The 114,701-nt window shown below is 31.6% G+C and overlaps 2 protein-coding genes across 4 annotated transcripts; one reads left to right on the forward strand and one right to left on the reverse strand.

The window, feature by feature from the left end:
- Nucleotides 1-39,420: 39,420 nt before the first annotated feature.
- On the reverse strand, nucleotides 39,421-41,862 carry snai2 (snail family zinc finger 2). The gene is made up of 3 exons (XM_051098739.1): nucleotides 41,646-41,862; nucleotides 40,569-41,081; nucleotides 39,421-40,466 (listed from the first exon to the last, which is right to left on the reverse strand). Exons 1-3 carry the CDS (start codon nucleotides 41,722-41,724, stop codon nucleotides 40,285-40,287), a joined length of 774 nt encoding a protein of 257 aa, XP_050954696.1. The 5' UTR covers nucleotides 41,725-41,862; the 3' UTR covers nucleotides 39,421-40,284.
- Nucleotides 41,863-47,080: 5,218 nt separating this feature from the next.
- sntg1 (syntrophin, gamma 1) lies at nucleotides 47,081-110,485 on the forward strand. 3 transcript variants are annotated; one of them, XM_051098736.1, is made up of 19 exons: nucleotides 47,081-47,404; nucleotides 64,579-64,742; nucleotides 74,634-74,683; nucleotides 82,518-82,652; nucleotides 84,843-84,899; nucleotides 84,987-85,044; nucleotides 85,133-85,176; nucleotides 88,264-88,305; nucleotides 88,521-88,656; nucleotides 88,747-88,829; nucleotides 89,766-89,896; nucleotides 90,331-90,460; nucleotides 96,118-96,156; nucleotides 96,616-96,732; nucleotides 101,591-101,662; nucleotides 103,454-103,606; nucleotides 106,527-106,619; nucleotides 108,433-108,543; nucleotides 109,725-110,485. In XM_051098736.1, the coding sequence occupies exons 3-19, from the start codon at nucleotides 74,657-74,659 to the stop codon at nucleotides 109,905-109,907; spliced, it is 1,611 nt and encodes a 536-aa protein (XP_050954693.1). In that variant the 5' UTR covers nucleotides 47,081-47,404; nucleotides 64,579-64,742; nucleotides 74,634-74,656; the 3' UTR covers nucleotides 109,908-110,485. The 3 variants fall into 3 exon arrangements, with proteins under 3 accessions (XP_050954693.1, XP_050954695.1, XP_050954694.1); XM_051098738.1 differs by having other exon boundaries at nucleotides 88,521-88,623; XM_051098737.1 differs by having other exon boundaries at nucleotides 64,582-64,742.
- Nucleotides 110,486-114,701: the final 4,216 nt, after the last annotated feature.

Raw genomic sequence — 114,701 nt, forward strand, 5'->3', positions numbered from 1 at the left:
ACTATTTTCTTGTAATTTCAGTTTTATTCTCTAAATACTTTGACTTCATTCTTGTAATTTTGATTTTATTCTCGAAATATTTCGACTTTATTCTTGTCATTTTGACTTTATTCTCAAAATATTTTGACTTTATTCTTGAAATATTTCGACTTTTTTTTTAAAACATTTAAATTTTATACTAGTAATTTTGACTTTACTCTTGTAATTTCGATTTTATTCTCAAAATATTTTGAATTTATTTTCGAAATATTTTGACTATATTCTTGCCATTTTAATTTAATTCTTGAAATATTTTAACTTTATTCTTGTAATTTTAACTTTATTCACAAAATGTTTTATTTTTTAAATATTTCAACTTCATTTTCAAAACATTTCGACTTTATTCTCGCAATTTTGATTTTATTCTTGAAATATTTGACTTTATTCTCAGAATTTTGACTTTATTCTCGAAATATTTCAAATTTGTTTCTGCAATTTAAATTTCATTCTCAAAATATTTCGTATTGAAATATTTCGACTTTAATCTCACAATTTTAGATTTTTTTTTGAACGTGGCACTAAAACGCCATCATAATATTTAATACAATACTAATACTAAAAATAAAAACATTCCTTGTATAATAAAAATATCAATATTTAGTAAATTTATTATAGTTAAAAAATTGATTCCACATAGAAATGTTCATGTATTTTAGTGTCTATATATAAAATACCTCAAAATATAACTGTATTTAGAGTAATAAATACCCTTGTAATTTATTTTTTACAAATTTAGAATTTTATTTATAAACTATATAAATTATAAGTTTAGGTTTTTTTTAATTTAATGAGATTGTTGCAGGCCTTTTGCATTCAAGATTTAGATTCTGATTTATTTGATCTGTTTTTCTGTTTAATTTTCCAAAAAAACATTTGCTAGAAACAATAATACGGTCAGGAAAAAGTCACACACTAAATCTTCGCCCATTGTCTCAATACATGTGATTCAGGCCCCGATATCACTGCGATTTGATTCGGAGACTGACTGCAGGACAAATAGGTAATAGGAAACACTCTGTCTGTTGTTCAGACAGGACAGTTACTCTAAAGGTCACTGCGATCGTCATCAAACCCCAGCAAAAACCAAAACACATCTACAGTCCTGATGATGTTGTTTCATCATCTTTGTCACGTGAAATGGCGAGGTGCGTTTTAACGGAAGCGTCGGTCTGGCGTGTTTGTGTGTGTGTTTCAGTGGTGACAGGCCGAGTCCGGCCCCGTCTGTCCAGGGCGCCGCAGGTTAACGTGTGTGTGAAATGCCAGAGGAAGTGTGACGGCCGTGTCCGTTCCTGCTTCCTCCCAGCAGCCCTGATGGAATGTCATTTGGAGCCTTCCACTAAAACTCAAACGCTGTCAGGTCGTACTATTGTCTGGACAGCTATTGATCGTAGATTTCTCTTCCGTTCGTCTTTATGAGACACTGTGTCCTCTCTGAGTGGCTCCATTTGTCAGTCCTGTCCCACTGTGCCCTGGATAATGTGGCCTGTACTTGTGTTTTTTTTTTGCCAAGGGATCATCACTGTTATTATTACTTATGTTTAATGTTAGTGACACAAACAAACCTTAAAGGGATAGTTCACTCAAAAATGAAAATTCTGTCATTAATTATTCACCCTCATGTCGTTCCAAACCCGTAAGACCTTCATTTATCTTTGGAACACAAATTAAGATATTTTTGATAAAATCCGAGAGCTTTCTGACCCTGCATAGACAGCAATGCAACTGACACGTTCAAGGCCTTGAAAGGCAGTAAGGACATCATTAAAATAGTCCATGTGACATCAGTGGTTCAACTGTAATGTTATGATACCACGAGAATACTTTTTGTACGCAAAGAAAACAAAAATGACTTTATTCAACAATTTATTCAACAAAAAGTATTCTCATAGGACTACTGAACGTGTCATGCAGCGTCAGAAAGCTCTTGGATTTCATCAAAAATGTCTTAATTTGTGATCTGAAGATGAATGAAGGTGAGTAATTAAGAACTGACAGAATTGTAATTTTTGGGTGAACTATCCCTTTAAGTATTAAACCCTGAGACAGTCATGAATGATTTCTTAAATTATGTGTCTTCTTGTTATTGCATTTCTGACTTAGACTTACTATTTTTGCCTAGCAGACAAAAAATAAATAAATAAAAATGAAAAAAAAAAAAAAAAAAAGGTTTTACTTTTCTGACTTTGACTTACTATTGTAGTCTCACAGAAAAAAAAAAAAAAAAAAAAACAATTGAAAATATTTGGAGTTTTTTTTTTTTTTGGGAAAAAATTTCATAGGCTTATAGTGGTTTGGTTGATCGCTTTTTCTGTTTAGTTTTCCAAAAAAATATTTGTTAGAAACAATAAAAGAGTCAGAGAAAGGTTGCACACAAAATCTTCGTCCATTGTCTAAATACATGTGATTCAGGCACCAATAGTCTTGCAGACAAAATAAAATGAAATAAAATGAAATAAAATGCAACAAAATAAAATTTACAAATAAAGTCGGGGTGGGGGGGGGGGGATAAAAAAAAATCATAGGCTTAAAATGAAAAAAAAATTGAAAAAATAAATTGAAAAAAAAAAAGAAAAATTGTTTTTTTTTTTTTACAATTTCATAGGCTTACAATAAAAGAGGAACCCAAGCCATGTCTACAGACCATTTTGATTGCATTAATTTATATATTATATATAATTATATTAATATATGAAATAATACATATCTAATGATATGATAATAAATATAGCTCGCTCGTCTCTATATATATGGGTGAATATGAATCAAATATTTTTTTAAATGTATAAATTTCAAATGTATAAATAAGACACAAATGCTGTTTCCCCTGATATGTGTAAACACATTATTCAATATTATAATGAATTTTATACATTTTTGCATTATACATAAAATGTATTTTTATATATTTCAATTTAATTTTAATTAATTTATTATATTTTAGATTAACATTATTAAATTATTTAATAATTTTGTAATTAAATTTCTATATATATATATAATTATAGTTATAATTATATAATTAATTAATAATTATGAACAATATGTATAGAATTAGGATTTAATATTTACATAATTGATTTTTGTTACATATGAGACCTGGACCACAAAACCAGTCCATTGATAGATAGATAAATAAATAAATAAATAAGGTTTCCATTGATGTGTGTTTTGTTAGGATAGGACAATATTTGGCTGAGATACTATACTGCAATCTGAGGGTGCAAAAAATCTAAATATTGAGAAAATCGCCTTTAAAGTTGTCCAAATGAAGTTCTTAGCAATGCATATTACTAATCAAAAATTATTTTTTTATATATTTACGGTAGGAAATTTACAAAATATTTTCTTGGAACATGTTAATTTTGACAGGAAATGAATTGAGTATATAAAACTGCATATCTGTCTACCTACTAACTATTATTATTCTTTTTTGGTCATGTACAGTTGTTACATTGACCAGGTTTATTATATCACAGGTGCACCACATCACTACACCAGGTGGTGGCAACAAGACACAGTGTCTCACACACCTGTGCACATTTCACACACACACAATCACACAATTTAACTCATGCATTCTCTAGTTCACAGCCAGAAACACACACATTATTATATTAAGTGTTTGACATTGTATGCATAACATTATAATAATGAAATTCAGCTGGTTATGAAATATAAGCATTATATTCTTGTTTTATAACTAGAGATCTGTTTATGCACCAGTTTGCATTTTAAACTCAAACTTTCATGCATTCATGTAAAGTCTTATATTTGGCTACAATATGGCAAATCTTGCAACTAAAGCAATTAGTAGCTGAATTAACCTCTTTGGTAGTATATAAACAAAATGTGCAGCTGCCAAACTCTATCAAGATTGTCAGTTTCAGATGTCGCTTAGATATTAGGGGCAGGAATGTTTTTTGTAAAGATAAGCAAACCACAATGATTTCACTGGGCTGGAATTGGCTCAGTCATTTCTCAGTAGATCCTCACAGATAGAATCTCGGCCCGAGGCTATAAGGAACATCTCTAGGAGCTGAGGAATGCACACAGCTCCTTACATTCAAGTGTAAGGTGACTGGCTAGGGTGTGTTCCCGCTCTCCAGCGCTCTGTCTCTGTCTCTGCTGTCTTTTTCATCTTTTCACGTCATGCGCTGTGTGAGGGAGTGTTTCTGGAGAGCTTGAAAGAGCAGGTGGTTTGGATTGTCTGGACAGGTGTTATCTCCTGTCTGTAATGCCGTGAGCCGGGCCGACTGAGTTATCTGAGGCGTTTGGACCACAGCTGGTCAGCAGTCGACATGTAGTTGCGGGATAGAGAGCACAGACACATTTAATGTGAAAGACATGAGACATGCAATTTCAGAAATAAATCAATAATCCTATTTTTAACATAAACTTAATGTAGTGACAACTATCATGCAGACATTTCTATGCTGATTCCCCCAGAATATGTATTAATATTATTAATTCAATATTATGATTTTATAGATTTTTTAAAAATATGCATAAAATTGCATTTCATAATATTTATATATTTTATTTTATTTTTAGATTTTTACATGCATTAATACATTTTTAAAATACACTTTAAAATACATTTGTGTATTTTAGATTTTTATAGAAAATAATCTATTAATATTTAATAATTATTATTATTATCATTAAATGACATTACAAATACATATAATTAAGTTTATTAATATTAATTTTTTATTGTTATTTATATTTCCATTTTCGGTAATTTTTTATATTAAATAGAAATATTAGAATTTTTAAATATCTCTATTTAAATAGAAAGATACAGTTTTCTATTTAACTTTCTATTTAGAAAATACAAATACTTTCTATTTCTATTTATTTATTTTAGTTTTAGTAATTGTAATACTTCCAGTTACTTTGTTTCAGTTATTTCAACTCAACTTATTTAGGTTTATTCAGTCTTCAGTTTTATTTATTTATAGTTTACCATTTTTATTTTTAAGTTTTTGAAGGTTTTCCATCTAATATTATATTATATTATATTATATTATATTAAACTTTATTACTGTATATTAAGCTATAAAATGTACATATATATATATATATATATATATATATATATATAAATATATGTATATTTTTTAATTTATTATATTTATATAACAATATTAATATTACATTATATATATATATAAAATATATATAAACACACACATTTGACATTTAATTCGCTATATATATAAAAATAGAATTTAATATTTATATAATTTTTTTGTTATATTGTACATATATGCATATATTTCCTATTCAGTTTTATTTATAGTTTACAGTTTTTTAAAATATATTTTTTAAGGTTTAAGTTTTTCATTTAGTATTATATTTTATTATATTATATTATTAAGCTTTATTCATGTATACTAAGCTATAAAATGTATATTTATATTTTTATAATTTTTATATTATATTTTTTATTTAACAATATTATTATTAAATTCTGTTTCTTAATTTTTATTTTTTCAGTAAATCTTTATATTTTAATTTAATATATATTAAATTAAAATGAATATCATTAATAATACTAATATTAATATTAATTTAAGTGTGTGTGTAGTACATATATATATATATATATTCACATTTAATTGCTATATTTATATAATAAATAATAATAATAATAATATTGTTATATTGTACATAGTTTTATTTATAGTTTACAGTTACATTTTTTTTTAAGTTTTTCATCTAATATTTATATTATATTATATTAATTTTACAATGATTTTAGTTTGTTTTATTTTAGTTAACAATAACCAATGAGGATTGTATATAAGTTCTTTAATGTCTTCTTATAGCCAAGAAATAATCAAAACAGTAAGTTTTTGGCCACACGTACTATAATCATTTTCTACTATGTAAATAAGTGGCTTTTATCAGTGTTAGACGACAGCCTTGACATGCATGCGCACAGCGTTTGACATTCTCCTTCCTATCACCCTCTCATTCATTCACACACTCACACACACACACACACACACACACACACACTCTCTCTCTCTCAGCTATCTAACAGGTGCATGTCTTCATGTGTCGTGAATCCCTGCCTGGAACAGAGAAGTGTTTTGTAGCCTGCAGGCCCGAACAGCCCATTCGCTGTGTCCCGGCCTTGGTGCAATGGCACTGCCCCAGTGGCTTGTGGGAGTGTTTTTTGGCCAGGAGAGACAGATATGACTCTGATGAGCGTGTTTTAACTTGCGGTGGGTATGGTGCTCTGCACTGAGGAATGCAGGGGCTTGTGTGTGTGTGTGTGTGTGTGTGTCCTCACTCTTATCCTGGCCTCGCCTTGCTCTGTCATTAGAGAAGAGCTCTAACGCTGAGGTGCGAGAGAAACACATGGCAGATAGTTTGAAGAGACACTTGAGCTGCAGCCAATCGCCTTTCAACACCCCAGATTTGCTGCGAGGGTGTGGCTTTAATATGTAGCTGTAGCATTTCTAACTGTTTCTAATTATTACTCCTTTGTATTTATTATGTTCCATCTGTGTTCCATTCAGTGCTCACAAAAAGTGTTTAGTCATTTAAAACACACTGGAAAAAGTATGAATGTCATCGCATCAGAAAACAAAACAGTAAACCAAGTGGCATTAATTTGACAATAGCATACTTTTCAAGCAAAGCATTTCACAATGCGTTTTAAATTATGAAGCAATAGATGTAGCATTCAAAAAAAATTGTTTCTGAAACATTAAATGTTCATAATTAATCTGATGAACTACATGCATATATGTTGTACTATTCATATTTTGACTTTTTAATGAAGCTTTTGGGTTTTTTTTGGATGATTTTTTAAATAAATATAAAAAACATAATTTTAAATAAAATATACATTTATTTTAGTTTAGAAACTACAACTAAACAAACTAAAGATAAAAAATAAAACATAGAAAAAATTATGTAGACATATATAGTAAAAAAAAATCTACTAAAATGTCCAAAAAATCCAGTTCTATATAGCAATATATTTACGATAAATTTAATATTAAATAAACGTGAACTAAACCAAAATAAAACATAAAAATTAGCTACTTAGCTAAACTAAACTTTAGTTTAAGTTAAAGAACTAAAATAACTAAAACTAAACAAACTAAAGATAAAACTGAATATAAACTTTGTAGACATAAATAGTACAAAAAAAAAAAAAAAAAAAAAAAAAACTAAAAGGAAAAATAAAAATAAATAAATAAATAAATAAAATAAAAAAAACATATTGTTTTGACTGCTTTTTAAAATATATTTTTTAACTTTAATTTTTTCTTTTATTTAAAAATCATTAAGAAAACATTATTTTAAATAAAATAAACATGAACTAAACCAAAATAAAACATAAAAATTAGCTAAAAAAATCTAATTCCATAAAGCAATATATTTATGATTAATTCAATATTACAAGACCCAGCAAAAATAAATAAATAAAAATAATAATAATGAACTCTATATATATATATATAATATTCTGTTTATTCATATTTTGAATAGGTTATAACCTATGTTTTCATTTGTAATGAAGTTATAGTAATTTACTGATTTTGATATTTTTTTAATTATGTTAAAAATATTTTTGTTTAACTTAAATATTTTCTACTGAAGAACTACTAAAATGGGCCAAAAATCTCATTCTGTATAGCGATATATTTACGATAAATGTAATATTACAAGACCACAAAAAACGAATCAAAAGCAAAATAAATAAATAAAATTATATATATATATATATATGATATTTTGGTAGTATTTAAAATGAAAGAAAGAAGTATTTTAGTTTCACATGAACTATGATGAACTACTTCATACATACATAAAAAAATATGGGAGAAATGGTTCTGAAGTGTCATTTTATTAATTTTATTTGCATAATAGTGTAAATTTGATCTCATAATGGCACTACTTTATCCTACAATAAGGTTCATTAGTTAACTACATTATGAACTAAGAATGAAAAATGAACAATGAACCACTATTTTTATTAAAACTCTCATCAACAAAGATGAATAAATACTGAAATAAATGTACTGTTCATTGTTCATTCATGTTAGTTAATACATTAACTAATGTTAACAAATGACACCTTATTGTAAAGTGATACCTCATTTTATTATTTGATGTTCAATTATGACTATTCTTAACAAAAACTATTTTTTTAAAACCAAGGTTTACTACGTCCTCTCAAACAGGGGCTTTTGATTGATTTGAGGAGCAGGGGGTCTTAGAAAGTGATGATTATCTCAGTTTAAATGGGCGGCTTGAATGTTACAACATCCCCTACAGGTAAAACAATTGCTACACCCTTGCTTTCACAATCTCAAATCATACATGATTAGTTCACTGAGTCTAGTCCTGGTCACCACAGCAGGCGATGATGGCTTGTTCTCACAGACTGATGTTGATATGTCTTAGTCAGCAGCGTTTCACACCCAGGGATCTGTAGCAGTTTGTATAGCTTAAAGGTAAAGGTTCCTAAAGTTAATTGCTACTGACAAGGACAGTCCCTCAAGGTAAAATGCCTCATTCGTGGGAACAATGGCCAGGAAAAGCCTTCAGTGTGTTTAGTTTGACCTATTGACAAAAATGTCTAGCTCAGGGAAAACACAATAGATAAAATGTCATGTTTTCTTCCACTTTTGCTTGAAGAATGCCATATATTTTATTTATTTGATTGCGTCCTTGTGCTTATCCTGATCTTAAAGTCAGGTGTTAGCAGGAGAATTAATGCCCTTTAAACTCATAAAGGTCTAAATTGACTTACAAATTTGTGTTAGACACGTCCACAGTCAGCAATGTGTTTGTTTGTCATCTGTATGATGCTATGGATGCAGAAAAATACATGCATCTGAATTTTATTTGTCATTTTCTCTAAAACAGATACTTTAATTACTCCAGTATTCTTTATTTGCAGCTTCAAAAAAGTTTTTACATTGCAGCCTAATGTAAAAGTCTATTTAAACTATTAAAAAAACAAAATAGGGTTATAGGTTATCAAAACTAAAAACTAAAAGCATAAACAAATCTACTTTAAATAAAATAAATATTAACTAAATTTATATTATAAATTTAGTTAATATTTAGTAACTATATTACTATTAAAAATAAAATATGAAAGAAATTAATAAAAGAAGATAAAAATATAACAAAATAAATAAAATTAAAAAATTAAACAAATGTATTTTTATATAATTCTTTAATTTTTTACATTTATCATTTATGATTAGATTAAGTACTAAAATAATTACGTAAATCAAGTAAAGCTAAAAAGAAAAATTAAAAAAAGAAAAAGCCAGATGTTTATTAACATTAACTATTTAAAAAAAAACAAAAAAACAATTAGTGCTATTATCTTTAACCAAAACTAAAACTAAAAGCATAAAAAAATCATTACTTTAAATAAAATAAACATGAACTAAAATGAAAAATAATAAAATAAATAAAATTGTAAAATAAAATAAACAAATGTATTTCTAATTTATTTTACAACATTTCTAATTTATGTTTAATTTACGTATTAAAATAACTAAAAGTAAATTAAGTAAAGCTAAAAAGTAAAACGTAATAAAAACTATATAGACATTAATAGTAAAAAATAAAAAAGCCAAATATCTATTAACATTAACTATTTAAAAAAATAGGGTTATCATCTTTAACCAAAATTAAAACTAAAAACATTTAAAAAAAACATTTCTTTAAATAAAACAAACATTAAGTAGAATAAAATAATAAAATAAAATAATTTATTTCTCATTTTTACAGCATTTCTCATGTTCTCAAGTACTAAAATAACTAAAAGTAAATAGTAACATAAATAAATAGCAAGAAAACATAAATAGTAAGAAAAAAGCCAAATGTCTATTAGCATAAACTATTTAAAAAAGGGGGTTATTATAATTTTCCAATATTAAAAATAAAAGCAAAAAAAAAAAAAAAAAAAAAAACATTACTTAAAATAAAATAATCATTAATAAAATTCAATACAATAACAAAATACAATAACATAGTAAAAAGACATAAATAGTAAAAAAACAAAAAAAACAAAAAAAACAAACAAACTAATATCTATTAACATTAACTTTTTAAATATATAGGGTTATTATCTTTAATCAAAACTAAAACTAAAAGCATGAAAAAAATCATTACTTTAAAAAACATAAGCATTACCTAAAATAAAAAAATAATAAAATACTTATTTATGTTTAGTTTAAGTACTAAAATAACTATAAATAAATACAATAAAAGTAAGCTAAAAAGTAAGTAAACTAAAATGACCAAAAAAACCCCATCCAATTCAAAATATTAACAAAAACTATAATAGGATGATACTAAAATAACATTGATATCTCTGTGAAAAAATTAATCATAGATATCTTAAGTAAATATATTTATAAAAATCAACCGTAAAACTTAATAAAAACTATATAGACATAAATAGTTTTTAAAAAATGCAAAAAAAAAAAAAAATACTAAAATGACTACAAAATCCCATTCAAAATATTAACGAAAACTATAATATGATGACACTAAAGTAACATTGAAATCTTGATGAAAAAATTAATCAAAGATGGCCTAAGTACATATATTTACTGCAACATATTGATAAAAATACCTAAATCTATTTTTAAATAGACTTGGATTTTACCCAATGCTTGTGTTTGCTATGTATTTTTCTGCATGTTATAACTACTGTATTCAGTTGTGAGAAAACGTAATGCAAAAGTTCAGTCGATGTGGCCTGAGGTAGGCATCAAGGCAGCTGCCTTGGTTTTAGTATGTCAGCATATATTTAGCAGATTTGAAATGTTAGAAAACAGTAAACAAACATTTCCTGCCACCGCAGGTTAAACTTTAAGCCATAATTCCTGTGTGTCCTATATGGAGGATGAATCGGATAAACAAAGCTTTTGTGGTTTCAGTTTTGGCCATACATGTTATGACTCCCGTTAAATAGCGCTTGATACACACCCTGTGCTCAGATCCCTCAGAAGAGACGCTGGAGCATTACTCTATAGCGGTGATTCATTGCACGCTTGTGGCATCATGCTCTCTTACAATGGGAAATTCCGCTGGCACAAGTTATTCACGCGCTTACTCAACAATTCACCTGATCTTATTATTACTGCGTAGGAGAGGGACTTAAGACAGGTTTTAGGGGGATATAAGATGCCTCTTTTCCCATATAGCACTTGGGGTTTAGGTTTACATTAAAGGAACAGTTCATCCTCTACATTTCAAACCTTCATGCTGTTATTTTTAGTGCAACACAAAATGTTTTAAATGCTCACCAAGGCTGCATTTATTGGATTAAAAATACAGTAAAAACTGTAATATTATGAAATATTATTATAATTTCAAATAACTGTTTTCTATGTGAGTATATTTTAAAATGTAATTTATTTCGGTGATGCAAAGCTGAATTTTTAGCATCATTACTACAGTGTCACGTGATCCCTCAGGAATCATTCTAATATGTTGATTTGCTGCTCAAGTAGCAATAATTATTTTATAATTAGACATTTTACATACTATTTTAGTTTAAACATTAAATTTACATTAAACACATTAGCAATTTTTAAGTAAAAATGGTTTTGAAGTAAACCCTATACACCATTTTTTCCCGTCTAGTTTGCTAAAAATTTTTTTTGGTGGAGCCTGACAGATGTGGTCACCATGAACTGTCATCATATGGAAAAGAGCCGGATCACTGCTCTACAGGAACACTGTGAGGCTTAGACAAGTTATGAATACTTCAGGAAAACTTTCTTTGGCTGTCTTTTGGCCAGAGTAAATCAGCAGTGGGAAGTGCACAGTCATGTCATCATGCATTAGACTCATATTAAGTGTGTGTGTGTGTGTGTGTGTGTGTGTGTGCACGCGTGGATGTGAGGTCACAGCCTCAGGGACTGGAGGTGCTGGGGTCAGAGCACAGGAAGTGTTTTCTGCTGCCGTCACTACAGTGTGGAGAGAGACAGCCAGAGATGTGGAAAATACTCTTATCTTTACATCGACTTTATTTGAGTGCAAATGTGGAATGTTGCAGCTAAAAATTCCAGAGAACACAATTCCAAAATAATATATATCTATTTCTGTCTAGAGAGGGAGAAAGAGGTCATACTTTAATTTTCTATATGTTTATAGTTAATTGATTTATTTATGTATTTACTTAAATATTTATTATTTATTGATGGGGTGATATTTTATTTTTAAGAGAGTCACTTTGGCCAGTCTGATGATAATAATTTATTTTTTGTAATTTTGGGGGAGGGTTTTTTTTTTTTTTTAAACAGTCAACTAAGTGCACTTAGTCTAATATATAGAGAGAAAGAGAGAGCAACTTATTTATTCAATTTTTAGTTATGTTTTTTTATTAATTAATTTATCTGTTTATTTATTGGAGGGGTGATCTTTTTTTATTTTAAGTTTTTATAGTTTTTTTTTTTTTTTACAGTAAGCAGACAAAGAGCAACTTTTTATATATTTTTATATTAATTTTTATTATAATTATTATTTATAGTTAACTTAGTACACTGAGGTCAGTCTAAAATATCTATGTGCATAAATTATTTTTTTATTCTATTTTTATTTTTTATAATGTTTTTGTGGGGGGTGATGTATGATATTCTACACATCTTTTTTTACACAATCAACTAAGTGCACTTAGATTGTTTTGTTACAGTATTTATTAATTCATTTATTTATTTATTGGTGGGGTGATCTTTTGTTTTTATTTTATGGTGTTTTTAATTTTTAACTTTTTATTGTCATTTTTTATTATTATTTTTTTTTTAAAGTTAACTTAGCAAACAAAGATAGAGCAACTTTTTATATATTATTATTATTATTATTATTATTATTTATAGTTAACAGTACACTCAGGTCAGTCTAATGTATGTATGTGTATATATTATTATTATGTTATTCTATTTTTATTTTATTTGTATTTTTTATATTTTTGTAGGGGGGTGATGTATAATATTCTACATTTTTTTACACAGTCAACTTAGTGCACTTAGATCAGTCTAGTATATATAGAGAAAGAGAGAGCAACTTTTTTAAATTCTATTTTTTGTTATGTTTTTATTGTTTTTTATTTTATTTTATGGTGTTTTTAATTGTTAATGTTTTATTGTCATTTTTTATTTTTATTTTTTTTTACAGTTAACTTAGCAAACAAAAATAGAGCAACTTTTTTATATATTATTAGTACTAGTAGTAGTAGTTATGTTTTATTATTAATAGTTATGTTTTTTATTGTTTTGTATTTTTTTATAGTGCTTTTAATTTTTAACCTTTTATTTATTTTTACAGTTAACTTAGCAGACAAAGATAGAGTAACTTTTTAATACATTTATATTATAATTTACTTTTATATTATTATTATTATTATTTTTATTATTAACTTTGTACACTTAGGTCAGTCTAATGTATGCATGTGTAATTATTATTATTTAATTCCACTTTCATTTTATTTTTTATAATTTTTGTGTGTGGGTGTGATGTATGATATTCTACACATCTTTTTTACACACTCAACTTAGATTAGTCTAATATATATATATATATTATGTATGATATTCTACACATAATTTTTCTATTTCTTTTTTCTTTCTTTCTTCTTTTTTTATAATTAACTTAGTTGCACTTAGCTCAGTTCATTATATCCTGTCAAATTACAAGAATGCGAACGTGCATAGTTGAAATATTCGTGCAACATTTCCATTACCTGCATATACGTAAATCCATGCTAAGTCTGTTTATTTTAGCGTTATGCATTGCACTCATAAAGGTATTTTAATGATGCATGTTGTACAGTAAAAGCAGCTGGAATTTTGTTGGAGGCCCGTGTCTGCTGTTCGTATCTCAGTGTGCTGTGGAGTTGGATTATCCCCATGATCCCTTGTTTTCAGGTTGAGGGACTTAAGTGATTCTGGACAAAACAAGCCACCTCTTTCACTCCCAGCGAGTGACATTTTCTCTGATAGCTCCAGGTGATCTGCTGATGCTGGAGAGATAAGTACGGTTCTTAAACCTGTCTCCTCTAGTATCACTCACACTGCACTGACCAAACCAGAACCTGTCAGTTAAGACTATGACTAGTGTCACTTGCAGAATTTCAGATTGAGTGACTAAAAATCAGCTTTATTTCAAAATATTCTTTTGATTTTTGGTGCTGTTCTTGATTGCTTACTTCTTTTGGCATTTACAATCATGCATTACTGTAGTGCATTATAGCACCATAGACATTGTAGGATGTTTCAGTATGGGTGTTTCAATAACCAATCCTCAAAATTTTACCTTTGGTTCCTCTTAATATCCAATATTTAGTTTCATCCTTGCTCTAATATGAGGAGTTACCTTATTTTTACAGGTGATTAAACATTAATGAATGACTGTCATTCAGCTCATGCATTTAAAGAAAGAGAAAAACAGGTGGTCAGCATATTTACCTAAGCTTCCTTTAAAAGAAACTGTTTACTTGGGGTTTGTTTAATTACACATATTCACTAATTGCTCTTTACAAAAGGTGTCGTGAATAAATATTGCTGCAGAACGTATATAAATTCTTCAGTGTCACATAATCATTCAGAAATCATGCTAATATGCTGATTTAGTGCTCAATGTTTGATGAAAAATATTATTTGAAATATAAATAATTTGTAACATTATTCTGTACATGCATCTACTGTCACTTTTAATTAAAAGTATTAATTTCTTACTACAAAAATATTAACCAGCACAGTTTTCAACACTGTAATAATCAGAAATGTTTCTTGAGTAGCAAATCAGCATATTAGAATGATTTCTGAAGGATCATGTGACACTGAAGACTGGAGTAATGATGCTGAAAATGCAGCTTTGCATTACAGAAATAAATTACATTTTAATATACATTCAAATAGAAAAGAGTTATTTTGAATTGCAATAATATTTCACAATATAACTGTTTTTACTGTACTTTTAATCAAATAAATGCAGCCTTAATAAGCATAAAAGACATTAAAAAATTAATTATTCCAAACTTTTCGCCAGTAGTGCATTTATGTGTGTGTTTATTTATTTATTTGATAGATAGATGCTCAAATAGATAGATGATAGATATTAAGTTTTAAGTCTCAAGTCTATATAAGGCCCTTCCTCTTTCACTTTTCACAAGTTTTGTTTTCTTTAAGTTCTACCTACGTTTGTTTGCACAAGTTGTTTCCAGCTGTCAGCTCTCCCGTGCAGGTACATGTCCTCAGGATTCACTGACGTCCATTTCTTTCAGCGTGTCTCTTGTTTTTAAAAGACCGGGCGATAGACCGTGTCTCATTTTTCCTGACACCAAGAGGATTGCTGGGAAATCTGAAATTGACTGCCAAAAATCAACAGATTAGCAACTTCAAATAGCCCAGCTGATATTTAATGCTTTGAATGAACCTTCCACATATAGTCTGTGCATTTGTGTCGTCTATCTCAGCTGTAGCTAGAGTATATATAGTTGTGCTCTGGGTGTCTGTGTAAATTGGCAACTGGTCAGGCTCAGCATCTTTTTCACACTTTGTTTTTCTTTTGAATGCAGCCCTCTTGTGATGAAGGCACTGATAAACCTTCACACAGGTGATTCTGATGAAGGTGTAATTACAGGGGTCTGTCTGGACACGACAAGACTTGCTTATTTACATAGCTGTGAGGTTTAGGGATTTGTGTCAGTGCTCACACACAGCCTTCATTCCATTAAACATAGTTTGTCATAAAACTTAGCTTTGATGGGATTTTTTAAAAAACCCAGCGTTAAAAAAGTATGCATTCATAACCTATGAGCGTTCAAATAAAACATCTTAAAAGGACCATTCATTGTTTATCAAACTATAAATGAACCTTTCTATATTTATGTATGGTTACATTTCATTATGTACTGAAATACTAGTACACATAATTCATAATTTTGAAAGTAATAATTATAATAACCGTCATTACTGTCAAATAGTCACTGTTTTATTATTGTATAGCAACATGACAAATTTTATGTTGGCTTGAGGTTTTCAGTAGAACAATAAAAAAGATTTTTAGCTGAAACCGTGGTCCTTGGCGACTCATAAAATGCAAGTCAACGGCGGCCCGTTTTTAAGAATTAAAAAAGCATATCAAAGAAACATAAAATGAATACCCATGGCTCCTGATGATATATTGAGGTCTTATAAAGCAAAACGATCGGTCTGTGTACGAAACTGAACGTTATTTACAACATTATTACCTGTAAGCAGGCAAACGACTCGGGTGATGTCCGGCTCACGAATGAATCTTTTGAATCGGTTCTTTTTGGTGAATTACTGTAGCTGAAGCAGATTCGAAATGAGACAAAAATAACGGCGTATATGATCTTTTGATGCTGTTTTTTGCCAACTCATCCAGTGCTCCAACGGTCAGTGAACTGAGGAAACAGATCGACTCGGATTTGAATGAACTTGAATGAAGGGAAGAAATTATTATTATTATTATTTTACAGTTTCTCGTTATTTATGTAAAAAGGTGAGCTGATAAAGACTATTTTATTCACTTTATATGTTTTAGACATGTAAAACATCAGCATTTGGTCATTTCATAATTTGCACCGATTTTGATTACCCGGATGCACGGCTATTGCGGCGATACTCATATGTAAAAGAGTAGCATGGATTGTAAGGTTAATGTACTACTTAAGACGTTGTTCTAGTAATTTATGATGTCTAAATCACGGAAAAAAATGTGTGGAAGCTGCTAAATCATATAGAGAAGGACAAGCAGGAAAGTGTGTTATATTTAAGCAGCAAAACTGTTTCCTTGGTTGCTGCTGTACACAAAGCTGTGCTATGCTTATTAACGCTGCTTTGTAATGTATTATACAAATGCTAGAAAATGTAAACTTATCCGAGAACAGACAGTTCCCCTCAGAGATACGTTCATGTCTACTCCTACCCCAATTCATTATTTAGAAGTTTCTTCCAATATTTTGTGCATCGTGAATAGAGTGCTCTGCCTGTATTCGTCTTCAACATCTCTAGCCTCTGTTAACAGCCTTTTACAGATTAAATATAATAATAATGTAATATTTTCACACAAATTACATTCTGCAAGATGAATGCAGTGTATGGAATGGCAACAATGGCCGACTTCCGGATTGATGACGTAATGTGAAAACACTCTGTGGTGTGATTAGTAAACTGAACCGGTTTGTTAAAATAAACTGTCTGAAAATAATCTTATTTCTGTTTGCCTGAGGCTCTGGATTACAGGTAATAATTTTGTAAATAATGTTTAGTTTCTTGTACAAATCGGTTGTTTCGCTTCACATAATATATTGTCAAAATTTATTGCTCATGGGTATTAATTTTGTGCTCCTTGATGTTTTTTTAATTCTCAAAAGGCAGCTGCTGACATGCATTTTATGAGTCACCAAGAACCACGGTTTCACCTAAAATCTTCTTCACTGTTCTGCTGCTTTTAGATGATGATTTAGAGTAAATTAATAGCAAATTTTCTTTTTTGGGTGAGCTGTCCCTTTTACTGTACATTATCCCACACATTCAGCTATGTAGGAAACATAAACAATCAGTTATACAGCACTTCTGTTTGTAATCTGAAATATATGGTTGAATGCGGCGGCTGACCAATCAGAATCAAGTATTCCAGACAGGTGTGAAATAATAACACTCTATTCATGAGTGTCCTAATGACTTTTTCCTATTTAACTTGAGATAAAGCATTGGCTGAGGTATTTGTGTATATCTAAGAGGGTGCGCATGTGTGTGTGTGTGGAGAGCACAGCTCTGACTTGCCCTCACAGATTTCAGCAGGTTTGAAATCCCTTTATCTGCCTCCTCTGTGCACCTGCCACAGGCCGCACACACACACACACACTCACACAGGCCTCAGCATGTCAGCAATCTCTTCTCGTCAAAACCAGATTGCTTCAACCTACATGTTAACTTTATGACAATTGATTTTGTGATGTAAAATCCTCTTTGTGCTCTCAAAAATGTTTTACAGACAGGAAAAGAAGACATCTGTGTCGCCCCCGTGGAACTGTGGGTACATTTTGGATGTAAATGTGAGGTGTATGGCTCATAAGAAGAGGCAGCCTACAGGTACAGGAAACAAGCGGAGGTGGAGCTCAGAAGAATTCCATCTGAAAGTGTCTCGAAGTCCACATGTGCAAACAAGAAGCTCTGGACAACACTGCCGTATGACTGGTGTCATAGAGGTGATGCTCACGAACCTGTTAGGAACATGTTCAGGTCACATAACCACAAAATCAGAAGGAAAGAAATAAAGAAAACAGTTTTTTGTCATGACATTTTGACATTACTGATATAATGCTACAAAAAATAAAAAAATAAAATAATATAAATAATAATAGTAATATTTCAATATATATATATATATATATATATACAGAGAGAGAGAGAGATTTAATTTCAATAAAGATAAATAAATAATAATAGTAATATTTCAAAATATATATATATATATATATATATGAATGTAAATATATACATTTATTTTTATATTGATACAAATAATTTAAATGTAAAATTAATTATTTAATTATGTATTATATCAGTGTAATTTTAGTGTTGTTTATATACTATAACTATTTATCAATATTTTGAATTAGCTTTTTAAATATTAACTATTATTTTTTAATGCATGATGACATTTTTGTCATGACATTTTGACATTGTTATTAATATAATGCAGCAAAAAGAAATAAATAAATGCAAATAAAGATAAATAAATAATAATAGTAACAATTAACAATATAAATGTTAATGTATAGATTTCCATTTTTATATTAATATAAATAAATAATTTTAATGTAAATTTAAAATATGTATTTATATAAGTGTTATTTATATGCTATAATTGTATTTATTTATATTTTAAATTTGCTTTTTTAAATATTATCTACTTGTTTTTAATGCATGATGACATTATTGTTATTGTATTTTGACATTATTAATATAATGCAACAAAAACTAAATACAAATAAAAATAAATAGGTAATAATAGTAATATTTATCTATATAAATGTAAATATATATTTATTTTTTGTATAAATATAAATAAGTAATTTAAATATGTATTTATATCAGTGTTATTTTAGTGTTATTTATTGTATTTAATAATATTTAGAATTAGCTTTTTGAAATATTATCTATTTATTATTTTAATGCATGATGACATTATTGTCATGATGTTTTAACATTGTTATTAATATAATGCAAAAAATGATTAATAATAGTAATATTTAAAAAATATATATATAAATGAAAATATATAGATACATTTTTATGTTTATGTAAAGTTATTTAAATGTAAATTTAAATATGTATTATTATATTACTATATACTTATTCACATTTTGAATTTGTTTTTTTCAATACTATACTATACTCAATAATACATTTCAATTTCAGTTTTAGTTTTATTTAACAATTTCTAAAATGCCAAAAATTCGAGAATAATGAGAGTTACACAAAAGTTAAAGTTTTTATTTGTGATCTGTATAATTTCATATTTTTATCTTTTGATTTTGAGCTAAAAATACTTGTTCTTGACAGATTTATCAAAATCTTTTTAACTGTACATTTGAAATACAAGCTACTTGCTCACTTTTTTAGAGTTTAGAGACCAATTATCACTACTAACTATGACATTTTCCTCAATAAACTCCTAATTTTCTGCATGTTAATAGTTAAAAAGACGGTTGTTAAGTTTAGGTATTGAGTAGGATGAAGGAATCTGAAATATGGTCATAATATACTAGTAATATGCATGCTCATAAGCAACTAGTTAATAGTGAGAATTGGTCCCTAACGCTAAAGTGTTACCAGCTAGCCCTGCACTACATCCTTCACGTGGTAACTCCCCATTAATAACCTTCGTTTAATTTGATACTGAGTCTGGAAACTGGCTAACATGCTGTTTGGCAGTTAGAGCTAGTAATCACAGTCAATCACAGACCACTTTCACATAATCTTTCCATTGAGTAAAACACTGCACTATTATCCGGCATCCCCACACGGCCCTCGTCTTTGAACGTGACGGTTACCGCGAGGCCTTCGTCTTAAATATGCAACAGACAGAGAAGTACTTCACATTGTATATTTTCATTTTTGGAGCGACTGGAAGTCGGTGTGCCGTTACATATGCGACGGACTTCAATGCGTTCACGTGCCCTGAACCGTGCTTGAGGGAAAATCCACAAAGCGATCGACTTCACACAGAGCGAAAAGCTTAATTCTTTCAAATAAACAGTCGTTTGGATTCCTCATCCCACTTTTTGTGGCTCCAAACATCAAATTACCCTCACCTCCTCCTTAAAAGCCAGGCGCATAGTTTATGCGGCTCACCTACAAGCCTGGAGCTGCAGTATTACATGCGATTTGAGCTACACCTGCAGCCACCGAACAAGTGTACGAGTGTCTGGGCGCTCGTGTTCGAACCTGCCCCGTTCTTTCTGTCTCTCAGGTGAGGAATGCTGCGTTAAGACTATCAGGTGCAGCAGGGCGCGTGGCAGCACGCTACGAACAGATAACCTGCTCCACCGCGGCCGTACGTGACCGATTGCCAAACTTCCTCTAGTTTAATCGGAAACAAACACTGACGAATGGATTGTCATGAACCGGAGAGGATGTTGCTTCATGATGGAGTCAAACGAACAGATTTTCAGAAGAAAAGACAAAGCATTTTAGCGCGAGCGCAGCGCTTGAGTCAGAGTCGAACTGGGTGGAGGTTGATAACTGTAGCCTGGGGTGATGAAAATCTGGCCCTCTCTCTCTTTCTTACCTCCTTCACTCCACCCTTTTCTGGTAAAAGGGTGTATGAGGTCAAGTGAAGGCGCAGTTTTTGACTTTTCTGAACGTTATGCTCCTTTTCTTATTTTAATTGGTTGATTATTGTGAGTTTTGTCTCTTTAGTTGACACAGTATGGTACGTTTTCTAAAGTAAAGTAACTGCTACACCTCTTGTTGACCTCTTTTTGATTAGGGTTGCTAAGAAACCACGCAAACACCCTAGCAACTCCATATCAACAGACCTCTATAGAACACCTTAAGCAACTGCATAGCAACAACCTGGAAACAATGCACAACAATGTAGTATCACAATGGCAAGCGTTGTCTTTTGAAAATGTAAAAACATGTAAACAATGTATAATTTGTAAATAAATACAGTATATTTGTTATGAATATATTTGTAATTGTACATAATTACAAAATGTGTGTGTATATATACAAGTAATCGTGTTTTACAAGTACACGATTACAAGTAATCGTGTTTTTAATGGCATACAAAATAAAAGTTTGGGTTTGCCTAATATATATGTGTGTACTGTGTCTACTCATGTATATTTAAATACAAACACCTTCATGTATATATTTAAGAAATATTTATATGTATTTACTATAATTTTTATATAATGTATATTGTATATAAATACAAATATTTTGTACATAAATAACATTTCTCTTAAATATATACATTACTTTGTGTGTATTTATATATACATAATAATTACACAGTACACACACACACACACACACACATATATATATATATATAATTTTTGTAATCATACATATTAATTAATTTAATTAATATTTTATTTGTATAATTTATAAATGAATACAGTATATTCGTTGTGAATATATTCATAATCATATATCATTTTATAAAAAATAATTGATTTATAAAATCAATATACAATGAAAATTTTATGTAAATGTACTGTATATGCATGAATATATAAATCTGTAAAAATAAAATATACATAATGAAATTATAAATAAAATATTAAATGTAAAAATATTTTAACCTTAATAAATCATATATATAATTAATATAATTTTTTATATATATATATATATATATATATATTAAATACTATTAAAAATAATGATTTAAGATGATAATAATGATGATAAATAATTATTTATTAAATTTAAACAATAATTAAGTTATTCATATTTAATAATTAATTTAATTAATGTTGTATTTTAATTCTAAAAGTTTATTGCATATATATGTATATATAAATATATACATTATATATATATATATATATATATATAAATATATACATATATATATATATATATATATTTTTTTTTTTTTGCATGGAATTTATATTTATTTATTATTTATTTATATATAAAATAATTTTCTGTATTGATTTTTTTTTTTAAAATATATATTTTACCTGTGTTTTGAAAGTTCAGAAATGAACCGTAAAATGTATTAATTACCAGTACTTTTTTTTTAAACTGGTATGTGTATGTATATACAACGGTTCTTTCTGGTCCTCAAATCTGATTGGCTAATAAGAATGTGATATTAGAGTCTAACAGAACTGCAGTTTGTTAATAAAGATAACGTTGCATCAACGTTTTTGGAGATGTGAGCTCCAGGACGTCACCAGCCATTCAGCACTCATAAACCTGCCAAGTGTATATCTGTATACAGATTAGAAGTTGTGTATTTGTACATAAATTAAAAAATTGCTGTATTGATTTTTTACAGATATTTTACCTGTATGTTGAATTTTGCTTGTTTGCATGTTTTATAGTTCACAGAAATGTTCGTAAAATTAATTAGCAGTACATTTTTTACAGTGTATATAAACATGTATGAATATAACATTTCATAATTGAAACGTTATTGCTAGAAATTTCTAGAGAGAGAGGAGTTGTGAAATTGGAACTTGCTCGTTGTGTTGCTCACAGATGCTGTAACCCCTGCACCATGACACTTTCTCATGCTTTAATACCTACCTAGCATCTGTGACTGTTATAATTATAGTTGTACATTCAGTCATCACTCCATATGCCTCTGCTATAATGTAACCAAAGCAGTCAAACTCCAAATAAACTATAATCAAATGCATGATGGTGTATTGCAAAACAGACGTTTTATTCCGTTCACCCCCTCCTGTCAACAGGACATGTAGCGCTTATGAGTTACTGTGACAAGCCATAAAAAGTCTTCTAGTGTTTTGTTTTCCCTAACCAAGGCCTTCTGTTCTTAACACAATAAATCAAACCCAATTGGATATCATTCATCGTTGAGTTACGAGTCATTATGTTCCACTCAGATTCATTCATTAGCCGCAGTTTTCACTTTTGGACACTTTCCCCCCGGTTCTGTTATTGTTGCCCCTTTGGAGGCGAGGGAGATAGTATTTATCATTGAACGCCAAGTGAACGATTTCGAAAAAAGAGGAGGAGGAAAAGAAAAGGTTGAGGGGGCCCTTCTCAAGTTTTCATTTTTCCAGAATGTGTGTGTTTTTGTTGTCTTAAGTTTTCCTTGGTGGCGGTGAACAAAGTGTTCCTCTGTGGAGCGGGCGCTGGGGCTCGCAGACACTCTGTCTGTACTGGGAGTTCCTGTTCCCAAGTCCAAAACCCACAGACCCACAGCAAAGAGGACAAGGTCAGCTTTTGCTCTCCAACATAAGAGGCGCATTACTGCAGACGAGTTGCAGCCCTTGGCAGGCGCAGATAAGTGCGTGTGTGTGTTTTGATGGTGGATGGTTAAATGGTGCTTTTAACTATCCAAATACTCACGTTGCACTTGTAAGTGCCTGCAATGGACAGTTTCAATCAACCCGTTTGCACATGTGAATGTAATTTCCACCTGTCTTCTGTGTTTGCACCAGGTTTTACAAAGAAGTGCTAGGCTATTATTTTTGGACATAACCATATCATGTTATTCTTTGAAGTATCTCATAGTGCTATTTGAATACCATGGTATCAGGGCGCCATTCAGAATTTGTCTTCCTGAATTTAAAATTAGCTAATTAATAATAATTAATTCAGAATTAGAATAGCAAAGTTTATCAAGAGAAACCTTGAATGCTGCCTTTTTTAGGTCCATGGACATGTATATAGATAGATAGAATTAAAGATTTACCCTACAGTATAAATTCTTGGTATCTCTTGTTCCTTAAAACCACAATAATGGGGAAGACTGCTGACTTGGCTATGGTCCAGAAGACAATCATTGACACCCTCCACGGAGAGGGTAAGTCACAGAAGGCCATTACTGAATGGGGTGGCTGTTTACAGAGTGCTGTATCAAAGCATATTAAATGCAAATTTAACTGGAAGGAAGAAATTGGGCAGGAAAAGGTGCACAAGCAACAGGGATGACCGCAAGCTTGAGAATACTGTCAAGCAAAGCCGCTTCAGACACTTGGGAGAACTTCACAAGAAGTGGACTGAAGCCAGAGTTAGCGCATCAAGACACCACGACCAGACGTCTTCAGAAAAAGAGCTACCAAGCCACTTCTGAAACAAAAACAACATCAGAAGCATCTTACCTGGGCTAAGGAGAAAATGAACTGGACAGTTGCTCAGTGGTCCAAAGTCCTCTTTTCAGATAAAAGTAAATTTTGCATTTCATGTTGAAATCATGGTCCCAGAGTCTGGGGGAAGACTGGAGAGGCACAGAATCTGAGCTGCTTGAAGTCCAGTGTGAAGTTTCTGAAGTCAGTGATGATTTGGGGTGTCGTGACATCTGCTGGTGTTGGTCCATTGTGTTTTATCAAGTCCAAAATCAATGCAGCCATCTACCAGGAGATTTTAGAGCACTTTATGCTTCCATCTGCTGACAGGCTTTATGGAGATGCTGATTTCCCTTTCCAGCAGGACTTTAACACCTGCCCACAGTGCCAAAACCACTTCCAAGTGGTTTGCTGACCATGATATTACTGTGCTTGATTGGCCAGCCAACATTCCTGACCTGAACCCCATAGAGAATCTATGGGATATTTTCAAGAGAAAGATGAGAAACAGTCGATCCAACAATATACAGACGATCTGAAGGTTCAATAGTGCCTCAGCAGTGCCACAGGCTGATCGCTTCCATCCTACATCTCACTGATGCTGTAATTTGTGGCAGGAGCAAGTAATTTGCTGTAATTTGTGCTGCCGACCAAGTATTGAGTGCGTAAATGAACATACTTTAAAGAACTTGAACTTTTCTTTTTGCAAATCTTTTTTTTTTTATTGATCTTAGGAAATATTCTAATATTCTGAGATACTGGATTTTTGACTTTCATGAGCTGTAAGCTCTAATCATCAAAATTAAAACAAAAAACTTTAGAAATGTTTTACTTTACATAAAATGAATCTAGAATATATGAAAGTTTCAGTTTTTGAAATAATTTGCAAACAAAAAATTAACTTTTTCACAATATTCAAATTTTTTTAGATGCACCTGTATAAAAGTAGATAAAATGACAAAACAAAAGTTATAATGATAGAGATAATAATAGAACGAAAGTTAGAACGAAATAAAGTGATAGAATGAAAGATATAATGATAGAACAAAAGATATAGCAACAAATATAGTGATAGAACAAAATATATAACGATAAACACAACTTATTACAAAATATATAATAAAGATATAACTATAGAATGATAAAATTAAAGATACGACAATAGATATAACAATAGGTAGAAAGATATAACAATACATGTAATGATAGAACGAAAGTTATAACGAAAGATGAAGTGTTAGAATAAAAAATATACAGATAAATAAAACAATATAATGAAAGATATAACGATTTAATATTAATGATAGAACAAAAGGTATAATAATAGATATAAATATAACAATAGAATGATAAAACTAAAGATATGCTAATAGCTATAACAATATAACGAAAGATATAACGATAGATAAAATTACAGAACAAAACATCTATATCCTAAAAGATATAGATAGATAGATAGATAGATAGATGGATAGAAGGATAGAAGATGGATTGATAGATAGAAAAGGGTGGAAGAACACTTAATTTCCCAGTACTATGGTATTCACATGTTTAAATATAGCTAAAATGTTACATTTTCTGAAGAAAAGAGGTTTAATATTTAAGGTAAGTGTTTGTTCAAATTTAAACTCAATATGAATAGCGATTATCGCCTTAGGGCCACTAAGCACTTGCTAAGCTCATCTTCTGTCTATCCATGCCTGCTTTCTTTTTTCTCCACACACATTCCTAGGGTTCGGTCAGGATTATCAGGTCTGGATTCCAGCCGTGGTCAGACATCATAAAAGAGGTTGAAGAGCATCAGTGTAAGAGATTAAGAGAAAGACACAGAGGGCTTGTTATCAGATGAGAGCGTCACAGGTCCACGCCACGGCTCTTTGATGTTCAGCGTCCTTGTAAGACACTGTAACTCTCCATCTGTCCGTATGCTGTGATGTGCTACAGCCCCGCTGAGGTTTCACGAAGCTCAGCTCAACTGCAGAATGTTTAAACAGTAAGAATTTGGAGTTTTATTGCATTTGGCTCTAGAGCCAAAACAAGCCAATTTATCTCTTCATTGATGTCTCGATTTACGTCATCTGGCTGATGTAGATCCCTCTAACAAACCCCTCCTTAGATTGGGATGTAATGGAGATAAGAAATGTATTGATGTATTAGATATTCAAGCACAAGCTGATCTACTTCCACACCAGAGGAAACAAACATCACTAAATTTTTCTACTACACACCATAGAGTTTAAATAGAGGTTTAAAAAAACATCCCAGCAGCGTCTCAAACTCATCTTAGATTTACATACCAGTAACTAAAGTGTACATATTAGTCCCCAAAGTGTACATACTAGTGCCTAAAGTGTATATATTAGTACCTTAAGTGCACATGCTAGTGTTTAAGTGTACATACTGGTGCCTAAAGTGTACATACTAGTACCTAAGTGTACATGCTAACGCAAAAGTGTACATAATATTAACTAAAGTGTATATATTAGTCCCCGAAGTGTACATACTACTGCTACTGCCTAAAATGTACAAATTAGTACCCAAAGTGTACATACTAGTGCCTAAAGTATACATACTAGTGCCTAAAGTGTACGTATTAGTACCTGAAGTGTACTTTCTAGTGCAAAGGTGTACATACTAGTGCTTAATAGTGCCTAAAGTGTACGTACTAGTGCAAAAGTGTACATATTAGTACCTAGTGTATATATTAGTCCCCAAAGTGTACATACTAGTGTCTAAAGTGTGCATATCAGTGTCTGAAGTGTACATACTAGTGCTTAACATATTAGTGCCTAAAGTGTACGTACTAGTGCAAAAGTGTACATATTAGCACCTAGTGTATATATTAGTCCCCAGAGTGTACATACTAGTGTCTAAAGTGTACATAATAGTGCCTAAAGTGTACATACTAGTACCTAAGTGTACATGCTAATGCAAAAGTGTACATACTATTAACTAAAGTGTATATATTAGTCCCCGAAGTGTACATACTACTGCCTAAAATGTACAAATTAGTACCCAAAGTGTACATACTAGTGCCTAAAGTATACGTATTAGTACCTGAAGTTTACTTTCTAGTGCAAAGGTGTACATACTAGTGCTTAATAGTGCCTAAAGTGTACATACTAGTGCAAAAGTGTACATATTAGTACCTAGTGTATATATTAGTCCCCAAAGTGTACATACTAGTGTCTAAAGTGTGCATATCAGTGCCTAAAGTGTACATACTAGTGCAAAAGTGTACATATTAGTACCTAGTGTATATATTAGTCCCCAAAGTGTACATACTAGTGTCTAAAGTGTGCATATCAGTGCCTGAAGTGTACATATAAGTGCTTAACATATTAGTGCCTAAAGTGTACATACTAGTGCAAAAGTGTACATATTAGCACCTAGTGTATATATTAGTCCCCAAAGTGTATATACTAGTGCCTAAATGTACATTTTAGTACTTGAAGTGTACATATTAGTGCCTAGTCTGCATACTAGTGTTTAAGTGTACATACTGTGCATAAAGTGTACATACTAGTGACTAAATGTACATTTTAGTACCTAAAGTGTACATATCAGTGCCTGAAGTGTACATACTAGTACCTATCATATTAGTGCCTGAAGTGTACATACTTGTACTTAAGTGTACATACTAGTGCAAAAGTAACTAAAGTACATACTAGTAACTAAAGTGTATATATTAGTCCCCAAAGTATACATGTAGTACATTGCACTTTTACCTAAAATGTAGAAATTAGTACCCAAAGTGTACATACTAGTGCCTAACATATTAGTTCCAAAAGTGTACGTATTAGTACCTAAAGTGTACTTTTTTAGTGCAAAATCCTTAATAGTACCTTAAGTGTACAAACAAGTGCAAAAGTGTACATATTAGTACCTAGTGTATGTATTAGTCCCCAAAGTGTACATACTAGTGCCTAAATGTACATTTTAGTTCTTGAAGTGTACATATTAGTGCCTAAAGTCTACATATTACCGCTTAAGTGTACATACTAATTGTACATATTAGTGCCTAAAGTGTGCATACTAATACCTAAATTGTACGGACTAGTGCCTAAATGTACATTTTATACCTAAAGTGTACACAGTAGTGCTTAAAGTCTACATATTAGTACCTTTTTCTGAGAGTGTGCTCCGCATCTTAGCATCACTCTGAAGTGTCCATTGTGGTCTGTCTGTAGTTTTGGCAGCGAGCTGCACTAAACCTCTCCAGTTCACCAGACCTCTGAACTGATCCAGAGCAGATAACTCATCCGTATATCAGCAGCAGGCAGAGACTAGTGGAGTGCAGGTTGACGTTATCTCGCCGTGAGTGTGTCTGGTCTCTTATCCGCCTCAACGGCAGAGATCTCACATCCCAGAGATGCTTTCAGGCAACAAATTCAGTAATTCACCATTCAAGCACCCATTGCTGTGATCACACACAACCCTGTTAATTTCACAATAGAGTTGATTCAATTCAAACAGATTGCGCAAAGCACTAGCACAAGTGAATCAGGTGTTGTGCAGCGTTTTCCCATATTAAGGAAAAATCATCTAAAGCGGATGCTTGCCAAGTGATGCGAGATCAGAAATGACCCCCGCAGGCATGAAGAGAGGGAGGGAAAAAAAGTGAGTCAAATGGAAAAAACAGAGCTGTAGAAGAATGAAATGCTTGGCTCATTCATTCTGACTGTTCAAAAGTCCCCCAAGTGCACTATAATGTTACTATTATCATCACCTTCCACCAGATATCATTCCTTTCTCGGGGCTGTTGAAACACTCCCAAAACTTGTGCAGTGACTCACGATGCAGTTTCCATTTTACCCACGACGGCGCCTGGACGCTGATGAGCAACACTTGCACAGATGGAAAATTCGTACACTTTTATTTTTGCTTGTAAAATTAGATGTATGATTTTACTGATGGTAAAGGGAAAGTAAAGCACTGTAATATTGAGAAAAATTGATGATGAAATTTTGGAAGGACTCCATCTTTTGCATATTTTAAAATCTTTATAGACTTTATTTATTTCATACAAAATATATATTTTATATTTTAATAATACATAATTATTTAAAATATATATTTTTAATATTCATAGTTTAATATTATTATTAGTAATTTTACATTGTTGAATTACATTTTAATAATATTGAAATTAAAGTTAGTTAAGTTTTGGAAGAACCCCATCCTAAACTTTTTTGCATTTATGTTTTGCATATTTTAAAATCTGTAAGACTTTATTTATTTATGTATTTATTTACTTTTTATTTATTTGTTTTCATTAAAAAATAATTATATGTTATATATTTAATTATTAAAATAAAAATAATTAAATCGTTTTATATTATTACTAGTAATTTTACATTATTGAATTACATGTTAATAGTATTGAAATTAAACAATATTAATTAACTATTTAACTGAAAGAAAAACAAAACATTGTATAACAATATATATATAATATGAGAACAATGTAACAATATTTTTTATTTTAATTATATCATTATTAAAATGAAAAAAACATTGAAATTACATTTTAATATGATTAGTAATAATTTTACATTAATATTTGCAAAAATACTGAAATTAATGTGAGACAACAGAGTGGGAGATAATGATAGATATTTTGTAAGATATATATAATTAAATTTTTATATATTATATAAAATTTTATATACAATTGTTTATATATAATAATTGCATATTGAAAGATACTGAATTACATTATAATAATATTGAAAGATAAGTTATTATTATTTATCATAATTATTAACAAATTGTTATATATATATATATATATATATATATACACACACATTAATTGTATTTATTTATAATATTTATAATTTATAATTTATTTATAATATATAAATTATTTATAATTTATTTATTTATATATAAAATGTTTAAAATATTTGTATTTTGTATATATTTTTTATAATTATTAATTAATAACAAAAACATTTAAATAATTATTTTAACATTTTAAATAATTATATTTGAGTAATTATTGAAATTAAATTAGCTTAAATATTATTAATGCTAATTCTTCATTAATAATAAGTTTAAAAATATATATAGAATCCCATTTTAATAATTAATGAAATTAAAGTAAAATATTTCTATTATTATTAATAATAATTGTAATTATTAACATTCGTAAAATTAATTATTGGGGACTGTATGCCCATTAAAGCCTTGTATTAAATGATAGGAAAATACATTTTATATTGACAGATAAAGCCATTTTTTGTATAATTGTTTTATGTGTTTAATCATTTTCTTTGGCTTTTCCTTAAAAATATTGACATGTGATTAATTAATCAGCACATGTTGTACTTCACCCAAATAAAATCTTTAATCAACTGGCACAGTCCCATAAAACTTTGTAGGAATTCTTTCAAGGTGTTCCCTAGAGAGACCAATAAATCCCAAGCTAAAGATGGACTCTCCAGGCTTTTCCCTTTTGATTGTTGACTTAGACAATGCTCAGGACCTGAGCTGGCGCGGGTGGTGTTTCCTCAAGGCGCACATTCGGGAGCTCGTCGTGAGGGAGCGGGGGAGATGAGCGTCTGCGCCACATCCTCCTGAGTCAGAGATCTTACAGCTGGACCCGACAGGCCCTTGTTACTCAGCAGACACAACGGTACAAACACACAACAACACCAAACATTACATCACACACAAACACACAATCTGGGGCACATCTGAACTGTGTATTTTTAGCTTTTCCACCCGCTAAAATGACTATGGCTACAGTTGCTAATCCAGTCAGCAATATTAGTCATGATTTTCTCAAGTAATCCACCATAAAGTGAACATTAGAGTTGATTAGCATTAATTAGTAGGTTTCGAAAATTCAACATTGCATCACCGGAATAAATTACATTTTAAAACATGTTCAAATAGAAAACAGCTGTTTTAAATTATAATAATATTTTTGCTTTTTTGCTGTATTTTATATCAAATAAATCCTTTGGTGGATTTTAGATTAAAGTGATTTCATTTTGGGCGAAGCTACCGATTCAAACACTCCTAACAAAGCATCGTACTTGCTGTTAGACAGGTATCTAACTTTGATGGAAAAGATAGTTTTTTCGCTTATCACTTTATCACATCGAGTCTGGTTTCACAAAAACAGTCTAAGCTGAAGATATGACCTTCTTACTCTCAGTATATATTGATGCACGTCTGATCTACTGCATTGATTCAGAGTGACATTCACTTGTGAAAGTAAAATGACAAAAGCCGGCACTGACCTGGTCAAGCAATCACAGTGACAGGTACATATTTTGTCTCTCACTGAGCTTCGCTTGACAAGGCCATATATGGATTTTACATTTATATATGGATTTCACATTTTACCGGCATCACGTTGGAAATCAGAATGCATGACTGCGTTTTAAGAGCTTATATAAATGGTCCTCAGAAAGGGCACATCTGATATCCAGCCGTGTTTATTTGAGCCTCATGTGCTGGTGGGTTGGTGCTGTTCGGGCATGTTTTTTGACTACAATACCATCATGCGGTGGATATTTTCTAAGGCTTGTTTGTTCCAGATTCTTTTGTCTCCATGGATAAAGCCTGTGCAGCTAAATGCAGGTACTGGCTTGATTGTGAAATGTAAATCGATCACTTCCCATTACTGTTTTGTTTTGGGATAGGCCCTGATATCGGGATAGATTTGGCAACAGACACGATTCATTCTGAAGGGGATTTTAAGCATTACTTGAGCCTATTTGATCTGCAGTTGACGGGTCCAATCAGTTTGCTCAGTTTTGAATGTGTTGAGTGTTGATGCCGTTTAGGATTTGATTCAAACTATAGGCGTGGCTAATGGTTTTTGCACCGAGTGCTGCGTTCAATTTTGGTCATTTTCACAAATAAGTCTGACATCCTAACAGTAAAAGTCCTATTACATTTTGTGCAATACATCAACACTTTTCCATGCATGAGTATAATGTACATATCCAACTTTATATAAAGAGCTGTGCAATAAACCTTTTGCGACAAAATAAAAATCAGGCAGTTGAGATTTACTATAGTACATGTTGCTAAAAAATAAATAAAGAAACAAATAATAATAATGTTATTAGGCTTTGCGGAAAAACACAAACCTGTTTAGCTTGGTGTCTGCAATAGAGAGGCCTGGTCATGTGAATTCATTACAAGTAATGTGAGTAACTAGTAAAGAAAAGCATTATTACATTTACAACTAAATGTCTGAGTTACTTTTTCAATAAGTCAGATACTTGTAATGCATTACAAGTAATGTGAGCTATGTAATCAGATTACTTTTTTAAGTAGCTAGTAAAGTAATGCATTACTATTAAGTTTACAGCTAAATGTCTGAATTCTTTTCAAAGAAGTAACACAAGATGCTTGTAACACATTACATCTAGTAAAGTAACTCATTAGTATTTAATTTGTTATTACTATTTATCTAAATAAGTTACTTTTTCCAGATAAGTAGCACGATTGTTATCGCATTACAAGTAACGTAAGTTGTAAATTCAGATTACTTTTTCAATAACTAGTAAAGTAACTCATTACTGTTTAATTTACAACTAAATATCTGAGTTACGCAAGATACTTGTAACACATTACAAGTAATGTTAGTTATGTAATCAGATTGCTTTTTCAAGTAACTAGTAAAGTAATGCATTACTATTAAATTTCCAACTAAATGTCTGAGATATTTTTTAAAGTAACACAAGATACATGTAACGCATTACAAGTAACATGAGTTATGTTATCAGATTACTTTTTTGTAGTAACTAGTAAAGTAATGCATTCTTATTAAATTTACAACTAAATATCTGAGTTACTTTTTCAAAAAAGTAACGCAAGATACTTGTAACACATTACAGATAACGTGAGTTATGTAATCAGATTACTTTTTCAAGTAACTATTAAAGTAACACATTACTATTAAGTTTACAACTAAATGTCTGAGTTACTTTATCAAATATGCAAGATACTTGTAACACATTACAAGTAACGTGAGTTATGTAATCAGATTACTTTTTAAGTAGCGTAAAGTAACTCACTACTATTCAATTTTTTAAAAATTTGAGTTACTTTTTCAAATAAGTAACGCAAGATACTTATAACACAGTACAAGTAATGTAAGTTATGTAATCAGATTACTTTTTAAGTAACGTAAAGTAACTCACTACTATTAAATTTACAAATGTCTGTGTTACTTTTTCAAATAAGTAACGCAAGATACTAGTAACACATTACAAGTAACATGAGTTATGTAATCAGATTACTTTTTTGTAGTAAGTAGTAAAGTAACACATTCTTATTAAATTTACAACTAAATATCCAAGTTACATTTTCAAATTAGTAATGCAAGTTACTTGCAGTGCATTACAAGTAACGTGAGTTTTGTAATCAGATTACTTTTCAAGTAACTAGTAAAGCAACTCACTACTATTAAATTTACAACTAAAAAAAGTCACACAAGATACTTGTAACACCTTACAAGTAACATGAGTTACATAATCAAGTTACTTTTTCAAGTAACTAATAAAGTAACACATTACTATTACATTTACAACTAAATGTCTGAGTCACTTTATCAAATAAGTAATGCAAGATACTTGTAACACATTACAAGTAATGTAAGTTATGTAATCAGATTACTTTTCAAGTAACTAGTAAAGTAACTCACTACTATTAAATTTAGAGAATTTACTCACTACTATTAAATTTAGAGAACCATTCTCCAGTATGATTTGTATGCAATGTAAAACAGATTTAGCATAATAGAAGTGAAAACATCATAACAATCATCAGCTTGCTGGAAGGAAGGAAATTAAAGTAATTCATCCTGGAGGACCAACTTCATTAGTAGGCTAAAAATAAATCTTTTTCCTTAGATTGCGTTTCATTAGACTTAATAATAACAATCAGCCACTTGCTTGGTGGAAGAAAATCAATCATGTTCTAACAAACCGATTAGCTTCAACTGCAAAATGAAAAATGTAATGTACTATGAGGCATTAATGTTTGCTCAGTTTTAAATTAAACCCCTTATAAAATAATATGTTAGAAATAAACATCAGCATGTTGATGTTGTGTAGCTGTACCTGGTGCTTTCAAATCCAAGACTGATGTATTGATTGCCAAAACATTTTAGCATAAAAATCCACAGATAATGTTCACAAGGTGCATATTCTTCTCTTGAAATATAATTGAATCATAATGTCTTTAAAGATTTGTACTTTGGATGTCCTGGAGTTATGAAACTCTCACATGGATGCTAAATATCTTGTAGGTCATCAAAGCAAATGACATCAACAGGGGCAAATATTCAGGAGGTGGCATATGATTTTGTTGATATTGACTGTAATTGATTTAGAGGCATGTGAGCGTCCTGTTCTCATCACATGATAGATCAGACTTCTTAGGTTAGCAGGAGATTGTAATGATATTTGCCTGAGAAGCAAGCGCTAACATGTCTAGCTGTTCGGATTCTTTCCTTACCCGTTTTCCTAAAGTGCAAATGTATGATTTGACACAAGTATTGCTTTTGGATAGTAGTGTCGCTACTCACACATTGAAAGCTAATCAGATTCATTCAGGTATTGGCTTTAGGAAAACTTTAGATCTAATTACACATCATTAATTATTTTTTTGGACCAATCACTGTTCTAAAATACCATACTGATTAGTTACTCTCATGCATATCTGTGATATGCAGATTTAGTATGCATGTTGCTATAAAAAAACCAAGGAATACAAGTGTCCTTCACATTCTGGAAAATCTAGCTAATTGGTAAAGTATCTGTGCTTTGGAACATAGTTTGGTTCAGACTGGTTATTAGGTGGACAAAAATGCCTACTACGTTCCAAATACCAGCATCGACCACCTTAAGCTGGTATTACCAGCTGGTTGGAATCCATCTACCATCTTAAAGGGACAGTTCACCCAAAAATTAAAATGAAAGCCCTCATGTTGTTCCAAAAATGGTATAGCTTTATTTTTTCTGCGGAGGCTATTTTAAATAAATAATTTATTTTATTTTATTTTATTTACCATTTATTTATTTCATGTTGCTGTTGCATTTCTTTATTTATTTTCATTATTATTTTTATTATTTAATTTTTATTTTATTATATTTTAAAAAATGGAGGTCCAAAACTGTTTGGTTACTAATATTCCTCAAAATATCTCCTGTTCTGTTTCACAAAAAACAAAAAACAAAAAAAAAAATCATATCAGTTTTGGAATGACTTAAGAGTGAGTAAATAATGACTGAATATTTATTTTTTGGAGAAATTTCCTTTTAAGGTGGATTTCAGGCGTGATTCACTTTTGTCTTTGGAGTTAGATCTAATAATTAATATTTTCAGTGAATAGTGACCTATTTTTTAGTGAGTAACGAATTAAATATCTTCATGCATAGCTATAATATAACTTTAGATGACTTGAAATGTAGTGTGCAAGTCATATGAACTATTTTTAAGTTACATTTGCATCCTTTTTGAAGCTTGAAAACAAAAATTGTGCAAAAAAAAAAATTCGCTTTTTTTATTCCTTTGAAGACAAAGTTCATTTCTGGGTGATCTGTTTCTTTTAAAAGCAATATAAAGGACTTTTCGATATTGTAAACTTCCTTTCATGCTACTAAGAGACAAATATTCCTGTCTTTTTCTTCAGGTCAGGCTCGATCTATCACACACTAACCAGAGCAAACAGGCCTTCAACCAGCTTTCTAATTGAATTTGTTTCGTTTACAGGAGCTGCTGCGTTAGTGTGAAGTCAGCAGGTTGCATAGAGAGAGAGAGAGAGACTAACAAAGATAATGTACTTCCTTTGTAACCTTGTCAGATTTGTCCTCGAGCCATGGTGGTGGTAGTCTTGTGAGGAAGAGACCTGATGTGACGTGGGGCATCAAAAGTTCAGTGAACATGTGACAAAAGAACAGAGAGTTAAGAATGATTTTGAATTACGTGTTCTTGCAAATTGCATTAGAAGCAGGTTCTGTCACAAGTTTTCCTGACGGCTGAAAGAAATTAGACAGGAATGTTTTATGGATGACCTCAAAGCAGAATGATGAACTAAAAGCCACGTTGTCTATAAAACATATTTGCTACATAACCTGCCATTATAATGCACAAAAAGTCATAATATTTATTTGAACTTCCAGAAAAACGCAAGATACGTGAACACCTGTATGGCATCATAGGGGGTCCTGAGGGCCAAAGCTGCTCGATTGTGAGGTGTGTCATGGTGAACACCTGGAATAATGCTTCCATGAGTCAGATCATGGAAAGATAAAACCACACAGCATGAAAGAGACAAGTGTTTTCCCAAAACTGTTCTATAGGGTGAGTGGTCACACCAGGCCTCTACTTGTACTCAGTCATTTTTCCTTATTCGTACACTTTAAAAAATGTATAGTACCTTTGTCATTTTTACTCTTTAAATATATATTTATTTAATAAATGATTAAATCTGTCTCTCTGTAATGTCATTAAATAGCACATTTTCACAAATTTAAATACGTTAGTGCTGTCAAATCGATTAATTGCGATTAATCGCATCCAAAATGAATGTTTGTGTATTTATATTTATATGTGATTTATATTATACATAAATATATATTACATGTATTTCTTATATATATATATATATATATATATATATATTTGTATACTTATATATTTGGAGGCAATTAATCGTGATTAATCAATTTGACTGCACTATATATATATATATATATATATGTATAGATAAATAGATAAATCTCTGTGTAATGTCATGAAATAGCACATTTTCATGTTTCTTTAATATATACATATGTGTGTATATATATATATATATATACACTTATATTTGGTGTGATTAATCATGATTAATCGATTTGACAACACACACACACACACACACATATATATATATATTTTAATGTGTGTGTATATATATATATATATATATACATATATATATACACACAGTTATAAATAATTTCTAAATAATTTCTATATTTAATAATCTAGATTTGTTTAAAATTTCATGGTCACTTCAATGTATTACTTGCAGTTTATATATATATATGTGTGTGTGTGTGTGTGTGTGTGTGTGTGTGTATATTATACATAAGTATAAATATATATTACATATATTTCTAAAATATATATGTAATATATATGTATGTATGCGTGTGTATTTATATATACATATATTTGGTGTGATTAATTGCGATTCATAAATTTGACAGCACTTATATATATATATATATATTTTTTTTTTTTAACTATGAAAAAAATACACACACACACACACACACACACACACACACACACACACAGAGTTATATAATTTCTATATCTATTTTTTTTTTGTTATGGTTAATTTAATGTATTACTTGCAGTTTTTCAAATTGTTTTTTTAAATTATATTTATATATGTATTACATGTATTTCTAAAATATATACTTGCATGTGTGTGTATTTATATATAGTTATATTTGGTGCGATTAATTGCGATTAATCGATTTGACAGCACTTAAATATATGCATAATATTTATTTAAAGATTTAGTATGCTATATGTTTTATTAAATAATTTTGTGCATATATATTAGGGCTGTAACGATAATCGCACGATGTCATGAGGCGCGTTTAGTCAATGAAGCTAAATCGAAACGCGATTTTGGCGTAGCTTGTCAGTGCTTTACGGCTCTGTGTATTACTTGCCGCTCCAGCTGAACGCACGTGATGGAGCTTTACTACTAATCAAAGTACCGGCTTCATTGACTAAACGCGCCTCACATCGTGCGATTATCGTTACAGCCCTAATATATATATATATATATATATATATATATATATATATATACTACACTCACTTTAACCAGTTTGTCAGCAAAAAAATCAAAAATTGTTTCAGAGGCAGAGTAAATTGTCTATTGTAATGTATATCATCCTATATAAACGCTGAATAGAATTTTCCTAACAAAATAAGAAAAATCCTTGGAATAATGCTTATCAGTCACAGTTTCAGGTGATTTCTGCAAAGGAGTTGGGAGCCATTTACTTCTGTTCAAAATTAGATTCAGAAGTTAAACGTTTGAAAGCCCGCTGGTTTGCGCAAGTCTTGTGAGTTCCCACTGTGTACTGTGAGGTTGCTGAGTAATAATCCAGTAAAGGACTTTCACATGTGTGAGAGCCAGTCTGGCTTTGCCATAGTGGCCCCTTCAGAGACCCAGAGTCTTCAAAGAAATTGGCAGCAAAGTGAGATCAACATAGGGAGGAGGTGCAACATTTGGGATTTGTTTGGGAGCCGAACAGGTTCGCAAAGACAGGTTGATGTGGCCACAAAACCACTGACTTTAAAATAAGGACATTCCACTGAGATGCACAAAAAAAACCTGCATCGTTCCCACATCTTCTGACCACTTAATTTCCATGACTTTACAAGTCCTGACTAACTTTGAATCCTGAATATAAATAGCATCTCCACTAGCTTGACTTTTAAATTAATGATAGTAGTTCATACAACTTGCTCTTTCCGTTTTCCGTTACAGTAAACTGCAAACACATTTGCAGCATGAAATGCTTAAACTGCACTTTGATGAACTCCCACAATGCAAGTTAACTGTGGGAATGAGTCAAACCATATTAAAACCAGCTCTTTCCATCATGCATGACCATGCTTAACTGTAATTTCTAAACTTTAACAATTAATTCAGATAAATCAGCATGCTTTAGCAAAAGGACAGCACTTTTTATGAGATTTCGGTAAGAAACATTCCTGTTAATGTGCCGTTAAGTCCCTTGTCATTTGCATACCATTACAAACACTATGTAAATGTAAACATTGAGCTAATTGTTATTCAATTCAAGTGTTAAAAGCCTAAAGTGATAGTTCACCCAAAAATCAAAATGTTGTTTTGGACCCCATTCACTTTAATTGTTTTGTTCTTCTGTTCACAGATAAATAAAGTCTTACAGATTAGGAGTGACATGAGGGTGAGTAAACTATAATTTAATTTTCATTTTTGCACAAACTATCCCAATGGATGCCAAATAGATGCGGACTGTCAATGAGTTATTCAAAAAGTGTAAATTTTATTTTTTGTACAAAATCATACCATTCATTTACACTTTCAATACAAAGTACAATCATATCAGTGTCATATACATTCAAATAAACAATTACATGGCAAAATCTCCAAAGTTCCTGATGAAAAAAGGCACATGGCAATGTATTGCATGTCTGAGTGCTGGTTATCTGCTGTTGTGTTATGACAGCACAACAGTTTAAATACTTTTAATTCAAGAAATGTCATTTTGCACTTGTTCCCTGTTTAAAAACATGGCATTAATTATTCCTTTGGTCTCAAGCTCATTGGTGTGCCACCATCTACGGTGTGAAATGTCTGACCGATTACCTCTCCAAAAAGAAAAAAAGTGACCGTTACCCATTAAACATTCAGTCACAGGCATTAAATTATTGCTTAGAGAGGCCACACATTTAAAACCTCCCAAATAGTACGTATCCGTAAACAAATGTACAGTACACATCAACCCGACCCGGACTGGGCAAATACTGTTGAAATGAAAGGCACATGACGGGCACATGAATCTGCGTTTACACACAAAAAATGAATCAAGACCACCAGGGATCCAGTAAACAGTCTTTTTGTTTGTTGCCGTTTCCTTTCTGAGGGTGTCAAAGGTTCTCCAGGAACCAAAGTTGAAGTAAAAAAGGCTGTTTTGGGTCAGCTTTACTTGTAAGCGTGTAGCGTCTTGGTTGGAATCTGATCTCCGAATGACTCCACAAACACTTTATTCATTCAAATCGCTTTTGGGACGCTTCGTATCCAGTTCATCACGAGTATACTGACAGGAAGAGCAAATCCGAGATCAGAGTTCATGATCGGAGGCACTTAGTGAATGTGTGTTTGTGTGATTGTCTCAGTGTGCAATGCAACAGCCAGATTCCTCATGTTTGTGCAGCAACGACATGCGAGAGAAAGTTTTGGAGCAGTTCTTGCACTGGTATTTCTTCACGTCCGAGTGGGTTTGCAGGTGAGCCCGGAGGTTGGACCGATCTGCGAATGCACGACTGCAGTGGGGGCATGAAAAGGGCTTCTCACCTAAAGAACACAAAAGCAATGTCAGTTCATATGCTACAGCACTGCAATGCAACATCTAAGCATGCATTTAGATTAAAAATCTGCACTGCATGATCTTCTCACCTGTATGCGTCCTAATGTGTCCCTGCAGCAACCAAGGTCTGGAGAAAGCTTTCCCGCACATTTTGCAAACGCACGGCAGCGTGTGTGTCCTTATGTGCATCTTTAGGGCCCCTAGGCTCACGTATTCCTTCTCGCAGTACTTGCAGCTGAACGATTTCCTGGTCTGTGCGTCGCAGTGCAGCTGCTTGTGTTTCATGAGTCCGGAATACGTGCTGTAGGACTTGTTGCACAAACTGCACTGAAACTTCTCAGCGTCTGACAGTTTGGTCGATTGTATCCGCTCGTCTTCATCGCTCCTGGGGCTCTCCGAACCGCTGTGGTCTTTATTAGAGGACGTGTCGGAGAGGGACGACGGGTATCCGGAGATGGGGGACAGGTCGCTGGGCAGGGGGGACAGGGGCAGGTTGCTGGTAGTCCATACTGTTATGGGGTTGTACGACACCGGGCTTAACACTTCAGGCTGAGGTATAACAGGCACCGGGAGGGCTTTTAAGACATATGGAGAAATAAACACTGCAATAAAAGGGGAAATGCAATCATATTAGTTCATCAGTATTTGAGTACTTGACATGGTATTTCCATCTTTTAAAGTTATGCATGCAGCTAATGTACATTTATTGAGAAAACTGAGTGTTTATACTTACATAAACATTGCATTCATGCAACAACTACACATTTAATTAACTTTACATGTAGTTACATTCAGATAATACTTTACAACACTGATATCAGGTCGCTAAAAAACAATGCTAAAGCATGTGTACTGAATTGTAAAATGAGACACTTCTAAAAGTGATCCATTAAGAGTTAAATAAGATCCGAGTGGATATAATGAAACAGTTATTTTGTCAATTTTAAGTTTATTCGGTGGGAACCGTTTACATTAGTATCCTTTGGATTAGTTGCCAATTATTCCGTTTTACAAAATATCACGAAAAAGTAGCTTAATTTAATACGTGTAACTTTTTAATACGTTGCAACTCCAAGTGCCAGAACTTTAACAAAGTGTGGCAACACACTAAAAAAGTTCACTTAACTTTAACTTTTCTCTATTACGAGTTAGAGTAAGTTTATTACCTGTTGGACTCTCCAGTTCACTATAATTCGGTTTCTTGGCTGCATTGAAATGCTTCTTTACTAGGAATGAACGAGGCATCCTGGAATACGTATAAAGTTGACTGGCAGATATAATGGTCCTCTCTTCTCTTTTATAAAGTCAAATCACTGGTAATCCTTATTGCTCGGTCCGGCAGGGCTTCATCTTCTAGCGCAGAGCTGCTCTAACACTCCAGCACCTCAGTGCAAAAAACAAGTAAATACTTCCAATCAGGTGCAAAGGGAGGGGCCGAGCGTTTGATGCTTGCATATTCATGAGCTCCGGTCCAATCGAAATAGAGGCGTGGTTTAGGGGGCGGGGCCAGATGCGAATAAGGAAAGGAAGACAGGTGTTCAGGCTAGCGATGCGTATGGAGGTGAAATAATGTTCAGACTTGTCACAGATGGCCAAAGCACACAGATTGTTGGAATGCCATTATACCTGAATGTTTAAAGCAGGGTGGCCTATGGAAATGTAGAGCTTGTTTACTGTTGGTCCTGACTGGTTTGTGAATATTAAAAACAAAAACAACAACGTTATAGTCTTTTGGGTTGGTTTGATTTTAGGCTAATTTTGTCACCTCTTTCTAGTAATGTTTAAATATATGTTGTCAGTTTTCCAACAGATTTCCAGATTCAGCAGTTTAAAAATGTTTTTAAAAATGCTAATTTCATTCAAGTGCATTTAGAGTTAAAGTTGGAGATTTACTGAAATATAACAAACATTCAAGATAGAGCATGTCTGGTTTAATCTTAGTTCACTAGCGCCCTCTTGCGTTCACTCGACTAGCTCTAGTTTAGCATGATTAATAAGTTACCTCTGACTTGTGAAGATTAATTAGGTCTTGCATGGTTATTTCTGTTGTTTCTATGTATATGCAATGAAAATGGTTTGACAATTAAATTAAGGCTGAAACAATATGTTACATGTATAGGCTATATATAAATGTCAGCACGATCTTATGAAAGAGTTACTTTATTGTATTATACATAGGATACGTGTTTATGAAGATATATGACGTGATGGGTGAATCCCCTGGTGAAAAAACCAGCATATGCTGGTTAGGTAGGTTTTGATGCTGGTTTAAGCTGGTTCTTTGCTGGTTTAATGCTTAAACCAGCATCAAAACCTACCTAACCAGCATCAAAACATACCTACCAGCATATGCTGTTTTTTTCACCAGGGTCAAAAGGTCAAAAAGTGCTGTTTTTATGTCTTATTTTTTATTTCTTGAGTACCCTGTTAAACTTTCAGTTTTCCAGTCGTGTTTGTCAGATGTGTTTGTGCTGTATTTTTATTAAAACAAATGCCATTCTGTTTTATATTCCCTTGTCTAATGCACTATATTTTTAAGTGTGGCTTGAGTGTCCAATTACTTGGAGTCACTGTATATTCATTGAGTTGTAAAGTCACTACATTTGTATGCTGATAGTACCCATTAGCACCTCTTTGCATTTAGCCTAGCACATTTTAGAAGTGATTCATAATTGGAGAGCTGCTTAGATGGGTATTTCAGTGAAAACAGGACAAAGAGTGTTTTTAAAGTTAATTGTGATAGGTTATAATGGCTCTGTGCAGACCTTAGCGCCATATTTAATTTTTGGCGGAATGAAAACGAGGCCGTGAGGGATAAAAAATACTGATTGCACTGTTGTTTAATAGCAAAACATTCTTCTGAAAACAACTTTAGATAGACAGGATATTCATAAAATATTCATAAAATAGTTCTGAAAGTTGGTGAAAATGGATCTACGTGACATCGATCTCTCACAGCCGCATTAAATTCAATATGGGGTCTAATAACCTGACTAAAGTTTATAGTCAGGCAACTTAGACCAAAGAGACCAATATTTGGCACAGAGTGACTGAAAACGGTACACAAAATGATATTTGTATTAATTTTCAGTTCAAGAAGCGTGAATAAGAAAGTGAATAACAGGCAAAATCAATAACCATCAAATAAAGATAAAAGATAACATCACATCATTGCTGTGAATATAAAGGAAGCACCTCTCAATAGGGCCTCTTGTCTTGAGTAATTAAAACAGGCACACGCTAAGCAGATTTTCTACCTCTTCTGGGGGAGTTTTTAATTGTAAGTCAGATTTCTTATCTGCCAAAACTAATTACAGAAATGGAGGTAGTATCCTTTGTTCATAGTGCCGTAAAAGCAAGGGCATTCATTTCTCTGTTCTCAATGACATGAATAAATTCTGTGAGCCCGGGTGTGTTTGCCTTTGTTTTATTGCAGTTAAACATACAGTATAAAAATATACCATTGCATTTTAATGATCTATAAACAGTTGCATATAATTTGCAGTTATGTCAATCAGTCTTGACAACTGTTTACATTGTTGACTCCAATCACACAGGGCCTGATAAATGTATGCATGAACAGAGACCGGATTGTGTTTGCTGAGAGAGGGGAAATAAATGTGAGCGCAGCTCAATCGGGCTCCTTCACAACCTCTGGTTCAGGAGATCATAGTAACGGCCTTTCTAGATAAAGTGCAATGGGAATAGATATTCAGCGGTATGTCTGATGACTCAATGTATGCTTTATATTAATGTTAATCTGCTGCGAAGACTGTGTGAGCAAGTCATGGTGGCAGAAGCTTTTATCTAAAGCGACTTACAGTAGTTATTACAGAGACAGTCCCTCCGGAGCAACCTGAGGTTAAGTGCCTTGCTCAAAGGCACAACGGTGATCGCTCATGGATAACCTATTGTGGGAGTCAAAATTGTAACCTTTTCGCTATCAGCCTGGATCTTTAACCACTACACCCTGCATTCTGAAAATCAATAGAAAACCTAGCAGAAAGAATGAAGAGGGTGCTAATACTTTTGAAACAAAGTTAATATACTTATCCTTTTTTAAAATTTGCATTTGCATGTCAGTGCTAGATAAAAAATGCAGACATACAAGACAACCACAGCAGACAGAGAACATGCTGACTGCATGCATTACTGACTACTACTAAAATAGTAAGCAAAGGCTCTTATTTGAGTCTTTTGTAGGATAACTAGCGTCCCTGAGTGAACTCATTGCTAGCACTAACTTATCCATGGCAATGTATAATGTTGTGTAGAAACATCGTGTTATGTAAAGCTTTGTGAGGAATGTTCTCGTACAGCCCGTGGGTTCTTCTGCCTCCTTCACCAAATAATACCGCATTGAGAATCACGCACACGATGGAGCCTTAAAGTGCCACCCTCTCGTACGCTTGTGCACCGCGTATTTTTCCCCTCAGCTTTGATTTTCACTTATAAATATTCTGCTAATGCATTCAGATTAAAACAGACAGATGTTAAGCGTCGGTTAACAATGAAGGAATGAAAGGGGAGAGGAGAGAGGGACGTAAAAAGCGCTTGTGATTAGCATAGGCACGTTCGGTTCACTCAGCGAGTCGGTTCGTTCGGGCGGTTCGTTTTAAATGAACCGGTTCAAAATACGAAACCGCAAATTCGATTGAGTCATCGCTCACTTATACATTTAACATTTCATTTAAAGAAGGATAAACGCTGGGTTGCTGTTTGTAGCCTTTATGTGATTAATGTAGCATATATCGTTGTTTTGTGTGCAATTCACCTCAGTTTGATTTAAAACACAAGAGGTTCTTCCTGCATTATAAACTACAGTACATAATGTACACTTTTGCTACATTCTACACAGTGTATTGTATAGTAAGGAGTATTAATGAGAATTGTATTTGCCTACACTACCAATGTAGTGTCAAAGGTTTTTTAACAGTAAAATTTTCAGTGTTTTTTTTTAAAAAAACTCATGCATTTATTTAATACAAAGTATAGCAAAATTAGTAAATATTTTTATTATTTAAAAGAACTGCTTTCTATTTGAATATATTTTAAAATGTAATTTATTTCTGTGATCAAAGCTACATTTTCAGCATCATTACTTAAGTCTTCAGTGTCACATGATACTTCAGAAATCATTCTAATATGCTGATTTGCTGTTCAACAAACATTTTATTATTATTATCAATATTTAAAACAGTTGAGTACATTTTTTTTCAAGATTCTTTGATGAATAGATCCAAAGATCAGCATTTATGTGAAATAAAAAGTTCTGGTATATTAATACTATACCATTCAAAAGCTTGGAGTCAGTATTTATTTATTTATTATTCATTTATTTATTTTAAAAGAAATTATTAAAAAAAAATACTTTTATTTAGCAAGGATGCTTTGAAGTGATCAAATAATTTCATTTTAGATAAATGCTGTTATTTTGAACTTTCTATTCATCAAAGAAACCTTAAAAAACTCTACTTTAATCTAATAATCATAATAATAAATGTTTTTTTGAGCAAATCAGGATATTAGAATGATTTCTGAAGGATCATGTGACTGGAGTAATGATGCTAAAAATTCAGCTTTAAAATCACAGGAATAAATAACATTTTAAAATATATTCAAATCGAAAGCAGTTATTTTAAATAGTAAAAAATATTTCAAAATTTTACTGTTTTTGCTGTACTTTGGATCAAATAAATGCAGGCTTGGTGTAAACAATAAAGATTTTACTGTTCAAAAACTTTTGACTGGTAGTGTACCCTGGTGAAAAAACCAGCATATGCTGGTAGGTATGTTTTGATGCTGGAATGCTGGTTAGGTAGGTTTTGATGCGGGTTTAAGCTGGTCCTTAGCTGGTTTAAGCTGGTCCTTAGCTGGTTTAAGCTGGTCCTTTGCTGGTTTTTGCTGGTCATGTTGCTGGTCAAGGACCAGCATGAACCAGCAAAGGACCAGCTTAAACCAGCGAAGGACCAGCTTAAACCACCAGCATTCCAACATCAAAACATGCCTACCAGCATATGCTGGTTTTTTCACCAGGGTATGCTATTATGAACCAAGCCATTGTTGGTTTAGAAAAATAAACTACCACTCATATGAAGTATGCAGTATGTTTTGCACTTTTGAAGTACTCACATGGCTTTTATATCTGCTATAATGTGCATGAGTAGTAAAAAGTGACCTAGTTTACCTGCATTCACCCTATAAGTCACTGCAGTGTACACTGTGTCCTAGTGAACTCAATTTGTCTATTGATTTTTAGTGTGAGAAATGAACTGTAAGTAATGTCAGTGTTTGACCAAACAACCAAAAGTTGAGGCATTTGTACACAAAATTAGATTTAAAAAAAGAATCATTTTATTTAGTACTTCACATACTAAATTAAACAGGCCACATAATTAGGTCATGTGTGTGGCATACTATTCGAAATAGTCAAAATAGAAGACTACAGTACAGTGCTGTTCTATTTGGAACACAGTTGATTGATTTCGCTTTCACACGCTTTGCGAATCGGCTCGATTGAATCATTCGAAAGAATCAGTTCAGCGAACGGTTCGTTCGCGAATCGGACATCGCTACTTGTGGTTTCCAGCCGGTCATTATTATTGCTCAGGATGCCTAGCGACAGCAGAAGATATGTAGATGGAAAGCTGCATGGCTCGGATTGCGGAGGATGCTGGAGAACAAGACGACAGATGCGTCTCGCCTGTTGTGGGAATATAAACTAAGAGCAAGTTTAAAGGACTCGCTTTGGAGGATTTTGCCAAGCGGTTGCGGATGGAGACTGTGCATTAGTGGTCGTTATGATCCGGAGGCTGATCACTCGTTTTCACATAGACAGTGATGACAAATGCAAGAGGGATGGAAGAATTGTGAACTTGAATGAGTGGAACCAATTGCAAATTACCACCTGTTAGTTGAATATCAGGTAAGCGTTTATAACTAGTAGTACTTGGATTTCCATCTATTGCAGTATAAAAAGATGCACATATTTTATTTGACCCGTTGAAGCTTTTCTGACAAGTGTTTCTAACCAAATTAGTCACCATTCAAATAGATCTAATTATGGAAAGGACAACTGAGGGAGTGCAATCCAGAAATCTCACTGAACACCCATATGAATGATCTAAAATGATGCTTTGTTGGTTAAACTTGAGAACACAAATGAGTGTATGAAGCCTTTGATGCTGCATTAGACATGCTGGAGCACAGAACAGCCTGCTTATGCACATTTTGCTGTGTCAGATCTTCCATTCACATCAGGTGCAATAAAGCAACATATCTCCTTGTTCCCATCCTCGTGCTAAACATTGTCTATCAAATTGTTCTTGGGTTGGCAGCCCTTCAAAGATGAGTCTTTAGGGACGCCCATCATTTTTAATTAAGGTTTGCATGCCCTCAAGCACCCAATTTGTCCTCAGTTTAATGTGATTGAATAATTCATTTAAATAAACATGTAAATGTGATGTTGCTGGTTAATATCTGGCATGCAAACATCTCCCAAAGAGATTTTTTTGTGTGTGTGTGTAAAACAATATGCCGAAAGCACCGTAGACATACAACTGACTTGACTTAGCACCACAAGTGTCCAAGTGTCAGACGGTCAGCTGTCATCTTTTTCGTTGCGACCCATCTGTGATTGTATTGCATGTGTTCACATTCATATCCATTATATGAATTACACATTTCTCTCGCTCTGCTAAGCAAGTAACTAGAAGGAAGAGTCGCCTGCATTCTTAAACACGAACAGGCCAGCATTATCATAATGTTTTGCCAGTGTGATCTACGACAGATTGCTCATTACGCACATACACCCTATAGTGCCTCATTAACACGAAACACTGTTTAAATATAGTGATAATGGTCCTCCGTGTCGAGGGAGGAGTGACTGTGCTATGCGCGTTGTTGATTCAACCTGAATGTGACCTGCAGACAGCTGGTGAATATCTTGTGGCTTTCCCTTGCCTAAAAGATGTCTTTCTTAAGGCTGTCTTGTGTTTTATGGCTTGATATAGTGCAAACAAAAGGAAAATTCTCAGGAGATCAACTGAAGCAGAAAAATATATGCAGACAGGTAATTGGGGAGTTGAGTTTTTGTCTTGAGCTAAGGAACAAAAATGAATTTTTTTGCACAAAGAAAAAGATAGTTTATGCTATCATGAACATTCGTAGACATTATTTCAGAGATGATTAAGGTTATATTCTAATGAGAGACCTTTATACCTTTAGTGTTTGATGTGTCTGTTAAAGACAAAAATTAAGGTTCTTTATTGGCATTGATAGTTCCATAAGGAACTTTTAACACCCTTGGAATATTTACGTTCCACAAATGCTTCTGTATAGTGGAAATAAAGCCAAATGTAATCAAAAATCGTTCTTTAGGGTACCAAGAATTTTTTTTTCTATAGCATTCACTATGAAAACCCCTTCTGAAACCTTTATTTTTTAAGGAAAATGCCCGTTTGCTGTCCAAGATGCAGATGAGTTTGTTTTCTTGATAACATCGTTTGCTCACCTTTGCTGTGAATGGGTGCCGTCAGAATGAGAGTCCAAAAAGCTGATAAAAACCTCACATTGATTCACAAATTATCTCCAGTCCAACAATTAACATCTTGTGAAGTGAAAAGCTGTGTGTTTGTAAGAAACAAATTTATCATTAAGGCATTTTAACTTTAAATCGTTGCTTCTGTCCAAAATACCAATTTGTTTAGAACTGTTTGGGACTGTTTTTGCTTGTAATGCTTGTTATGCTGTGCATAACCCCTTTTAAAACCTTTCTTTTTTAAGAAAAGTTATTGTTTTCTGAAATTTTACTCACCCTCAGGCTATCCAAGATGTTTGTTTCCTCATCAGATTTGGAGAAATGTAGCATTACATCACTTGTTCACCAATGGATCCTTTGCAGTAAATGGGTGCCGTCAGAGTCCAAACAGCTGATAAAAACCTCACAATAATCCACAAATAATCTCTAGTCCATCATTTAACATCTTGTGAAGGCGAAAAGCTGTGTGTTTGTAAGAAACTAATCTATCATTAAGGCATTTTAACTTTAAATCATCGCTTCTGACTAAATTACCAGTTTGTTTAAAACTGTTTTTGCTTGTAAACTGTGCTTGATCTGTGCATTTAGGGTACCAAGGAAACCTTTCTTTTTTAAGGAAAATCATAATTTGCTGAAATTTTATTCTGGATCAGGCCATCCAACATGTAGATGAGTTTGTTTCCTCATCAGATTTGGAGAAATGTAGCATTACATCACTTGTTCACCAACAGATCATTTGCAGTGCATGGGTGCCGTCAGAATGAGAGTCCAAATAGCTGATAAAAACTTCACAATAATCCACAAATAATCTTCAGTCCATCAATTAACATCTTGTGATGCAAAAATCTGTGTGTCTGTAAGAAACAAATCCACCATTAAGGCATTTTAACTTTATATCATCGCTTCTGACTAAATTACCAATTTGTTTAAAACTGTTTTTGCTTGTAAACTGTGCTTGATCTGTGCATTTAGGGTACCAAAGAACCTTTCTTTTTTAAGGAAAATCATAATTTGCTGAAATTTTATTCTGGATCAGGCCATCCAACATGTAGACAAGTTTGTTTCCTCATCAGATTTGGAGAAAAGTAGCATTACATGACTTGCTCACCAATGGATCCTTTGCAGTGAATGGGTGCCATCAGAATGAAAGTCCAAACAGCTGATAAAAACCTCACAATAATCCACAAATAATCTCCAGTCCATCAATTAACATCTTGTGAAGCAAAAAGCTGTGAAAAAGAAACAAATCCACCATTAAGGCATTTTAACTTAAAATCATCACTTCTGACCAAAATACCAATTTGTTTAAAACAGTTTTGGCCTGTTTTTGTTTGTAAAATGTGCTTGATCTGTGCACAACCCCTTTTGAAACCTTTCTTTTTTAAGGAAGATGATCATTTGCTGAAATTTTGCTCGCCCTCAGGCCATCCAACATGTAGATGAGTTTGTTTCCTCATCAGATTTGGTGAAATGTAGCATTACATCACTTGTTCACTAATGGTTCCTTTGCAAAGAATGGGTGCCGTCAGAATGAGAGTCCGAACAGCTGATAAAAACCTCTTTAGCACTACTCCAGTCCACCAATTAATGTCTTGTGATGCCAAAAGCTGTGTTTTTGTAAGAAACAAATCCACCATTAAATCATTGCTTCTAGCCAAAATACCAATTTGTTTAGAACTGTTTTGGACTGTTTTTGCTTGTAAACAGTGTTTCATCTGTGCATATTTCCCTCTTTAATTAAGACAAGATGACTTTATCACTGGAGAAAGCAATATTATGGATAGAGGACCCATATTTTAGCCTGGAAGCAATGATTTGAAGTTAAAAATGTCTTAATGATGGATTTGTTTTTTGCAAAAACACATCTTTTCATTTCACAAAATGTTAACTGGTGGACTGGAGTGGTGTGGATTACTAGTGGATTACTGTGATGTTTTTATCAGCAGTTTGGACTCTCATTCTGACGGCACCCATTCACTGCAAATTTTCAGTTTTGGGTTAGCTATTCCTTTAAGACTTAACACTTATGCACATAGCTGTTTCAGGCCCACTAGCGAATCACCCCAAGACCCCCGTTGCATTGTAAGTGTCAGGACAGCACCAGTCAAATCTTTGCTCATGCCTGCAGTGCACGGTTTATCGTTTTGTCTCACTTGCAATTGCAGCGATGGCAGCATTCAAGGTTGCCCCGCATACCCTGAATAGTAACAGACAAGTGCTCTTTTGATCCATTAGGCAGCGGAAGCATCCAGCAGACATTTCTCATAAAATGTGATGGGACAGATGGTGAGGCTTTTGTAACAGCAGCGGCTTCTATGAAACAAGCTTAAAACAATGAAAATGATGGGGTGCGTATAAGAGCGATATGATGATAATGGTGTGCTTTGATGCTGACGCTCTCCGGGGCTAAATTATAAATAGTGTGTGTACTCTAAAGCAACACTGCCATTAAAAATTTCAATGCACGGAATATAACAATTGGTATGTCAGTCAAAAATGTCTTGCAAGTACATTATTGTGAATATATGCAACATGGTTAAAAGTGCATCCGTAATAACACGGGTTACTGATAGCTCAACATTTCTGCAGTGACTTGGAACAGCAACTGTGCATCTAATAAAAAGCCTTCTCAGAAGAGTGGAAGCTGTTATATCAGCAAAAACTGGATCATTTCACTATTAATGTGAATGGTTTGGACGTTCATGTTCATAAAGCACATATAAGTAGACAGGAGCAAAAAGTGTCTTTATCAACCCATTAATCAGACAAATTGTGCATATTTTTAGAAAATGCCTTTTTAAGTGATGCACATATGAAATATATATATATATATATATATATATATATTCTTTTTTTTGCATGACAGTAAATTTTCCAGATTGCATGTAAAATGCATTTTTTTTACCAATATTAAGCAATACTGTATTAATATAAATCTTTATTAACCCATAAATAGAAAATTGTGCATATTTTTAGAAAATGCATCTTTAAGTGATGCACATATGGGAAAAAAAAAATAATAAAAAAAATAAAATAAATAATAATAATATATATATATATATATACACACACATTTGTTCAGATTGCATGTAAAGTGCATTTTTTTTTACCAATATTAATTAATATTAATATTAATCTTTTCAACCCATTAATCAGACAAATTGTGCATATTTTTAGAAAATGCCTGTTTAAGTGATGCACATATGAAAAAAAAAAAAATATTCTTTTTTTTTTGCATGATAGTAAATTTTCCAGATTGCATGTAAAATGCATTTTTTTTACCAATATTAATAATTAATATTAATACAAATACTAATGCAAAATATTGATAATCATTTCATTACATTCATATATTCTGAATATTAAACAATTTTCTGGCTAGTTTATGAACATGTGAATAATGTGCATTAAAATAAGATAACTGTTAGTAAACTAACAACAATCAGTAATTTTTTAAAATGAATATTAACAGGTACAACCTTGGTTTTAATAATGCATTTGTACATTTTGAAATGAACAAACTAATACTAATAAATGCTTTAGAAGTATTGCTCATTGCTAGTTCACATTAACTAACAAAATAAACCTTATTGCAAAGTGTTAAGACCTTAAATTGAATATGCATATGTAATATAATAACATCTATAATACATTATAAATATATATTATTAAAATATTTTCTTTTAAAATGACAATTTTCATATACTTTTTAAAAAACATTTATATTAAAAAACTTGTCTGCACTGTCATTGAGTCATGAAGTGTGTAAGCATGTGTGTTTCTTTATTTAGATGCAGGTTGTCATGAACCATATGGTTGTTTCAGAAAGTGTAGTGTGTTTGCATGCATGCAAGGATGGTCAAAGTCGAAAGTGAACAATAGCTTCAAGCAGTCGTGCTCATTCATTCTTGTCAAGCGCACAATAATAAGCTCAGCCTTTTGTTGCCAGATGATCCTTGTTTCTTGGCTTATACTTCATGTTTTGCAGGTTCGACTGCTTGGTTTCTAGAACAGACCCCATTTTGTCACGCTGTGTGGTTGTTTAGTTGATTCCTGACCCTTAAATTTTATTGGCTTGAAAATGGGTGTTTCCACAAGCACAGTACCGCCCTCTGGAATGCCTCAAAATGATGCAGCACCTTTAGAGACGTGATTGGTTTGGGAATGAGGTGCCGTTCGCTGTTTCCGTCGTCATTAAGCTCAGTGCTGTCCGTGTGGGGTTTCAGTGCATTGGCATTGAGCGGCCAGGTGGTGAGAATATAAAGTAATGGCTCATGAATAATAAACTCACTTTGCTTTCTCATTCACACTTGCACTGGATGCTAAGTTCTAGCGTCTCTGAGCAGCTGAGGGTTAAGTACAGCATTCAAGGGCAGCATGGCAGTTTTTAGCAACAAGCGTCATTGAGTTTATTTAGCCTCTGTGCAGTGGACCTGAGATGTGAACTACTTTTTTCTGTCTATGTTTCTGAATTTCTATAGTTACACTGAACCTGTCACATTCACAATGACTGCCATTTGTAGCTTATAGTATATTCATATGTAACTGCATTTGCAGTATATTTACAGTTTATGGTTTAATCAGTGATTTACAAAACCTGAAGCAAAAACAAAAACAAACAAAAAAATAAAAATATAAATTATCTATCCATTTTTCTGTGTGATAACATTACTAAACACGTGACAACATTACTAAACATTAAACTAAAATCAAAATGAAAATTGCATATTCAAAATTAAAACTATGATAGTATAAATAAAACTAAATAACACTGGTTAAATAAATGAATCATTGACTCACTCATACAGGCTTGTTTGACTCACTTGTTTCGTTCCTGTATGAATCATCATCGGTTGAATGAATCTGGTTCATTGACTCGCTCGTAAAGACGCGTTTTGTTGCTGAATGAATCAGTGTTTTGAACGAATCACTTGAATGAATGATTCAAATGACTCACTCATAAGGACAGTCAGACAAAAGCACATAACAGTATTATTAAACATTGAACTAAAATCAAAATGAAAACTGCATATTCAGAACAAAAACTATAATAGTATAAGTAATACTTAAATAAGACTGGTTAAGTAAATAATCATTGGTTAAGTGAATGAATCATCGACTCAATCATAGACTTGTTTGACTCAATTGTTTCGTTTCTGTATGAATCGTCATCGGTTGAATGAGTTTGGTTTATTGACTCGCTCGTAAAGACGCGTTTTGTTGCTGAATGAATCAGTGTTTTGAACGAATCACTTGAATGAATGATTCAAATGACTCACTCATAAGGACAGTCAGACAAAAGCACATAACAGTATTATTAAACATTAAACTAAAATCAAAATGAAAACTGCATATTCAGAACAAAAACTATAATAGTATAAGTAATACTAAAATAAGACTGGTTAAGTAAATGAATCATTGGTTAAGTGAATGAATCATTGACTCAATCATAGACCTGTTTGACTCAGTTGTTTCGTTCCTGTATGAACTGTCATCGGTTGAATAAATTCGGTTCATTGATTCGCTTGTAAAGACATGTTTTGTGTCTGAATGAATCAGTGTTTTGAACGAATCGCTTGAATGAATGATAAATGACTCACTCATAAGGACAGTCAGACAAAAGCACATAACAGTATTATTAAACATTAAAATAAAATCAAAGCTGTTTTGTATCAGCTGTACAAAACAGCTAAAATAGCTTGATATTGCAAACTGGTGTGTCTTACCATATTATTTTAACGTGTTATCGTAATTATGAACACACTGGTTTGTAGTGCACATTTTTACCGTTTACTGCATGTTGTTATTCTTCTGGTTATTTCCCTGTAGTGGCTAATGAACCGGAAGTCTCGCCCACAGGCTTACTTTCGCATTGAAGAATAAGGTGGATAAGTCTTCACATTCTCGATTCTTTGTCAGTTGTTGCATCTGCAGCAAAATTAGGTCCATGCATATAAATATTCATCTTGATTGTCATCAGAAACGCGAGTTATCCGCCTCAGTGGCGCTCATCATGTTTACTAATGTGTGCCGGTTAGTCTCATGTCAACACAGCTAATTTATTCTGTTTTTAATGGGCTGGTCTCGCTGACAATTGAGGAGAGAGACTGCTAACTCATAAACAAACCAAACTTTGTCTTGGTCTTGAATAAACGATATGGCTCGGTCTGACAGCGGCAGTAATTACCCATCTTTGTTGGTGTAATGAGTCTCATGTGTCCATTAGGTTTCTTCTGGCACCTCCTCGGTACTTTCAAGCACTGCCTCGCCAAAAGTCATCCGTCACGGAGAGAGAGGTCAGGGCTTGAGTGTATAAATCTGCCATTTGCTAATTTACCGAGCCTTATTCGCATTGTTGCCTCTGCGTCGATGTGTTTTGGTGAGGTGATGTAGGCCAGCGGGTCTCGCCGGTGTATTAACTAATGAGGGGCGAACAGACACCCGCCCAGCGGGCAGGACAAGGTTGCTTTTGGCAATGAAATGTCAGAGGAGGATAATGTGAAAGGATGAAGCTGGGATGAAACTTTAATCAAGCGCTACATCGCGTCCAGGCTCTCTGCGGTGACCTTTGCATTGCTCGCCCTAAGCCTGTTCAACAGAGCAACGGTGTCGCGAAAGCTGAGAAACACTTGATCAGGCCTAACAGATCTGAGTCAGCGTGACATTTCTATTTGGTCGTTACTTCAAGCTTTGAAGTTGAAGATGAGATCCTCAAACATGTTTATGTATTTTGCAAATCTTACAGTGGTGGAATCATGTTACATTGTGTTCAGTCTCAGATGTTTCTCTAAAAATTGCTTACGAAAGACACAAATGGGACAAGTTTATTACATTAGAAAATATTATAAGTATTATTATACATCGTAAAAAATATTTTAAAATATTTGTAATATATTGTATTATTCTATTTTTTTAAAACCTATTTATTATTTATTCATTTAACTTAATTGTAATTGCAGGTACACTACCAGTCAAAAGTTTTTGAACAGTAAGATTTTTAATGTTTTTTTAAAGATGTCTCTTCTGCTCACCAAGCCTGCATTTATTTGATCCAAAGTACAGCAAAAAACAGTAAAATTTTGAAATATTTTTACTATGTAAAATAACTGTTTTCTATTTGAATATATTTTAAAATGCTGATTTTTCAGCATCATTACTCTTCATTGTCACGTGATTCTTCAGAAATCATTCTAGTATGCTGATTTGCTTGATTTGTTCAAGCAACATTTATTATTAATGTTATCAATTTTTTTCAGGATTCTTTGATGAATAGAAAGATCCAAAGATCAGCATTTGTCTGAAATAAAAAGATTTTGTAACATTATACACTATTCCATTCAAAAACTTGGAGTCAGTATTTTTTTTTTTGTTATAGAAATTAATACTTTTATTTCGCAAGGATGCTTTAAATTGATCAAAAGTGATAAAAACATTTATAATGTTACAAATGATTTCTAATTCAGATAAATTTTGTTTTTCTGAACTTTCTGTTCAACAAAGAAACCTGAAGAAATTCTACTCACCTTTTTTCAACATATTAATAACAATAATAATAAATGTTTTTTTTTTTTTTTTGAGGAGCAAATCAGAATATTAGAATGATTTCTGAAGGATCATTTGACTGGAGTAATGATGCAGAAAATTCAGCTTTTAAATCACAGGAATAAATTACATTTTAAAATATATTTAAATAGAAATCAGTTATTTTAGATAGTAAAAATATTTCAAAATGTTACTGTTTTTCTGTACTTTGGATCAAATAAATGCAGGCTTGGGGAGCAGAAAAGACTTCTTTAAAAAAAAATCTTTAAATTAAAGAAAATGTAAAACATTCTGAGCACAATCTGAGATGTTGTTGGGGTCTTTTGCTCAAGAAAAAAATGGAAATGCGTAAAAATGCACAAAATTTGCTCATAAAAGTATCTGTTTGACATATAAAAAATATAGGATTGAGATCTTTGACTCAAGAAGAGATTTTTTAACTTAATCTGAGCACAGTTTGAGACATTACTGGGCAAACATGAAAATGCATGAAATTTGCTCATAAAAGTCTCTGATTGCTCTCTAGTTAATCTCATTTCTGTCTAGAACAAATTGTGATATTTTCCTAGTAATAATATATACCGTGCAACAGACTGATTACCATATGAATGCACCATGTATTAACATAATAGTTCAAAGAATAACATGGATCACGTCCAAAAAACATGGCAGCATTTCTATGATTGAATGCTTTTGTGAGGATGCTTTTGTTTAGAAGTTTTGTTTTTGCTTCTGCAGAGAATAAAACAATGCATTGCTTGTGTTGCTGTGAGACGGTGCAACTTCAAACAGACTCTTCTAATAGTACATATAAGCTTCAGATAATTTACTGTATTAGTTGCTTGCTGAAATAAAGCAATCTAGCAATATGATTTAGCCAATATAAGCTCATTTTATGCATAATATCGAATAGAAAACGACCATGGCATTTCAACAAACATTACGGTTGAAAATCACTTTGTAGCGTGACACAGCAGTGTGGTTTTGCCTCGTTTCCACGCAGTGGAAATGCCCAGTGCCCAGAGCGGTGTGAGTGTGTTTGCTCTCTCCGTGTCTTGGCTGTGAAATACACAGATAAAATGTGGTTTTCTGGCTTACATCTCATGGGAGCGTGTTCGCTCACCTGCTTGAGAGAAACCCGGTGAAAACATCGACCTTGATAGGGCATTAGCGTCACAGACAGCAGCGTGGCGAGCCAACCGCTTGACTTCGTGTTTCGGAGTGTATGCGGGTGTTCGTGGGAAGATTACATTCATTCCTAAAGGAAACATTAACTGCATATGGTTAATTTCAGCAGCACCTTGTGCCTGCAAGGTTTATATCACATGCAGCATGTTTTTATGTGAAGTTGCATTTATTAAATACCAGCGCTCAATGTTTACAACTTTTCCAAGGAGCATGTGTTAAGTTGACAAAAAAGTAGTGCATTAAAAACGGCAATGAATTAATCAAATAATGTTTTTCTTTAAATAAAGGAATGCAAAGAGACATTTCCATGCAAAATTATTTATTAGAATACAAAAAGTACAACTGGTTTTTAAATATTTCTGCTTCCAGCTGTGTTTAATAATTATGTATAATAAATATTAATATTGTATGAACTATACTGCAATAAAATACACAGGACTCTTATTTTGAAAAGTCTGTGCTTTGCTTGTTATTACAGCTGGTTATTCAAAAACATGATGGAGGAACAAAAATGCACTCTTACAACCATATAAACACCATGAAGCAAACATTATCAAAATTTATCAATAATCATAGATTGTAAGTAATATGTTGGTCATAAATGTGCGGTATTCATTGGTTGTTAACTGCTCTGAAACCAAGCTTATAAAACAACAGTGCATTGTTTTTACTTTGAAACCTGCAGTGCTCAAATGTATTTAATTAAATCATAGATTTTTGTTGTTTAATAATTAGTAATTACATTAGGCTGTATTGCGATTTCAGTTTTTCCATCCCTAAAATTTTCCTGAAATGATAATTGAACTTTTTATGACTTTAAATTTCATAAAACATATTGTTAAACTGAAAGAACCATTCAGACCAAGAACGTTAACTGTAAAGATAATTATAGTAGTGGAGCACCAATGCACAGTATATATCAAAACTGCAGTTTTGTTGTCTGATGCTTTAAATGCATGAGCTCTTCAAAGTCAGGTGGAATCTGATTGGCTGTCAGCGTTTTTATTGTTTGTCAGCTGGATAAAATCATTCTGAAACAATATTGTTTCTCTGTGTCATTGACTTCCCTAATCTCATAGAATTAGAGCGCTAAATTATTATGATAGTTGGCATTTTATATAGGTGTGAATAAGCCTTAAGGGGATAGTTCCCCCCAAAATGAAAATTCTGTCTTCTTTTCCTTGCTCTGAAGTTGTTCCAAACCTGTATAAGTTTCTTTTTGATGTTGAACACAAAAGAAAATATTTTGGAGAATGTTGGTAAGCAAACAGTTGGCGGTACCCATTGACTTCCATAATATATTTTCCATACTACTGAAGTCAATGGGGACCAACAACTGTTTGGTTATCAACATTCTGTAAAATATCTTCTTTTATGTTACACAAATGAAAAAATCTCAAACAGGTTTTGGGGGTGAGTACATGATTATGTAATTTACATTTTGGGTAACCTATCCCTTTAAAGGGATATAGTTCACCCAAAAATGAAAATTTTGTAATCATTAACTCATTCTTAATTTGTTCCAAACCTGTTTGAATTTCTTTCTTCTTCCAAACACAAAAGAAAATATTTTTAAGAATGTTGGTGACCAAACAGTTGACGGTACCCATTGACTTACATTGTATGGAAAAAATACTATGGAAGTCAATGGGTATATAAAGGCATAGTTCACCCAAAAATATTAATTATATCTTCATTCACTCACCCCCAAACCGGTTTGAGTTTTTTTTCCGTTTGTGTAACATAAGAAGATATTTTTAAGAATGTTGGTAACCAAACAGTTGACGGTACCCATTGACTTCCATCGTATGTAAAAAATACTATGGAAGTCAATGGGTACCGTCAACTGTTCAGTTACAAACATTCTTCAAAATATCTTCTTTTGTGTTCTACGGCAGAAAGAAACTCATAAAGGTTTGGAACAACATGTGGATGAGTAAATGATGACAAAATTTTCATTTTTGGGTGAACGGTGTATCCCTTTAAAGGGATAGTTCACCCAAAAAATTTAAAATTTAACTTCATTTACTCACTCCCAAAACTGTTTGAGTATTTTTTCGTTTGTGTAACATAAAAAAGATATTTTTGAGAATGTTGGTAACCAAACAGTTGACGGTACCCATTGACTTCCATAGTATGAAAAAAATACAATGAAAGTCAATGGGTACCGTCAACTGTTTAATTACCAACATTCTTCAGAATATCTTTTTTTTGTGTTCAAAAGCAGAAAGAAACTCATACAGGTTTAAAACAACATAAGAATGAGTAAATGATGACAAAATTTACATTTTTGGGTGAACTTTATCCTTTTAAAGGGATAGTTCATCCAAAAATGAAAATTTTGTAATCATTTACTCATTCTCAGTTTATTCCAACCATGTATGAATTTCTTCTTCTGCTGAACACAAAAGAAGGTATTTTGAATAATATTGGTAACCAAACAGTTGACGGTACCCATTGACTTCTATAGTATAGAAAATTTTTTTATGGAAGTTAATGGCTACCAGCAACTGTTTGGTTACCAACATTCTCCAAAACATCTTTTTTTTGTTTTCAACAGCATAAAGAAACTCATACAGGGCAACATGTGGGTAAGTAAATAATAACAGAATTTTAATTTTTGGGTGGACTATATCACTTTAAAGGGCTTCATTTACTTCACCCTTCATTTATCTTCATTTACTCACCCCCAAATCTGAGGGGTTTTTTTTTTCGTTTGTGTAACATAGAAGAAGATATTTTTGAGAATGTTGGTATTCAAAAAAAAAAATACTATGGAAGTCAATGGGTACCGTCAACTGTTCAGTTACCATCATTCTTCAGAATGTCTTCTTTTGTGTTCAAAAGCAGAAAGAAATTCATTTTTGGGTGAACTATCTCTTTAAGGACTCGCTCGGGCTTTCACGCACATACGTTTTACAGTGCAAATCTATTTATAGTCGCAAATGTGAGTGAAACACTCGCACTGTTGAGCGCTGAATACAGTTCGACGGTTATTGCCAGTGTGTTTCTCTGTAATTTAGTCTGGATCTTAGTTGCTCGGTACAAAATTGAAACACTTTGAGCTGCTGTTGCACCAAGGTCTCGCGGAAATGAATAGCTTTTGTGGCGGCCCAGACGGTCTAGCTATTATGATGGTGATAAGCACATGAGTTCCCAGTCCACTGTGGCCGGTGCAGACCACAATAAACCGTTTTACAGCAATAGCCAAGTTATAGTTACAATTGCGGCGTTTTATCAAAGAAAAGGTTAAAGATGTCAGCCGGGGAAAAACGCAGAAGGTTAGTCGGCCAGGATAGTTCGCTAATGGGTGAAGACATGTCGAGATATTCTCTTGCCCACATTTAGAGTTCATAAACATGTCCCAGTCATTGTAATGACACACACACATATATGAAGCAAAATTGTATGAGTCAGCCGTGCATAATGCAGATTTAACGATGACAAATAATGGTTTTATTTTAGACGTTTCAGATGGGTTGTGAAATTCATTGTGTGAAGTAGAGCTCAGCATGTAGTAACGTGCACAGAACGGCCATGGATGAATTAGCCTCAGGATGGGAGATCACACTGCATTATGTTCTGTTCAAATAAACCTCTGCAAACTCCAAAACTGAGTTAATGCAATATGCAATTTACAAAACATACGTCTTGATGCTTTTTTTTGAGCTTATCCGCAGCTACTAAACTGAATGCTTTCAAATGTAATAGTTTAATGCTTCTGCTATTCCTGCAGATAATGCTCTTAACCTAGCAAACTGTTTCCGAGCTGAATATTTTGGAAGCAGTCGTGCGCTAACATTATGAATCTAAAGGCTGGTCGTATTGTTGGAAACCCGGCGTTTTAATTTGACCATATTGACTGTGTGCTTTGTGTCTTCAGAATCTTTCGTGCAGGGAATGAGGAAGAAAGAGATGAGGCTTACAATAGAAGAGATGTAAATTGCTTTAGATTGTATTGCTCTCAATGTTGGCCACTAAATGCAATTACCAAGATTCAATATTTCTTTTCAAAGTCCTGAAGAAAAGATAAAACCATTACAACTGGGGGATTTATGCATTCTCTAGAAAGCAGCAATGCATGCCTAACCAAGTATTTTCGGATTTGTTCGATTTCACATGCAGAGGCCAAAATGTCTCGTAGAGCAGCTGTTTTACACTGCTTCAAACACTGGAAATGTTTTTTTATCCATTTTATTTTTTCCTTAATTCCATTTTATTTGTTCCAAAGTTCTTATTTTCCATTTTAAATTTTCTGGATTCCATTTTTCCAATTCCATTTTTCTGGACTCGCATGTCCAAGTAAGTAATTAAAATCATGGATTTGTTAGTTTTCACATCCCGAGGTCGAAATGTCTTGTAGAGCAGCTGTTTTAAACTGCTTCAACCACGGAAAATATTATATCCATTTGATTTTTTTCCACAGTTCTGTTTAATTTTTTCTGGATTTCATTTTTTCCATTTTAATTTTTCTAGACTCTGATTTAATGGTTAAATTAAATATAAATATTAATAAAAAGCATGTCAAATTAAATGAAATTATGGATTTGTTAGTTTTCACATTCAGAGGCCAAAATATCTTGTAGAGCAGCTGTTTTAAACTGCGTCAAACACTGGAAATGTTTTATTTATCCATTTTATTTGTTTCCAAAGTTCCGTTTTTTCCTTTAAATTTTTTTTTGGATTCCATTTTTTCCATTTTAATTTTTCTAGACTCTGTTTTGATGGTTAAAATAAATGTAAACATTAATAAAACGCATGTCCAAGTAGGTAATTAAAATCATGGATTTGTTAGTTTTCACATACAGAGGCCAAAATGTCTTGTAGAGCAGCTGTTTTAAACTGATTCAAACACTGAAAATGTCTTTTTATCCATTTTATTTTTTTCCCAAATTCCATTTGATTTTTTCTGCAGTTCCGTTTTTTCCATTTAAAATTTTCTGGATTCCATTTTTTTCCATTTAAATTCTTCTAGACTCTGTTTTAATGGTTAAATTAAATGTAAATATTAATAAAAAGCATTTCCAATTAATTGAAATCATAGATTTATAGTTTTCACATACAGAGGCCAAATTGTCTTGTAGATATTTACATTTCATTTTTCTAGAATCTGTTTTAAAGGTTGAATTAAATGTAAATATTTATAAAAAAGCATTTCCAATTAACTGAAATCATTATGTCTCGTAAATATTTAAATTTTATTTTTCGAGACTCTGTTTTAATGGTTAAATTAAATGTAAATATTAATAAAAAGCATGTCCAATTAGGTAATTGAAATCACTGGAAATGTTTTTTTTTACCATTAAAATTTTTCCCAAATTCCATTTAATTTTTTCCAAAGTTCAGTTTTTCCCATTTAAATTTTTCTGGGTCCATTTTTTCCATTTAAATTTTTCCAGGCTCAGTTATAATGGTTAAATTAAATGTAAATATTAATAAAAAGCATGTCCATTTAATAAAAATGAAGAGGCCAAAATGTCTCATAGAGCAGCTGTTTTAAACTGCTTCAAACACTGAAAATGTTTTTTTTTATCCATTTTTTTTCAAAGTTCTGTTTTTTCCATTTTAGTTTTTCTGTTTTAATGGTTAAATTAAATTGAAATTGAAATTATCCAATTAATTGAAATCATGAAGCTTACACAGTTTAACAGCAATTTATGAAAAGTTTAACAAAAACTAAAACTTTAGGCACTATGAAATACATTTTTACCAAATTCAATTTTAATGGTTTCATTAAATTTTGATAATCTAAAGCATCTCTTAATAACTGATTGAATTAAAGAAAAAAAGATGAATGTAATTTGACAGTTTGCTGCGAAGACCTGAAATGGTAAAATGAAAGTTAAAAAGTATTAGTTTGTATTAGTTTGTTTGTAGTATTTGTATTGTGTAAAATAATATAAAACACTGTAACAATATTGCGTTGAGACTGATATGAATATAATGTTTATATTAATATATTTATATTATATTTAGAGTCAACCAACTCATGAATACATTTCCAAATACATTAATATTAATTATTTTAATTGTTTTATTGCAATCAATCCATGCTAGCTGGATGAATTTGTGCCACACTAATTTGAATGCAAACCCTTTTAAAAGAACAAAAAAAAAAAACAGGCATTTTCTTCCATTTAACTGAAATAGTTCACCTAAAAATCAAACTTTCATCATAATTTATTCTTTTGAAACCATTTCAATAGCTTGCTTCCATGTAGCACAAAAGGAGTTATTCACTGCAGAATTTCCAAGTTGATCTTTACTGTACAATGAAGGTGAATAGGTACCACAGCTATCAATATTTTCAATGAATAACTTAAAAAGGCAAAGGTTTCATATGGCTTTGAAGCACTTAATAATATACCATAACATTCTGTTAAACATCAAGACACGAAGTGGAGTAAATGATGACAGAACTTCATTTTGGATGTTTTTTATTGGTTGAAGCCTATTAATTATTTTTATTTGCATTTTCCACCATTTGAAACCAGACCGATGCAAGTACATTTTAAAAAACAGCTTGACGGATCTCTCTGAATGAAACAGAATGCCCGGGTCTTGATTTTTCCCTGTTTTTAGCGTCTTGAAAGTGCAACGTTCATGGTGGGACATTTAAAAAATGACACTCTGCAACAGCAGGAGATGAAATTAAAGAAACAACTTTTCATAGAAGCTTTCACCGCGCAAACGGTGAAAGCGCAGCACGCTGCCTGCATGCTAATTCGAGTTTGGAGGCCAAAAAGAGCAGAAATATATCAAAGAAAAAAATCTAGATCAACCTTGATAATCAAATCATTGTACCTTACTAATTCCTCATTTTATTCCAGCAGCTCTAGGACTCTGGCTGGGCCTGAGGGCCAAAAACCTTTGGAATAAAGATAGGAAGAAAAGAAAAACATCAGCCCTTAACCAGCATCTGCTAAGACTCCCCTGCCTCCTTCCCCATGGCTTGACCTCCATGCTGTGCTGTGCTGAAGATCTTTCCCTGGAGGTAAGCCGAAAATACCCAGGCCTCTAGCTGGAGCTTGACAAATCGACTCATTTGCTGACTAGGTGATCTTAAAGAAATAGTTCATGGAAGAAACGAACGTTCTGTCATCGTTTACTCACCTTTGTGTCAGTCCAAACAGGCATGACTTTCGTTCTTCAGAGTTTTGAGTGCTACGGTTTGCTCTTTATGGGATTTTTATGGTGCTTTTTCACCCTTATTGAAGCTTGACAGCCACTATAACCGTTCGTTGGGTGAAAAAGAGCAGCGTCAGCATCTCCTCACAGACAAGCTTGTATGCATTTGGAATAATTTTGAATTTAGAGTAAACTGTTCCTTTAAGAACATCTTCGACTTAAATGCGATTTAAACTTCTTTTTCTTCTTCTTCTGGGACCAAGTTTTAAAGCTATGACCACCAAACTCGCGCCAGACCTTCAGACTGGTCTGTTTCAGGGTGCTATATCTTTTCTAACTGATCCGGCTTACGGTTTTTGAAAACCAGACTATCAAAACCACCTAAAATCCCATAGACTTTCATTGAGGGGGTGAAAACTTTTACACAAATAGACAGACAGTATGGTGCATCTAAGCTGTTTATAGCTATAGCAAAGCTTAACAACTCCCTACTTAAAAAAAAAAACAGATAAAACCAGCCTAAGCTTTAGCTGGTCTCACAGACTGGTTTTAAAGTGGTTTAATGTAGTTTTGGCCATGTTTTTGCTCGTCAGGCTGGTCTTTGCTGGATAAGGGCAGCCAAGGTTAAACCAGCTAAGACTAGACAACCAACCTAGGCTATGCTAACACACTAGCAACATGATAGTAACTCGCTAATCATGCTAACAACTGCTAGTAACTTGATAATCATGCTAGTAACATGCTACTAACTTGTTAACCATGTTAGAAACATGCTAGCAACATGCTAGTAAATTACTAATCATGTTAACAACATGTTAGTAACTTTGCTAGTTATACTAGCAACATGCTAGTAACTTGCTAATCATGCTAGTAACATGCTACTAACTTGCTAACCATGTTAGAAACATGCTAGCAACATGCTAGTAAATTACTAATCATGTTAACAACATGTTAGTAACTTTGTTAGTTATACTAGCAACATGCTAGTAACTTGCTAATCATGCTAACAACAAGCTAGTAACATGCTAATAATGCTGGAAACAGGTAAGCAACATGTTAATCATGCAAACAAACTGCTAGTAATATGCTAATTGTGCTAACCACATGCTAATCATGCTAACCACATGCTAGTAATATGCTAATCATGCTAGAAACATGTTACCAACAAGATAATCATGCTAGCAACATGCTACCAACTTGCTTATTATATTAACAAGATGCTAGGGACTTGTTAGTCATGCTAGCAACATTCTAGTAATTTGTTAATCATGTTAACAAAATGCTAATACATGCAAACCATGCTAATAACTTGCTAATCATGCTAACAACATGCTAATACCTGGCTAATCATGCTATCAACATGCTTGTAACATGCTAATTATGCTAGTAACTTGCTAATCATGCTAACAACATTCTAGTAACATGTTAATCATGCTAGTAACTTGCTAATCAAGCTAACAACATGCTAATAACTGGCTAATCATGCTAACAACATTCTAGTAACATGCTAATCATGCTAGTAACTTGCTAATCAAGCTTACAACATGCTAATAACTGGCTAATCATGCTAACAATATTCTAGTAACATGCTAATCATGCTAGTAACTTGCTAATCAAGCTAACAACATGCTAATAACTGGCTAATCATGCTATCAACATGCTTGTAACATGCTAATTATGCTATCAACATGCTTGTAACATGCTAATTATGCTAGTAACTTGCTAATCAAGCTAATAACATGCTAATAACTGGCTAATCATGCTAACAACATTCTAGTAACATGCTAATCATGCTATCAACATGCTTGTAACATGCTAATTATGCTAGTAACTTGCTAATCAAGCTAACAACATGCTAACAACTGGCTAATCATGCTAACAACATTCTAGTAACATGCTAATCATGCTAGTAACTTGCTAATCAAGCTAACAACATGCTAATAACTGGCTAATCATGCTATCAACATGCTTGTAACATGCTAATTATGCTAGTAACTTGCTAATCATGCTAACAACATTCTAGTAACATGCTAATCATGCTAGTAACTTGCTAATCAAGCTAACAACATGCTAATAACTGGCTAATCATGCTATCAGCATGCTTGTAACATGCTAATTATGCTAATAACTTGCTAATCATGCTAACAACATGCTAGTAACCTGTTAACCATGTTAGAAACATGTTAGTAACTTGATAATCATACTAGCAACATGTTAGTAATTTGCTAATCGTACTAGCAGCAAGCTAGTAACTTGCTAATCATGCTAACAACATGCTAGTAACATGTTAATCATACTAATAACATGGTAGTAATATGTTAATCATACTAGAAACACGGTAACAACATGCTAATCATGTTAAAAACAGGTTAGCAAGTAGATAACCATGCTAGCAACCTGCTTATCATGCTAACAACATGCTATGGACTTGCTAATCATGTTAGCAACATTCTAGTACCTTGCTAATCATGCTAACAACATGGTAGTAACTGGCTAATCATGCTAATGGCATGCTAGTAAAATGCTAATCATGCTAGTAACTTGTTAATCATGCTAACAACATGATAGTAACTGGTTAATCATGCTAATAACATGCTATTAACATGCTAATCATGCTAATAACATGCTAATAATGCTAACAACATGCTAGCAACAAGCTAGTAACAAGCTAATAATGTTATAAAACATGCTAGTACCATGTTAATCATGTTAGAAAAATGCTAGCAACATGCTAATCAGGCTATAAACATGCTAGTAACTTGCTAATCATGCTACAGTCGTGCTAATAACTTGCTAATCATGCTAACAACATGCTAGTAACAAGCTAACAACATTGTAATCAGCCTATAAAAATTCAAGCAACTACATAATTATGTTAAAACATGCTAACAACATGTTAAAACGTGTAAGCAATGTGCTAAATCATGATAGCAACATCAACTTTCATACTTTTACAACTGCTTTAAACTTTCAGACTAGGCTTTCTCAAGCCAACTCAAAGTTTGTTCTCAAACTTTACTCATCTAACTAAATTTGCTGTCATGTTATTAGACAACGTGTTAGGCTCTATTTCTTGTACTGCTCCAGAGAGGAAAGCTGTTTTGTCTACGCACATTGCAATGCAGACAACGTCAGGAATTGTTAGCGACATCTCCCAGAAGGCTTAAGAAATTGTTGCGAGACGCCCTACCAATGAGGTGCCTGTATTAAAATAATGTTGCAGATGAAAAAAAAAAGAAAAAATGGCATACTGCACTGGCCTGTTAACATGCAAATCACATCTCATTTTCACAGAACGGCAAAGCGAGTGAGTCAGTGTGAAACTGTATGAGCTGAATGCCAGGCATGATACTGAGAGAAAGCAAAGCATAGAAACAACACATAGTAAATTATGTAGTCACGGTTAAGAACACCCAACTATATTTCTATTTTTGGTCGTGAGCCACGGCAAATGCGATTTAATGAGCTCTGAATGTATACGAATGACCTTGGTATTGATTTTTAGCTGTGTTGCGCATGGTGTTATTTTTATTAAAGCAGTACTGTAACAATAATACATGGTCATAGTCATATAAAATGCAAAGTGTTGGTGTTTTAAGGCGTGATCTCATGATGCTGGGTTCTAGAAAAAAATAATTAATAATTTTGCATTAACAAAACTAAATGCATACGTTTTGTGACTTTATTTTCATCACAGTTAGATATAGGTTCCCATTCTTTTTGTTGTAATGTGAGAAAATGTACATTTTAAAAAATTATTTAAAGAATTTAGGTTGTCAGAGTAATACATATGTAATGAGAATCACCATTAAAAATAATAAAAATGACAAAATAAATTAATTTAAAAGTCTGATGAGAATTTATGTGCTTCATAATGTCAAAATGCAAAATATCACATTTTTTGCCAAGTGAAATATGACTTAAACATGTTTTGTGACATTATTGTGACTTTATTAAGGTGCTAAAAGATTATTATTTGTGTCATTTTTTAAGCAAACTTTCTGTATCTAGTTTTATGTTATATTGTGTCTTTTATCATTGTTTTTGATGTATTTTTTTTTTATTAGTACTATTATGAAAAAGTGCTTTAGAGACTGCCTTAGGCCAGTATGAAAGGTTCAATGAATTAGTAAAAATGACTTAAACATGTTTTTGACATTGTTATGGCTTTATTAAAGTGCTAAAAGTTTCATATTTGTGTCATTTTTAAAGCAAACATTCTGTATATAGTTTTATGTTTTAGTGTCTTTCATCATTGTTTGTGATATAATGTTTTTTTTATTAGTTATATTATGAAAAAGTCTATTATGAAAAAGTGCTTTAGTGACTGCCTTAGGCCAGTAGGAAAGGATTATTGAATTAATAAAAATGTAATAAATTAAAAAAGAAAACGTTCTACATTCTAATAAACTATTCTTAACAAAGTCAATCACTAAAAATTATTTAAGACTTTTACTTAATAATCGAATGAGAATCACCATTAAAACTAATAAGAATTACAAAATAAATGTAATTAAAATGTCTAAATGTGAATTTAGGGAGAAATGTGCTTCATGATGTCACAAAGCAAAATATCCTAAAATATTTTGGTGAAAAATGACTTGACATTGGTTTAGCTTTATTAAAGCGCATAATGTTTAATTCTTGTGTCATCAACTTTTTGTGTCTAGTTTTATGTTTAGTACCTTTTGTCATCGTTTGTTGATGTAAATATTTGTATTAGTTTCTATTGCCAAAAAGTGCTTTAGTGACTGTCTTAGGCCTTGAAAGCTTTATTAAATTAATAAAAATATATAATTAAAAAAAAAAAAAAAAATCTACATTCTAATAAACTATTTTTTTATCAAGGTGATTAAAAATAATTTAAATTATTTACTTTAATAATCAAACGAGAATCACAATTAAAAATAATAAGAATTACAAAGTAATTGAAATTAAAATATTTCATTGCAAATTTAGGGATAAATGTGCTTCATTATGTTACAAGGCAAATTATCCTACATTTTTTTAAGATGATAAATGACTTTAACATGTTTTTGACATTGTTATGGCGTTATTAAAGTGCTAAAAGTTTCATATTTGTGCCATTTTTAAAGCAAACATTCTGTATATAGTTTTGTTTTAGTGTCATCATTGTTTGTGATATAATGTTTTTTTTATTAGTTATATTATGAAAAAGTCTATTATGAAAAAGTGCTTTAGTGACTGCCTTAGGCCAGTATAAAAGGTTCAATGAATTAGTAAAAATGTAATAAATTAAAAAAGAAAACGTTATACATTCTAATAAACTATTCAAGGTCAATCACTAAAAATCATTTAAAACATTTACTTTAATAATCGAATGAGAATCACCATTAAAACTAATTAGGTGAAAAAAAACAAGCATGTTTTTGACATTGTTATGGCGTTATTAAAGTGCTAAAAGTTTCATATTTGTCTACTTTTTAAAGAAAACTTTCTGTATATAGTTTTATATTTTAGTGTCTTTTATCATTGTGATGTTTTTTGTTTTTTTTGCTTTCTATTGCCAAAAAGTATTTGTGACTGCCTTAGGTCACTATGAAAGCTTCATCAAATTAATAAAAATGTAAAATTAAAAAGAAAATTCTACATTCTAATAAATTATAATTATCAAAGTAATTGATTAAAAACTATTTAAATCGTTTACTTTAATAATCGATTGAGAATCACCATTAAAAACAATAAGAAATTAAGTGAAATTATATCCGAATGCGAATTTAGGGATAAATGTGCTTCACAATGCCACAAACCAAAATATCATAGCATGTTTTGTAACCTTTTTATGGTTTTATTAGAGTGTTAAAAGTTTCATATTTGTGTGTAAACTAATTTTCTCTGCTAGCATAATGTTTTATCTTATGCAGTGTCTTTTGTCATTGTTTGTGACATGCTATGTTAGTTTATTAGATTCTATAGCCAAAAAGTGCTTTAGTGACTGCCTTAGGCCTCTATGAGAGCTTCATCGAATCAATAAAAACATAATGAATATTTTTAAAATGTTCTACATTATAATAAACTATTGAATGGCCTTCTGCATTTATTCCTCAGCTGCATCTTTGATAGATGACAATGAGAGTGATTTCATTAGCCACACGTTAAACTTATTGGCTTTTCTCGGCCCGTACGAAGGAAGCTGCGGATGGCACGCGAGTGGAAAGACCTGTAGACCTCATAGAGATGTTTATTAGGGAACACTCGTTCTTGCCACGCCGATGAATTATTCATAAAGCCGCTGTCTGAAGGCCTTGTGTATTCTGCCAGGACTTTCTTAGCTGGAATCGATCCGTGGTGGAAATTCTGAGCGATCCGCGACATCTCCTCCGGCTCAGAGGTTTTAAAGGGCCATGTAGCTCATTTTGACAGATGGCACTCAAGAGGTACTCACCATCGCTGCTTTGGAGACACATATCCTCTCCGTTATGAGCCTCAGATTGCTATTTCCTCTTAAGTGCACTCCATGTGAGGACAAAGTTCATAACTGAGGCGGCTTTTTGTCAATTTCTGATATATAATGGGGAATTTGGAATCTCGCTTATGAAGGTATCTTATGGCATATGCCACTTCTGGTGAAATCCTCCAACATTTTAGCATTCAAGCACTCTTAGAGTAAAAACACACTGATTAAAGTGGGAAAAAATAGTCGGGTTGTCATTGCGTTCGAAATATCGACAAAATATAGAGAAAACTATTGAAACTTGTTTCTGCCACAAGATATAAAAAATGCAAATATAAAAAGGTAATTGCAACATTTTCTCTCACAATTCTGACTTCTTCCCTTGTATTTCTGAGATATGAATGTGCAGTTCTGAGGAAAAAAAGTCAGAACTGTGAGATTTAAAAAAGCACAATGACCTTTTTGTTTATTATGTGGCTACAAAAAATAGAATTCTAACTGCATATATATAAACTCAGAATTCAGAAAAAAATATGTCGGAATTGTGAGTTATAAATTTAGAATTGTGCGATACAAACTTGCAATTTTGATTAGATAAATTTCTAATTGCAAGAAAAAATTGGAATTGTAAGATAAAAAGTCACAATTACCTTTATTATTTTTTATTCTGTGGTGGAACAAAAAATGCATTTGTGAGAAAATAAGTCAGAAGAGCAAGATACAAAGTCAGAATTGTGAAATATAAACTCAGAATTTGAGATATAAACTTTGAAAATAAAAATCATAACTGTGAGATAAAAAGCAATAACCTTTTTTATTTGTTATTATTTGGTGAAAACAAAAAAAATGCAATTGCAAGATATAAACTGAATTTTTGAGATCGGAGTTGTAAAAAGTCAGAATTGTAAATTCATGATTTAAACATGCAGTTGCGAGAAAACATCCAAAATTGTGAGATAAAAAGTCATTTACCTTTTTAATTATTTATTATGTGGTAGAAAAAAAATTATTTTGAGGTGTAAACTCCAATTTAAGAGATATTAACTCAGAATTGTGACATAAAACGTGATATAAACTTTTGTGAACTGTGAGATAAATTTGTGTTTGCAAGGGGAAACAAAAGTCGGAATTGTGAGAGGAAAAGTCACAGTTACCTTTATTATTTTCTTCTGTGGTGGAACAAAAATGCATTTGTGAGATATAAACTCAGATTTCTGAGAAAATAAGTCAGAATATCAAGACACAAAGTCAGAATTGTGAAATATAAACTCAGAATTTGAGATATAAACTTGCAGTTCTGAGAAAAAAAGGCAAAATTACAAGGTATAAACTCTGAGAATAAACATCATAACTGTGAGATAAAAAGCAATAACCTTTTTTATTTGTTATTATTTGGTGAAAACAAAAAAAATGCAATTACAAGATATAAACTCTACTTTTAAGATAAAAATTTGGAATTGTAAATTCATGATGTAAACGTAGTTGTGAGAAAAAATCCAGAATTGTGAGATAAAAAGTCAATTACCTATTTTTATTTTTTTTATTATTATAGTACTAATTGTGACATAAAACGTGATATAAACTTTTGTGAATTGTGAGATAAATTTGTGTTTGCAAGGAAAAGAGATACAAACTTGCAATTCTGAGAAGAAAAGGCAGAATTGCACGGTATAAACTTTGAGAATAAATGTCATAACTGTGAAATAAAAAGCAATAACCTTTTTTATTTGTTATTATTTGGTGAAAACAACAAAAAAAAATGAAGTTGGAAATATAAACTGAATTTTTAAAAAGTATGAAGATATAAAAAGAGATAAAAAGTCGGAATTGTAAACTCATGATGTAAACATGCAGTTGCGAGAAAAAATCCAGAATTGTGAGATAAGTCAACTACCTATTTTTATTTTTTTATTATGTGGCAGAAAAAACTGAATTGTGAGATGTAAACTCAGAATTCTGAGAAAGTAAGTCAGAATTGTGAGATAAAAAGTCTTAATTACATTTTAAACTTTTCATCCCGTTGCAAAAACAAGCTTCCACAGAAAACTGCCAAGACAGAACTGTAATCCCTGCATATTTGCCCCGCTGAGTGGTTTCAGACTGTGCAAATTATGCGATTGTTCTGATTAAATGTGCTCGGCTGGTTGTGATTTTAATTTGAGCTACTCTGGGAGATGAAACGGCAGAAGTGATTCCTCTGCGAGACAATCTTCAGGACGGATTAAATTCTAGCGCTCACTAGTACTTCAAGTACACAAGCAGCATTTTAATGCTAAACGACAGGAGCGCTGTGGTCAGCCACTGCTGTGTGATTCCTTTTGCAATATGAATTATTAAGACGTTTATAAAGCAGCACTGGAATAACACAGCAGGAAACACCTCCAGTGATTTATTTATCCTGTACAAATAAGTATCATTGTGTACCGAAAATCTGTTGCTGGGCGAATGTTACAAACAGCATGTCTGAGTCATATTTCATCCTAAAATCAAATGAAATATATATTTTTTTATAATCTTTTTTTTTGTGATATTTGCCGTCTGTGTCCATTAGAATCGTATTTACATTTAGTCATTGAGCAGCTGCCCCTGGATTATTATTATGATTCAATTGTTATGCCGAGCTTCGCTATGGTTTGACATTCATCTTACATCTTCATAACAAAGATATTATTATCACTTGTTGGTTTAATAACATTAACACCAGCCCTGACCACAGGGTTTGTTTGAATGCCATACTCTTATTGCACAATGAAGCGTTCAAGCAGACCGTGTACAGCAAACTAGAAATTGCGGTACATGTTCAGAGACCATCCCAAACAGGCTGATATATTGTTTGACAATAACTCTCACTGAATTATTTAGTAGGCCTCCGAGCAACTTGAAATGCCACATTTGCATTCGTATTCAGAAGTGGTTATTGCTTTCCGGTTGGTTAATCTGCTTTGCCATCCACATGTTAGTGACAAAATAAAAACGTAACACTTTTAGGAGTTTCAGAAGAAGCTTTTTACACCGAATATCAAAGCGCGTCCTCTTTGGCTATGCATGTCCAGATGCTGCTGTTATTTGTCAAAACAAATTTGCTGTGAAGAGTTTTGATTAAATTTCGGCACATCTAAGTGCGCTTTCATGCAAGGCAAAGTTGTGTATTTCTCCCGCACTAAGCAGTGATTAATTTCAAATGCATTTTCATTTATCTATAATGAATTTTTCTTTGCTTTGCAACATATGCAAGTTTCACTGCAAACAGCATTTATCATTTGAAGGTCAATAACGTTTAGTTTCGCGAATGCAACGTGTCCTAATTACATGATTTGTTATTTTTTTTTCATGCTCTCCAAGGGCTGTTTCTCTGACCTTAGCACATGGATTTCAAGACTTCAAATGAAGAGGTAAGCATTGCTTTGTTATTTTACATAAAGTAGATAAAGTAGTTTTCCCGTACGACTTGTAACAGATCTATTTCAGCGGTATTTGTTGAACAAAAACTCTATCTAAATAAATGCTCACTGAAGTTGTGGAGGGAGGCAGGAGCACATCGATCAAATAAATGGATTTGTCGACTTTCCACTGGGGAACAAAGATGTTAGGTCAAAACCGATTGCTTTAATTCCCCTGTCTGCAGACTGGGAAAGAGTTATTTAACAGACAACAGATTTACAGTTCTTTCTCTGAAAAGCTTTTAATTTTCTGATGACAATAAGGACTTAATGTTAGGTTGACGATCTGTCACAGAAAGTAAAAAGCCACATGCCATCTAGTTATAAATACAATTGTGATCCTAGACCACAAAACCAGTCATAAGTAGCACGGGTACATTTGTATAATACATTGTCTAAATGATCAATTTTTCTTTTATGCCAAAAATCATTAGGATATTTATATTTTGTAAATTTCCTACTGTAAATATATCAAAAGTTACTTTTTGATTAGTAATATGCATTGCTAAGAAATTAGTTTGGAGAACTTTAAAGGCAATTTTTTGTTGCACCATCAGATTCCAGATTTTCAAACAGTTCTATCTCAGCCAAATATTGTCCTATCCTAACACCATACATCAATTGAAAGCTTATTTATTCAGCTTTAGATATGGTGGAAATCTCAGTTTCAAAAAGCTGACCCTTATGACTGGTTTTGTGGTCCAGGGTCACAATTAAACTCTGTAAAGATATGTGTTAATGATTGACTGAATAATCAATAGTTGGCTGTTTTGAGAGTGTCCTTTGCCGTCATTAATCTAAATCCTTTGCTGTTTTATGTTTTGATGTATATCTATCTATTAGACGGCTCTTGATTTTGATTGGTCAACAGCACCTTCCAGTGGTCAGATATTTCCTTACCATTATTATTGTTCGTGAAAGAAATACATTATATTAAATTTTTGTTATGCATTATATAGTAAGCAGTTATAAACATATTTTAAATGAATGTCATTTGTGTGTACTAGTATAACTCTTAAAAGGAATAGTTCACCCAAAAATGAAAATCTGCTGAAAATGTACTCACCCTCAGGCCATTCAAGATGTAGATGAGTTAGTTGCTTTATCAGAACAGATTTGGAGAAATTTACCAATATGTCACTTGCTCACCAATGGATCCTCTGCAGTGAATGGGTGCTGTCAGAATGAGAGTCTAAACTAGAGATGCACAGATCGACCGGCTGGTCAGTTTGCCGATTCCAAGTCAGTCCATTTTGACTTCACACTTACAGCGACTGATAATGTATTTGTGTCCTGTCAGATGAGGCTTGCACAGCCTGAGTGAGTATGTGAGAGAGACTCGTGCAGAAATCAAAACAAATGAGTGCAGCAGCACTCATGGAAAGTTATAGATGCATACTGGGGTACAAAAACAAGCTATTTATAATATATGATCTAGGTAAGCAACATTGCATGATGTTTCCCCGAACATCAACACAATTGCAGTGTGACACTGATTTTATACAATAGTAGTTCAATAAACAAGAAGTTAAAATTAAGTGACTTACATGTTAGACACAATATTGACTGTTTCGCGGACGAAAACACAGCAGAACTGCTGCATGTCTCAGAGCAACACACCAGTGTTTCGTTACTGAGTGTATCCACTTTTTTTGAATGAATCAAGTGAGTCAATGATTCAGAAACCCATTCATAAAAGACAGTCATGTGCCTCGTTTCTGAATAAATCTGCTGTTTGAATGAATCGGTTGAATGAATGACTCACACATTTGCCACCACCTACTGGTGGTTTGGTTTCATATTTAAAAGTATCATTGCATTTCTTATTTGTAAGTTTAAAAGATATTTAAAGCATTAAAAGGGTGCTATTATGCTTTTTCACTTCTTGAATTTTAGTCAGTATGTGGTGTGTATCTTTGGGCATAAAAAAGATCTACAAAGTTACAAATCTCAAAGTCCACTCCAAAGGGAAATATTTCGTTTTTAAAAAATCTGTTTTCAAGAACTACAACTGTACTACAGCGTTTGTTTTTCGCATGCAATGATGTCACAACGGCGTCCATTAGAATATCATTAAATCAAATCCCGCCCACGGAAATTCGAATTGTTGGGGGGTGTGTAGGGACGAGGTGGGGGATTAGCCTAACTTTAGTGATGCAGAGCGGAGAGCCGCTTCAACGAGCCTCAGTGCGGCGGATATAAACACAAGCATTGACTAAAGTGGCCGCTTCGGAGCTGTATTGCACCTCAGACGTGTGCTCTGTTGCTTTTGGCCAAAATACGAATCCATAATCCATAATAACACTTCCTCCAGTGAAAAAGTCCATCTTCTCACATCAAAATCCACCCACATATTTGATTAGAACTGTTTTGGCTTTGTAAACAATGCTTGATCAGTGCATATTTCTCTCCTGATTCACTGGAGAAAGCAATATTATGGATAGAGGAGTGCTATTTTAGCTGGAAGCTACAGTTTGAAGTTAAAAAGCATTATTATGATGGATTTGTTTATTACAACATGCAGTATTTCAGTTCATAAACCCTGAGGGTGAGTACATTTTCAGCACAATTTCATTTTGGGTAAACTATTTCTAATTTCAAGGGAGGACCCGGTTCGTCTCATCGTTGCAAACTCACGCTTTCGTTTCTAGAAACGCAGCTGGTTACATCTTACATCTCAGTTATGGATTACAGTGAAAAAGACCTTTAAAAGACTTGACTATTAAAGAGGACATCGAATGCAAGATAAATGCGGCTAAAGTACAGGCTTGTCATTTCAGAGAGAAGAGAGGGGCGGGGTGAGCAGAGCTTATTTGCATTTAAAGGAACAATAACTCAAAATGGAATGATTTTTGCAGAGCTGATTTTGACCAGGTAAAAAGGTTGTTGTTTTGCACTACCATTGAGAATTTTTAACCAAAGTATATTATAGACTTTTCATTAAGACCCTAAAGAATCATATCAACTTGTGGAAAATGGGCATCCGATGACCCCTTTAACAGTAACGTATCACTGAATACACAATGAACGGAAGAGAGGGGCGGGGTGAACAGAGCTCATTATCATTTAAAGAGACACGCACCGAAACGGCTCCCTGTGAACATGTTTTTGACAAGGTAAAAAAGTGTTAAGATAACCACTGAAAGTATTTTACAGACATTTCATGAAGACCTTAAAGGGGTCATTGGATGCTAAGTTCACTTTTACATGTTTGAACTTTAATATGTGTTGTCAGTGTATGTACAAATCTACCCTATAATGATAAAAATCCATGCAGTGGTTTTTATTTAATCTGTAAAAATAATATTCCCTTTCAAATCGAGCCGTTCTCAGATGCCTTTCGTTGTTGCGTCACACCCACAGAGGCCGCTCCCACGATAGTTGATTGACATGAGCGTCTTACCTCAGATCAGCTGTAACAGTCAAACCTCCATGTTTTGATGCCGGAGCAGGGATGTAAGTTAGACAAGAATTGAGCGGTTGAGGTGATGTTTTGCTGGATGTAATAATGAACATAGTGGTCGTCATTTACTCCAGACATCTGAGCCACTGAAGATGCAGTGGATTACGTTTGTTTGTGAAGGGAATGCGCCTCCCGATCTACACAAATGCGTCTATGTTTGCGCAAATCATTCGAGATCCAGCTGCAAAGGGTTTTTTTATGAATCTTTGTGATGCCTTTCTTTATAATGTGCTAGTTAGCAAGTTTAGCAGCTAAATGCAGCTAAACATAGCTAAAGTAAACAGGCTCGTCACTCCACAGAGAGAAGAGAGAGGCGGGGCCAGCAGACCTCATTTGCATTTAAAGCAGCCTCGACCAGAATGGGATGATTTTTGCAGAGCTGATTTTGACAAGGTAAAAAGGGTGTTGTTTTACACAACCATTGAGAATTTTTAACCAAATTATATTATAGACTTTTCATTAAGACCCTAAAGAATCATATCAACTTGTGGAAAATAGGCATCCGATGACCCCTTTAACAGTAACGCATCACCGAATATACAATGAACGGAAGAGAGAGGCGGGGTGAACAGAGCTCATTATCATTTAAAGAGACACGCACCGAAACGGCTCCCTGTGAACATGTTTTTGACAAGGTAAAAAAGTGTTAAGACAACCACTGAAAGTATTTTACAGACATTTTCATGAAGACCTTAAGGAATCATATATACCAACTTGTGGAAAATAGCCATCTGATGTCCCCTGTAAATATAACTGTAGCAGTGTTTGTTTTGTTTCTAGATCAATGCAAAAGCTTTAATATCATATTAGAAAGCAAAATCAGCTCAAATCAATATTAAAGTCCATTCATTTATTTATTTAGTGGTCTTGATCGCCCTGTCTGGATTTATTTTGCAATAACGACCGGCTACTTGTATTTAATATCCCATATATCAGCGTCTATCGGCTACTGAGGAATATTGATCGTCCACTAATCTGGATGTTCTTCCCAATTCGTTAAAATTCAAGACATTCGATGGGTCCTGCATTATATTAATGCAGTTTGGGATGGGATACAAGGCTACTATGAATACAGAGAGCACAAATTTAATAGCTTTTGGGCTCAGAAACGGGGACGCAGAAGAGCGCTTATGTGTGGAAGATTAATGAGCGCTCAGAGGAGGATAAGTCTTGTGTATATAGACAGAAGTAGTTCTGTTTATTTACAAACACGGCTGTGCTTTTAAACATGATGTGCGAGATCCAACGTGTCGCTTTTTTTTCTATAAAATTTCTGATTACATTTGTTAAGAATGTTTTTCAGAGCTTTGCTGAAGCGTCAGTATGAGAATCATATTGGCAGCGCTTCTTTTCAATGTGAATTAATGCAGTCTTCCTAGACTAACTACAGTAATTTCACTTCTGGAATGGCCATGGTCTGTCTGAACATGTTTTGACTGAAAATCTCAAGGGTACACTAAAAATGGCTGACACTTGATTGCCATGGCAACAGAATCAAGCATGTGTCCTAGCAACTGAAGTTATGGAATAAATTTCATTCTGGTATAAAGTATTTGACTGACTTTGCAAGAAGGTGCAATGATGCAGATGCCAGACTCGACAGAAAATGCAGGTCTCTTCCTGTTTCACGAACGACTGCTTACCAACCAATTTGGTCATCATTGGAACGAGTCTTACAACACAACTGGGCCCTGAGGAGTTTATTTTATTTATTTATTTATTTATTTTTTACAGTGCTGACAGGCAGAAAGGCCAAAATATACAGAGAGTCAGTTTTATGCAACATTTCAAAGCAGAAAGCTTTAATGAAATAATAATGAAAGCAGCGTGAGGCTGGCAAAAATATTTCAGTGTGAAATTATTAAATATGTATTGACAAAAAATATAAACTGTCTAGGGATGCAGGCTCTTTTCACTGTAAGTTTCACTGTAAGTTTCTCCTGAATTTGTAATGATTAGATCATTTTATGAAGGCTAAATATGCCTCTAATAGACCAAACATTATTCAAGGTTTGTCAAGATTAGGGCTAGGTAAAAAAAAAAATATATATATATATATATATATTGATATAATCGATTCTCAGTTTTACGGAACAATAATAATTCTTAAATCCCAAGTTTTTTTTTTTTTTTTTAAATACATTTTTACATTTTACATTTAGTTTTAGTTATTTTAGTACATCAAGTTAAACTAAATTAAAAATGAAGGTTTTTTTATTTTATTTCAATTAACTTTTTTATTTTTATTATTATTATTTAGGATACATAAAATACTAGCTATGAAAGAAGAACGGTGCTATTTTGGAATAGTTTATATTTTTAGTTTTAATTTTAGATTTTTTTTTTAATTTTGTCTATAAAGTTTTTATTAATTTTTATACTTTGGTTTTAGTTATTTTACAGTTATACATCATGTTAAACTTAATGTTAAAATTCAAATGAAAAGGTTTTTATGTTTAATTTCAATTTACCTTTTTTTTAATTTTTATTATTATTATTTAGGATACATAAAATACTAGCTATATAAAAGGAGACCAATGCTATTTTAGTATCATTTAGATATTATATTTGTATTCAGTTTTTAATCAGTTTTTACTTTTATATTTTCAGTTTTAATTTTAATTTTAGTTAAAGTTTTAACAATTTTATATTGTTTTTGTCATTTTAGTATTTTTTTTTAATAATTATTTGTCTGTAAAGTTTTTTTAAGTGTTAATTTTTAATAAGCTTTTTTATTATTATTTTATTTAAATTAACTTATTTTTCAATTAACTTATTACTTTATTTTTATTATTATTATTTAGGATACATACAATACTAGCTAGGAAAGGAGACCAGTGCTATTTTAGTATAATTTAGATATGATATTTTTATTAATATTTTTAATCAGTTTTTATTTTTATATTTTCAGTTTTAATTAATTTCAGTTAAATTTTTAGCAGTTTTATTGTATGTTTTTGTCATTTTAGTATTTTTTAAATACTTTTTTGCTTATGAAGTCTAGTTATTGTAGTACATCAAGTTAAACTAAATTAAAATAAAAAGGTTTTTTAATATTTTCAATTTCAATTAACTTTTTTAAATTATTATTATTTAGGATACATAAAATACTAGCTATGAAAGGAGACCAGTGCTGTTTTGGTATAGTTTAGATATTACATTCTTATTCATATTTCCAATCAGTTTTTTTTTTTTGTATTTTAATTTTAGTTAAAGTTTTAGTAATTTTAGTATTTTTTTTGTCTAAAACGTTTTTATTAATTTTTATACTTATTTTATACTTATTTTAGTACATCAAGCTAAACTAAATTAAAATGAAAAGTTTTTTTATATATTTGATTTCAGTTAATTTTTCTTTTATAATTATTTCAAGTAATGAAAATGTTTTTTTATTGTTTTAATTTTACCTTCAACTGTAATAACCCCGAATAAGACATAGACCATTTAATTAAAGCCAAAATTGCTACAAAAGAGGTATTAAACACAATGCGTCATTTGAGACGTTGTGGAAATGTTCATAACTTTCAAAAAATGATTAAATTCTCCTCTCTTGCATGTACGGTATATCCACTTTTGGATGTTCTACACTAAATTGGACACTAACCCAATGACGGTGCAAAAAGTGTTTTAAGAGAGATTATTTTCTTCAAGTCCACAGGGCCAAAAGCGAGAATACTTGAAGAAACTCCCATTAATGAAGTGTTATTTAAGAACTGTTAAAGCGCTGCCATTTAAGTTCGCCTTATCCGCTGTACTTTAAATGATTACTGTAGGGCAAGAACGTTTCATTGCTCAAAATTACATCTTGCGAGGCAGCTAAAGTGCTCACAGTGCCTTATAGCTACATGACTCTTATGTATTTTTTCTCAAACAGAAGTAAAGGCCTCGTGGTAAATACTGAATAAATAAATATAAGCCGCATTTAGGCCTCTGACAGGCAGTCTGTCAAGTTGCAATGTATTCAAGAGCATCTGGACTTCATTATCCATTTGTTAGAGACATTTTGACACATATTCAAAAAGCTTCATCAGTCATTATGACATTGTGTGGTGTGAAGATGTTTAATCCACCATCAGATAGCTGATGAAGCCACTTGGGTGAGAGGAGAGGCAAAACATCTTCCACAAATGAATAACCAAGTCCAGATGGCCTCGCAATCATTTCTCTGCAGTGACTTTGAATTTTCAGTCGTGGCTCTGCCAGGCAAACGTGACTCGGCAAACACGAGCCCTCGCTATTTATCGTGCGATCAATTTCACGGCTAATTAACTTCATGTTGTCAAGTGAGGATTACAGATGTTTGTGTGACTTTGGCTGTTTCAGACAAAGACTGGGATTTATTTGCTTCAAGATGGTAGCGAGGAGCCTTTCAATATCCGTCTGCACCTGGCCAAAGATATTCTCACCATTCAAGAGCAAGACGTCATCTGTGTGTCTGGAGAACCGTTCTACTCGAGTGTGAGTTCAGCAATTCTCATTATAAACCGGATTGATCCAGTCCTGGAAAATACAAAGGTGTGACGTGAAACAGCTGTTCAATGCGTTCTGTTGTTGTTTACATGTCAGGGACTGCGTCTTCCTCTACACGGGAAGAAAGTGTGTACTTTCAGAAACCCTCAACGTGTTCTTAATGTGATGACATGACATGAACAGCTTTTATTCAAGTTGAAAATGTAATTTAAAATCACCTGACTACTACATAAGTGAGTTTTGTAGACATATGTAGACATAAATAGACCCAATTTTTCATTACAATTTTATTGTATTAAGTAAAATTCATGTCAACAAGAACATTTTTGGTCTTGTGCAAGATTCACTTAAGCATTTTATTAAAAGTAATAAATAACAGTATAGTAATAATAATTATTATTATTTATTTTAGATGCACAAGATCTATCTATCTATCTATCTATCTATCTATCTATCTATCTATCTATCTATCTATCTATCTATCTATCTATCTATCTATCTGTCTATATACACACATTTTTACTTTTATATAATTGTATATATATATATATATATATATGTGTGTGTGTATATATATATATATATATATATATAAACTATATAAAATCTAAATTAGATGAAAATAAGTACATAATAAGCACAAAATAAAACAGACATATAGGTTATAATCTAAAATTAATGATATATACATAAAATCAGAATAAAAATAAATATATAGAAATTATTAAAAAATAAAATATAATTATATATGTTTATGATAATGTAAAATTAATTTTACCCTATTAAAATGTTTGGTCTTATTGTGTAAGATCCAATCTTTCATATTATTAAAATGAATAAATAACAATATAGTAACTATTATTATTATTATTATTATTAATTAATTAATTAATTTATTTATTTATTTAAAATGATCAAGTATATATGTATATATGGGTGTTACTTTTATTTAATTATATATATATATATATATATATATATATACATACATATATATATATAATTTTTTACTATATTTACAAATATAGTAAAAAAATATAAAAAATTATAAAATTAAATCTAAATTATATAAATTTTATATTTATAATTTTTAATATATTTGAACATACATATATAAATATTAAATCCTGTTAAACCTTATTACCCTACTAAATTTTTTGGTCTTATTATTAATAAATAACGTGGTAATAATTATTATTAATAATTATTTTAAATGATCAAGTATATATATATATATATATATATATATATATATATATATTGATAGATAATAATATATATTAATAATAATATCTTAGGAAGCAATAGTTATTTTATTAAGTAAATTAAAGTCAACATAAATACAAAATAATTAATTCCTGCATATTATTAAACATAAACAATTTATAAAGAATAAGAATATATGTCTTTAATAGTGTGTGTCTATATGTGTAATATAATTTTTTTCTTTTTTTAGATTATCAAGAATACATATGTTCATATTTGACAGATAGGTAGTAACAGTTTCACAGAAGCAAAAAGATGCTCAAGTCTTAATAACATGCTTTTGTACACATACGTCATTTCTTATTTCAAGTTGACTTTCCTAATTACAGCTGTAAGTTTTATTGGAGTTCATTTCATTGAAATATTTTTGTGCCGCTAAGGATATAAATCCGTAGCCCGAGGCGTTACCTCAAAATATCTTGCAGCGAGAAAAGAACAACTCTTGCCTTTTTTGCGAATGAGTCATTATTCAGCTCTGGAATGTGTCATCGCACATGTAGGAATGTGCTATGAATGATTTCATATTTAATCCGGTTAACCTGCGCCCCTTTGTTTCAACGTCATTGTCTGAAACAGAATGAAACTGCCAAGTCTGTGTTTCACAGGCATTCACGCAGAATATTTTGACCATTGTGTTGCATCTATCATTGTCATTACAGCAGACAAGACACTTTAGCGCTGAAACAGACAGATCATGCTGTGTTCACTGCCCTTTAATTAAGTTACCGGCATTGTTGGCATGGTGCCGTTTTTCCCCCAGGGAAATCGACATGAAAAGCAGGCAATTAAAATTAATTAAGGACCTTCTCAGTTTCATGAACTAAATTGAATTGAAAAGTAAACTACCTGTCTTTCTCAACACGCAGACACGGTGTGGCATGAAAGTGACACGTTTTCTTTGATTTCTTACAGGAAAGAACAGTAACGATCCGTCGGCAGACAATCGGAGGATTTGGTTTGAGCATCAAGGTGATTGCTCAGTTTCTCGCAGCTTTCACTCAGCTCTCACATTTTTTCCAAGACTTTGAAAGTCTTTGTGTTATCATTTTTTCATAGGGTGGTGCCGAACACAAGATCCCTGTTGTTATATCTAAAATATCAAAAGAACAGAAGGGTAGGCTGTTTATTTACTCTCTCTCCTCTCCCACTCAAAATAGCAAGTTGTTTATTGGTTTATACTTTGTCTTTTCTTTCGTTTGCAGCTGAACTTTCCGGACTTTTGTTTATTGGAGATGGAATTCTCCAGGTATGCACAAATACATAAACGGGGTCATAAGATTAAGATAATTTCTGTGTTAGGGACCCTTTAAAACTCCCCCAGTGTCTTAATGTAATTCACTCAGTTTCAGTCAGCAGATGTGTAGGGAGCGTCTGTCTTTTGATGGAAATTTGAGATGTCACTTTGGAGCAGTGTTATTCCAATTATATATTCCATTTTTATGAACATGAAGGGCATGTTTTAGATGTGGGAATTCTTTGTAATATCCTTAGTATTCTCATAACAATTAGCAAAATATTATGTTTTAATCCTTAATGTAGTGGAAGCTTCAGATAGCCTGTGGTGAATGTGCTTGCAACGAGTAATTTTAAATGATTAAAATATTTATAGATTATATTACTGATGAAAATTTTTTTTTTTTTTAAGAAATTAATACTTTTATTCAGCAAGGATGCATTAAATTGGTCAAAAGTGGCAGTAAAAACATTTTAATGTTTCTATGCATGAAAATACTGACAAAATATATTACGCAAATATTAAGTCTTAATATTAAAATGCATAAAAAATGCTGGGTTAAAAACAACCCAACTTTAGCAATCCAGCGCTGGGTAAATATCAGACAGAACACATGCAGTGTTATTTTGACCCAGCTGGTTTGGGGTAAATGTTTTTACCAAACATGCTTGGTTATTTTATTTAAGTCAGCTATTGTTTAAAAATTATTATATTGCTAGTTTAAAATGGATTGGAACTTATAAAAACACACACAGAATTACTAGAGGCACAAGCAATAGTCAAAAGATGAACATTTATTATTAAGAAAGTACAAGACAAATTTAATTTATTTGGGTGAATACAGCATAATTTAACAAGAATTTTATACATAAAAAACTTAACATTTTAAAGTAGAATTTAATTTAAGTGTATTCAACTGTTCTTTGTAACTGCGGGTTAACTGCGAACTTTTCATGTTTCACTTTTGGCTGAAAAAAGCTGTGACTGACTCTGCCTATAAACAAACAGTACTGATATAAGAGAACATATTTTAAGACTAAACACAGTACAATAACAAAAAAAATCCATTTATTTTATGCAAGGCAAAAGGCGTTTTCATCCTGTGAAACAACCGCTGCTGACGCAGCTGACTGAGATCTCGTCCTTGTTTTGCGTTGCATAAAATAATACAATTTACAGCACAGTAAAGACTTTATAAATGAAATGAAATGTATAAAAACCTTTATTTTGCTGAAGAAGTGCAAATCGGTGGTGCTGAGAACCGCTCTGCCATGTAGAGGACTCAAAAAGCAGCTGGGTTGTTTTGTTAAGACAGACTTAACCCAGCAGTTGGGTAGAAAAAAATAACCCAATGTTAAAAGTGACCCAGCAACTAGTTACAGAAAAACTACCCAGCACCTGAGTAAAAAATAATAAAAATAACCCAATAAAATGACCCAAGTTGAACCCAGCATTTGGGTTAAAAAAAAAATCCCAGCATTTGGGTAAAAATATTACAAATAACCCAATTAAATGACCCAACATGCTGAACCCAACATTTTGTATAAGTGTATACAGTGCCGTGCAAAAGTATTCATACCCCCTCATTTTTTTCATGTTTTATGTTGCAGACTTATGTTAAATTGCTTTAAATTACTTTTTTTCCCACATCAATTTACACTCCATGCACCATAATGACAAAGCACAAAACAGGTTTGTTACAACTTTGCAAATTTATTAGAAATAAAAAACTGAAATGATTCCATTGCATAAGTATTCGTACACTTGAAATTTAGCTCAGGAGCACTCATCGCTTGTCGATGTTACTACACTTCGAGTGCAAATTCATTTGAATGAGTATGATTTGAAAAGGCACACCTCTCAGAAAAGGTCTAACAGATGAAAATGCATATCAGAGCAAAAACCAAGCCCTGAGGTTAAAATAACTGCCTGTAGAGCTCAGAAACAGGTTAGCATCAAGGCACAGATCTGGGGAGGAGTTCAGAAAAAAATTCTGCTGCATTGAAGACAGAAGTGTGTAGACTTCATTATCCATAATAAAAGAAGCTTGGAACAACTAGGACTTTTCCTAGAGCTGGCCTTCTAGTCGATTGAGAGAGAAGGGGCTTTGTTATACTGGTGAAAAAGACGCTGAGCTCCATGATCATATATGCAGATGAAACTTACAGAAGGACAAACATCACTGCAACACTCCGATCTGGGCTTTATGATGGTGTGGCCAAACTCAATCCTCTCCTCAATGAAGACACACTCACTTGGAATTTGCAAAAAAGCACCTAGGTGTGAAACAAGATTCTCTGTCTGATGAACTTCTATTCCAAGCATCATGTTTGAAGGAAACCAATCACCTGCAGAGTAGCATCACAAAAGTAAAGTGTGCTGGTAGCAGCCTCATGCTGTGGGGCTGTTTTTCAGCGTCAAGGACTGAGGGACTCGCCAATAGAAGCAAAGCTCAATGCACGAGTAAGATTGAGCTTGCCTTAATAAAAGCCCAGTCCAGAGCATTCAGAACCTCAGAACAGGGAGAAGGTTCACCTTCTAACAGGACAATGACCGTAAGCACACAGCAAGAGTGGCTTATAGACAACTCTGTGAATGTCCTTGAGTGGCCCAGCCTCAGCCTTGGCTTGAACCCAATCAAAAATTTATGGAGAAACCTGAAAATGTCTGCCAGCCCCATCCAAGATGACAGAGCTTGAGAGGTGAAGAGGTGAGGCGGAGAATAGCAGATAATTGCCAAATGCAGATGTGCATAGCTTGTTGCATCATACCCAAAAAGACTTTAGGCTGTAAAGGTGCTTCAACTAAGTACTGAGTTAAGGGTATGAATACTTATGAAATGTACTAACTTCAGTGTTTTTGTGAATCAGTTTGCAGAGGTGTCACGAATCTGTTTTTGCTTTGTCATTATGGTGTATGGAGTGTAAACTGATGTGGGGAAAGGTAATTTAAAGCAGTTTAACATACGGCTGCAACATAAAATGTGAAAAAAAAATAGTGTTGCAAGACACTGTAAACTTTTGTACGGTGTGTTTATATCAATATCTGTTCATAACTCCAACTTATGATGTTTTTCTCTTTTACTAATGATCTCATTAGATAAACGGCATTAACGTGAGGAGTTATCGTCATGAAGAAGTGGTATGTTTCATCTTTTTTGGGTAATAATTCAGTTTAATCAATGCTGTTTTTATAAAGCAGTGAACGGGATTGTATTCTTCATCCTTGTGTTTAGTCTTTTAACAGAAGCGTGTCAGTAATTTTGACTCACCCTTTAAAAGCCTGATTAATTATAACAAAATGAGTGGCACCTCCATTCTAATAAATGAATAAGCAAGCATGTTTTTGGCTCTCAGGTGCAGGTTCTGCGAAACGCAGGTGAGGAAGTGACTCTGACCGTGTCTTTCCTGAAGAGGACACCTGCGTTTCTGAAACTGCCGCTGTGTGAGGACTGCTCATGTACGTCTGTGTTTGGACACCATATATTCAACGGTTAATATAGAGCCTACAGTGTCAAGTCTTTTAAAGTGAAATTTACAATGAGATAGCATTGTTTTTTACAGGTTTGTTTACATTTTTTAGGTGTACCAAGTGACCAGAGCAGTGGAACATCATCTCCATTGTGTGACAGTGGCCTACATCTGAACTACCATCCCAACAACACGGTAAATCTATTGGTCAATTATTTGACCAAAATAAGAGGGATCATACAAAATGCATGTTACTTTTTATTTAGTACTGACCTGAATAAGATATTTCACATAAAAGATGTTTACATATAGTCCACTATAATAGTTGACACCGTTCAAAAGTTACATACACTTGATTCTTAATACTGTGTTGTTACCTGAATGATCCACAGCTGTTTTTTTGTTTAGTGATAGTTGTTCATGAGTCCCTTGTTTGTCCTGAACAGTTAAACTGCCTGCTGTTCTTCAAAAAAATCCTTCAGGGTCTACAAATTCTTTGGTTTTTCAGCATATTTTGTGCATTTGAACCCTTTCCAACAATGACTGTATGATTTTGAGATCCATCTTTTCACACTGTGTACATTTTCTTTATTTTGCCTAAATATTGTATTTTTTTCATTTAGTACTGCCCTTCAGAAGCTACAGAAGATACTTGCATGTTTCCCAGAAGACAAAAGAAGTTAAAGTTACCCTGATCTTCAAATTCCAAAAGTTTTCACCCCCGTCTCTTAATGCATTATTTTTCCTTCTGGAGCATCAGTGAGCGTTTGAACCTTGTGTAATATTTGCATATGAGTCTCTCAGTTGTCCTCAGTGTGAAAAGATAGATCTCAAAATCATACAGTCATTGTTGAAAAGGGTTCAAATAAACAAAAATGCTAAAAATCTCAAATAGGATTTTTCAGAAGAACAGTTTAACTGTAAACAAGGGACTCATGAATAACTATCACTAAACAAAAATGTAAATGTCTTTTATGTGAAATATCTTATTCAGGTCAGTACTAAATAAAAAATAACATGCATTTTGCATGATCCGTCTTATTTTGGTGAAATAACATTTTGCAGATTCTGTAAGGTGTATGTAAACTTTTGACCTCAATCTTGATCTGTAATCTTTGTTGTTTGTGGCAGGACACATTGTCTTGCTCTTCTTGGCCAATGTCTCCGGGGTTGCGCTGGGAAAAGAGATGGGTGGATCTTCGACTCATCCCCCTCTTGCATGCGCGTCTGTCCCAGTACGTCCCAGGTACTGACATTTGCAGGTGAGCTGAGCATGAACCACACAAAAATTGTCTGTTTTGTTTGCTTATACTTTGTTTCTGGCTTCGATAGTACTTACAGTGCATAATGTGATGCATTTTGCTCTTGCTTTCATCTGGTAATTCTGTTTGTATTCTAGTCACACAGGATTTTCCTTGATTAGTGTTTTAGGGGTTATATTAATTCACAGCCATTCCCAAATGAACCACATTAGACCTTTAATACCAAATGCAAACTTTGATGAGGTTAAGCTATTTGAAATGAGACCTTTTTGCAGATCAAGTGGAACGTAATTGAAAACTCCTAAACTGGATTGAATTAAATCAATCTGTTTTTTAAATTGCTTTGAATTGAAAAAGGAGAATTAGACATTAGTTAGCTACTTTTTGCATTTTGTGAAATGTCTCTCAAGTGCGCATATTTTTAATTTCTCCAGGCAAAATGCTTTTCAAGTCATCGCTGTGGATGGGGTGTGCAGTGGGGTAATTCAGTGCCCCAGTACTGACGAATGCACCGACTGGCTGCAAGCAATAGCTTCAAACATTTCTGCCCTCACCAAGCACAATGTAAGTACACATGCAGTTTCAGCATGGTAAAAGTGTGGCAATTTAACAACCAAAGTCAATTCCTATACAAATGGTGACTGCTTAGATTGTAAATACTGATGCAATGCAATCTTTATATATTATAATGTGACAAACCAATAGAGGAGTTCAAAAATCTGAAATCATACTGAAACGGTGAGATTCGTTTCTATGGAAGCCAGTTTCAGTCATTCAGTTTTTTCTGTCAAATGCAAGTTTTTTTCTCGCAATTCTGACGTTTTTTCATTACAAAGTCAGAACTGCAATTCTGAGGAAAAACAGTCAGAATTGTGAGTTTGTATCACGCAATTCTGAGAAAAAAAAAGTCATAAGTCACAGTGATCTTTTTTATTTTTTATTCAGTGGCAGAAATTTGGAAGCAGTTACACAAAATTAATGATTGTTTAATGTTGTCATTCAGAAGGTTTTGGTCAGTAAGTTTTTTGAAAAAAGTGTCTTATAGTCACCAAGGCTGCATATATTTAATAAAAAATGCAGTAAATATTAATAAAAATAAACCGCAATATTGTGAAATATAATTCGAATTTAAAATGGCTGCTTTATATTTAAGTATATTTTAAAATCTAATTTATTTCTATGATGCAAAGCTGAATTTTTAGCAGTTTAATATATATATATATATATATATATATATATATATATATTATTAAAGCAGTTTTATATATATATATAAATCAAGAAAATATTGTGTAATAATATTATATAATAATGTTGAAAACAGTTTAAAATCTTTCTGACCCCAAACTTTTGAACGGTAGTGTATTTTATTAATATATATATATTATACACAGACCACTGTTGGTTTAATTTAGCTTTTTTAATAATAAAAAATACAAATAGTATCAGCATTCATTAAATTAATTTAGAAGTCGGTAAGATTTTTTAAACAACTGTATGTGTATATATATTTATATAAACAGTTATATTATATCCAAAAACCACTATTGGCTTCATTTAGCTTTTTTAAATAATAAATAATAATAACTTAGGTAAGTTTTTTAATGTTTTTGAAAGAAGTCTCTTATGGTCACTAAGGCTGCATTTATTTCATAAAAAGTATAGTAAAAACAACAAAATTGTGAAAAAATATTACAATTTAAAATGGCTGTTTTATGTTTGTATTTTAAAATGTAATTTATTTCTGTGATGCAATGCTTTTGGTTTTGTGAGTGTCTCATGATCCTTCAGAAATCATTCTAATATGCTGATTTGCTGTTCAAGAAACATTTCTGATTATTATTAATGCTGAAAACACTAACACTGCTTAATATGTTTATAAATGATCCTTTTAATGCATTCTTGCTAAATAAAAGTATTAATTTTTTTAAAATAAAAATTGTAAAAAATCGTACTGACCCCAAACTTTTGAACAACAATGTGTGTATATATTTATATGAACATTTGTATTATATCCGAAGGCCACTATTGGCTTTATTTAGCTTTTTTAATACTAAAAAATACAAATATTATCAACATTTATTACATTTCTTGAAGTTACAAATTTCTGACCATGAATTTAAATGTCCTTTAGATAAGTTTCCTTTAGATTTGGTGTTTTGCACAATATATAAAAATATTTTAAAGTTTTTCTTTAACAACTTTGAAACCTTGCAGTCTGGTTTAATGGTTAGTGCTCATTCTCTGACAAATTCAGTCACGGTGCTCATACGGTGATTCAGCGTGAATCGTGACATTTCTTGCTTTTGTTCCCCCTCATTTCCTTTCCTATTGTTTCTCTAGAAGTTCTTTGATGAATACACCTAAAATGCAAGGTGCTGTGATTTTTGTTTGGACCGGATGATCTTTGTGCAACTGTGTCAGTGCAGCATTTGCTAATTTATAGTGCTTCATTGTCTCCGGAGAGAGCGTACCGAACCAATTTGTGCGAACAGACAATGCTAAACTACATTTACGCTAAATGATGGAGGTACTGACCTGAATAAGATATTTCACATAAAAGATGTTTACATATAGTCCACAGGAGAAAATAATAGTTGAATTTATAAAAATTACACCGTTCAAAAGTTTACATACACTTGATTCTTAACACTGTGTTGTTACCTGAATGATCCACAGCTGTGTTTTTTTGTTTAGTGATATTTATTCATGAGTCCCTTGTTTGTCCTGAACAACTGTCTGCTGTTCTTCAAAAAAATCATTCAGGGTCCACAAATTCTTTGGTTTTTCAGCATATTTTGTGCATTTGAACCCTTTCCAACAATGTCTGTATGATTTTGAGATCCATCTTTTCACACTGAGGACAACTGAGGGACTCATATGCAACTATTACAGAAGGTTCAAACACTCACTGATGCTCCAGAACGAAACATGATGCATTAAAAGCCGGGGGTGAAAACTTTTGAACAGAATGAAGATGTGTACATTTTTCTTATTTTGTCTAAATATCATATTTTTTTCATTTAGTACTGCCCTTCAGAAGCTATAGAAGATACTTGCATGTTTCCCAGAAGACAAAATAAGCTAAATTTACCCTGATCTTCAAATTTCAAAAGTTTTCACCCCCGTCTCTTAATGCATTGTGTTTCCTTCTGAAGCATCAGTGAGCGTTTGAACCTTCTGTAATACTTATATATGAGTCCCTCAGTTGTCCTCAGTGTGAAAAGATGGGTCTCAAAATCATACAGTCATTGCTGGAAAGGGTTCAAATAAACAAAAATGCTAAAAATCTCAAATAGGATTTTTCAGAAGTACAGCAAATTCAGTCACGGTGCTCATACGGTGATTCAGCGTGAATCGTGACATTTCTTGCTTTTGTTCCCCCTCGTTTCCTTTCCTATTGTTTCTCTAGAAGTTCTTTGATGAACACCACCTAAAACACACAGTGTTGTGATTTTTGTTTGGACCGGATGATCTTTGTGCAACTGTGTCAGTGCAGCATTTGCTAATTTACAGTGCTTCATTGTCTCCGGAGAGAGCGTACCGAACCAATTTGTGCGAACAGACAACGCTAAACTACATTTGCGCTCAATGACGGAGGTAATTCGGGAAGACGGTGAATTATTCGTCATAAATTTTAATTTTGGCCAGGCAGGTCATGTGTTGTAATCCCCTCAATGCAGTAGATTAAGGCATTAAAATGGCATTTCCCACACAATGAAGGATTTCACTCTTAATTACCGATAGAGCGCAGCGTGTGCCTCGTGGCCCAGATCACTCGCTTTTAAGCGGGCCCCCTACAAAAACCCTCCATCCTCCATCTTGCGTTCATTTATTTTGAGTGCGTTTAGCATTTCCCCAAAAAATCCTCTCAGAGAAGATGATAAGTTTGCTCCTCACAACAATGTACTGTAGCGCTTGCTTTGGATTATCCTGCGGAGGGACCATCTGGATGAGCTTTCAGTCCATTTCCTGTGAGGAAAATAGACCTTATTCCACATTCAAATGGAGCGATTAGAGTCATTTGTGAGGCGGCGGAGACTGGCCGGGGTTACGTGGGTAATGAAGCTAGTGAGAATGTTAATCTTGAATAAAGCTTCTCAGCAGGAGCGATTCTCCTGGGCTCTGGATGAACAGTAGTACCTCTGTTAGACTGAAACACACAAGATGTATGGCGTTCTTTTATCTGCTACTTGAATAATTGGCCCGAGACACGGTAAAGGTCATTCGGTGATCAGCGGAGCGCTTTATTTTATATCTGTGAAGCAGATTGTCGTACTTCGCTGGCCTTTTGTTAGGACTTATGATTGAGATGTCTAGAAAATCTCTTTGCTGGGAGTGACGTATGAGCATCGATTGAAAAGGATTCATGAAACAGGAGCCACGTCGTACAGTTTTGACGATTATTTTTGTCCCTGAAGCGGATTTATACTTACAGTTAGTGTTTCCTGGACTACATACTCTTAAATATACTGTAAATTACTTAGGATGTTTCTCATTTGTAAGTCACTTTGGATAAAAGCATCTGCTAAATGAACGAATAAAAAATTTAAAAGAAAAAAAAAGACATTAAATCAAGGAGCTTCCACAGATTTCATCCTCTAAAATGCATGGGTCTGCTTTGTGTGCATTGAAATATATTTAAAATATGCATCAATGTAAACATAAATACATTTAAAAACATATAAATATTAAATATAATATATAAACATTTAAATCTATATCTAATTATTTTGTATATTTTTTAAAAACTACTTTATTGCGTATAGTGCACACATCATTTTTAAATCTATTTTATATATTTTTTATAAAAGTAAATATATTTAATAGTATAGAATTATTAAATTTATATATACAGAATAATATATAGAAATATTTACAGCAGTTTATTTAAATTTATATTTGTAGATTTTATAATTATATATATATATATATATTTTACATGTTTTATAATAAAAATTATGCACACATTATTTTTAAATATTTCAAACATACATTATTATAAGCATACATTTTAAATATATTTAAAGGTATATGAATATTAAATATAATATATAGAATGATTTAAATCTTTATTTAAAAGTACATGTTTTATGTTTATATTTTATAATTCAATATATATTTGTAAAATATGTGCACATTTTAAATAACGAATCTAATTTTAGTGCACACATCATCTTTAAAATATTTTAAATATATATTATAAACATAAATGTAAAATATGTTTAATAGTATATACATATGAAAAATAATATCAAAATATTTAAAGCTGTTCATTTGTTTATTTTTTATATTTTATAATTAAATACATATTTTAAAATATTTTTATAAAACTAATTTATTATAGTGCACACATCATCTTTAAATACTTTAAGTATATATTATTAGAAACATATGCAAAATATATTTAAAGGTATATGAATATTAAATATAATATACAGAATATTTAAATCTATTTATTTGTTTATTTATTTATTTAAAAGTGCATTTTTTATATTTTATATTTATATTTTATAATTCAATATATATTTGTAAAATATATGCATATTTAAAAAAAAATGGTATAATCTAATTATAGTGCACACGTGATCTTTAAATGTATTTTAAATATATATTATTATAACCATATAAAATATATTTAAACTTGTATATGTATTAAATGTTATAGAAATGTTAATATAATATAAAGTTATATAAATAATATAAACATTATATTATATATTTCTCAGTATATGTTTTATAATCTGTAAATATTATACAAAAATGAATGTGTTAAATGAGTAAAATGTAAAATATTCTAATTAAATTTAATTATGTAAATGAACTTTTAAAAAACTTAGAAATTAGAAATGTTGCATTGGCAACTAAATTAAATCAACCTAATTAAACATTAAATAAAATAAGTTGATAAATAAATAAATTGCTAAATTACTCAAATATTAAAATAACTAAATACTAAAATTACTAAATTGAAAAAAAAAACATGTAACAAAATTACAAAAACTATAAAAATAGAAGCTTATTCAAAATATTATTTAAATATATTTTTTGAATTCAATCTGGTCACACATCACACATCACCTGTAAATATGTATTATAAATATATAAAAATATTTCTATACATTAAATGTGAAATATTTATTTCTTAACTTATTTGATATATTTAATATGTATTTATATAAACAGATTTTCAAAAGTCTAATCTGTTAAATTTCTTGCAGGTGAAGAAGATCAACCGAAACTTTCCAGTAAACCAGCAGGTAAGGAAACAGAATCAGACTTGTTGCAAAGGTGTGAATTGGACCTTGAAAGAGTGACAAAAAGCCTGCAGAGATCCAGATAAAGCCCAGAAAGAGCGAGCGTCTTGGTCAGCACACTTGAATGAAGCCCCACAATGATGTTTTCTGTCAGAGTCACTATTCTTCATGCGGCGTGACGCATGTGCCCCGCAGAAAGCCAAGAGTCAAGTTCACAGGGCATTGAGATTCTCTGAATCGCCTGACGCCGTGCTCCTCAAAACGATTTGACACACACAGACTGACAGAAACTTGGTCGGAGTGTCCGGTGACCTCGCAGTGTTGACATTTTAAGCGATCAAGCTTTGAATTAGATTTAATTACTGGCAAATGGAGAAGTGTGCCTCTTCCTGGAAATTCTGTGCAGACGAACTACTCTGTAACCTTTTTGACACTTTCTTTTTGTGCTTTTCTGTCGTTTAGATTATATATATGGGCTGGGTGGATGAGAAGGAACAAGATTCTGTTCAGGACCGAATGTACACACCAAAGTTTCTTGCCTTGAGGGGTTCGTCTCTCTTCAAATTCTCCGCACCTCCAGTGAGTTCTTCTGCATCATTTACTGCATAAGGAGCCTTTCAGTTTCAATAGCTGACTTTTATATGATTTTATATTTAGCATATGCACGCAATATTTATTCTACTTCGGGCAACTTTGGCTGAAAAAAAAAACACCGACAATTACGAAAACACATTCAACTCCTGTTGAAACTTTTCTTGAGTGCAGTTCATTGCACTGAAGAATTGTTGAAGGAAAACTTGACCCAGAAATGCATATTTCCTCACTCATTTAAAAGCTGATTTTAGTGTAAAGCAAAAAATTTAGACCTAAATTTGATGACTATATATTGATATATTGATGCATGACTATATAGCAGTAATACGAATTACTTTTATTGAGCTATGGACACTATTAACTTAAAATCATTTTAAAATATTACATATATATATATATATATATAAATTAAATTATAAATTATTAATTATAGATTAATTAAACGTTCTTTTTAGATATTCCATGAAAATATAACAGCAGATCAGTGTTGTTATTGTAAACTAAAACTATTTAAAATCATTTTGTTAACTGAAATAAAGCTCCAAAGAATAAAATATAAATATTAGATGAAATTTGAACTTGAATACTTTTTTTTTTTAATGTTTAAAAAATTTGATGTTTTAAAAAACTTACTTAATTGAAAATTAGAAATGCTGCCTTGGCAACTATATTTAATAAAACAATAAAGCTTAAATGAATAAAATATAAATATTAAATTAAAAAATTATATATGTTTTTTACTTAAAAAAATGTAAATATATAAATATATATATATATATATATATATTTATGTAAACATACATAATTTTTTTTTACTTTTTAAAAAACAAACTTTTAAAAGAAAAGTTTAGAAATGTTGCCTTGGCAACAAAATTAAATAAAATAATTTGAGGTCATTTAAAAATAATTTGAAAACTGTTGAAAATCATTTTGTTAACTGATATAAAGTTTAAATGAATGAAATATAAATATTAGATGAAATCTGAACTCTTAAAAAAAAAAAAAAAAATCTTTTAATAAAGTAAAATAAACTAAAATAAGTGCTAAAACTGTAACTGAAATAAAAATACATTAAATCTCAACCTAAATAAATAAAAAACCTACAAAAAAAATATAAAAGCATGTAACAAAATTACAAAAAGTACAATTAATATGAAAACTAAAAATGTAAAAAAGATAATCCAAAAATAATAATAAAAAACTGCAATACTATGTAAATAATACTAAAATAACACTGCAGAATCTAATACTTGACCCAAAAATGCATATTTTCTCACTCACTCGTTACTTTACTTTATTCAACATATTAAAAAAAAATTTCAGTGTTTTCTTTACACAGATCTATTGCATGACTTTTAATATAGCACACAAGTAAGGTCCTATTTTGAGCAAACATAAAATTATTAACTTAATAAAAATATAAAATTAAATGAATAATTACAAATTCTTCTATGATATTCCATGAAAATATAACAGCATATCAGTGTTGTTATTGTAAACTATTAAAAATAATATTATAAACTAAAATAAAGCTGAAATTAATCAAATATAAATATTAGATGATATTTGAACTTTTTAAAAAATGTAATTGTTTATTTACCTTAAAAAAATTGAACTTTTTTTTTATTATTATTTTTACTTTAAAAAAAAAAAAATGTTTTGAACTTTTAAAAAATAGAACTTTAAAAAAAAAACTTAAATGAAAATTAGAAATGTTGCTTTGGCAACTAAATTTAATAAAACAATTTGATGTTTAAGTGCTAAAATGACTAGAAGTGTAACTGACATAAAAATACATTAAATCTAAACATAAATCCGAAAGAAACCCTACAAAACAATTATACAAGCAAATAAAACGTTCAATTAATATGAAAAGTAAAAATTATAAAAATAAAAGTTTTTTTTTAATTAAAAAAAATGTTTTAATAATATGTAAATAATACAAAAATAGCACTGCAGCATACAATATGAGGTTGGAATGACAATGAGTAAATCTATTTTTTTTTGGTGAATTATTTCTTTAAAGAAATGCCCGTTTTCACCCTCGAGCAGTTGGGGTCCACATTATTTGCTCCAGTTGTTATCGACTTTATGAAATCCATTAATCCGCTCAGGCGTCCCGAGGCTAAATCACCTAACCTGATGCTCTAACACCTCCATTTAATAAAGCCTAATCTCCGTACACAATCAACAATTAATTTAAACACCTTCATCATAATTCTGGGAAATGATTTAGAATGAAACATGAATGATAATCTGAGAAGTGTCTCATAATAGGTAAACCTCTCCTAATATGGAGATTGATAACATTGATAGTAGTGTTTTTCTCCCCCCGTGTTTCACATCAGATGGTACGGTCTTGATGAAACGAGGAATTGCTGTAGTTGGTGCTCGTAGATGTCGCCACTTAATTAATTTATCCTGAAGAGATGGAGACATCAAAGAGCTTCATCCAATCTACCATTAATCGTAATTTGATGGTGGAGTGGGAGGAAGATCAAAAGTTTGGACGTGAAAACCTATTATGGGATACGCAGATGCAAAATGACTTTGGAGAGAACTCACGACGCACAGCAGTTTGTCCAAAGGCTCTCTCAGGTTATTTCAGCTTGCAATAAACACTTGACATGCTGCCTTCCAGGAAGGACTGCGCGGAAAGTTGAATTTCAAAGCAAATTTGACATGAGAACAGTTCAGGTGCACAAAGCCAAGTTACGGTTAATCTGGTTAGCCTTGCTGAAAAGGTACGTTTTGTATGTTTGTTCGTGGGAATGAAAAGAATTGTGGAAAGTGTCTCTGTGTGATGACACTAGGTTGAAAAAGTTGAAAAAATAAGAGGCCTTTATGAAAAAGAAAGCAATTTCAGATTTCATTTTGATGAACGATTATGGAGATCATCATTTTACTTTCTTAGCAGTGACATCAGTGATTAATCGTACACAACTAGACCAGTAACGTGTTAAAGTAAAATGGTAAATTATTGTTATTATTATTGTCAATAAATATAATTGTCTTATTACATCTATTTAGTCATTTCTTTAAATCTAACCAAATTTTTATTCATTAAAAATAATTTATATTATATTTGCAATTGTTGCAAATGATTAATTTTAATATATATTTTTGTAATATTATTTAAAAACATGCAGTAAGGCCAGAAACATATGAAGCAAGTAAAAAGTATTATTATTATTATTATTATTATTATTATTATTATTACATTTATTTATTCAATTAATGAAATGTATTTTTTTCTTGGAAAAACTTTTTTTTTACATGCCTTGATGAATATAAATTCATTAAATTCATTCTTTTTTTTTGCCCTGATGAAACATGCACATAAACATGTTCATAAAATAAAGAGAGTAATAATAATAATAATAATTATTATTATTATTACTATTACATGTATTTGTTACATTCATTAAATGTATTTTTTTTTTCTTGGAAATCTTTTTTTTTTTTACATGACTTGATGAGTCATACACAATAGAAATGTGTTCATAAAGTAAAATTATTTTTAATAATTATTATTATTAATATTACATTTATTCTAAATATATTAAATGTATTCAAATGCTTTGTTTATCTATAATATTTATATTATTTTTATAATAATATAATAATAATTATTATTATTATTATTAATATTAATATTAATTTTTTTTTTTACATTTTTAAACTTTTTTTGCCCTGATGAAACATACACATTATAAACGTGTTCATAAAATAAAGATAATAACAACAATAATAATAATAATAATGATTATTATTATTATTATTATTATTGTTACATGTATTTATTAAATGTATTAAATGTATTCAGTTGAACTGTTTATGAAAATGTTTGTATTGTTTTTATACAATTTTATATGGATATTTTTTTTTTGTTGTTTTTGTTGTTCATAAAGTAAAAAGGGTTGTTATTATTATTATTATTATTATTACAATTATCATTTATTCATTAAATGTATTCCAAATTATTTATTTATTTATATATTTATATTATTTTGTTAATTAGAGTTATTATTATTATTATTATTATTATTATTATTATTATCATTTTTATTATATTTATTAATTCATCAGTGTATTCAGATTATGTGTTTATTTATAGTATTTTTATTAATTATTTTTATTTTATTATGTATTATTTTTTCTTGGAAAAAAATTAACATGCCTTGATGAATCATACACAATAGAAACATGTTCAGAAAATAAATCATTATTATTTATTAAATTCAGTAGATGTATTATGTATATATATTGGATATTTATTGGATTTATTAAATTTTTCGAAATATTTTATTGTTTATTAATAAGTAATAATCAATATGATTTTTATAATGTTTTATTATTTTAAAAATTATTTTTAAAAATTATTCTACTTACAAACCCCATATATTACCTTTTTATTATGTCTTGTTTAGTGCATCAAGGAGGTCTTCAGATGATCACCCGAAGTCTGTTTCAGTGTGTGTGTGTTTACTCAAGCAGTGAGTTTTGGACTGGTATTCTGACATTTGAAAACTCTGCTCTGAGCCACTTCAGTCTGTAGAAAACACTCGTGAGTTCTCTCTTCCGTCATGATCCATCTTCACTGGCCTTTGGGTATTAGAGGTTACTGCCGCTGTTCAGCGTGAGTCATTCTCATACACCAGATCTCAGGGGTTTTTCCCCTCTTTCATGGGCGAGCAGGACGTTGTTTACTTCATGTAACATTTGAATCATCCCTCGAGGGCCGCAGCGAGAGCGACTGACCCAGAGCTAATCTTGCGCTCACTGACTGAGCTGAATCTGTGTGACGACTTCTGCAAACTGACAGCCATCTAAACTCCTCCAGGTCACCACCTGGGACTGGACCAGAGCCGAGAAGAGCTTCACCGTCTACGAGATCATGTTCAAGATACTGAAGGTATGAGCTGAAGTGCTTCGGGATTTCACACATTATATATGACACCTGTGACAAGCCATACAAATAAATACTGTGATGGTAGCAAAATATTTAGTTTGTGATAAATCAGTGTCCTCCTGCACGTTCTTGTTCTGTGGTTATTTATTAAGTAATAATTAGAACTAGTTTTTTTTTTAATATAAGAAGCAGCCACATTGATTTTTTACCCATTCATAATTGCAAAAGATGTAAAACTGAAGAAAATTGAAAAATAAATATTTAATATTCTTCCCTTTTTCTTAGTCACTAATACAATTTTATATCTATAATTATGTTCTTCGCAAAAAACATTGTATGTCTGACTCACAGTATGCTTTTAAAGGAAAAGGATCCACTTTATTATTATTATTATTATTATTACTATGAAATATAATAGTTTTATTACATTCTTTAAAATGATTATTACTATCCAAATAATTTATTACAAAATAAATAATATTATAATATTAATATTATTACAACAACTTTTTTTTCCTTTGGAGTAACTTGCAATAAAGCCAGAAATATATTAAGGAAGCAAAAATGATTTGCTTTATTATTATTATTATTATTATTATTATTATTATTATTGTTATTGCTACCTTTATTTATTAAATTTATTAAATGTATTTAGATTATTTGTTTATTTATAATATTATATTATTTTAATAATATTTATAGTTTTATAGTTTCTTTTTTATAACTTTTTTTATATAAGAAGAATCCACATTTAATTTAAAACCCATTCATAATTGCAAAAAGACTAATAAAATTTTATATCTATAATTATGTTCTTCTCAAAAAACATTGTCTGACTGACTTGCAGTATGTCTTAAAGTCAAAAAAAGTTCCACATTATTATTATTATTATTATTATTATTCATTATTAATATAATGAATAATAATAATAATGACAATAATAATACATATAATTGTTTTATTATAATTATAATTGTTGTATTCAAATTATTTGTTATTTATATTATTTTTATAATATTTATTTATTTATTTATTTATTTTTACAATTTTTTTGCGACATTTAATATATATATATATATATATATATATATATATATATTTAATATTCTCCCCTTTTTCTTAGTCACTACTGCAATTTTATCATTTTTTTTTTTTTTTTTTTTGTTTTTATTGTTTGTTTCTCAAAAATTATAGTCTGACTCACAGTATGGATCCACTTAACAATATATATATATAATAGTTTTTATATTATATTATATATTATATAATATATATATATATATATATAATAGTTTTATTACATTATTTAAATCCAAATGATTATTGCTATCCAAATTATTCATAAAAATCATTTATATATTTTTTGTAATTATTAGAATTGTATTAATATTAAAAAACTTTTTTTTTTTATTTGGAGTAACATGCAATAAGGCCAGAAACGTATTGGGAAAGTAAAAACTATTTATTATTAGGATATTATTATTATTATTACTATATTTATTTATTAAGTTAAATTCATTAAATGTATTCAAATTAGTAGTTGCTATATAATATTTATATTATTTGTAATCATTCAAATAAAAAAAAATAAATTACATGTATAAATAAACAAATTCAAATAAGAAACTAAATTTTATATTTTCATAAATGCTTATATGCTCGAATGTGAGTTACATACTAATGCTTTTTATATACTATTTGAAATCTGAAATGATAAAAACATATTTGTCACAATTTTGAGAATGAGCCAATTCATAAAATCTTTAATCGTTTTAACTAAATGCATTATTTTAGGACAACGAGCTGGTGGACAAGCGGAAGCACTGCTTCAGCGTTCAGACGGACTCGGGCGAGGACATCTTCTTCAGCGTGGAGCTCGAATGTGAGCTGCTTCTGTGGGAGAAAGCCTTTCAGATGGCCACCTTCTTCGAAGTGGAACGAATACAGGTACTCAACCTGTCAGAGTGTGCAGAGATAGAGTAATCTAACTCAACTTTAATTGCTTCAGACAGACTAAATGAAACTCTGAATGTGAGCGAAATGAAATGAGGGAATATCAGCGGCGGTGTTACGTCTAGCGCGCTCCTGCAGATCTCTGTCTTTTTGGCACGATAAACAAACCCAGCAGAGCTGAGATCAGATCGAGGCGAATAAAACTGCACCTGCCAGACAATGTTGGCTGCCATCTGAACAACACAAACTCTGAGCGATTGAGGCGGTGCCAAGAGCAGATTAAATGCGATTTGTTATTCACTACTTGAAGGAAACACATTGTTCTCAAACACGCTATGAAAACACATTTTGTTTGGAGACATTAATGTAATCTAATCCTGGGTTTGACCTGCTGATTGAGTGTTTCTTCAGCTACAGCCACTTTTACGTGCCAGCTGTTGTTTTTGTATCAAAACGGGTTTGAAAATTTTTGTTATATGAAGGTCAAATTTGCTGCAGTACTTGTCAGGTGTTATTTATGGATAGGTTTTTTTGTTTTACCCTTGTCCCAGACCTAAACCTTCAAGCATAAATTTGAAAATACATAATGGAAATATGAATACTAACATGTTTAAAGCTAAAATGATCATTTCAGATTGTAAAATGAACATCTGACGTTTAATTTTTTTAGTGTGTGAAAATGATGCACTTTTTTGAAAATTACACTTTTTGCTCCACGTTTGTCCAACAATTTTGCCCATAAAAACTTAAATTTGTCAAAAGCCTGTGTACGATATTTTTACTGACTGGGCGAAAGTGTATGTAAAAAGGTTGAGATTAAATAAAAGACATAACTTGTGAACAAAAAAAAAGATTTTTATTCTGCATCACTTCTGTAATTGTGTCAAAATGCTGAAATGTGTAAAAAATGTTGGTAATTATGTGAATTGACGATACATAAAATGCCAGTTGTTAAATTAGTCTTAGCAAAATAAAAATGTCCGAAGTTTTTTCCAAAAATAAAAAGAAATTTAAATGAAATTTAAAAACTTAAATTAACTTACATTTTTAATGTATTAAATTAAGTTAAATTAAATTATTAAATTAAAAACTTACAAATAAAGGTGTCAGAGCCCCCCCCCCAAAATTTAAATAAAATAAAGAAAATGTTAAATTAAATTACTTTTTAAAAGTATTATTAAATTAAATAAAAAAATTGTAAATAAAAAAGTCTTAGCAAAACAGAGGTGTCAGGTTTTTTTTTAATTAAAAAGGAGTAAATTAAATTATTAAATTAAATTAAATTAAATTAAATTAAATTAAATTAAATGTAAAACTTTATTAGTACTCTTAGCTAAACAAAAGTGTTAGATGCCCCCCCAAATAAATTGAATTAAATAAAACAATATAGCAATATAGCATTTTTAATTTATTAAATTAAATTAAATTAAAACTTGGTAGTTGTTAAATTAGTCTTAGCAAAACAAATTTGTCAGATGTTTTTTTTCCTCCCCCCCTTTTTTTTTTTTAATTTAATAAGGGTAAATTAAGTTAAATTATTAATGTATTAAATTAAATTTAATTTAATTAAAAACTTGGTAGTTGTTAAATTAGCTTAGCAAAACAAAGATATCTGATGTTTTTTAAAAAAATAAATAAATAAAAAATTAAAATAAAATTGTTACATTAAATTACATGTTTAATGTATTCAATTATTTAATTAAATTAAAAATTTGGTAGTTGTTAAATTAGTCTTAGCAAAACAAATGTTTTAGAATTAATTTAAATTATTCATGTATTAAATTAAATTTGATTTAATTTAATTTAAAACTTAATAGTTGTTAAATTAGTCTTAGCAAAACAAAGGTGTTAGATGTTTTTTTTTAAAGTAAAAAAAAGTTCAATTATGTATTAAATTTAATTATTAAATTATTCAAGTAAATTAAGTATTAAATTAAATTAAATATAATTTAATTTTCCTTTAGTTTAAAATTGTATAGTTGTTAAATTAGTCTCAGCAAAACAAAGGTGTTAGATTTTTAAGTATAAAAAGTTAAATTAAAGCTACATTTAATTATTAAATTATTCAAGTAAATTAAGTATTAAATTAAAGTAAATTAAATTTTAAAAACTTGGTAGCGCTTTACATTAAGGTCTTATTAGTAAATGTTAATAGAAACAACTCTAAATTTGAATAATGTATTAATGTGAAAATTTATATTAACTAAGATTAAATAAATGTTTTAGACTTATTTTTCATTGTTAGTTTAACTTGCTATAATAAAATAACTTAAACTAATAAATACAAAATAATAAAAACTATAGACATATTTAAGAAAAAACAAAATTGCTGAAACTAGAATTAAAGTGAAAACAGAAAATATGAAATAGTATATCAGTGATACTAAATTAACACTGGTATATACACTATTGGACATTATTAGTAGACAAATTCAACTTTATTATTACTTTATTAGTTGACAAATAAAACATTATTAGTGTGGAAAGTGTCATTCAGTAGAGATTTTGTTCTCACTGGATCAAAATTGGCCGTAGTTGAAGAAACACACACAGATTCATGCATAGGACCCTGTTATGTATATTTGAAGTACATTAAACGATATGCAAGTACAGCATGTAGTCTCGCACTGAAGGAAATCTGCAAGACAAAAGCAGGACAATTTCTTGCAACTGTTTCACATTGATGGAAAAGAAGGGTGGCACACATAAATTCGCTGCCAATTTGTCCCGCGAAACCAAACTAATGCATCAAAACCCTGACCGTGCCTAGTGCCAAAAAATCGCTTCTGTTTATTTTTCTCCCAAAATAATTATGTACGACACTTATCGTCCTAATTAAACATTTAAGAGATGGAGGAGATGTTTGCGTCTGCCAGTTTGTCTGATTAACAGTGCCAAGTGTCTCCCGTTTCAGTGTAAAACATACGCTTGCATTGTGGACAGTCATCTCATGGGACTCACCATCGATTTCAGCATGGGCTTCGTCTGCTTCGACGCCGCCACAAAGGTGAGACGTGCAAACTTTGGTCTTAATTTAATTCTACGTAAAACCAAATAAAATGCATGATCACAGGTTATTACATTTTCATTAAGTTCTCATTCGTTAGAGCTGCTCTGTTGCTATGTGCTCTGTATTAATAGCACACCAGACATTTATAGAAATTACACTCTTCGTCTGTCAACTGTATGTTAGATAAACATGTAAATATTTGCCTGGTTTAATAGAGTTTTTGCTGTAGGTTTTTAAAGTTGTGTTTGGTAATATTAGCACTCTATCAAGATATTGTACTCTGTTTATACTAACAGACTGGCACTGGTTGAATTTGCAGCCAGTGCCAGTTTGTTATTAAAAGTAATAATTAACACTCTACAGTGGCCAAGTGTGCCAAAAGTGGCTTTGTGTGTTATAAATGTTTTTTTTTTTTTAATAATATACACAATAGGGCTGAGTAAAAATATCGATTTCTCATTTTTTAATCAATTCTCATTTTTATAAAACATTATCAATTCTTAAATCCAAAGAATTGGGTAGTCTAGCCTGTTTTTAGTTAATGAAGGAAACATGCAGCGCAACTTTTGATATAAAACAAAGTCTCAGGTTTCAAATTCTGCCCATTTTATTACAATATTCAAACAGTAAATGATGTTACACTACTAGTCAAAAGTTTTTGAACAGTAAGATTTAATTTTTTTTTTTTTTAAGAAGCGTTTAGTTGATCAAAAGAACAGCAAAAACAGTAAAAATTTGAAATATTTGTACTATTTAAAATAACTGCTTTCTATTTGAATCTATTTTAAAATGCTATTTATTTCTGTGATTTCAAAGATTAATTTTTAGCATCATTACTCCAGTCACATGATTGTTCAGAAATCATTCTAATGTTCTGATTTACTGTTCAAGAAACATTTTTAATTATTATTATCAATAATTAAAACTATCGGGTACATGTTTTTTCAGGATTCTTTCATGAATAGAAAGATCCAAAGATTAGCATTTATCTAAAAATAAAAAGCTTTTGTAAAATAATGTTGAAGAAATTATAGAAATTAATACTTTTATTTTGCAAGGATGCTTTAAATTGGTCAAAAGTGATGATAGAGACATTTATAATGTTACAAAAGATTTCTGTTTTAGATAAATGCTGTTTTTCTAAACTTTCTATTCATCAAAGAAACCTGAAAAAATTCTACTCAGCTGTTTTCAATATAATAATAATAATAAATGTTTTTTGAGCAGCAAATTAGAATATTAGTATGATTTCTGAAGGATCATGTGACAATGAAGAGTAATGATGGTAAAAATTAGCTTCGAAATCACAGGAATAAATTACATTTTAAAATATATTCAAATACAAAACACTTATTTTAAATTGTAAAAATGTTTAATAATATTACTGTTATTACTGTATTTTTTGTGTCTCGGTGAGCACAAAATCTCTGAACCTTTACCCCAATGGAAAATTCATCATCAGATGTTTATCTAGCATACCTAAACAGTAGTTCATCTAGTAAATATGATGTTTATTTTTGCTCCAGAATTCAATGTTGTCCACATTAAAACAGCCAGAGAAAATATGAGGAATAAAATCACTAATACGAGAAGCCTTATTGCTTTAGTGCATGATGTGCTTGTGCTGTTTGTCTGAAATATGCAAAATATTATTATAATTATAAGAAAAAATTCCATTGTCAAAGGAACAAAAAAAATCAATGCTAATATTTAAATATGTTTTAAAATGTAAGTAATTTTAAAATTCTCAGGTTAGATACTTTTTCATATCTGTAGAGTTAATAATATGCATAATTTAACTTTATTATAGGCGGTGCTGTGGCGATATAAATTCTCTCAGCTGAAAGGATCATCAGATGACGGCAAGAGCAAAATCAAGTTTCTGTTCCAGAATCAAGACACAAAACTCATTGAAGCAAAGGCAGGTTTACTCTGTTTTTGTTATTGGCTTCATAAAGTCTTTTGTTTATGAATGTTTCTCAATCTACAGCATTTTAAAGATGTCCACTTCCAGAACAAAAAATTACAGATGATGTACTCACCCCCTTGTCATCCAAGATGTTCATGTCTTTCTTTCTTCAGTCCTAAAGAAATTGTGTTTTTTGTGGAAAACATTTCAGCATTTTTCTCCATATAACGGACTGATATGGTGCCCCGATTTTGAACTTCCAAAATGTGGCTTCAAACGATCCCAAATACGGTTGTAAACAATCCCAGCCGAGGAAGAAGGGTCTTATCTAGCGAAATGATTGGTTATTCTCATTAAAAAAATACAATTTAAATACTTTTTAATCTCAAACGCTCGTGTATTCTGGTTCAAGACAGTTAGGGTATGTCAAAAAACTCCAATCGTATTTTCTTCCTCAACTTCAAAAATCATTTCAAAATCATCCTACATCGCTGCAGAAGTACCGACACAGTCTTTGCAAAGTGAACATGCAAAGAAGATCAAACACCCCTAACAAAAAAGGTAAAACAGCGATATAGAACGATTTTGAAGATGATGGAGAACATGAGATGGGAGTTTTTTGACATACCCTAACATGAACTGGAAAAAAAGTTCAGGTAGAGCAAGACAAGACGTATAAATTGTATTATTTTTATGAAAATAACGGTTCGTTTCACTAGATAAGATCCTTCTTCCTTGGCTGGGATTGTTTACAACCGTATTTGGGATCGTTTGAAGCCGCATTTAAACTGCATTTTGGAAGTTCAAAATCGGGCCACCATGTCAGTCCATTATATGGAGAAAAATGCTGAAATGTTTAACTCACAAAACATAATTTCTTTACGACTGAAGAAAGAAAGACATGACAAGGGGGTAAGTACATTATCTGTAAATTTTTGTTCTGGAAGTTGACTTCTCCTTTAATATACCTGAAGCAGGTATGCTCTGAAAAGTATGGCTCATCAGCATATGGTAACCTCAAAGCATCATAATCTCACCAGTGCACAAAAGAAATAGCTGAAGGAAGCATATAAAAATAAAGCGTGTTTATACGAATTTCCTGTTTGATTATATTCCCCCCTTAAGGCTGTATAGTATAAGCACTTTTATGCGCCAAGTTTGATTTGATTTGATTTCTTTTTTTTTTTCTCCAGGAGCTGGAGTTCTCCAACCTCTTCGCGGTTCTCCACTGCATCCACGCCTTCTTCGCCGCCAAGGTGGCTTGTCTGGATCCCATGTTCGTGAGCAGCCGAAACGCCGCCATGGCCCCCGTGGTGTCGGCCACTTCCACCCTAACCGCCCCGTCACAGATATCCAAGCTCAAATACGCGAGCTGACAGACTCCATTGACCTATGAACACGTAGGATGAGAGGAGCCAAACTCTGACTGACGAGTGGACGTTCACTTTAATTCAAGTATGTAACATTGAAAACCTCGCTATATCCTCCAGAGTGGAAACAGACTCAAACGTAAGCCATTATGCCAACGGATGAACTTCGAACATTTTAGCATTAAGTTTCCAGCTGAAAATGTTTCAGCGGGTCATTAGAAAGACGGACTCCTTCCCTTTGATATTGCGATATATCTGTTTGCATTCAACTGATATTAACACTTCTTTGTGTATACTTTTAGAATATTATTTAATCTGGTTATTGATCGGAATGGACCTGTTGTGAAACTGCCATGAAGTGCACCATGTTCTTGAGCCTCCGTTGATGCGTTTTCTCAAGTCTTATAAGTCCACTTCCAGAACAAAGATTTACGGATAATGTACTCACCCCCTTGTCATCCGAGATGTTCATGTCTTTCTTTCTTCAGTCGTAAAGAAATTGTTTTTTGAGGAAAACATTTCAGCATTTTTCTCCATATAATGGACTGATATGGTGCCCCGAGTTTGAACTTCCAAAATGTAGTTTAAATGCGGCTTCAAACAATCCCAAATGAGGTTGTAAACGATCCCAGCCAAGGAAGAAGGGTCTTATCCAGCGAAACGATTAGTTATTTTCATAAAAATAATTCAATTTCTATACTTTTTAATGTCAAATGCTCGTCTTGTGGACTGTTTTTGTTCTGGTTTAAGACAGTTAGGGTATGTCGCAAAACTCCCATCTCATGTTCTCCCTCAACTTCAAAATCATCCTATATCTCTGTTTTAACTTTTTTGTTAGGGGTGTTTGATCTTCTTTGCATGTTCACTTTGCAAAGACTGGGTCGGTACTTCTGCAGCGATGTAGGATGATTTTGAAATGATTTTTGAAGTTGAGGGAGAAAATACGATTGGAGTTTTTTTGACATACCCTAACTGTCTTGAGCCAGAATACACAGAGTTCAACGAGAGAAAGGTAAGACGAGCATTTGAGATTAAGGAGTATTTAAATTATATAATTTTTATGAAAATAAGCGATCGTTTCGCTAGATAAGACCCTTCTTCCTCAGCTGTTTACAACCGCATTTGGGATCGTTTGAAGCCGCATTTAAACTGCATTTTGAAAGTTCAAACTCGGGGCACCATATCAGTCCATTATATGGAAAAAAAAATCCTGAAATGTTTTCCTCAAAACATAATTTCTTTACGACTGAAGAAAGACATGAACATCTTGGATGACAAGGGGGTGAGTACATTATATGTAAATTGTTGTTCTGGAAGTGAACTTCTCCTTTAAATATACATTTACATATAAGTGAATGTCCGTTAGACGTCCAATATTTGCGATGCGGTCCAGAATATTTTTAATTCGCATAATTGATCAGTTTTTAAATCTGTGCTTAAACCGGCGCCCCGTCTAACTGCCTAGAGAAACTGACTGGAGAATATGTTATTTTCATATTCCTATTTTGATACTTTATTAAAGGTTGAATCATGTACGTAAGATGAACTGGAATTGTACGACGTGACTGTATGATGCACATTTGAACTTTCTCAAGGGAACGACATAGTTTATTTTATTTTTTTTTATCATCCTGCCTATAGCTGAGATACATATGTAAGTGCATAAACTTTGGTCATTTTTGCAAAGTCAAAATATGTCACACTTTTAACCTCATAAAGTCAGCATGAAATGAAAACAGACAATGCAGTTAAGTAAACTTTACAGTAAAATTCCATTAGTTAACTTTAAATTAACTAACAATGAGTATTTCATTTGTTTCAGTGTTTAATAAAAAAAAATCTTCGTTCATGTCAGCTCAGATTCATTAAATAATATTAACAGACACAACTTTTGATTTTAATAATGAATTGTGACCCTGGACCACAAAACCAGTCATAAGTAGCACGGGTATATTTGTAGCAATAGTCACGGGTCAAAATGATCAATTTTTATTTTATGCTAAAACTCATTAGGATATTAAGATCATGTTCCATGAAGATATTTTGTAAATTTTCTATTGTAAATATATCAAAACTGAATTTTTGATTAGTAATTTGCATTGCTAAGAACTTTGTTTGGACAACTTTAAAGGTGATTTTCTCCATATTTTGATTTTTTGCACCCTCAGATTCCAGATTTTTAAATAGTTGTATCTCAGCCAAATATTGTCCTATCCTAACAAACCATACATCAATGGAAAGCTTATTCATTAAGCTTATTTCATGATGATGTATAAAAAACTGACCCTTATGTCTGGTTTTATAGTCCAGGCTCATAATCAGTAAATGTTAAAATTAACATTAAGTAAGAGTAATTATTTTTCATTGTTAAATCATGTACTAATGGAACCCTAACGTGTTACCATTAAATTAATGTTCCTGTGCATTATTCATCAGCACAAATTATTACAAAGAAAAAATAAATGCCTATTTTTTTGGTTGTTGTCGTCTAGACTGAGGGCTATTACATTGCCATTCAAAAGTTTGGGATCAGTAAGATGTTTTTAAAATAAGTTTCTTATGCTCATTTGCTCATGCTACATATATGTGATTAAAATACAGTAAAAATGTGTACAGTTTACATTTTATACAATTTTCTATGTGAATATATTTTAAAATGCAATTTATTTCTGTGATGCAAAGCTAAATTCTCAGCATCATTACTCCAGTCGTCAGTGTCATATGATTCTTCAGAAATCATTCTAACATGCTGATTTATTATCAGTGTTGAAAACAGTTATTATTACAGTTAATACTTTTTAGAACCTGTGATTGTTTATTCAAGATTATTTGAATTAAAAAGTTAAAAAGAACAGCATTAAGATAAAATAGAAGACTTTTGTAACTATAAACTACAGTTTAAAAATGTGGAGTCAGTAAATTTTTATTTAACGTTTTGTGTTAAATTGATAAAAAAAGGTGACAGTAAAGATTTATGCATTGAATAAATGCTGTTACAAAAAAATAAGCAGCACAACTGTTTCAATTATTGACGACAATAATGATTAATCAGAATATTAGTATGATTTCTGAAGGATCATGACTGATTAGAGTAATGCTGCTAAAAATTCAGCTTTGCATCACAGAAATAAATTACATTTTAACATATATTACAATAAAAAAATAGTTATTTTAAATTGTAATAATATTTCACAATATTGCTATTTTTTCTGCATTTTTGACCAAATAAATGCAGCCTTGATGAGCGTTAACAATCTTACTGATCCCAAACTTTTGAATGGCAAAAGTTGTAGTTTAAATATTCCAACAATTTTTTAAATAGCTGCTCTAAAGGTGATATATGTGATCCTGGACCACAAAACCAGTCATAAGGGTCATTTTTCTGGAATCTGGGGTGCAAAAAAAATCGAAATATTGAGAAAATCACCTTTAAAGAAATAAAATAAAATTAATATATTTACGGTAAGAAATTTACAAAAACTTTTCATGATCTTAATATGCTAATGATTTTTTGGTATAAAAGAAAAATGGGTAATTTTGACCCATGCAATGTATTTTTGGCTATTGCTAGACTTTTTTGGTTTGGTGGAAAGGTTTTGTGGTCCAGGGTCACATACATAAATAAAGTGGGCTATGTATACGGTTTCATGTTGACTTTAATTGTACATATTTAAGGCTGCTGTTATGATGCTGTCATTTAACGCATGATAGTGTAGGAAATGCTACTGACATGTAGGAATAAGATATGTGTTATTTAGCATTTTGACCAAAGCTTTAAATTCAGCCATTCAACTTTAGACATTTTCTCATGCTGACATCTGTAACTACTAAAAAATACATTAGCCCCCTTAACTACCACCTTGATTGAATTTAAAGTATTTTTCCCCCAATTTTGTAATTGTTCTAGAAAATATTAACCATTTATTGCCCATCATGCTGCCACCCCAAAGTTAATGTAGGACCCTACAGATGGAAAAAATATAAGTGGTTTTACTGAGAAGCACTTTTGCGCCATTAAATCGATCTTATTTTTGTCATAACCCTGATGTTTGAGTGTTTAGTCTATGCAAAAGAGAGATTTGTGATTTACCCCAGGCTGGGATATCTTTGGATAAAGACGGGACTGGAAAAGCAGAGGCTGAAAAGCATTCTTTTATTTTTAGCAAACTGGTTTGTTTTAATAAAGATGTATAGTTAATAAAGATTTTATAATGTGACCCTAGAGTTTTTATTGTTGTCTAAGATGAAGTGTGTTGAGTGATGTTTAATGCAGACGTGTTTGTGCAAAAATATATTTTATATATATATATATATATATATATATACACAAAATACATTGCATGAAGTCATTTTATGAAATAAAATAAAAAAGTAAAAATAAAATAAAATAAAATAAAATAAAAATAAAAAAGGAAAATAAAACATCATAAAAGTAAAATAAAACATAATAAAACAAAAAAAATGAGTAAAATAAAAATAAAATAATAATATTAAATTCAATTAAAAAATAAAATAAAAATAATAAAATAAAGTAAAATAAAAATAAAATAATGAAATAAAAGTAATTTAAAAAAAAATGCTCATTATGATCATTTCAGAAGTTTTTGTGACACTAAAACTCATTTGATAACACCTTATTAGTAAAAACATCAAAGGTTGGCTATAAATATATTTAATGAAAAGATGGTTGAGAAACAAAGCATCAAATTACAGTCAGTAATACACTTAAAAGACAGGAAGCGTCTGTAGGAAATCATGCTGTGGAATCAGACCTCATGAAACCTTCTGACAATCACAAAC

The sequence above is a fragment of the Labeo rohita genome, chromosome 24 (genome assembly GCF_022985175.1).
Source record: "Labeo rohita strain BAU-BD-2019 chromosome 24, IGBB_LRoh.1.0, whole genome shotgun sequence".
NCBI classification, from domain to species: Eukaryota; Metazoa; Chordata; class Actinopteri; order Cypriniformes; family Cyprinidae; genus Labeo; species Labeo rohita.

Coding starts and splice junctions, on each gene's coding strand:
- sntg1 (XM_051098736.1), top strand. CDS start 74,657: ATGGATTTCAAGACTTCAAATGAAGAG. Junction 88,306..88,520: donor GTTATCGTCATGAAGAAGTG/GTATGTTTCATC, acceptor TTTGGCTCTCAG/GTGCAGGTTCTGCGAAACGC. Junction 96,733..101,590: donor TCAAATTCTCCGCACCTCCA/GTGAGTTCTTCT, acceptor AAACTCCTCCAG/GTCACCACCTGGGACTGGAC.
- snai2 (XM_051098739.1), bottom strand. CDS start 41,724: ATGCCTCGTTCATTCCTAGTAAAGAAGCATTTCAATGCAGCCAAGAAA. Junction 41,082..41,645: donor TGAACTGGAGAGTCCAACAG/GTAATAAACTTA, acceptor CTTTTATTGCAG/TGTTTATTTCTCCATATGTC. Junction 40,467..40,568: donor ACACATTAGGACGCATACAG/GTGAGAAGATCA, acceptor TGTGTTCTTTAG/GTGAGAAGCCCTTTTCATGC.